The 144,179-nt window shown below is 39.5% G+C and overlaps 1 protein-coding gene across 4 annotated transcripts; it reads left to right on the top strand.

Annotated features, from left to right (window-relative positions):
• Positions 1–62,883: 62,883 nt before the first annotated feature.
• Positions 62,884–140,187, top strand: RASGRP3 (RAS guanyl releasing protein 3). 4 transcript variants are annotated; one of them, XM_089923293.1, is made up of 18 exons: positions 62,884–63,903; positions 95,972–96,104; positions 98,895–99,086; positions 100,118–100,220; positions 102,034–102,096; positions 102,641–102,772; positions 104,205–104,352; positions 105,810–105,983; positions 106,368–106,484; positions 108,465–108,740; positions 115,704–115,781; positions 119,187–119,300; positions 125,178–125,293; positions 127,860–128,007; positions 132,925–132,961; positions 135,561–135,686; positions 136,033–136,392; positions 137,962–140,187. In XM_089923293.1, exons 3-18 carry the CDS (start codon positions 99,017–99,019, stop codon positions 137,979–137,981), a joined length of 2,082 nt encoding a protein of 693 aa, XP_089779419.1. In that variant the 5' UTR covers positions 62,884–63,903; positions 95,972–96,104; positions 98,895–99,016; the 3' UTR covers positions 137,982–140,187. The 4 variants fall into 4 exon arrangements, with proteins under 4 accessions (XP_089779419.1, XP_089779415.1, XP_030618834.2 ...); XM_089923289.1 differs by lacking the exons at positions 62,884–63,903; positions 95,972–96,104; positions 98,895–99,086; positions 100,118–100,220 and having other exon boundaries at positions 100,314–102,096; positions 119,184–119,300; XM_030762974.2 differs by lacking the exons at positions 62,884–63,903; positions 95,972–96,104; positions 98,895–99,086; positions 100,118–100,220 and having other exon boundaries at positions 100,315–102,096; positions 119,184–119,300; positions 136,033–136,397.
• Positions 140,188–144,179: the final 3,992 nt, after the last annotated feature.

The raw sequence follows: 144,179 nt of genomic DNA, 5'->3' as shown, positions 1-144,179 counted from the left end.
CGGAATTGATAAATGAATTCAGTAAGGTAGCAGGACATGAGATTAACATACAGAAATTTGTTGCATTTCTTTACACTGGTGGTCCAGTGGTTAAGACTCTGTGCTTCCAATGCAGGGGGCACAGGTTCAATCCCTGGTCAGGGAACTAAGATCCCACATGCTGTGTCGCATGGCAAAAAAAAAAAAAAAAGAAAGAAAAGAAAAGATACCTAGGAATAAACCAAACCAAGGAGGTGAAAGACTTATACTCTGAGAACTATAAAACACTGATAAAGGAAATTGAAAATGATACAAAGAAATGGAAAGATAACCCATGTTCTTCAATTGGAAGAATATTGTTCAAATGGCCATACTACCCAAAGCAATCTCCAGATTTAATATGATCCCTATTAAACTACAGGTGATATTCTTCACAGAACTAGAATAATCCTAAAATATCTATGAAACCACAAAAGCCCAAGAATTTCCAAAGCAATCTTAAAGAAAAGAACAAAACTGGAGGTATAACGCTTCCAGACTTCAGACAATACTACAAAGCTACAGTAAGCAAAGCAGCATGGTACTGGCACGAAAACATATAGATTAATAGAACAGAAGAGAGAGCCCCCAAATAAACCGATACCCCTATGGTCAATCTTTGACAAAGGAGGCAAGAAAAGACAATGGAGAAAAGGCAGTTTCTTCAGCAAGTGGTGTTGGGAAAGCTGGATAGCCACATGTAAATCAATGAAGTTAGAACACTCCCTCACACCATAAACAAAAATAAACTCAAAATGCCTTAAAGGCTGAAAGACATGACACCATAAAACTCCTAGAAAAGAAAATAGATAAAACATCCTCTGACATAAATTGTAGCAGTATTTTCTTAGATAAGTCTCCCAAGGTAAAAGAAATAAAAGCAAAAATAAACAAATGGGACCTAATCAACCTTATAAGCTTTTGCATAGTAAAGACTGGAGAAAATATTTGCAAATGATACAACCTAAAAGGGATTCATCTCCAAAATATAAAAACAGTTCATACAACTTAGTATCAAAAAAACCAAACAACCCAATCAAAACATGTGCGGAACAGTGGTTGAGAGTCCACCTGCCAATGCAGGGGACGCGGGTTCGGGCACCGGTCCAGGAGGATCCCACATGCCGCAGAGCAGCTGGGCCCATGAGCCCTGGCCGCTGGGCCTGCGCGTCCGGAGCCTGTGCTCTGCAATGGGAGAGGCCACAACAGCGAGAGGCCCGTGTACTGCAAAAAAAAAAAAAGTGCAGAAGTCCTAAACAGACATTTCTCCAAAGAAACATACAGATGGCCAAAAGGCACATGAAAATATGCTCAACACCACTATTTACTAGAGAAATGAAAATCAAAACTACGACGATTTATCATCTCACAATGGTCAGAATAGCCATCATCAAAAATAATAAATGCTGGAGAGGGTATGGAGAAAAGGGAACACTCCTACACTGATGGTAGGAATGTAAATTGGTGCAGCCACTATGGAGAACAGTATGGAGGCTCCTTAAAAAACTCGAGTTAGCACATGGGTCTGCCTATATAGGGTATTTTCAGTGGTAAATACCACAGTACTATACAATCAATGATTGGTTGCATCCACAGATATGGAGGAACCACAGATATGGAGGGCCAACTATAAATTATAACTTAGATTTTTGACTGCCAGGAGGGTTGCACCCCAACCCCTTCATTGTTCAATAGTCAACTGTACTCTTATGTGATGTTATTCATAACCATGGCTCTACCACCTATGTTAGGCTGACTCCCAAACCTGCAACATGAATCCCAGCTTCTCTCCTGCTCTCTAAACCTTCTATCTATTTAATATCTTCACTTATACATCCCATAGTAATTTTAAACTCAGTATGTTCAAAAAACTAATCCTCGTCTTTCATCTAAAATCTTTTCCAGTGCATGGTTTCTCTTTTTTTGATCTTCCATAAAACAGGGCAACACAGAACGTCATAACCTAGCTTCTTCTGCCTACCTTGCCAGCCTCATCTCTAGTTTGTCCTGTGTGATCATGTTCTTGTCCAGTGTTCTGCAGGCTCCTTTTTAATTGAAGTATAGTTGATTTACAATGTTGTGTTAGTTTCAGGTGTACAGCAGAGTGATTCAGTTATACATATATATCTATTCTTTTTCAGATTCTTTTCTCTTATAGGTTATTACAAAATATTGAGTATAGTTCCCTGTGCTATACAGTAGGTCCTTGTTGGTTATTTTATATATAGTAACGTGTATATGTTAATCCGAAACCCCTAATTTATCTCTCCTACACCTTTTCCCTTTGGTAACCACAAGTTTGTTTCCTATGTCTGTGGGTCTGTTTCTGTCTTGTATATAAGTTCATTTGCATCAATTTTTTTAGATTCCACATATAAGCAATATCATATATTTGTCTTTGGTTTATTTCACTTAGTATGATAATCTCTAGGTCCATCCATGTTGCTGCAAATTGCATTATTTCATTCTTTTTTATGGCTGTGTAATATTCCATTCTTTGTCTGTTTACATACATACACACATACACACACACACCTTTATCCATTCATCTGTCAATGGCAATTTAGGTTGCTTCCATGTCTTGGCTATGGTGAACAGTGGGGTGCATGTATCTTTTTGAAGTATGATTTTCTCCAGACATATACCTAGGAGTGCAATTGCAGGATCATATGGTAGCTCTATTTTTAGTTTAAGGAAACTCCATACTATTCTCCATAGTGGCTGTACCAATTTATGTTCCCACCAACAGTGTAGGAGGGTTGCCTTTTCTCCACAACCTTTCCAGCATTTATCTGTAGACTTTTGGATGATGGCTATTCTGACTGGTGTGAGGTGATACCTCACTATAGTTTGTTTTTTTTTAAAATAAATTTATTTATTTTATCTTTGGCTGTGTTGGCTCTTCGTTGCTGCGCGAGCTTTCTCTAGTTGTGGCGAGTGGGGGCTACTCTTCGCTGCAGTGCGCGGGCTTCTCATCGCGGTGGCTTCTCTTGTTGTGGAGCATGGGGCTCTAGGTGCATGGGCTTCAGTAGTTGTGGCAGGCAGGCTCAGTAGTTGTGGTACACAGGCTTAGTTGCTGCATGACCTGTGGGATATTCCTGGACCAGGGCTCGAACCTGTGTCCCCTGCATTGGCAGGTGGATTCTTAACCACTGCACCACCAGGGAAGCCCCCTCACTATAGTTTTGATTTGCATTTCTCTAATAATTAGTGATGTTGAGCATCTTTTTATGTGCCCTTTTGGCCATTTGTCTTCTTTGGAGAAATGTCTATTTAGGTCTTCTAATCCATTTTTTTATTAGGTTTTTTTTTTTTTGATATTGAGCTGCATGAGCTCTTTGTATATTTTGTAGATTAATCCCTTGTTGGTTACATCATTTGCAAATATTTTCTCTTATTCTGTAGGTTGTCTTTTCTTTTTATGATTTGCTATGCAAAAGCTTTTAAGTTTAATTAGGTCCATTTGTTTATTTTTGTTTTTATTTCCATTAATCTAGGATCCAAAAAGATATTGCTGCGATTTATGTCCAAGAGTTTTCTGTCCCTCAGTCTCCTTTTTTTTTTTTTTCTTTTTTGCGGTACGCAGGCCTCTCACTGTTGTGGCCTCTCCCGTTGTGGAGCACAGGCTCCGGACCCGCAGGCTCAGCAGCCGTGGCTCACGGGCCTAGCCGCTCCGCGGCATGTGGGATCTTCCCGAACCGGGGCACGAACCCGTGTCCCCTGCATCGGCAGGCGGACTCTCAACCACTGCGCCACCAGGAAAGCCCCCAGGCTCCTTTTTGGTAAACACTCTGATGGGGAGAGATTTCTCCTTGTCCCAAGAGGCTCAATTTCTCCCTTTGTCTGCTTGTTTATCCTTAACATAACTAAGATTTTTATTTAACTTAGCTTTTAAACAAGTTTTACTATGAAAATACCTTGTGCTTTCTAAAGTATAAAGATTTAAATCACAGACTGCCCATGCTCACCCCACCCCTTTTGGACCATCATGATCAATCGCAAGTATTCCAGTTCCTTCCTCAACGTGCTGTGTGTTCCCCCAACCCCCCGCCCCACCCCAATACCCTTTGCAGACCTTGTTACTTCTGCCCGGAATGCTTTGCCCTTCTTTGTGGCCAAGTGAATACCTACTTATTCTTTAGGACTCAGCTCCAGTGATACTGTATCCATAAGGATTTTTCCAGCCCTTTTCAGTCAAAGTTACATGTTCCTTTGTTTCTGCTCCTTTAGTCGCCCCCTCCCATGTTATCATAAAACACTGCTTTATGGTCGTTTTTCTTATAAGATGGCAAACTCCACGTTTTAAAAATTTATCTTTATACACAGTGCTTAATGAATGGTAGGCCTTTAGTAATATTTCTTGAATTAATAAGAGACATTCTTAAGTGATGAACTCTGCACAAAAGGGATACTGCTACTGGATTCCAAATTGCCATGCCCTCTATACCAGTGGTTGACAAGGCCAAGAGGCAATTACTCCGTAGAGGAGTAAACTATTTAGATTTAGAACCTGAGAAAACAAATTAATCTTCAGATGCTGGGAACTCCATTTTATATTTTTGGCCATGCCACACGGCTTGCGGGATCTTAGTTCCCCAACCAAAGATCGAACCTGGGGCCCCTGCAGGGGAAGTATGAAGCCCTAACCATTAGACTGCCAGGGAATTCCCTGGGAACTCCATTTTAACCTCACAACGCTTGTGAACCACTTGGGTCTCTCACTGGTTGGTACACTGATGAGAGCACTTTTAGGTGCTTTTTGTACAGCTTTGTCATCCCCCCATACAACTGGAGAATAATTTGTTGGCCATAAGAGTTATAATGCTTTTAACTCATGTGTTTAAAAAAACAGTGAACAACAACAAAAAACCCCCCAGAGTTACCATATGATCCAACAATCCCACTCCTGGACATATATCCAGGAAAAATGAAAACTCAAAGATACCTGCACCCCTATGTTCACTGCAGAATTATTTAAAATAGCCAAGACATGGAAGCAAACTAAATGTCCATCAACAGATGAATGGATAAAGAAGATGAGATATATATATTATACATACACTCACACAAACAAAATGGACTATGACTTGGCCATAAAAATGAAATATTGCCATTTGAAGCAACATGAATGGACCTAGAGGTTGTCATACTAAGTCAGACAAAGATAAATATTATATGATATCACTTGTATGTGGAATCTAAAAATTACAAATAAACTTACTTACAAAATAGAAACAGACTCATAGAAAACAAAGTTTTGGTTACCAAAGGGGAAGGGGGGAGGAATAAATTAGGAGTATGGGATTAACAGATATACCCTATTATATAAAATAGATGAACAAGGATTTACTGTATAGCACAAGGAACTATATTCAGTATCTTGTAATGACCTATAATGGAAAAGAATCTGAAAAAATACCTGTATACATGTAACTGAATCACTTTGCTGTACACCTGAAATAGTACTGTAAATCAACCATACTTCAAAAACAAAATGGGCAGACGACCTGAATAGATATTTTTCCAAAGAGGAAATGCAGATGGCCAACAGGCACATGAAAAGATGCTCAACATCACTGATCATCAGGGAAATGCAAATCAAAACCACTATGAGATATCACCTCATATCCGTCAGAATGGCTGTCATCAAAAAGTCTACAAATAATAAATGTTGGTGAGGATCAGGGGAAAAGGGACCCCTCATACTCTGTTGGTGGGAATGTAAATTGGTGCAGCCACTGTGGAAAACAGTATGAAGGTTTCTCAAAGCTAAAAATAAACCACCATATGACTCAGCAATTCCACTCCTGGATATATATCAAAAAAACAAAAAAACAAAGAAAACACTAATTCAGAAAGATTCATGCACCCAATGTTCATAGCAGCATTATTTACAATGGCCAAGATATGGAAGCAACTTAACTGTCCATCAACAGATGAATGGATAAAGATGTGGTGTATATACAACGGAATATGACTTAGCCATAAAATAGAAGAAAATTTTGCCATTTGCAACAACATGGATGAACTTGGAGGTATTATGCTAAGTGAAATGTCAGGCAGAGAAAGAAACACTGTATGATGTCACTTATATGTGGAATCTAAAAATACAACAAACTAGTGAATATAACAACAAAGTAGCAGACTCACAGATATAGAGAACAAACTAGTGGTTACCAGTGGACAGGATTAAGAGGTATAAAGTATTGTGTATAAAATAAGCTACAAGGATATATTGTTCAACACAGGGAATATAGCCAATATTTTATAATCACTATAAATAGAGTATAACCTTTAAAAATTGTGAATCACTATATTGTACACCTATAACTTACCTAATATTGTAAAACTAACTTTAAAAAATAGTTTAAAAAAGCAGATGTACAATATATGTTTGATAGGACACCAACAGCCTGTTTTACGTAGTATAAAATTCAAGTTAAATCACGTGTAAGCAGAATGACTTTCCCATATATCAATATGTCAAAATTTCTCCCGTCAGTTCAAAACCCAAAGGTTTTAGAAGGCTGAGAAATCTGTGCCTTTTTCTTTGACTCCTTATAGCCTCATTCAGCCAAAAAGTTCAGTCAAAACTGTATTTTGGTCTGAGGTGTCCTTTGTCTTACTAGCAATCAGAGTATCATCCACATACTGGAGCAGGGCTCCCTCGTTTAGTTAAGGGTCCCTCAAATCTTTTGCCAGGATTTCTCCAAATATTGTGGAGGAATTTTTAAATCCTTGCAGTACTGTCTAGCAGTACTGTTGTTTAACTTTTGTATCTAGATCTTCACATTCGAAAGCAAACAACTCCTAGAATTCAAAACTGAAGGGTATACCAAAATAAAAGGTGGAGGGGGGGGGCATCCTTCAAATCCAATACGGTAAACCAGCAAAAATCTCTGGACAGAGTAGTGAGCAGAGTGTATGGGTTAGGGACTACTGGATGAATATCTTCTAGAATTTGATTATTTGCTCTTAAGTCCTGCATAAACTGATATTCATCTGTGTCTGGTTTCTGGACTGGTAAAATTGGAGTATTGCAAGGTGACCAGCAGGGGCATATTAAAACATACTCAAGGAAGTCTGTTAGCAGGGGTTGAACTCCATACGTTGCCTGCTCCTTTATGTTTGGAATTTTTGCCCCAGGGCCAAGACTAACCTTTATAGACATAGCCTCCTTGCTCTTGCTGGTGTCCCACCTACCCATACCTCTGGGCTCACCTTCTGTAGTATCTCTTCCAGAATGGTTGCTGGCCATTCTCTTTGGGTTTCGAGCAATAAGAGTCTGCAATGCATAAGCCTGCTCTGGTGGTACTTCAATGTCCATTAGTCCAGGTGCAAATGTAATCTTGGCATTTAATTTAGTTAGTAAATTTCATCCCAGAAGAGGAATGGGGCATTCAGGCAAGTATAGAAAGCTATGCTTCAAAAAAAAAAGCTATGCTTCAGATGGATCTCCCCTTTTGACAGTTTATCAGCTGGAAAAAAGGCTTTTCCAAAATTTCTCCGGATACCCCAGTTACTAAGTCTCAGAAGAAAGTTTAGAAAGCCAGGTATTCAAAATCAAGTAAGTGGCCCCCAAATAGATCAGAAAGTCTAAAAGTTGATTTCCCACCATCATAGTCACCTGGGATTCCAATATTGATGTACTCAGTGGGATTTAAAGGAACCCCTGGGCCCCGTTGTCATTCACTGTCATTCTCATTTACATGGGCATCTGATGTGCCGCCTGTTATTTACCTTCAAGAATCTTATCCAGGATGGGACAGTCTCTTTTCCAATGTCCCTCTTATTTGCAATATGCACATTGGCGGGCCCCTACCATCAGGTGCCTCATTCGAGTGGAAGGTAGGGGCTTGGGGCCTCCTACCTTTTGCTGAGTCCCTTGCTGGGGTGCTTCATTGGGCCTGGCTCTTCCCTGTATTAAGACAGCTTCAAGCAGAATAGCCTATTTCATTCTTTTTTTGTTCCTTTTTCCTGAACCTGGTCGCTGTCGTTAAAAACTTTGAAGGCAATTTCAACAAGTTGAGATGAGACAGGCTGGAACCTGGGACCCTTTGCTGCTGTGCTTTACCCGGACAAACGTATCCTCGAGCAACAGAATACAAAGAAATTATAAGGAACTAAAAATAACTGCGTGCAGTTGGGACAAATTATAGGCAACAAGATACAAAAAGACCAAAAGGACCCAACTGCCACTTCTGAAGAGCTGGGAGCAAAAGCAGGGTATTGCGCATGCTCCCTGTACACCCACCACAAAGGGCTGGGCAAAACACCTAAGCCACTCCTCCAGCCCAACCCCTGGACACACCCCTACACTCACCCCATATAAGGAACCAGCTTGCCCCTCCTCGAGGAGTAACCAAGGGAACCTGTTACTTGTTTTTGCTCCCTTGTGCTGCAGCAGGAGCCCCAATAAAGCCTTGCCTGAATTTCTCGTCCAGCCTCTTATCAATTTCTATCGATTAAGGAGGCCAAGAACCTTGGTTGGTAACAGAGACATAGGCAGTCCTAAAGCCTCTTCCACCTTCTGCAATTTCTTCTGTGTATCGGGGGCTCTCTGACCAATAAAAGCCATTAACCATATTTAAATTCTCTGGTTGCCAAGGGGGGGTGGGGCAGGGGAGGGTTAGATTGGGAGTTTGGCACTAGCAGATGCAAACAATTGTATAGAAATGGGTAAACAACAAGGTCCCACTGTATAGCAGGGGTAACTATATTCAATATCCTGTAATAAACCATAATGGAAAAGACAAAAATAAATTCTCTGGGCCTCAGGATGTAGATCTGTATATTGCTTCTAGGATTTAAAGACCTCTTCTAGAAATTCTGAAGGATCCTAATGCAGTTTCTGTTTTACCTCCTGTACTTCATTAGGATCCGCTGTTGGCACAGCTACTCTTGCAGCAGCCAGTACTGGGTTGCCGGGGGTTTATGAAGCCCATCTGCCTCTCTCCTAGCTTTATCCAGCACCATTCTACAATCTTCTCAAGTGAGGAGGTTATTTAATATGTTTTGAACAGCTGCCTAGGTTGGGTTATGGGTTGCAGGAAAAAAAAAAAAACTGATGAAAAAGATTTTCCATTCTCTTTGGGTCATCTCTAAGTTGACATATTGTTCTTCCAACTAAATAAATCCAAAGTTGAAAAAGGGGAGTGGACCCAGATCAGTCCCATCAGCTACCCAGTCTCAGCATTCACATCCCCAGTGGGGACTTGACTTAATGGAGATTGCTCCATCTGAGTTTGGGTAGCTCCCTGGCAGGTATGAGGGGGCAAGACCATTCCTATTTCTCCCTCTTCAGAGACAAGGGTGGAAGTCGGGGATGCTATGCCTGTGGCTCAGGCCTTGGCAACAAAGGAGCAGCGGCAGCATCAACGTAAGGTGGGAGAAGGAGCCTTCTGAGTGTCCAACTAAACTAACAGCAAGTTGTCTTCCTTTTCATTAGAATTAAGAAAAACAGGTTTGCCTTTCCTTCCTGTTGGATCATAATCTTATTTTCTTTGCACACATTTATTTTGATACAACATACAAGACGGTACATAGGTATTTCATCCCATTTTTCTCCCCATTTACAAAATACGTCTATTTGCAAAATTATATTGTAATTTAAGGGCCCATTTTCAGACCATTTTGCTCTGGAGTCTAAAAGCTATTGTGGCCATGCAGTATTACCAAAAAATACCATCTTTTTCTTTTCCCCAGATTCATAATTGAATGTACCAGTTTTGGAGAATGCAGCAGAGAGGGCTGCAAGAGGAAATTGAATGAACGTTTCCCACCTTGAAGGGGCATTGCTTCCAAGGGTCACAGCAATGAAATCTTTCTGAGAATCCTAGCCAAGAAGTTTAATCCCCAATAGCCAGTTTTTTTTGTGGTTTTTTTTTTTTTTTGCGGTACGCAGGCCTCTCACTGCTGTGGCCTCTCCCGTTGCGGAGCACAGGCTCAGCGGCCATGGCTCACGGGCCCAGCCGCTCCGCGGCATGTGGGATCCTCCCGGACCGGGGCACAAACCCGTGTCCCCTGCATCGGCAGGCGGACTCTCAACCACTGCGCCACCAGGGAAGCCCCCCCCAGTAGCCAGTTCTTAACAATTAAGACAATCAGACGTAAATGGACATGGACAAACAAGATGAAAACAAAAACCAGAGCCCCAGGCCTTTAATCCAGGTAGTGAATATCTCAGCAGCTGTAACCTTTTATACTGTCTGACAAAATCCAGACAAAACCAAACTGTTTTTGCCCAGTTGGGCCACCAACCCACTATCTGGTCAGAATTGCAAACACAATCTAGAAACGGGTGTGGTTCTTTATTGAAGTTACTCACCCAGAAGATGTCTTCCAAACCGAACCTCCAAAACCGTTTGTTTCTCCGCTGTAAAACTAAGCACTGAAGGTCGGCAGCACCTCACCGCGGAAAGCCAGGGATGGTGCCAGAGCTAATGGACGAGACGGCTGCTGGGACTAGTCCACAGGTTCTCAGTACCTGCACGGGACTGAAGAGCCATGGGCAAAAGTTCCATCCGGACTTCCCTCCTGGACTTGCCCTCAACAAATCTGTTACCAACTCAGGTTTGTTTTGCCTGACGCACAGTGAGCCAAAACACGGAGACGCAGAGGTTTGCAGCAAAGAGAAACCTTGTTCGCAAGGCAGCCAAGTGAGAAAACTGGAGAACAGATCTCAAATCCGCCTCCCAGAGGGCGTGGGCTCGGAGTATTTGAGATAAGGAATAAAGAGGCAGGCAGCGTAAGGAAACTGGTGGGGAGTGTCGGGAACGTGGGGAGCGTGGAAAGGCGTGGAGCCGTGATTGGAAAAAGGTGCGGGAATCATGGTAATCATCATTCTGCACAGGCGTAGCTAAACTACAGGTCTGTGTACTTTCAGGTCACCAGGTGGACACTTGCGCCTGCCCAGTTGAACAGTCAGTGGTCCCATCTTGTCTTAACCAGCTCAACTGAAATAGACACAGCTAACTCCAAGTTTCTGGAAGACACCTGGGCCAAACATCTTACTGTTTAAGTTACTTGCCCCTTGGAAGACATGTAAGTCTTCTGTGGCAACAATTAAAACGGCCATGATAGGTCAAGGCAGGTTACAGGTGAATTGGATTTAACTAACGATTACCCTCCGTTTCATCACCAGCTTTCACCTATCTTTGAGAGTGTAGGACAGCCATTGTTGAAGGAGTAACAGTTATCTTCCAAGGCACTTATGAAGAGGGTTTTTCTTTTTTATAGATGACTCTAAGCATAACTAGAACATGCAATGCTTTCTTGTGAACAAACACAGAATATTGAATAGGACTCTGATTATCCTGATGCTTCCTCCCCACATGCTCCCCATGCCCACACATGTATTTACATAAGAATTCACTGAAGCCTGCATGAGAATTCCACCCCCTCCCCAAATACCCCTGAAGCCAGGTACACTCAAAGTGTGGTCCTCACACCAGCTGTATTTCTCAAGAAACCTTCAGAAATGCAGAATCTCTGGCCTACAAACAAGATTCCCCAGATGATTCCTCTGCATATTAAATTTTCAGAAGCATTGTTTTAAAGAAGTGGGTTTTGTTTGGCTGTGTATTGGAATCACTTGGGGAGCTTGAAAAACTGATGGCCCTATTTCCAGAAGTTCTGATTTAATTGGCCTGGGGTGCAGTGGAATTCTTAGAACTGTTACTCTTTGAACCATATTCCTTATCTATAAAATAGGGACAATGATACCTGCCCTTACCACTTCACAGGAGTGTAGAAGGGATCAAAATAAGATCATATAGGAAAAGCTTTACAAACCAGGATTCATTGTGCGCAGATAAGGAATGATTATTCGTTGCCCCATGTCACTAAACACTTTAAAACCTTGACTCTTCTACATGATCCTTTTACTACAGCAAAGAATTAGTCTGGATTCCTTCTTCTCTCTTCCCTTCCTAGCTGCTTTCCTCCAAACCCGAGGCTTTCTTTTGATACACTTTCACTTAAACTCTCCACGTCTCCAGGATCTAGAGACCCTATTCCTTGCCCAGATACTGAAATAATTTTCTGGAGGAAATGGCTGCAATGGAGGATCAGAAACAAAAGATCTTGGAGGGTCAAACTAGAAAAGTTATATGTAAAATTTAGGAGTCATCTAAACCTTCTGACAAAAAGACATCGTATAGCACAGGGAACTCTGCTCAATATCCTGTAATAACCTAAATGGGAAAAGAATTTTTTTTTTTTCAATAGGCGGGCCTCTCACTGTTGTGGCCTCTCCCATTGTGGAGCACAGGCTCCGGACGCGCAGGCTCAGCGACCATGGCTCACGGGCCTAGCCGCTCCGTGGCATGTGGGATCTTCCCGGACTGGGGCACAAACCCGCGTCCCCTGCATCGGCAGGTGGACTCTCAACCACTGCGCCACCAGGAAAGCCCCAGGAAAAGAATTTGAAAAAGAATAGATACAGGTATATGTATAACTGAATCACTTTGCAGTACACCTGAAACTAGCATAACATTGTTAAAAAAAAAAAAAAAAGCATGGGATTTTGGAGGCAGAATCTGTGTTAGAAGGTGTGGGAGAAAAAGGGAATTAATCAGAGAACAAAATGGCCTTAGCTGCACAAGCTGGTTAAGTGTCATTTGAGACACAGTTTAAAAGTATTCAATTTTCAAGGTCTTCTTGGATCCTCTCTTCTTTGGAGAAAAATGGCCACACTGACCACATAATCAGAAATATACCTGAGGCTTTATTCTCCCACCCTGAACGGGATCGTGAGACATAGCCAGGGCCCTAGGAGGGAGGCCCTGCCGTCAGTGTAGCCAGAGTCCTGCCATCACCAGAGTCCTGGTGATTCAGTGAGAATAGGCCAGAAACCTTCCACCACCGTGTAGAGTGAGAGGCAAGCAATTCCTGGATAGCATGGTAGGCTCAGTCTGAGGACACCCAGCCTGTTTTCCTGGGACACCTTTCTTCCCAGCAAGGCCATGACATTGAGCTTGAGGACCAAGAAGCTGTGTGACCAAGAAACAGTGTGTTCACCAGGAAAGCACTCAGATCATTCAGTGCAATTGCCATTCATGAGTTTCAAGCTCTAATTGCAAAATTACTTAGCTGGACAAGGGCCGGGACACCTTTGGACGACTTTCACCTTTGTTCACTGAATTGAAAACACTGCAGTTTCTGCACATTGTCTGAGAGCAGTTAAATGTCCTCCAAAATCTTCCCAGCCTGGTTGATGGGGCAGAAACTCACTTCCCGAGGGATATCACTCCTTCCCTCCTTTTCAAATCCTCCTTTGCATTCTCTTCATTAGTTCTCTGGACCAGTGCTGTCCCATAGAACTTCCTGCCATGATGGGAAGGTTCTATATCTGAGCTATCCTGTATGATAGCCACTAGCCACATGTGGCTATTGAGGACTTGAAGATTAGCTAGTGCAACTGAGGAACTGAGCTTTAGATTTCATCTGCTTTTAGATAATTTTATCTAAATTTAAATAGGCACCTGTGGCTAGTGTGGACAGCACAGCCCTATAGTCTGACCGTACACTGGCCCTCACACTTCACGAGGATCCATTCTCTCCCAATTCCCTCCTCCAACCTGTGGTTCCCCAGTGAAGTACTAGGCAGAAAGCTGTTTATGGCAAAGGAAACAATGTCTTTGTGGCTACCACAGCCCTCCAAAGCAAATTTACAATCAATGTTTAAGAAAAACAACAAATAAACTCACATAAATCATCTTGTCTTACCTTCAGAGATCACTACACACGTTTCACTTCTGCCAAATATAATCTATCATTTTTGGCATAGCAGCAAACAGGGGCAAAAGGAGGATTACAGAGCCCTGAACCCCGGAGAAAGCAAGCCAGAGATACCTGCCAAGACAGACAAAACTCCATCTCTAGCTCCTCTGGCCGTCATTGCCATAACTCAGGTGTTCTCCAAGTGTGGGCACCAAACAGCAACATCGGCATCACCTGGGAACTCATTAGAAATGCAAATTCTCAGCTCTATCCCAGACCTACTGGACCAGAAACTCCGGGGTTGCAGCCCAGAAATGTTTTAAGAAGCCCTCCAGAGAATTCTGATACATGATAATGTTTGAGAATCACTGCCATAAATAACCGTCTGTTTGGTGGGCAACAGGTGCCCAGTAGGCTCCAGAAATCATGGGACTTCTTTCAAGAAGATCCTACACCCAATGAGCTCCCAGGCACAGATCTTGAGATAAAAGCTCAGTTTCATTCTCTTTTTCCTATTTCTGCCCCCCAACCCACCAGCTTTTCCTATTAACCAGCCTGAACTTCACCCCTCCTAGTGGGCCCAAAGTAAATGCCTTTTTTCTCACCTTATCCAATAGTATTGGATAGTATTTTATTTATTGATGGTCTACTAGAACACTCCACGAATTATTTTTCATACATTTCACACTTAATCATCATAACAACCCTGTAACCTAAGTATTAAGAGGTGTTGCTGGAGCTGGCCGTTACCAGCTCATGAGAGCTAATCGTGCATATCTATTCCCAGCCCACTGGTGGCTGGAAACTGGCCATGTGAGAGTATTTACACCAAAGAAATTGGCAGATGGAGAGCAGATTATTAAACATTTACCAGTGCACCACTGAATGATCCTTTCTTATAAATGAGGGAAACAGGATCAATGAAGTTGAGTTGGCCAAGATTGCATATATAGGAATTTTAACCCAGGTCTTGTAACTCCCAAATCAGCCTGTTTTTGTTACAAGGCTCTCCTGGTGATACCTGAGTTTGTTTCAGTCAACTGGGGGGCATCCAGAAGGCACCAGGCTCTGCCCTTGTGTAGGGCAGAAAGGGCTGTATCAGCTCAAACTGATAGAATTAGGTGGGGTGGAAGGGGAAATGTATTAATTGGATAACAATAAAGCCACGCCTTTGAGTACAGCCTTAACTATTTTTGAAATCATTCCCCTTTAAGAAGGTCTTTTATGTTTAAGGTTTTCTTGGCTCCTCTCTTGGAAAAATTGGCCACACTGACCTGCAGAAATCTCAAGTTTAACTGTGGATTTGTTCTCCCATCCTGAACAGGATCTTGAGACACAGACAGGGATTTTGATAGGGATTGCTCTGAATGTGTAGGTCAATTTGGAGAGTAATGCCATCTTAACAATATTAAGTCTTCCAAACCATGATCAATCTTTCCATTTACCTAAATCTTCTTTAATTTCTTTCAACAACTTTATGCAGTTTTCAGAATGTAAATTGTACATTGCTTGATTAAATTTATTCCTAAGTATTTTATTCTTTTTGGTGCTAATATAAATGGAATTGTTTTCTTAACTTCAATTTCAGCTTACTTATTGCTACTGTAGAGAAATACAGTAGTGTTCTACATATTGATCTTATGGGCCCCACTCCCAGCAAAGCACTTTCTGCCACAGCTGCATTAACCATCCCTTTCTGTGCCATCTCTTTCTGGTCTCCTTTTCCAAACATTAAACCTGCTACTTATTGATCCCTTGTTCTGTGTCAAGCCTATCGTCTGATTTTCATGAGAACCTTACTCCATCTCCATATTATACATGAGGAACTGTGGCTTGGAGAGGTTAAAGAAAGGCCCAGGGTTCCACAAGGACTATTACCCAGAGCCTCAGCTGAGTTCCCAGCCCATACTCCCATCCATCATGTCTCAATTGCCCACAGTCTTGCATACTCTTGCTTAGGAAGAAAACATACACTCCTCAGTTTACATCAGGAAATTAAAATGGGTGTAGAGGATATTCTCCTGCAGAGTCTCTTAGGGCAAGTCTTTTATTAGACTCCTGGTTACTTAGCATTAATGAGCCCCAGGTCACAGAGGCTGAAGAACAATGTCAGGCTCAAGTGCATATATCTCCTCCCATTCATTCATTCCTTCATTCATTCCCTCAATAAAGATTTACTGAGTACTGCTATGTACTGGCTGGCATATGAGGTGCTAGGATCCAGCAGCAATCTTATAAACAATATTCCTGTCTTCATGGAACTTCCATTCTAGTGAGGGGGCAATAATAAGTATAACATCATGCTAGTAAAACCTCTCTAAAGTTAGATGGAGGGCGATGGAGACAGCTATTTCCTGTAATATCAGGGAAGGCATCTCCTGGGATTATATTTCAGCAAAGGCCTCAGTGAAGTAAGGGCATGAAAGGCCTGCAAATATCTTGGGGAAGGAACTCTTCTGTCTTAGAGGAAGTACAAAGAACCTCAGGTGGGGGTGTCTGGGGAACATTCGGGCCAGCAAGGCTGGTGTGGATGCAGTGGAAGGAGCACCGGGTAGAGCAGTAAGTGATGGCTTCAGAGAGGCAGAGGGAACCCTTCTCCTGTGAGGATTACGGGCCCGGGTAAGAAAGTTTTCCTACTTCTTAAGACTTGTTTTAAACGTTCCCCTTCAACCTTAGGCATCTCAACTTTTCATTCCATTTCCAGACTCAAATGTCCTTAAATGGTGAATCATTTTTCTGCTATTTGTAAGCAAACTCTGCTTCCTCGCCATAGGGGTGATCCCCGCTTGTTCCTTCCCTTGTGGCTTTTACAGTCCCCTACAGATTATTCTGGGCTATAAAGATCCCAGGGCATCCTACGGCATACAGAACAGGATGTCATGTTGCTCCTGAGCCTTAGGTGGCCAGCTTTTGGAAGAGAAAACAGCCCTTTCCTCTCACCATTTGGAAGCCCAAAGAGCAATTGCAAGGGGTGGGCACTAGGAAACACGCCCAGCAGGGTCCATTTCAGCTCCTTTCCTTTTAGACCCAGAAGTTCCTACCAGGTGGGATCCTTGGGGTGTTATGTACACCTTCTCCACAGGTGGGCAGGGAGCAGAGGGAAAGTGGTTGAAAAGGGGGAAATGATTTGATTAGATTTTTCCCACATAGAACTAGATGGGCACTAATTAGCTTCTGCTGAGATTTTAAAGGCCAAAGAGAATTGTCATTATCTCATCTATCCAATAAACATGTGTTAAATGCTTATTTTACCAGGTATTGTGCTTGACCCTGGGAACACGGAGATGAATAACTTGTAGTGTCTGACCCCACAGGTAGCTCAGAAAACAGATGTGAGCCCAACTAGCTGTACTACAACGAGGTAAGTAATTCAGTGGAAGCTAGAGCTCAGTGTTATGGAAACAAGGATGACCCAATTGATTCTGCCTGGCTGCTGGGGTGGGGTGGGATGAGGTGGAAGCCCTAGGGAGAAGATGAGATGATTGAAATTGTATTGGACTTAAATTTCACTAGGAAAAAGAAAGCAACGTCACAGCCACTTCATCTGTCCTTCCTTAGAGCACCGAACTTGGCATCTTAGACTACCTACCTGGTCCTAATTTCTGGCTCTTCCACAGCCAGCTATGAGACCTTGAACAAGACCCTGTATCTCTTGTAACTTTGGTTTTTGATCAGTAACGTGAGCTCCGAAGTCCCTACCATGTCAAAAATTGTCTAATTCTTTGATTTCCTTTTATCGAAATGTCTTCTCTTTCCCAGCCTGATTTCTTAATCCTGTTAAGTGTGAGCACATACATGATTCCTTACTTTCGAATGGCTTAACCAATCTCAGGAAAAATCTTTGGAAAGCTGGGTGTTTCTGTGTTCCATAGATGCATAAGAACAGGTGGTGAGTGCTCTAACAATACACTGCTTTCTGCAGATTAGAGCTTCAACATTTGAAAGACTTGACATGAAAAACATTGATTCGACTCCAAACCCACTGGCATTATGACAAGAAATTTCAACTTTATATTTGCCAATGGGAAAAAGGAAGAACTTCTTTAAATATTCTTTTAAATGTCTTAAGTTTCTGAATGATTTTTAGAAGATTTAAAATTTTTTAGCCATCTATTTGTGCGAATTTTTCATTCAAGGTGACTGTTAAAGTCTGACAGATCAAAGCAAAAGTCTTGATAGGAACTGCAGGTGGTTATTTAAAAGATAAAACATTAAAGTTTGCAGCTACAAGCTCGAGTTTCTCAATAAAACTTTAAAAAACATTTTAATAGGAAGGGTTAGGAAAATTGTCCCATACTTAATATTATACCTGCTGCTTTCATAGTTTATCTTTCTTAAAAATGAGTATATGTATAATGTAAAGAAATTTTAATGGGTTCTTGTCTACTGAGCTAGTTAAGACCTCCAGTACAATATTGAATTGTAGAGTGCTGAGGGCAGCCATCCTGATTTGAAAGAAACTCCTTTTACTGTCGCCCTCTTCAATATGGTGTGTGCTTAATTGTTTTCATGTATGCCTTTTATCTGGTGAATGTTCCTTCCTATTCCTAATTTGCTAGAGGGCTTAATATGACTATAAATGTTGAATTTTATTGAATTATTTTGCAGCTGAAGAAAATATTCCTTTCGGTTTTGTTGCCTACAGAAACCTCATGCAACTCAAGAAGAAACCTTTAAGTCTGACGTGCCTGAACTGGCCTCTGTTTGGGGGGAATACTCAGTGAGTCATCCAAGAAACCCAGGTCACATAGGATTATAAAAATGTTCATTGATCGATTGAGATAATAAAATCTTTTATTATTCTCCCTTTAAGCAGGCAACTAAGTTAGTCAATTACTGGAAATTATAACTTGACTTCTCAAACAGTGTACAACCCTAAGTGCATACATTGGTGCAAAATTAAAACCATGAGTGTATTGTATTTCCAGAGGGGCTTGTCTAGGAAGCCTTCAGTTCAGAGGCATAGAACAGTCAGATGCAGTGCCCTAGCATCTAGGAAGCACAGATTTACTTTATTCGCTCTGGCGGCATACGTCCTCCCCACCCCATCCCCCAATGTACCCATATTAAAGATGAAAGAGCCAACAATGTAGAGAGGAAGCAAGGAAGGGTGGAGTAAAAAACAGGAAGACAATAGCAATAATGAGATCTCCTAGTGAAAAGAGCATGGAGACACCAACATCAGAGCAAAGTGGATATTGTCCATCTAAGAGCCAGTGGAGGCATTGCTATGACGTTAGTGTCAAGGGTTTGCACTAGAATCCATTAATGTTTTTCTGCTGTTTACTGTATATAGTTGGCCCTCTATATCACAGGTTCTGCATTCTAAGATTCAAGAGTTGAATCCTCTGGGATATGGAACCTGCAGATACGGAGGGCCGATGGTCCTATGCCATTTTATCAATGTATGAGGCGTCTGAGGATCTGTGGGTGTCCTGGAATGAATCCCCCACAGATACGGAGGGATGACTGTACTAATAATATCCAGTGAATTATTTACTTTTACTATATGTATGAGTGTGAAATGGGCATTCTTTCACATTTATTTTCTTGCTGTGTGTTTTGTACCAAGTTTTTACTGACTCCTTTTGCAACTGTAGAAGAAACTGTTCTTATGTATTCTGTTTTGCTAGTTGATTTGTCTTAGCTTTTGTAAAAGTTTATTCAAATTTATCTCATGTTGTTATTAACTTTTGGTTTCCATTATTTGTTGGAAGAGTGTATTGATATCTATTTATGCAAAATTCCATGTGGGATATGGGATTTCACTTACCAGTAAATTTGTTTTGTTTTATAGCCTACTCAGTACCAAATGTCACTGATATATTTCTTTTTAACCATGTGAATTTATTTTTTTTTCAGGATTAGTAGAATATTCTTGCATAATCAAAACCAATGATTTTCATCTGGACGTCTGTATATTGAATACTATATCTACAGAACCCCTTTAAAACTCTCTTTAAAACAAGTAAGATGAAAACTATTTCAATTTTTTCCTCCACATTCCCATCTACCAAATTTCCTTGTAAAACTGGCATAAGTTATCTGCCAGTAAATACAATATATATTGACCTTTTATTGGATGCCAACTGCTTGCTTTGGTCTTTACATCCTTATGAATTATATAAGCAGAGCTTGCACAGCATTCTCTGGAGGTGGTTTGGGGTTTTTGTTGTTCTTGTTGTTTTGGTTTTGGTTTTTGGTCTGGGCCAGTCCCTGGAAGCCAGCTGCTCAAGCCACTAGATACAAGCAAAGCCCTGTGGTCTCCTGAGCCCCTACCCATTGGCATCTCTACAATGGACTACAAACCTGCAGGAGAAAGGAAACAGATCTGGGTGGTGTTTGTTTTTAGTGTCAAGGAATGACATCACTGCCAGAGATTATGGCATTGGACAAGCTGGTGTGTGGGCTTGGATTTACAGCACAGAAAGGTCAAACTTTGGTTAACAGGACACATCGTTAGTGCACAGAGAACACTATATGTGAATTTTAAAAGTAGGAAACATTAACGCTTTTATGAGCTTTGTGTAAACTGGATGGTGTTTGTCAAGGCCAAAAAGTGTGCTTTATATAAAACTTACATGATATGCTTGGGCCAATTTTTTTCTTTTATTCTAAATTTGGTGATCATTTTCTTTTTTTTTCTCCAGTAGGCAAAGTCTCTTGCTGGGTTAAAATCAATGAGTTGGACTTTGGCCAATTCCCTTTTTTATTTCCCTGGGCCTGAAATAGTCAATATAGGAGCTCACAGTTAAAATGTAGGAGCTCACAGATAAAAAATGACTTGGAAATGTCCAGTAGGGACTGAAAGGTGAATCAGTGATGTTCTCTCTCTATAAGGGTGTGTAAATGGGCAGAGCTAGGGAGAACAGGGCAGGGGTTTGGGGTGTCATCAAGACAAGGGCTCAAATGGGCCAGATTCTCCCCACATTGAATACACTCTCAGAGTAAAGTGGTTGCTCTGGAAGCATATGATCTTCTTCAGGACCACAAGAGGACAAACTGAAGTCATTACTTTAAAATCAGAAAACCATAATACAAATTTCATGGCAAGTTAGCATTGCAGTTTAGTCCCTAAGCTTGAATGAATGGCATTTGGGACTTTGCAGTGGAAAACAGAGATTAATGATGGGCTTTGAACCATCTTTATCTGAGAGCACCACCACTGGATGGCAGTAACAATCCTTGGAGTTCCCCCCCTCTTTTTCCCTTCTACTCATTAGCTAGTCCATCTTGTCCACTTACAAATGCCATGCTTTTAGAGTTAACTTCTACCAGAACACCTTAATGTGATATGCTTATGACTTGCTAGGCTAAAGTTCAAAAATAAAAAAAGGAAAGATAATTATGTGTACTGTGGTTAAAACAGGATACAGAAATTTGGATGCCCACAAAAGTCAGGCAATTTCTCCATCATTTAAGGTCAATACTCAGTCATTATGTCATTTAAAAATCAAATTAGGTCCAAAGTGATGAGATATTGTTTACACAAGGTCTCATAGGGACTTCAAACTTCTAAATGCTAGGGAGAATAATGGTCTCAAAAAAGGACACAGGAGTTATATCTTTACTTGTTACCTTCAGAATTGAGCAAAAGGTTATTCAGTCCCTAGACTGGACTTTCAAAAGAGGACTCACAGGCACTCAAAGGTCTCCATATCCAAAATTGAACTCATTATCTTAACTTCCAAGGTTACTCATTAACTCATTCATTTACTCAATAAATATTTATTGAATACCTACAGACTGGAGCTGAGTGCTGGAAATATAATAACACCCAAGGGAATCAGAATCTCTGAGAATGGTATAAGGTCTGGTCACTTTACTTTGGTAATTTTTAATATTGATGTAAATTCAAACTTAAAGAAAAGTTGCAAGAAGTGTATAAATAACCTCCATAGTCTTTACCCACGTTCGCCAATTGTTTCCATTTAGCCCTATTTTCTTCTTTTTGTCTGATCTTCCACCTCTCCATGTACAATTTTTTTCTAAATCATTTGAAATTAAGTTGCAGGTATTGTGTGCCTTTATTCCTGTTTTTGTCAGTGTGTTTCCTAAGAACAAAAACATTCTCTTATATAAACACAATATATGATCAAAAATCAGGAAATTTAACATTGGTACAACCCCATTGTTTAAAAAAGAGTCCATATTCAAATTTCATCAGGTGTCCCAGTGTTTTTGTAGTAGGGTGGGGTTCCCAGGAGGCAAAGTCTGGGATGGAGATCAGTGTGCAGAAATTTTTCTAGGGAGCACCCTCAGGATCAGGGAGAGAAGGAAGCAAAAGAAACTGCACTGTGATGTGGTCTCAGCAAAGGCTAGGCTAACCCTCTGGGGACCCTGAAGCTCTGATGTCCTTTAATGTCCTGAAATAAGGTGAGGGATTTGGGCCTTTATATTATACATTGACCAGTTATTAGATCTGAGCTGCCCTGGGGAAGGAAGCATGGGAACTTTGTGCAAGGCAGAACTCTCCAGCCTATAGTAATTTCTGAGGACTGTCAGCCAATGGTGCCCTGAATAGCTGGAGGAATAAGTCCTTCAGTCTTCAAGGAGACAGAGTGGCACATCACAGCTTCCACTATGGTCCACCATTTGCACTACTCAGATCCATATAAATTCTGGGAAGAGTTCCTCCAAGATTCTGTTGGATCTCTTTTCCTGGAGAATATGGATAAGAAGGTTAATAGATAAATTACACCCCTGGCTGTAAGCAGTTGGAGCCCAAACACTTGGGACCACAACTGATACTCATCATCTACTACCCATTCCAGATTGTCTCATTCTCAGCCACTGTCTTTGCCGAGGAGATGCTTTACCTGTTGGCAAGACCCAGATCTTCATTTCTGAGGCCTCTGAGCTCCTGATCTCCATGCCTTTCTTAAGTATTACTGCTGTGTTTATCCGTTTATCATCCAGATGAGCAAGGAATTGTCAAGAGGCACTCCAGTGGATCAGGAGGATACCATCACATTCTTCTCTGTCCCATTATATAGAGCAGCCCTCCTCCTTCTGATGATCAGGGTCCTCACTGCTAGCTGGCTAGTCAGGTGGCAGCTTCAGAATCCCACATGAGCATCTGTTTTCTTGGACCACTCCTACCACTGTTGCAAGTTGAGTTTCCTGGGAAGCAGACTCATCACACAGGAATTGCATTAGGGGGTGTTTTTGGGAACCATGCTTGTAGAAGGGAAGAGAAGGAAGTGATATTAGGTAGAAGAAGAAAATGGGTTTTCAAACTCAGCAGACTCTCCATCTCCTTAGAATCTTGTAAAGTTCTACTGTTTAAAGGTTTTCATTAAAACCAATCACATCAGTGGCATCAAGTAGTATCACTGGCACTTCTAGCCTCAATTTCTTCACTGAATTAGCTCCCCCAAAGAATGAAACATTGGATGAACACCACAGAGATGAACATCCCTGTCAGGGTTTCCAAAATCCTTGTATTCCTCTGCAGGAATACCTTTTATTCTTCAAATTCAGTGGTTACACTTCAATAGGTTTCCCATAAAAATATTGTTTTTATTTATGAAATCATTTATCACTGGGATATTCTTTGGTAGGATTTTTCAGTAAGATTTTTTAAATGCCTCACAAAAAAAGCAGTTCTTTGGGAATGTAACTGTTGAAATAGAATCTAACAAGTACCATAGATGTAGACATGTTACAAACATTTGTACTTTCACCCCAGTACATGGCCAATCTGTTCTAATATTTGTTTCTTCATATCTTCAGCAATGTTTTCTATGTGACTTCACCAAAAATGTGCTGACAAAGCAATGCTTTTGAGTTTGTTGGTTCTTTGTTTTATAATTACTTCAACCATCTTTTACTGTGGCAGGAAGAACCAGAGACACTGATGGTTCGTGGCTTTTGTTCCTTAATTGTAAACTGAAAAACCTCAAAAGAGGCTTCTAAGCAATTATCAGTAGGTTTCATGAGATTTGTCAAGAACTGGGTTTGTTCCACATAACTTTAAAAATCTCCAAAAAACTGCTGAAGTTTGTCTTCCTGTTCTGAATGCTTAGCTTTTAAATGTCTGGTTAATCACTGGAATTCATATTATTAATAGATAAGATCTCAAGACATAATATGCTAGCCAACTAGGGAGAATTTTATCATGAATGTATATGTCCATTAGTGTAAGTCGATGTAAATCCATATTTTAAATGGTCTTCTTGATAATTTTAGATTTGGAGGGACTCCTTCTTGCTGTTCTAATCACATTATCATTCTTTTTTTTTTTTTTTTTACCATAATGCAGCTGACTTGTACTCAGAGTAGAAAGGTTTGCTATGCCATTTTCTTTAAGTTCATTTTGCTGTTATCTTTCTTTCACCAGTTACTTTTTTGTAGGAAGCTTTTTAAACCATTTTTCCAAAATGAGTGTTAACCTAGTTAAAATGAGATATTATCTGAAAATCTCCTTACTGGGCACACGTTAATGGAATGTCTGAAGACTTGCTAGAAGCAGTCAATTGACTGAGCCAGGACTGTCATCTCTTTGGCACTTTTTCCTCCCTTGGATATCTTAAAACCACTGAGGCTTGGAAATTATAGCAATTAGCATACGCTGACTAATGTAACATCAATGATAAGTTTGAAAAGTATGGGATCCTGTTAAGCCATGTCTCCCCCTTCTGAATTTGTGCAACTGTTTTTTTTAACCTCAATGCAGAATTTTACCTTTGCTCCTATTAATTTCACTTTCTGTCATTTGTCCCTGTACTTTAGCCTGTCAAGATCTTTTGAGATTCTGATTCTGTCACTCAGTATGGTTGCTATCTCTTTCAAGTTTGCATACCCTCTACGTCTTTATTCACATCTTTAATATACATATTAAGAAGGATATCTCTTTAAGACAAAAATAAAACAATACAAAAAAACACAACTTCCTTCTGCTCCAGTTGCTCAGCCCCTTGTGTGGTGGACAATGGCAGGATGGTGTAGTCTGTACTCTCCACAGGGTTGCCTGCCAGGGCACTTCTGCATTTCAGAATCAGGCAACAGGAGTCAAACAACTCTTTGAATTTGTGTTCTCAAGCTCCTCCTGCAGATCAGAGCTAGAGATCTTCAGAATTCTCTCCCCATGTTTCTAATCACCAGCCCCACCCCGCATTTGCTCATGATTCCCTTGTAAGAGAGACATTTGAATAAAAGTCTTTCCCAGATTTACCTTTTACTGATTTTTTTCCCAATTAGGCAACAAAATTTCATTTTATTCACTGATATGTCACATAGATTATCCAAGCAGTTTGAAGTCAGTAAGAGAGAGGAAAAAGGGAAGATTCTAGGATGACACCAGATTTCTGGTTTCAGTGGCTGCATTGAAGAAAGCTATTGCTTCTCACCTACTTCTCATGAGGAAAATTGAATGAAAAAGAAATGGAATCCAATCTTGAACACGATGAGTTTGAGATGCCCAGGAACATCCAAGTGGAGATGTTGAGATGCCATGAGATGAACCAGTCTAGAGCTGAAAAGGCCACTGGGATTAGTACTCTGCAATGTTCAGGTAGTAATTCTGAGGACACATTGAGTAAGTGCTCTCATAACTTCAGTCTCAAAGCAATTCTGGTCCTTGGCAGTAAACATGGTGGGCCAGAAAGAGCCACAGGGCAAAAAAAAATCCCTCTTTTCCAGGTGTGTCGTACTCTATGACCATAGGCAACAGACATTAGGAATCATTTTGCAAGCTGCCTTTGGAATTCATCAACCCCAAATCTAGACAAATGGAGATTGCTACCTAAAGAGTTAGTTTCCGTCCTCAGCCTACACAACTCCAGGGGTGAACTGCAAGCCACAATAGCTGGTTATGGTCACCACTGCCTGCTGCCACCTCCCGGTGGGCACATAGCCATCCATGTATTGTGCTGGGGCACGTCACATATATGGGGACTGGTCTGAGCAGCACACATCCGCTACTGGGAAAATGAAGCTGGCCAGGCCCCACACACAGAGATCAGAACAATCAGTGCCCACCTCCAGGTTCAAGCCATAGTAGAATCAGAGGCTCGCAACAGCATCAAAACTTCCATGCATGACTTGGGGGTAGCAATTCAGCTGGGAGGGGGAGCTAAGGAGTCTGCCATTAAGCTGCTTTTGCATAACAAACATCCTATTTTTACTTAGTTTGTATGCTTATTTGGGATGACTTTTGGTGTGGAGGCTAACGGATGTCATGGGAGCTAATGGCCCTCTTAAGACACCCTTTGGTGCTATGACTTGGACCACCAATTCTGCTATGAAAACCACACCGTAACTTAGGGATCCAAATAACCTATTAGCCAAAGAACTCTCAGACTTCCATATATCTCCCAGACTTCCTTGTTCCTTCTCAACCTTAGGATCCTTACCACATCTAATTCTTAGCAAGATGCTTTCATCATTGAGAAGAAAAATTGTGCCTCTGCACCAGGAGAGCATCTTCCTGTTACACAGCGCTTGACCCATGTCCTTGCCCAGTAGGTAGTTATTGTTAGAATCTGAGGTGTAGATAGGGAAATTGATATTTAGATGGTTTAAAGCAGGGGTCCTCAAGCCCCCATCCGCGGCCTGTTAGGGACCGGGCCGCACATCAGGAGGTGAGTGGCGGGCGGGCAAGTGAAGCTTCACCTGCTGCTCTCCATCGCTCCCCATCGCTTGCATCACTGCCTGAACCATCCCCTCCCTTCCCCCCCGCCCCGCCCCACTGTGGAAAAATTGTCTTCCACAAAACCGGTCCCTGGTGCCAGAAAGGGTGGGAACCACTGGTTTAAAGGTCAGTAGAATTTGAAGTTGGGTGTGTCTGGCTTCAAAGTGTAGGCTCTTTCTACTTTTTCCATGCTTTCTTTCCTAGAGCATGGCTTGGATGAGCTTCAGAGCCACCCCAGCATATACAGCAGGAGAGGTGTCTAGTTCTCCAGATTGATTAGTTTAATGTCTTGGAGGAACCTTCATATAAGTTCTTGACTTCCTTCAGGCCATCTCCCCAGCCCTGTTGGATGATCCTGGCCTACTCAAAGCATTAACCATGGCCCTTCAGAACTTCTGATGGCTCTGTATTTTGAATGGTGCCTTTTGACACTTAATTCTAATGACATCTGTGCCCAGAAAGCAGAGACCCACAATGCCCCACAGCCTGCCTCAACCACTCCAGTCCTAGTAAACTATCACAGTGGGTTTTATCACAGATCTGCCCATCTCCCAAGTCTGCAGCAAATTTTGGAGGTGGTAAATATCCTTTATAATCCCCAGTCTTCATCCTCTGACCTCCTTCTCATCTACTTTCATCATAGTCATTTGTTCACCAAAGATGTAGGAAGATTATCTGATATGACAGTGGCTTACAGTTCTAATCTGGCTTCAGAGAGCACACCTCCCTGGCCTCCAACACCCACAGCCAGAAGGCCAAATTCTATCAACTCAGTTCTGGAAAATGCCTCTGCTTCTACATCCATCTGTCTTTGCTTTGCTCCCTCCTTCTGCTTTATGATCTCATTTCTTAACTCCAACCCCCAATTTTGGCGTTTAGACTCAACTCTCCTTGCTCTCTTTTTCTCAGACCTGGCACTTTGTCATTGGATAGTGTTTTAAAAATGGCTCCTTCATCTTAGAAACAGAAAGTAGCATGGTGGTTACCAAGGGCTTGGAGGAGGGTGGAAAGGGGGAGTTGTTGTTTTAAGGGTATAGAGTTTCAGTTTTGCAAGATAAAAAAGTTCTGGAGATCTGTTTCACAACAGTGTGAATATACTTAACACTACTTAACTGTACTTAAAGTTTGTTAAGATTGTAAATTTTGTGTTAGGTGTTTTTTACCACAATAAAAAAAATGCAGAAAAAAAATTTTTTTAGCACCCAGAAAAAAACAAATGGTCCCTCCATCCTGATATTTTCTGAGAGACACAAATTAAATTTGCTGCAAATTTGAACTTGTTTAAAGGGAAGTTTATGCTATAACATGTATTCCAATATGGAACCTTGATGTTGGCTACAGCTATAGTCAGAATTCATGCAGTAATTATATAACCTGATCCTTTGGATCACTCTCTTGTATTAGTTAAAAATATATGTTTTGACCCCTGGACCATGGGTTCTCAAACTTCCGTGTGTAATAACAATCACAGGCTTATTATATATGCATATTCCAAGGCTTACCCTATGCCTACAGAATTAGAAATCCTCTGAGTCTGAGGCCCAAAAATCTGCATGTTAAATGAACTCTATGTTATGTTGAAACAGGCTGTCATTGAACCACAGTTTGAGAAATTCTGTTTTAGAAGGTATGCTGTTTTTAAGGCAAGGACCAAATATTTAATTTTATTTTTTCTTCTATGGGCTCAATCTCAGAGATTTGTGCTTAGTAAGGACTCCCATGTGGTTGAAAAAATACAGTAAAAAAAAAAAAAGCATTTTGCTGGACTTGTCCAAATAAAATACAATCTGTAGCATGTGGTTTATTTTAGAATTAATTGTGCATTAATATGTATTTGAGCAAGCCATATAATAAAGAGCTATAATGTGATGCTATCTCCAAAAATGTGGCTTTAGTGTTTAGTGTTTTGAAATCCAGACTCTGAGAGACTCTGATCTCATATAGCTCTAAAAATGTCATTTCCTTTTTGAACTTTTTATCCCTCTTCAGCCTCTAGATGGAAATGAAGCATTCCTAGTTTCAACCTGACTTGCAACTTTCAATGTGTTCTCAAGGAAGTATTGGAGAACATTTATAACATTCATTTCATCATGTAGTCTGTCCATACAAGAATAACTGTGAATATACTTTTAAATACCATATACTTTAGAATTTAACTTTTTGTCTGAAGAAAAAAAGTGTCATTTATCTAGTGAGCAAAGCAATTTGGAGTTGCCTCATTCAGATTAACTTCATAATTTTAATAGTCATTTACATTTATGATATCACAAGGATGTGCAATGACAGTATTTTTACTTAGAAATTAATAAGACAATTTGTTCTTCATGTTCTGGAGGATTTTTGCCCAGTAGATGGATGTTTAGATAAATGTCTGTGAAGGCTCTATCTAACCCTGAGAATCTGTGAATTTATACTGCCAAAGTAATTTCTGATACACTCAATATTACTTGGATGTAACGTGAAATGTAATTTGTTCCCCACGGAGAACACAGTTTTAGCCCAAAATTTGTCTGTACAAAGTGAATTGTCTAATAGTTTTATCTTCATGTATTTTTAGAATGATGTCATACTTTAGAAATATAAACATTCAAGTGGAAAATCAAACATTGGATCAGATAGTAACACCCCAACTGATTTGTCTTTTAAGTTTTCTAAGGGATTAAGCTTTTATATATGCTCTTCCCCACCCCCACCCCCATTTTAAGGTTTCAACAGTAACACAATGGTCACCAAATGCATTGTATGAATACAGCCAGGATTTGTGACATTCCAAAATGTCTTGAGAGGCTTGAAGGGGCGGGTCCAAAGTCACAGAAGCTTAGAGCTGAAAGGACCTCAGAGTTGGAGCAGAAGAACATTTAGGTTACTGAGTTGCTCAAGAGTGTATAATGGTGGAGAGATGACCTGCTTCTCTGTTGAGGCAGTGCACTTCCCACTGCTTTGAAGGAGGAAAAATTAAGAAGTTGTTTTGTCTGTTCTGCCTGTGGATAACACTGTCCTCACTATCCTTTAGAAATCCACTTGGTATTATGTCTACTTGTTTCTTCTTTCTAGGTTGGCTACCCACTGTGGTAGAAAAACTCTAGGGTGGCCACCATGATCCCCTGCCTCTTGGGATTCACACACTTTTGTCCCCCTCCCCCCGAGTATAGGCAGGACCTATGACTTCCTGCTCACTAATAGAATGCAGCAAAGGTGATGGAATATACATGGTTATGTGTATATGATGACCTTACACATGACTATAAACCAACTTGATAGGAGACTCTCTTAGCCTGCCTGGCCAGACATGAAATAGCTGGGTCCACTGATTCAGAGTCTTACAAGGATGCAATCAAGTTATCAGCTGGGGCTTTGGTCTCATCTGAGGCTTGACTTGGGAAGGAGCTGTTTCCATCTCATGTGGTTGTTGGCAGCGTCCAGTCCTTGCATGCTGCTGGATTGAAGGCCTCAGTTTCTTGCTGACTGTTGGAGGGAGGCTGCATCAGTACCTTGCCATGTGGTGCTCTCCAGAAGCAGCTCACAACATGACAGCTTGCTTCTTCAAAGCCAGCAAGGGACAGTCTTTGGGTCACATTGGCTACAACCAGAAGACTCAGTTATTTTATTTTATCTTTTTTATTTTTTTAACATCTTTATTGGAGTATAATTGCTTTACAACAGTGTGTTAGTTTCTGCTTTATAACAAAGTGAATCAGCTATATATATACATATATGCCCATATCTCCTCCCTCTTGCGTCTCCCTCCCACCTCTCTAGGTGGTCACAAAGCATTGAGCTGATCTTCCTGTGCTATGTGGCTGCCTCCCACTAGCTATCTATTTTACATTTGGTAGTATATATAAGTCCATGCCACTCTCTCACTTTGTCCCACCTTACCCTTCCACCTCCTTGTGCCCTCAAGTCCATTCCCTATGTCTGCTTCTTTATTCCTGTCCTGCCCCTAGGTTCTTCAGAGCCGTTTTTGTTTTTTTTTAAGATTCCATATATATGTGTTAGCATATGGTATTTATTTTTCTCTTTCTGACTTACTTCACTCTGTGTTACAGACTCTAGGTTCATCCACCTCACTACAAATAACTCAGTTTTGTTCCTTTTTAGGGCTGAGTAATATTCCATTGTATATATGTGCCACATCTTCTTTATCCATTCATCTGTTGATGGACACTTAGGTTGTTTCCGTGTCCTGGCTATTGTAAATAGAGCTGCAATGAACATTGTGGTACATGACTCTCTTTGAATTATGGTTTTCTCAGGGTATATGCCCAGTAGTGGGATCACTGGGTCATATGGTAGTTCTATTTGTAGTTTTTTAAGGAACGTCCATACTGTTCTCCATAGTGGCTGTATCAATTTACATTCCCACCAACAGTGCCAGAGGGTTCCCTTTTCTGCACACCCTCTCCAGAATTTATTGTTTGCAGATTTTTTGATGATGGCCATTCTGACTGGTGTGAGGTGATACCTCATTGTAGTTTTGATTTGCATTTTTCTAATGATTAGTGATGTTGAGCATCCTTTCATGTGTTCGTTGGCAATCTGTATATCTTCTTTGGAGAAATGTCTATTGAGGTCTTCTGCCTATTTTTGGATTGGGTTTTTTGTTTTTTTGATATTGTGCTGCATGAGCTGCTTGTAAATTTTGGAGATTAATCCTTTGTCCACTGATGTGTTTGAAAATATTTTCTCCCATTGTCTTTTCATCTTTTTTATGGTTTCCTTTGCTGTGCAAAATCTTTTAAGTTTCATTATGTCCCATTTGTTTATTTTTATTTCCATTTCTCTAGGAGGTGGGTCAAAAAGGATCTTGCTGTGATTTATGTCATACAGTGTTCTGCATATGTTTCCCTTGAAGAGTTTTATACTGTCTGGCCTTACATTTAGGTCTTTAATCCAGACTCAGTTATTTTAACTTGCTGCATCTAACTGGTGTGAATTTGCATCCCGTAATTTTTTTTTTTTTTTTGCAGTACGCGGGCCTCTCACTGTTGTGGCCTCTCCTGTTGCAGAGCACAGGCTCCGGACGCGCAGGCTCAGCGGCCATGGCTCACGGGCCCAGCCGCTCTGCGGCATGTGAGATCTTCCTGGACCGGGGCACAAACCCATGTCCCCTGCATCGGCAGGCAGACTCTCAACCACTGCGCCACCTGGGAAGCCCTGCACCCCGTAATTTATATTAGGATTCTAGAGCTTGTGATTGCGTTCACCTTGACAACATCAATATAAACTCAGTTTATAGTTTTTTCATTAATTGTATAGTCATATGTTTCAGGGGATTATGGAGTATATTGACTCTATTATGAATTCAAACTAATCTATTGTGTAAGCAAGGAACCTGTATGAACTATTAAATCAGCAACCAACCTACCTCTTGGCCTTCACTAGACTAGAGTGTCTGCCAAAGCAATAAATTTTACCTTAGATAGGTAAATCAATTTCACTGCCATGTTCTCTCCCCTACTTCCTTCCCTTCTTCTTTCCAAATGTTGCACCAAAATGTTATATTTGGGCACCAATGCTCTTGGAGCCCATGGCAATCTCCCTCTGTCTTCAGAACTGTGCCATGCACTGTGCCTACAATGATCTGTTTTCTTTTCTGCATATTTTCCTCCCAGTGATGGTTTTGCTTCTTCTTGCCTCCACCAGTGATTAGCTTCACAAACCACCTTATGGTTGAGTCCAAAGGTTTTTCCCCAAAAGAACACACAACTGACAGAAACAATAAAATGAAAGTGTCCATGTTTTAAAATTAATAGAAAAACTTTTACTACAACACCAGTTAGAATTTCCTTCAGTTATTATGACATCAGATTTTAGTCTTGACAAAACTGATAAGCTCTAGACATTCATAACTGGAGAGTTTCAAGATCATTTTTTTAAAATCATCATTACATGGAAACTAGTGCTGTTTTATTTTAGGTGCATGGCAAACTGACAGAATACCAATCCAGTCCAAAGCTAAATCCAGTGAGGGCAGTCTAATTTAGATTTCTCCACTGAATTTTAACCAAGACTGGGCTTCTGCTGGGAGATACTGTGAACTGTTTCATTTGTGCCAGGATTACTGTAATTTTGCAAGGTAACTTTAACATTATTAGGCTAAGTAAAAAATAAACTACTGATGAACAAAATTTATGGAAATTAATGGAAAAGTTTCACCTTTATCCCACTAAGTCTTCTAATTCCTTCAAAGAGTTAACTTTTATATTTTATTTTTATAACATAGAGCTCATTCCTGACTTTCAACCAGCTTTTCAATGTTCCTGCTAAAATTTAGAGACCCATCCTTTACTGATGTCCTTTTGATTATTCATTCCAGCAGCTCTGATTTATTTTTATTAGTATGATACAACAATTCAAGTCAAAGGAACACAGTTCCCTACAATTTGGTAATACCTAGAACTTCTGCACTTTGTGAACGAAGACAGGCTTTTTAAAAAAATACCTGCAAGGCATACAGGCTCAGATACATGCAGTGCATTCAGGTCATTTGAGAAATAATATGCAGACTTCTTTCACATTTTCCTTGAGGACTTTTGCTTGGGTTTCCTTTATATTGTATACATTGAAATTCTTTGTAGATGACTGCAATAAAAAAAATGTATTTTCCTCCACTTGCAAAACCAAAGCAGTTGAAGAAATTTGCACATTACCTTTCCTTGCGAGGCCTTTGGCTTTTTCCCCTAATGCCTTTTAAGAGAGTCTATCGTTAATTTTAGATGAAGAGTACAGAGCCTTTCTGTTTCCATAAATGTTTTAATGCTTCGTTCCTAGAGATGGGCTATATGGGGAGCTCTGTGAAGTTGTTCTTTTTGAGAAGTAAAATATTTCCCCACAAAAAGAGAAGGAAAGTTTCCAGAGAACAATGAAAGCCTGGTAATTGTACTCGGAGTTTCTTAGAAGAGTTCATTCTTCTCACATGGGAGGATGGTTTGCTCCCAGAAACTTATTACCCCGTTGCCAGTCATTTTTCTGCCAAAGTCAACTCATGCACCTTTTAGCCACTTCAGTACACTGCAGCTGTTATATCCTGACCACCGTGGACTTCCTTCTTCCTTTCTGCTATTACAACGAGGTCATTCATTCCTTTCTCTCTCTCTCTCTCTCTCTCTCTCTTTTTTAAAAGAAATCTTTTCCTCCCCATCTGTGCCTGGGATGCAGATACTGTTGCTTTTCCCTCACCAGCTGGGGCTGCGCTCATTGTTCAACCTATTGTTTCTCAAAGATAGGGCTTTGCATTAAGGCTTCGAATGGATAAAAAACGGCTGGCTCAGAAAACCTTCATCAAATTACTAAACAAAAATAGGGAGTGGAATATTTTGTCTGCATTTAGAGACTTTTCTTTTAATTTCTTCATACTTTCTTTGTTTTGCTTTATTTCAGGTAGCAACGATTTTCAAACATCCACATTAGTAAATTCTGCCTTGAATTCATCCTTTTTAATTACGATTAACCCCAAATGAGAGAGTGCTTTTGTCTCTCCCTTAAATACCATCAGCTTGCTCTTTCCACTGCTTTTGCCTTGCTTTAGATAGCTTCCTCCAAAGTAACTGGGAAATTAGTATGTCTTCTTAACCTTTATGTGTAAGAACTCTTCTAGCCTTCTAAACAGGAGTCACTGGCATTAAGTGTTTAAAGTTATCCTTATTTTCCACAAAATAAAATCACTTGTCGCAAACCCTTTTGTTTTCATTCATTTTTTGCTTATTTTGATTGAGGTATAATTGACATATAACCTACCTAACCTACCTAATGGTTTGATATTTGTGTATATTGCGAAATGACCACCACTGTAAGTCTAGTTAACATCCCCACCATTCATAGTTACAAAAAATTTTCTTTCTTGTGATGAGGACTTTTAAGATTTCCTCTCTTAGTAACTTTCAAATATGTAGTATGGTATTATTAACCCTTGTCACCCAGCTGTACACTCAAATTCTTTTTAGAGGGTGGGATACTAATAAACAAACAAACAAAATAATTCTATAGGCTGGTGCTTCTCATACTTTAGTGAGCATGAGAACCATCTGGAGTTAAAATACAGATTGCTGGGCCCTGCCCTGGAGGCTCTGATCAAAGTGCTACTGATGCTATTGATCTGTGGCTAGTGCTCTCAGTACTCAGCCCTTCCCCCCAAAGAGATTCCTGGGTATTCCAGGGTTGCTTCTTAAAGCGTTACCCAATGTAAACCAATGAAAAGAAAAGCTTGTTGAGACGGTAAGTGTATAATGATTGACAGATAGATGATGGATAATAAATAGATAATAGAATCCTATGAATCCTATGTTATTATTTATTACTTAAGTAATAACAGTTTTAAAAATTCTACCTTTTAATAAGTTTTTAAAGCATGGCATACACAGTATAAAAGTTAAAAGAGGGCTTCCCTGGTGGCACAGTGGTTGAGAGTCCGCCTGCCGTTGCAGGGGACACGGGTTCGTGCCCTGGTCAGGGAAGATCCCGCATGCCGCGGAGCGGCTAGGCCCGTGAGCCACGGCCGCTGAGCCTGCGCGTCCGGAGCCTGTGCTCCACAACGGGAGAGACCACAACAGTGAGAGGCCCTCGTACCGCATAAAAATAAATTAATTAATTAATTAAAAAGTTAAAAGAGCACAAAATATGTATATAAGAAACGAAACTGTTCCCTGTTTCTAGATCTCCACTCCCGCTTTGCAGAATCAAGCATGTTTAAGTATCTTGTTAGAGTATGTGCACTTAACATTTTGAAAGAGGTTGAGAATTGCCCTCTATCAAATAGTCTATGCCAGTTTACACTCCCATCTACTATTATACAGATGCTTATTTCTCCACACTTCAATGGTAGCAGACAATATCCGAAATTTTGATCTGCCATTCTGACATGTGAAAAATGACGTCTAATTTTTACTTTACTTTGTGTTGCATATAATTATAAGAGAAGTTAAACAACTTTGAGTAGCAAGACTGTGGACAATCTATTAATTTAGTACAAATAGCTGACTGGCTTATAAATTCGACGTCATACTTTCATCCAAGCAAAAGTATCTGCTTTTCTTGTTCACCTGATATTTTCCTTTTGTTGAATCTTGCTTCAAAAAGTACTGCTTCACCTCCTTTTGAATGAAAAGAAACAACTATGGTAACCCCCCTTGTCTGCCCCTTTCCTCAGTTCCCCTGGAAAATTTGATTAATTTGGCAATCCTTTGAAAAATGAAGGCTTAGATGTAGATTTTTTTATGGTCTGTAGAAAATAATACATCTCTAAACCCAAGCTTTGCTTATGAGAAATGACAGCTTATAGCCAAACTGAGGTTATAGGAAATCAAAGAAAATATTGACTATGGCGCACACACCAAAGCTGAATTTTCCTTAACTTGTTTATTGGTGTTCACTTGAAAGAAACACACACACACACACACACACACACACACACACACACACACACACACACACACAACCCTAAGACTGCTTTTTGAAATCAAATGTATTTCCTGCCTTCTTCTTTCCTCCGGACTCTTACGACCAGCCTATTTATAGCCCAGGAAAGGAAAAAGCTCCGCTGGAGGCAGGAAAACTAAGTTCAGAAAGAATAGAAGGAAGTGTGCCTGCCATTTAGCCAAACAACCTTTAATTCAGTGAGCTCAAAGCTTAGCAGCTTCGCTGTCGTCGTTAGGCGTAAACAGCTTGCAAATTCGAATTTTTTACTCTCCCCATTTTTGAACTGGATTTGGGCAATGGAGGTGAACGCAGCATTTTAGAAGAGAGAACAGGAATCTCTAGGTGTTTAGATACGTGGAAGAGAAACTTGTAACGGGTTGGTGAAGCAGAAGAGAGGATTCAACAGAGGGATGCACTTGAAATGATTCCACACCTGCGAGTTAAGGTAAGTGTCCTTTTTAAGACTGTCTATTGTTGTGTCTACATGCATATTATGCACTGTGGATATTAACCCCAGACGGTGCGTATAATTTGAGGGCAGTCACTCATGAAGAGCTCATAAGCTTTGCTTATATCTCTGAAAAAATGTGGAAATCAGCCTCACTTGTGACATCTTCGCTTTTTAACAATAATGTTTTTAAAGTAGTTGTTTCCTTAAGATAGCTTTATAGCCACTAAGTTTTCTTTGGTTTCATTATCACCAGGGGATTAAACAGTATACATAATTTCATTGAAGATCATTTTTGAAAAATAATTTATTGATATTTGTCTGTTTTTCTACCCTTTTCAAAGTGCTGATGAGGGATCCATATACCATTTTGGGGGTATCAATACTGGTTTAGAATACATTTAATACAGAGGCCCTCAAGCAAAAGTGGTCTATTTTAGAAAAGTTATTTTAACTAAAAATTAAATTTTGTATAAAATTATGTGAAGATTAAATTTTTTTTAACACAGAGCTTCTCCTGAACATTCATTTTCAGACCAAGAAAAACCCTCTAGAAGCACAAAAAACAGCACTTAACAGCTCCAGTGATAGAAACTGTTCACAATAATTATTTACATTTAAGTTATTATTTCAAAACATTCATTCAACATATATTTTTGAGTGACCTGAAAAAATGTCCCTGGGTTTGGAAGTGGAAAGGTCAAAAGGGAATGGATTAAATCCAAGAGCAGTTGATGCTGCCCACAAAAACTTGTAAAGCTCCTAGAGACATTCCAACTTCTGTTAACGTTCTTTGCCATCAAACAAGTACGTTTGTTTAGATGATGCACCATATTTGCATTCACCGCTGATAATATCCACATTCGTGTCCTGGAGAAACGTGATTAATGTCACCATGATGTCAAACAAAGGAATAAGGTTCTGGTGGTTTATTGAAAAGGAAGAGCCAAAGGAAATGTGTTGCTGTTATTTTGGCTTATCCCAGTTTGAGACTGGTATGTTTAGAATCTGTCTTAAGAAGATAGCAAATCTGGAAGCCAGAAAAGCTGAGCCAGCTAGATTGCAACTAGTGCAGGAGGCCAAGGCTCAGTTCTGTCTCAGTGTGGATCGCATTGGCTGTTCTCTTTCATGGAAGAATTTAAGGGTTATTTTCTTCTGATTAGAAAATTATAATTCATTCCATGGAAATAGCAAAGTATAATATTCTTGAGTAGAAAGAGCGATATTTCTTAGCTAAAATTAGGTTGTAAAAAATAGAGTGAAATAAAATTAATCTGGACAAATATGATGGGTCTGAAGAAACAAATAAAACAAACTCTTAGCCCTTGTTTCCAGGACGTTCCAGTGCTGCAAAGTCCTGAATTCAGTGCTGAATCCATTTTATTATTTCCACAAAGAAAAGTCTGAGGTAACCTAATTAATTGCTACTCCAGGTGGGTCAGCGATAGGGACATTGCTTACAGTGATCCTGATTTCTGTTCATGTTGAACCTTTCCTCTTATAATTTCAAAACAACATTCTCACTTGACACATTCATATGTTTACATGATGAGAATAAAAATGTTTTAAACACTATTGAAGGTTTAAATAACAGATAAAATAATGAGTTATGTATTTTATTCTAAGAATATATATTTTTTCACTTTTAAAAGTCTTGTTGTTGGTCATTGGTTTCTGGTTGCCCATAGATGCTTATAAATGTATCCATGAAATGCCAGTTATTTAAAATAGGTTTCTTGGGAATGGCTTAATAGTTTCATAGCTTTCCTGATGTATTCTCAAGCTCCTGAGAATACAGTACATTATTAGAGTTAGCTAATTGTGAAAAAAAAATTGCCAATTTTTTTAGCTTCTCTATTAATTAAATAGTCATTTATTTCTTCATTTCCTGCATAACTCCTATAATGACTATATGTTTATAGGTTACATAGTATAGCCACCCCGACTCTCACATAGAAATATAAGTGAAATCAGATTACTCTTCAGATAGAGTGGAGTTCTAAGAAATTTAGTCACCAATGTAATCCACAACTTGCAGGATGTATTGAAGGGGGGGCGTAGGAAGAAGCATGCCAAGGCCAGGCAGCCATACCCAACTGGCCTGATGCTATGGAAGGAGGGGGAATTGCAAATTGATTTTCATGGGTCTATGAGCACCTTAAATCCAGATTAGTGGCCTCTGGATGTTCTCTTTCCCCTGTGCTCTCATCCTCTCACATCCTATATTACAGGTCAGCACAGCACCACACCACCAAAGCATATTTGTTAAGTTCTCCTACTTGTAATACATTCTCTACCTTTGATAAACTCAACATTTACTTGGAGAGTGGGAGTTATACAGAACACAAGGCATACTATATATGGAACCAAATGAATGATGTAGATAATAAGTACAGATAAGGAAGGCCTGATCCAGGCAGTCTTCATGGAGGGATGAGGCTGAGCTGAGCCTTGAAGGGCAGAGGGAGATCTGATGGGTATGGCAAGAGATAAGGGCATCCAAGACAAGAACGGAGCTGTGTGCATGGGAAGAGATAGGAATGTATTGATACTTGGGTTGCTGGATGAAATACAAGATTCCCACTGAAATATGAATTTCAGATAAACGACATATACTTTCTCTAGTAAGAGTATGTCCTATTTCACTGGTGTGTATGAGGCGTATTGCATGAGACATACTTATACAAAATATATTTGTTGTTTATCTGATTCACATTTAACTAAGTGTCCTGTGTTTTTTATTTCCTACTGGCAACCCTACCAGCGAACTCTGTGTCAACCAGCTTGATAGGAGCAGGGGCAATGCCCATACAGAACAAGAAGAAAGCATCTGGAGGAGGTTGAAGTCAGACTGCAGTGGGACAATAATGCCAGACTAAGGAATTTAGAATCTAATTTGAAGACACTGGGGAGTCACTGAGGATTTTGAGAAGGGAAATGACATCAATGAGACCTGCCCATTCAAGGCAGGACTTGCTGGGGCAAAGAGCAGGTCACCAAGGTCTGGGTGCTGGTGACAACAGAGAGAAAGAAACCATCCAGATTGGAGACACATTAGAGAACATATCCCACATGTTTTGTAAACTGATTGGATATGGTTTTAGGAGGAGAAGAAGTGTTAGAGAGGATATTATGTTTTACTTAGAGTCCATTCAAAGAAATAGCCAAAGAGATAGAAGCAGGTCAGGGAGTTAGTGAGGGAAGCAAGGATTTTATTTTCAGACATATTAAATTTGAGGTGATGATGGGATAATCAAGTAGAAATAGTAAGTGGACAGCTGGAAATGGGAAACAGCTTAGGAAAAAGGTGAGGGCTGGAAATAATAACAACGGCCAACATTGATGGAGAATTTTCTATATGCCAAGCTTTTTAATATACATTCTCTTATTTCGTGCTCACAACCACCTATGGGCAGGTTCCATTGCTAACCACATTGTATAAATGAGAAAACTAAGGCTCAGAGAGGTTAAGGGACTTGTCCTTAATTACCTAGCTAGAGACAGAAAATGGAAGCCAGGTGTACATGAGCTCAAAGCCATGTACCCACTCATTCCCCTGGAGAATGTATCTGCTGTGGATTCACTTTCTCCACCTGCAAAGATCTAAGGGCACAATTGTTCATGCTGTAACCCAATTTTTAACCAGATGCCTGGTCTTTGTTCCTCACTACGGTAGCCCTCAGAATTCTGCACCTTTTGGTTAATCTCTCTGAGGAAACGGGAATAGTTTATACACAGAGATTTTCTTATTGATTTTACTTATTTGTATATTTATTACCTAAATTGTTTTTCCCTTCAGTGCCTCATTTTTAGATTTCTCCTCGGTCATCTTATGAAATAAAGATTATACCATACCGAAGAGAAAACAGGACCAAGAAAGGGGTTAAACACCTCTCCCTGTCCTTGGCTGCCCTCTAGTGGCAGAACCAGGTAACAATGCTCAGCCCAGGTCAGGGACAGTGCAGGCAGCCACTAGAAGCAAGCTCTTTAGGAAACTAAGAGGTCACAGAATCACTGCAGAATCATCTGTGGGCTCCTAAAGGGTTTGGAGGCTAGTTGTGCTAAAAGATTCTGGAAAAGGACTTCGTGGAATTACTTAGACTTTTACAGCTGGCTGGCCCAAAGGGCATTTCGGATAGACCCGTTGTAGATTTACCTTAAACTTTGTAATCATTGAAAATATTTCACTTGTTTATCCTGTTAGGAAGGTACATATATCAGGCTTGGTTATTAAATTTTTAATGCACATCTGTGCCTTGATTGTTAAGGAATTTTCCTAGACATTTTATTCTAAATATATTTCAAAATACACAATATTTTTTCTACTAAAAAGTAAATAGTCTGGGGCTTCCCTGGTGGTGCAATGGTTGAGAATCTGCCTGCCAATGCAGGGGACACAGGTTCGATCCCTGGTCCAGGAAGATCCCACATGCCATGGAGCAACTAAGCCTGTGTGCCACAACTACTGAGTCTGTGCTCTAGAGCCCGTGAGCCACAACTACTGAGCCTGCGTGCTGCAACTACTGAAGCCTGCGCACCTAGAGCCCATGCTCCACAACAAGAAGCCACCGCAATGAGAAGCCCGCGCATCGCAACAAAGAGTAGCCCCCGCTCACCCAACTAGAGAAAGCCCACGTGCAGCAACGAAGGCCCAACACAGCCAAAAATAAATAAATTTTAAATATATATATATATACATAAAAAAGTAAATAGTCTATATTTTAGGAATATATCCTAAGGAAATATTCATAGATTGAGGCAAAAATCTATGTAAAAGAAAGTTTATCTATTTGAAACAGACAAATTTTGGACAAATATACAAAATAAGGAAATTGCCAAATAAGATCCCACAATATGGAATTACAAATAGCCATTAAATTACATTAAAATATTTAATGGCATTGGAAACTCTTTGTAGTAAATGTTAGGTGAAAAAGAGAAGACAAAAAATTATGTACATGGTGTGATCCCATTTTCTTAAAAATTATAAATGTATATATGAAAAAGAGTTAAGAACTAAAAATTCGTACACCAAAATGTTAACAATAAGAATCTCTGGTCAGTGAGGTAATGGTGATTTTTATTTTCTACTTTGTCTCTGGGATAGCATGTACTACTTTTTATTTTTTAAATTTTTATTGGAGTATAGTTACTTTACAATGTTGTGTTAGTTTCTGTTGTACAGCCAAGTGAATCAGTTATACATATACATATATCCCCTCTTTTTTTAGATTTCCTTTCCATTTAGGTCATCACAGAGCATCGAGTAGAGTTCCCTGTGCTATACAGTAGGTTCTCATTAGTTATCTATTTTATACATAATAGTGTATATAAGTCAACCCCAGTCTCCCAATTCATCCCACTCCCCCACCTTGGTATCCATAAGTTTGTTCTCCACAACTGTGTCTCTATTTCTGCTTTGCCAATAAGTTTATCTGTACCATTTTTCTAGATTCCACATATGAGCAATATTATACAATATTTGTTTTTCTCTTTCTGACTTATGTCACTCTGTATGACAGTCTCTAGGTCTATCCATGTACTTTTATAATCAGGTACAAAAACCAGTATATTTTGAAAAAGTGGAAAACTAAGTCCCAGTGCTCTAATTTCTTGCTGTCATGGCTGACAGTCAGGTTTGTGCTAATTCAGCCCCATTTTGGCTTCTTTGCCCAGTAAAGCACTGTATCCTGTTTGTGACAGCATAATTCATTGTAATGGAAAAGATTATGATGCACTAGTCTGGTCTATGACTTCACTGTATTCATGGGCAACAGGAAACAAAGACAGACACTTGTTTTTTTCATAATTGTTTTAGCAATAATTGACAATTGGAGGAAATGAATGGCAGAAAACAATTATGGGCAGACAAGATGGTCAGCAAATCAGACTGGGAAATGCAATGGAGCCTGTCTTAGTTCTATTAGTGCAACAATTTCAGAACATTACAAAGATATTATTGTTTTGTTTTCAATCTACTCCTGAAATCACTATTGTTTTTACCAGCAGTTACACAACTCTTTGCTGGAAGTAGTGACCCCCAATGTGTTTTTAATTCAGTAATCTGGTAATCCCACAACAGTGATTTGGGAATGAATTTTTATGTATGTTAATATTCAGTGTCAGTGTGAACTTCTCCACGTGCATGACGTGTCCAGTTATAATGCTGCTATAATAATAACTAGCCCCCTGTTGCCCGTACACGGAATCTTAAAAGTTTTATTTTCCATTAAATTTTTAAAAATCAAATTCACGTTTCTATTTTCTGTGAAAAGATCCCTTGTTTTCATTTTAACAGCAATGGTGGGGGAAACCAACAACAAAAAGTCAAAACAAGTGAATTCATGATTCCCTCTCCTGTTTCCGTGCTATGAAATGAGTACAGTTAACAGCGACTGAGATGAAAATGAAGGATGTGTTATCAACTGGGAAAGAGCTAAGTAAGGCAGGTACTACGTGCACTGCAGTGACATTTATCAGTATCTCAACCAGTGACTTGTGTCCTTAGACATGACTTAACTGTCCTGTTGGGTTTTATTAAAGTGCTTTGGTTGGGAAAACTAAACATGTAGGGGTTGCTTTAATCTTTACTCCTGGTCATATTCTCCTCTGATTAGCCCAATTTGGAATAAAATTCTGCAGCGGCTCTGACTTCCAATCTGAAAGACTAGTTACTGGTCATGCAATTTATTGTGGAGGCCTCTAGACCAAGCACTGTCCAGTAGAAATATAAAGTGAGCCACAAATGTCATTTTATATTTTCTAGTGACCACATTAAGGAAGTAAAGAGACAGGTAAAAATTAGTTTTAAGAATCTCATTTGTTGAACCCAATATATCCAAAACATTATCATTTTGACGTGCAATCAATATAAAAGATTGTTAATGAGATATCTTACCTTCTTCTTTGGTACCAAGTCTTTGAAATCCAGGGTGTATTTTATGCCTGCTACATATCTCGGTTCACAGGCCTCATTTCATGTGCTCAGTGGCTTGAGGTGCCTAGTGGCTACTGGAGTGGGCAGTGCAAATCTCAACAGCAGAGCTGCAGTGCTATGCAGTTACATGAATGGCATGTGAAGTTTGGGCTGAGAGATTCTGCTGTCTGTTCAGGACTCACAGTCTTCTTTCTGATGTACTCAGCAAGCCACTCTTACATGTATCAAATAAAACTGAATCACTGAAAGGCAAGCAAAGGATGGACAGTTTCTAAGTTTTGGCCTCTTAGAACAGTCCAACTGTTCGTTGGATCAACTGGAATGCTGTGAGTAACGATGGATTTTTCAGTTGAGAATAAGGGTAATAGAGTTTTTAAAAAACTCTCAATTTTTGAAATCTGGGTTATATGATTATAAGAAACTTTATTTTATCATGATGTTTCCAAGTGAATTTAGACATGGTAACAGATATTACACAGCCTAAAATGAACTTCTAGAAAGCATTATAGATGTTGTGCTCTTAATAATGCATAAAACTTAGTACAAAGAAAGAAATCTTTAGCAATTCACACACACACACACACACACACACTTCTTCTACCATTGTGACCATTTCTCATGTCTTTTCTGCAGTCTGCATTGTCTTATTTGAAGGGTAGGAAGTATGCTTCAATAATCTTGTATAACTACTATGCCCTGGGGACTCTCATGCCAGTCAGCTGGAGTGACAAAGATAGTTCTGTGTGCTAAGTATGGAGATACAAAAATAGAACCAATGGAAGTGGATAAAACTAAAAGACACTGTAGGTTCCTAAGGCCCCGCCAATGGCAAGAGACCTGGAAACAAGGGCTTCTGAAGTCCTGGCAAGGAGTCACAGCCAACTGAAATGATCATATTTTGGGTTCATTTCTTATTCCATGAAGGTTTGGTTACGGAGCTAGATTTAAAGCAATCAGAAAATTCTAAAATCAAAATAAAAGTTAAAGACATTTAAAATATAAATAATGACCATCCATTGCATGATATACAGATTGGAAGTGTTCCAAAAGCTTGTTTTTAAGAATGTTCTTGGCCCTCTGAATAAACTTTTCATTTTTCCCATAGAAGCAAAGTTGTAGAGTGACTGGTGTGTGCACCTAAAATATCATATCTCATATACTTACAATGAAATCATTACAGTGTATTTACAACGTATTCACAATGTATTACATTAAATTATTATGCTTAAATCATTATAATTTATTATAAATGTGTATTATTAAATTATTCCAATGCATTTACAATGAAATATAACTATTAATGTATCGTTTCTACATTAATACATTATACCATGCACTAATACTATGTTAATAACTACATTACATTTATACGTTAATAATACATGAATAATTAAACTAAACAGAAACATAATATATTGAATCAACTTACAATCTCCATCTACCCAAAGCAAAAGCACTGATAGAGAATCTAGGAAGTGCCAGGTGCTCTATCAGATGCCGGGACAAGCATAAAAGATAAATTGTATTTATCTTGTTTGCTAATGTCAGTAGGAAAGCAACTTCACTGGAGAAGAATGAGGAAATAGATGGAATTCTTTTCTCAGGAGACAGCCTTATTATCTGCGTGACTCCTAGGTGGAGAAGGCCTTTTCATTTGTGTCTAATTTTAACTTCTAAACTTTGGATTCTCCTTTTTTTCCCCGTCCTTAGGACCGAGTACCTCTAACGCTGCTCTTCAGGGTGTAGCCATAATTAGGAGCTTTCTTTGGTTCCTAAACAGGGCGTGATTTTCCTAAGTCACATTTGGCAGAGAGGTAGAAGAGAAGAAGGTAAGAGAAAGGTTGCAGTGAAAGTGAATGTAGGGACACCTGAGAAAGAGAATTCTACAAGCTTGCTCCGTCCTTCTGGGGGCGTGGGCGGGCGTGGGGAGGCAGAGCACGGGGGAACCAGGACTTGGGTCATTCTCTAAATTTTCCTGTGCAGCTTCCAGAAGGGGAAGAAGGAGGGGAGGGAGGCGGCGTGTGCAACTGACCTTTGCGTGTGGAGTGTGCTTTCCGAGTCAGTCTTTCATATCTTCGTGAGCGCCATTAGCTGTTGGATCCTGCAGATACTACTGCTGCTTTTCCTTATCACTAGTAAACGAGGAGCAGGTGGCAAGGTTAGACACTAACTGGTCTTTAGGCAAGGTCAAGAAGTCTGAGTTGAGTGGGGCCACTGATTGATTTCACAAATCAGCAAGAGAATTCAGGGACATACAGGTGAGTTGAGATTATCCCATTCCTCCTTTACCATCACTATTGCTTCTATGTTTGCTCCTTTTCCCCTTATTCAAGGACTCACTCCACCTGATTTCCTTCCCTCAGGGTCCCCCCTCCCCACACATTCAACTCTCCACACGCCTGAGAGCAGATTCGTCCCTTAGTATTCTCTATCCACAGGGATTGGTTCCAAGACCCTTGCTGGTATGAAAATCCTCAGATGCTCAAGTCCCTTACATACGATGGCATAGTGCTTGCATTTAAACTACATATACTATACTTTAAATCACCATCTCAGATTATGTGTAATACCTAATTCAGTGGAAGTGCTATGGAAATAGTTGCTAGTGCATGGCAAATTCAAGTTTTGCTTTTTGGGATCTTCCGAAAAAAAATTTTTTTGAACCCATGGATACAGAAGAACTGACCAACTGTAACCTGTCTTGGGGGTTGTTGTGACTTCGCTGAATTAACATTTGTTAAGGAGAGCCCCAGGTGTAGGATGGTGAGCAAAACAAAAGACCACAAGAGAAACTGAAATGGAGAGGTTTATCCTGGGGGAAGCACTCAGCAGCCCTGGAGGGGGAGGTCAAGGCAGGGACAGGACATGGGGCACACGCTTATATTAGGGTAGAATCCGTGGGTGGAATGCTTTGGGGTTCCTGAGCTAAGGCTCAATTCAAACCAAAAGGAGCAGGGTTTTGGTAAGCTCCACAGGGCTCCTAACAAAGGGACACAGGGCTCTTGGAGGTAGGGGAGACTTTGATCACAAGGGTTCCTGGGGAAGTCATAGCAGGAAGTTAACTTACCTGTGACTCTTCTGGCTGTTTTCTAGGGCATGCCCTTGTATGAGGGGCAAGTGTCAGATTAAGGCACCCAGAGGGCCACTTAGCCGAACAAAATGGATGCCGAGGCAGCAAAAAACATGGAGTAGCTTAGCTAAACGCTCCACAGGCAAACTGCTTGGGATCTTAGCCAAGTTGCAATGAATGGAAATATATTCAAAGTAGCTATAGTGGTTATAAGAAAAAAAGTGTATCTCACAGAAGCACAAGAAATGAAGCTGAGACTGGCAGGGGCCTCCCTCCAGAAACCAGCTGATAAAGGGTCTGAGACCTGACTGGAGAACTTGATGGTTCCTTACCTCCACTCCTCCTGGGAGGTTCTGCTTCTCTCTCTCTCTCTCTCTGTCTCTCTCTCTCTCTCTCTCCATCCTTCCCTGCTTCACCATGACAGGGAGAAAGAGGATGTCCATTAGCTCCTGTTTGTCCTTTTTGTTCAAGCACTGATAGCTCTAAATTCCAAATTCTCTTGAGAAAGAATCTAATTATCCAGCTGACCTATACTTACCTCAGGTGTCAATACCTTGTCTAGTCATTTATGGCCTTGGGAGTGGGGGGTCACTATACTAATCCTGCAGATGGGGGCAGTTTTCAGCAAAGAGGGGCTTGAGCTGGGACCGCCAAAGCTGTCTCTTACACACCTGGCATTCAGGTGTAATAGGGCGTCTTATTTTTTCTGACCTCTTTTTCTCAGGCCCTAACCAATGTGTCTCCTAACTGTCCCTGAAAGTGCCATGTATTTTCTCTTCCTCCAGACTTTCCTGTACTGATCTGGCCAGCTAGAGTTATGCCACCCCACTCCTTTCTCTCAATTCAAAGCCTGCATATGCTTCCAGATGCAGCACAGATGTGCTCTCTTTGATAAAACCATCGCTAGTCTTCTGTGACATCACCTCTTCTGAAATACTATAACACACTGTCTAATTGTCTAATATATTTAATCACATGATGTTCGGTGGTATTTCTTTCATTTATTCAGCCATTATTTGCCTATATAGTTAATTTTCCAGGAGTTCCTTCTCTCATCGACCTAATTATGAATTCCTTGAGGTTTGAGCCATGTTTTGTGCTTTGAAAAACTCCCTCTGGAGTAGGTCAGTGTTCATAGAAGCATTATTCACAATAGCCAAAGAGTGGAAACAACCCAAGTATCCATCAACAGATGAATGGATAAACAAATAATGGTATATACATATGATGGAATATTCTTTAGCCATAGAAAGGAATGAAGTTCTGATATATTCTACAACATGGATGTGTCTTGTAAGTGAAATAATCCAGACACAAAAGGAGAAAAATTGTGTAATTCCACTTATGTTAAATAACTTGAATAGGCAAATCATAGAGATAGAAAGCAAGTTAGATGTTATTGAAGGCTGGGGGCAGGGATGAGTGGAGAATTCTTCATTAATGGTTATAGAATTTCTAATCTGGTGGTAAAAAACTTTTGGAAATAATGGTGATGGTTGCACAACGTTGTGAATGTAACATCCTTATGAATTGTAAACTTAAAAACGGTCAAAGTAGTAATTTTTTGTTATATATATCTTACCACAATTTAAAAATAATAATAATGTAATATACCCAAACCAATGAATTGTATGGTATGTGAATTATGTCCCAATAAAGCTATTTTTTTAAAAATTCCCTCTGGGAACCAGATGCTATGTATAATAAGTGTGTAAGTAATACTTTCATCATTTGTTGTGAGTCATCACGACATTATAATTTGTAATGAGATTCGTTAAGACACAAATTTAAATGTGACAGAGGAGCAGATATGTTTCCTCAGTTATATATACAAGGTATAACATGATTACTCTGCACTTGGTGCTAAGGTAGGTGTTGAGACACATGTCAAGTGCTGCCCAGGTATGATTTGAGATCCTAAATTCTGTCAATCATTTTTATCTTTTGTGGAGTACCTGCTATAAAGTATTACACACCAATATACTAATTTTATGTTTGGTGAAAGAATGAATAAAAATATTAATAAGGTATACAGAATTTCTACTCATATATGTATTTTTTTCTGCCACCAACTTACCATCACTGGGGTTTCATTCTTTAGGACTGAGACATTGTTTTCCAAATATCTGCTCTTAAGACATAATATATTAAAAGAGAAGTTGATTTGTGAACTAGATTCCTGCTTCTCCATTCTCTGGCCATTAAATAAAGCTTTATGCTCTTTCAGTCTCAAAAAAAAAGACATAATATAATATACTATGTAGGTAAGATGGGACATTGTGCAGCCATGGGACAAATCATGTTTCAGAGGAGTATTTGATGACATTGGAATCTTTGAGAATATTTATTGACATTGGAAATATTTATGATAAATTAAAAAGGTAGACTGAAAATCTATATGCCCATTTTAAATTTTATAAAAGATAGGAAAGATATTTATTAGTTACCTATTTCTGTGTAACAAGTCATTCCCAAACTAAGTGCCTTTAAAGAGTGGGTTGCAATCAGGTGTCAGGTGGGGTTTCAGTCATCTGAAGACTTGATCTGAAGTAGGGACTTGAAGACCTACTTTTGAAGCACATCATGCCCATGGCTGGCAGGTCAGTGTTGGCTGTTGGCTGGGACCCCCAGTTCCTCTCCTCTTGGATTTCTCTGTAGGCTGCTTGAATATCGTCATGACATGGCATCTGACTTCCTTCCGAGTGAGAGATCCTTGACTAAGATGAAAGCTGGAATGCTTTTTATGACCTTGCCTTGAGACTTACACACCACTGCTGCTCTTGTATTCCAGTAGTCATGCAGGGCCAGCCCTGGGTCAGCCTTTAGTCAGCAAGGACAACACAGGGCATGTGAGGATCACTGGGGACCATTGGCAGGTGGCCACAAATATACACTGAAATAAGAATTTTAAGAATGGTATGATTAGAGCTGATCTTATTTTTCTTTGTGCTTTTCTATACTTTTCATTTTTTTTTTATGGTGAACGTACATGATTTTTGGAATCACACACAGTTTATTTTTGTGTATGGTGTTAGGGAGTGTTCTAATTTCATTCTTTTACATGGAGCTGTCCAGTTTTCCCAGCACCTCTTATTGAAGATGCTGTCTTTTCTCCATTGTATATTCTTGCCTCCTTTACCAAAGATAAGGTGACCATATGTGCATGGGTTTATCTCTGGGCTTTCTATCCTGTTCCATTTATCTATAGTTCTGTTTTTGTGCCAGTACCATATTGTCTTGATTGCTGTCACTTTGTAGTATAGTCTGAAATCAGGGAGTCTGATTCCTCCCCCTTCATTTTTTTCCCGCAAGATTGCTTTGGCTATTCGGGGTCTTTTGTGTCTCCATACAAATTTTGAGATTTTTTGTTCTAGTTCTGTAAAAAATGCCATTGGTAATTTGGTAAGGATTGCATTGAATCTGTAGATTGCTTTGGGTATCCTTCAATTAGTTTTAAGGCTTCAGAAAAATAGTTAAAAGAAGTTGAGTCAGGGAGCATTATCTGATCCTCTTATCTGTGTGTGTAAACACATACACTCATATACACATACTCTTACACTCATACACACACATATCCTACACCTGTGGAACTGAATGGATTAAAAATGGATCCATCTTTTTTGTTTGTTATTTAATGATAGTCTTCACATTTTAATGGTGAATTCAGACAATCAACACTGTGGTTATTGAGGTATTTTTTATTTTCTATTTTCCATTCTTTTTCTCTCCTCTCCTGCTTTCTTTTGGATTTTTCAAGTTTTCTGTATTCCAATTTCTCCCCTCCAGTGTTTTGGGAGTTACGTAATCTATTTCTTTTCTTTTATTAGTTATACTTAAAAATTTTAAATACATATTTGATTTAGCAAAGCCTAATGTTAATATCTTCATATTAACATCTTCTGAATAACATAAAGAAATCTTCTTCTGAATAACATAAAGATCTTAGAAACCTTTGATTCCAATCTCAGGCTCCCATCTTTTATGTTCTTACAGTTGCAAATTTTAGCTCCACTTTTTATAAACAATTTTGTTGAGGTATAATTGACATATAATAAATGGCATATAATAAAAATATACAATTTGATGTCTTGACATATGTATACATCCATATGTATCACCACAATAAATATAGTAATCAACCCCTTAAAAAAAATACTGATTGAGTTCACACACGAACATACCTGATTGCATGTAAACTTGTTTTACTTAAGGAGTTCTGTTGCTTCTGGACAGAAGTAACTATGATAATCACCATTCATCCAAGCCCGCTAGGCATTCTGCTAAGTGCTTTACATTAATTATTTCTCATTTCTTTATTTATTGTCTTTCATTTTTAATTATAAATGCACTGCCAGTTTATTATAAGTGAATGTACTCAATATCAAAATGAATAGTATAAAAGAGGAAAGACTTGCAATCCTCTTTTTTTTTTCCTTCAGAGTAGATACATGTTTATTGCTTGTTGTCACTGCAGATATTTTCTATGCATTTGACAACATAAACGATTGTAACAAAAATGGGGCTAGATACATTGGGGGGTTGTTTTTTGGCTTAAAACAATAATCGTTTATGCTTACTGTTTTTTGCAGCTTGCTTTTTTCACTTATTACATCAAAGCCATCTTCCCATCCATCCTTCTCATGACTGCATGATTTATTCAGCATTGATAATACATTGTGATTATTTTGATCAATCTCCCTTAATTTTAGGTTGTTTCCTTTTTATTGTTGTTATTACAAGTGTTGTATTGAACTTGTCTTATGTATATCCTTGTGCATTTATTGAATATTTTTAATAGGCTAAAAGTCTGAAATGCAACGCAATGCATTATTTCCAAACCATATAGCCACCCTTTGAGTCAGATATTATCATTTCCCTTTTGCAGTTGAGGAATCTTACACAGATCTTCCTCTACTTACAAGGGGGTTATGTCCCAATATGTCCATCATAAGTTGAGAATATCATTAAGTGGAAAATGGACTTAATACACCGAACCTACTGAATATCATCGCTTAGCCTAGCCTACCTTAAATATACTCAGAACACTTACATTAGCCTATAGTCAGCCAAGATTATCTAACACAAAGCCTATTTTATAACCAAATGTTGAGTATCCCATGTAATTGATTGAATACTGTACTGAAAGCAAAAACAGAATGATTGTAGGGGTTCAGAATGGTCGTTAAGTGTATGGGTTGTTTTCCCTTGTGATTGTGGGGCTGACCGGGAGGTGCAGCTTGCTCAGCATCACTACAGAGTATCGGAGTGCACACTGCTAGCCTGGGAACAGATCAGAATTCAGAATTCAAAGTACGGTTTCTACTGAATGCATATAGCTTTCACAGCACCATAAGGTCAAAAATTCGTAAGTCGAACCATGGTAAATCAGGGACCGTCTGTACTTAAAGGATTAAGTGACTTAGCTAGTGAGAGGCTGATGAGGGTATGAGAATCCTGATTTCCCGGTTCTCCAGTGTGCCAACATCCTCACCACTCACTGCTCAGCCTCTCCTACTAGTTTGGAAAATGGTTAAAAAAGGAAAAGTTTATTAATGTTGGAATTGTCAGGAAGATTACTGGGGATTTTCAGCTAATAGTAGTCCTATGGAATTAGAATGCAGGGGACATATTTCAAGCAATTTATAGTTTCACTTGGCCCTGAAGTTGAGGACACTAATATAAGAGTTGAGGGGCTATTTTTAGCAGGTTACTTTTAAGCATCCCTGGAGGGGTTGTGAAATAGCCTGTCTACCACAGGATGCTAGCAATTGCTTGCCTAATTTTTTGTTCTGAAGGAAAGGACACAGACCATCTAGGCCAGTAAGTTGGGTCCAAAACCGGACTCATGTTTATTTTACTTAATAAATGTGTTCTTGAATAATATGAGTTGAATTTTTGTTGGTCGAATGCCATTTTTAACGCACCAGGGGTACACATATTTCTTGTAATCCTGCAATGAGTGGCTTTCTAAAACAAAGAATGCTTTGGTAATGTGAACAATTTTCCCTTAATTTATGTTGAATATAACTTTTTTTTTTCCTTAAGGCAGGGAACCCTATGCTCAGTCGCTTGTGTCTTAGAGTGTGTTGGCTGGTATAGCCATATTAGTTAATGGTAATGTGGAATATATATGCTGTTAAATTACAGACTAATATAGTCCAAACTCTCACTCCAAAGTCCCAAAGCAAACGACATGGTGAAAGCATATAAATCAGAAGAGGTGGTTTGTGATAAACACCCCACGCCAGGAGGAGTGTAGTTACAGACCTTGGGCGCTCCTATCCTTATGTTTGGATTGTGGGCCCCATTCCTGCCTCACTGAGATGGCACGTGGAAGAGGTGTCTCTTCAGTTACTACAGCCACAGTCCAGAAAATAAGATAGAAACAAGTGAGGGTGCGTGAGACCCCTTTTCACACTAGTACCATTGCATGCTTTGAAAGTATAGTCCAAAATTTCTAGTCCAACCTTAACATTTTTGTTCCTTCTGTCAGTTCACATTTGCTCATACATTTTTTAAAATCAATCAGCAGTTGATTTTACAATTGGAATGGCCTTTAGAGTTCATGGAATTTTTGGTGTATGCAGATAATAAGGATTAGCCAGAGAGAAATAGACTCCAGCTTTTAACTTTGGCCAATTTTAGTCAATTTGGCTTAAGATGCTTTGTTTTTTTTAAAAAATATATTATTCTACATGAAAAGCAGGCAAATATCTTCAATACAAGTGATTTAGTTAATATGCCTGGTAGGATAGGATTCTGAAAATGAATAATGAATAATCTTGATGCTCTAAGTTGACATTTATCAGTCTTTTAAAGGCCATGACTCTTGCATTGCTTTTAGTTTAGTCTTGGGAAAATAACTGAGAATGCATAGTAAAATGAATAACTTTGCAATCCCAATAATCCCAGTTTTGGAGATCTATACTCTGGAAATAAAAGCACCAGAAACTACGATATATGTGCTAGAATGTTTAGTGTAACACTGCTTACAGAGGCAAAACACTGGGAGCATCTTTAGTGTTCAGCGATAAGGTGAATTAACTATAATATAACTACACTGTGAAGGAGTATGAAACTATTAAAAAGGATAAATTAAATCTGTATTATTGATCTTGGAGCCAATATGTATAACCATGATATACTGTTATGGGCGAAAATCAAATTACAGATTAATTTTTTAATGGAAAAATAGAACCCTACATGTGTATGTATGTATGTATGAGATACATTTCTCATAGGTGTGTGCTATCTCAGTGAGAAAGAGGGTTTCCATAATAATATATTTTCTTTATGTGTATCTCTGTATTGTTTGACTTGCTACAATGAGCATTATTGCTTTTTAAGTTTAAATATCTTATAAATTAAAAAACACACAAGAATACTGTTTTTCTTATTTTGTAAAGGGAAACAAGACCATTCTTCCAAGTGATAATGTAGTTTTTCTGACCACTAAAATATATATTTAAAAAGAATTTATAGGCATTCAAATACCTATTGAAGCCTCACCATTTAGGTTACTTTTCAGCTGTTTTAGCCCATTCTCTCCTGCATTGATCTCTCACTACCATGTGTTTATTTCCACCAACCAAGAAGCTTTGGCTGACCTTCTTACTTCCTATGGTTGTATTAAGGAAACAGAACCCACCTCTCAGCTCTGACCCCTCCCCTGCGCTTGCCTTTCAATTTGAGAGTTTTACCACAACATAAATGGATCTACTGCCTTTCACTGATAAGAATGGCAATCACCAAGAAAAACCCTGAGAACAAACACTCCTTGTTTAATTAAAACATGAAGGAAAACTAGAAATGTCCCTACCACTTTTTTATGTGCTTCTAAAAGGGCTTTCTTAGTTTATTCCCTGTGATCTGCAAATAAGAAAACCCTGTAGCAAAATATTAGCTCCTCATTCCTTGGCAGGTTCCCACTCTGATTGTGGTTGCCTTTGTGTTTTGCCAGGAAGTCATAAAAAAGAATATCTTATCCAAAGGCTTTCTACACACAAAGAGTATAAGTAAGCCTGAGATGCAGCCAAAAATTTCAGCAAATAAAGTGCAAGTAAACCATGGCGATATTTAACCAAGTGTATGATAAAGACAGTGATACCTTAGGAAAAGATATGGAAATGAGGTTAGAAGCTCAGGCCTCACAGGTTTATTACCTACAGGTGGTGATGGTTGGATTAAAACTTGAGCAAGTAGTTTGGCACTAAAGACTGGAAAACAGTGTGGAGGAAAGGGAACCCTCTTGCACTGGTGGTGGGAATGTAAATTGATACAGCCACTATGGAGAACAGTATGGAGGTTCCTTAAAAAACTACAAATAGAACTACCATACGACCCAGCAATCCCACTACTGGGCATATACCCTGAGAAAACCATAATTCAAAAAGAGCCATGGGGCTTCCCTGGTGGCGCAGTGGTGAGAGTCCGCCTGCCGATGCAGGCGACACGGGTTCGTGCCCCGATCCGGGGGGATCCCACATGCCACGGAGCGGCTGGGTCCGTGAGCCATGGCCGCTGAGCCTGCGCGTCCGGAGCCTGTGCTCCGCAACGGGAGAGGCCACAACAGTGAGAGGCCCGCGTACCGCAAAAAAAAAAAAAAAAGATGTTAAAAAAAAAAAAAAGACTGGAAAACAGGACTTGTAGTCAGCTGACTGGGTTTGGATAATATGGTAAATTGAAAAGCAAGTGATTAAGTAGAACATTGACATTGTTTAGAACTATGCACAATTTTGAACAATTGGATTTGGTATCAAAATATTGTGGCTATTTATAAGTATAACCATGGTGTAAACATAAATTCATTCATTCAGAAAGTGTCCACTTAGCATCATCCTGCAGTTCAGGCCAGTGGGCTGTGGTGTGAACCCAGGACAGCTTAGCTGACTCAGAAGGAGGCCAGTGTCTAACAGGAGCAAAACAGCAATGAGAGGATGGGGAGAAGTGAGGCCGAGGGGGCCTATAGTTTGCATATGAGAATAAGAGGGTTCGGAGTTTCTCACTACTCTTTTCCTATGATTCCTGGGAAGATCAAATTGTGCCCCACCTCTTGCACTTAGCTATCACACATTTCAAGAAAAAAAATAAATTTAAATATTTTCTTTGCCTCATTTATCACTGAATCAGATTTGTATTTTATGCTTTGAAATAGCAATGATGCTGACCCTTAAATAGAAAGGAAACCATAATTCTGAAAACTCCCCTCCTATTATTTTCTACACACTAAATGATTCTCAGAAAAATGCACAGAGGTGGCCTCAGGGATTTTATTTTTATTTATATATTTATTACTCTAAGCAGCCTTTTTCAAGAACTAAAATAATTGTGGAAACAGCAGAGGCATTTTAGAAGATTTAGATTTAGTTTAACTTTACCACGAGTCTGTGGTTTCTAGGGGTGAGATCTTCAAAGACTGATGAAATTTGCTGTCAAGTCAGGGTTTTGAAATAAAACTATTGGGGGAAAAGTTATTATGTAAGTAATTATGCTAAGTAAGGTGTTTTATGCCGTGAACGCTTAATTCTCCTTCCTGGGTTATTGAATACAGCTTCAGCTAGAAATCTAGCGTAGTCTAAGAAGCTATGCTAAGAAGTCTAAGAAGCTTACATGGAAGGAAAAATGTTGCCATAAAGATAAATTTAAATGAACTAGATTGAATAAATGCAACTATACTAATATGTAATGTGTTTTTAAAAAGTAAATGAAATTTTATAAAAAGGAAGAAGAAAAGAGAAGAGATAGGCAGGAAAAAGAAAGAGACTGAAAGTGGAAGCCTATTTTTAATCTGGACTGATTTGTCCAGAAATTTGCGAGTTTCTTCAGGGGTGGTGCATAAAAGGGGGGCGTAGAGGATGGGGTGTGAAGGCATCTTCTGCTGAGGCATCCTCTGGTGAAGACTGTCCTCCTTATTCATTCTCCTCTTTATTTTTCTACAGCCCGTCTCCAATTTATGAAAGGCTTCGGTTCCAAAGGTTCACTTGTGGATCAGTTATTTGGAACTCAAGATGTTTTTAACCCATAGAAGCAGTATCCACAGAAGCAATGTTATAAATGCCACGCAGTCTACCAGGCCACCTCACGACCACTTAACCAATATCACTGGCTGAAACAGCGCACATTTGCAATGGATAATAGCAGCAAACTACTGTGGTGATGCCAGTAGTTAGCCCCCAAAGTACAATACAATTGACTTGGCTGTTGTGCTTGAGGATAAGCAGGTTTAACTAGAAAAGGACAAGCAAGTCTATGAAAACTTCTATGACTACTAAATCATTTTGTGGGGTAAATGTGCAGGGTTTGGAGTCAGACAGGCAGTCACATCCAAATGTCTCCTTTGCTGCTTACTAGCTGTGGGCAGGCTAGTTAATCTCATTAAAGGTCATCTGGGGATAATAACAGCATCTCCATAGAGCATTGCTGTGAGAATTAAAGGAGCATTTTGCAAAGATGTTAGCTTGTTATATACTATTAACAATATATTAATATAGTATAATGTCAGTTTCGCCAAAAAGTTTGTGCGGGCTTTTCTGTACAATGAAAAACCTGAAGGAACTTTTTGGCCAACCCAGTACTGATAGATACTGATTGTTATGATATATAATTATCATTATTCCTTATATATGGCTTTCTACATGTTCCACTTTTCTCCCAGAGACATTATAAGCCTTGAGAGCAGAAATTTTTGTCACGTACTTTGGTGAATCCTTAAATGCAATGCACATTAAACACAAGACACTGTATTTTCTCATTTATTGACAATGATTTGCTTTGTTCAAGGGCTTTGGAGATTAAAAGCTCTACTCTGATTCTTTCACAATTTTTTTCTTTCTATTTGTTACAGGCATGTAGCCAGCACAGCTCTTATAATTGATGGTGATTCGGTATTTATTTTGGCTCACATATGGTTCAAGGGGTAGAAAAAGGGAAGAACAAGAGGGGTAGAGAAAATTCCCCATGATTCTTAGACAAATGTTGGACAAAAAAGAGAAAGAGAGAAAGGACCCCAAAAGTATATGTATCTGAGAAAGAAATGATCAGGTAGAATTTACTGAATTCAAAAAATAAGAGAGTAATGTTGCCTACAATGTCCCCTGAAAAGAAGGTGGGAGTGGGGATGCAGCATGGAATTAGTACCTCAAGTTGACCAGCAGGTGGTGTGTCACCAACTTGGAGCAGCTTGTTTGGAGTTTGGCACAAAGTAGATGGCTGGCTGGGCAGCTTTAGGAGGGGGCAGCTGGCAGGGTTTGGTTCATGCTACCTGATCATGCGTGCATGGGATGGATACCATTTGGGAATTTCTGCTTATGGGAATGCCTCTGATAGGCACAAAGGCCCATCAGGACGTCTCTGAGAAACTGAATCCAAGGTGTTCAAGCCAGACCACGTTTCCCTCTTCTTCCTGCATCCTTTAAACCTGGTAGTTCCATCACTTCAGTGATTTGCAATATTTATTGCATCCAGGACCAGCAGTTTAGAGAATAGAGACTTAGTTGAGAGGAAGTGCCTGGCTTTGTTAATGAATGGTGAGGCTTTCCTGCTCTTGGTCCTTTTTTCTTGATCATATTTCTTGTCAATGGCTTTCTCTTTGCGTAGATGATTAACGTACTTAAGTAGAGTTATAGGTCTATATCTTTTTTCTTTTTTCTTTTTTTTTTTTTTGTGGTACGCGGGCCTCTCACTGCTGTGGCCCCTCCCGTTGCGGAGCACAGGCTCCGGACGCGCAGGCTCAGCGGCCATGGCTCACGGGCCCAGCCGCTCTGTGGCATGTGGGATCTTCTCGGACCGGGGCATGAACCCGTGTCCCCTGCATCGGCAGGCGGACTTCCAATCACTGCACCACCAGGGAAGCCCAATATCTTTTTTCTTATATAAAAAAGATCTTATTTGAAAATGAACAACTGATACACATTTGTCATGGAAACAGTAGAAAAAAAGCTGATAAGCATAAAGAAGGGGGGAAAATTGCATGTGACCCCAACTCCTAAAGATAACCACTATTAAAAACTTGATATCTAAAGTTTCAGACTTCTACATGTTCACATCTTTTCTTAGAAAAATGAAATCATACGGAATAAATTGTTTTGTAACTTGTGTTTTTCACTTAATCTATGCCAAATATTTTTCCACGTTAATATATTTCAACATTATTTTATAATGATTCCATAGTGCTACCTCTTATGAATGTGTTATGATTTATTCTACTACTTCTGGCACATAGATTGTTTCAAATTTTTCACTAGTATAAACAATGCTGTGAGGAACACCATTATATATGAAAATCCATATTATATTTTTGGGATATATGTCTAGAACAGGAACTGAAGAATTAAATATTATACATATTTTTTAAAGTTTTGCTACATATTACAAAATTATCTTCCTCAAATGTTGTAACAATTTATACTCTTGCCAGCAGGCTATGTTGGTGCCATTTTCCAGACCTCCTGCCAACATTGGGAAGTATCAATTTTCCATCTTTGTCAAGCTTATAGGTAATAAATGGTATCCTATTATTGTCTAATTTGTACTCATTTTTAGGAAACTGAGTATTTTCCAGATGTATATTGGTCATTTATATTTCTTCCCTTGTGAACTATTTATAATATCCTTTGCCTAGTTGTTAATTACAAATGCTATTCATATGTTAAGGCTCTTAAACCTTTAACATAAAGGTTTCATTTTTTAATCTCATTTTGTCATTTGTGATTTAATTTTGGCTATGGTGGGATTATTTCTGACATACACAAATTTTACATTTTATTCATTTAAATAGTAAGTTTTTCTTTATGGTTTCTGCTTTTATGATCATAGAATAATTTTCATGATAAAAATATTTAATCATGATGAAAATGATTTTAAGGTTACACATTTTCTTCAAGTTTGTGGTTTTATTCTCACATTTTACTCTTCGGTTCACTAGGCATTTACTTTGTGTATGATGTGAGGTAATAATGGATCTTTATGTTTCCTAATAATTAACTATTCAACAAGTTACTGAATAATTTTTCCCCACTGGGTTTAAATACTATATTTAACAAATAAACATTTTATTCTAGTACTTGTATGTATATTTCTGGGCTTTCTGTTCTGTTCTATTGCTCTGCCTCTTTTGGCATCAGTATCAAACTTTTAATTCTTGATTTTTTTAGCCTATTTAATACCTAGGACCACTCCCCTGTTGTTTTCTAAAAATTTCTTTACCATTCTGTTTCTTATTCTTTCAGATAAACTTCAGGATTTCTTTTTTAAGCAGTTCAAAAAATCTCTTTGGGATTTTAACCAAAAATTAATTATGTTTATAAATTAAATAGGGGAGAATTGACATCTTGACAATGTTGAGTCTTCCGGTCCCAGAAAATTGTATAACTCTCCATTTATTGAAATATTTTCTATTTTCTCAATAGAGTTTTATAAAATTTTTTAATATGTCATTCACTTTTTTTTGTCATTCCTAGAAATTTTGTTGTTGTTGTTACTATTATGAATGAGGTTTTTTTTCCCCCATTATGTTTCCTATCAGGTTTTGGCTGTTATGTGGAAAATTCTATTAATTTCATGTATTTATTTTTTAACTGTTCACCCCACTGATATTTCCAATTATTTAAAAAGTTGATTCTGTTGAGTAAATGATTATAACACGTACAAGCTGGGTAATTTTGTCTCCTGCTCTCTCATGATTCTTTTTTAGCTTCTTTTTCTTATCTGGTCCAGAATAGTATGCTAAATGATGGTAGTGACAATGAGCATCCTTTTCTTGTTTGTTTCTGATTTTAATGTTAATACTTGTAGCATTACACCTTTAGGTATGATGCCTGTGTTTGGTTTGAGATACACAATCTTTACCATGCTAAGAAAAATTCTCCTATTTTATTTTTTTTAAATTGATATTTAATTTTATCAAAAGACTTGTTAAGATTACTTATTGTGCTAAACTGAAAGCTTTTTCCCATTGATATATTTATGTTACTATGCTAGTGCATTCTTTAATATTGAGGGGTTTTTTCATCTCAAGGGTAAACTATGTTTATACAGGAGGTTAGTCTGTGGTTTCCTTTATTATGTTTTATCAGTTTGTTTGTTTAAGTCAAGGGTATTATGTTAGCTTTCTGTTAGTTTTGTCCACTTGAACATTTTATATAGCCTGGGAATTATCTGTGGCTTCAAGCCCCAAGAGAACTTGATTGTGTAAGTAATTTGGACCAAAAAGTTTTCTTGGAAACAAGTTCTCAATAACTTTTGCTTTTTTCCATGATTATTGAGCTATTGTGTTTCAGGTTCTTTCTGAGTCAGTTTGCCTCTAATTAACCGTTTTGGCTTTGTGCACACTTTTTGGTGTGTGGTGTTCTCATTATTGAAATCTTCTAAGCATTCTATAGATGTTTTTTTCTTCTTTACCAGTCAATGATTTTTTTAAAGAAGAGTTATAAAAATTTTCCAAGAGCTTGGCTCCTTTCTAACTTACACTTTTGTAATTGTTTTATAGTTTTACTATAGCATGGTCATAGAATGTGGACAAAATAATTTCTTTTGGGGGGAAATTGCTTAGGATGGTTTGATGACCTAATATAAAATGTTTTTGCACACTTTAAAAATTATCTTTTCTTAAAGGAGTAGGCAGAAAATCCTCCTCTTTAATCATTCATTTATTCATTCAGCATGGTTTCAGCCACGTGTCTCCTATATGTCAGGCATTGTATTAGGCGTTGCAGGCTATAAAATGAGTAAGTCATACGCTTTCTCTAAGGTAGTCAACGTTTAGATGCAACATAGATACATGAAGACCTAATTATAATACAGAGTAAGAAATGCAACAGCAGCAGAAACTACAAGAGAAAAATTCAAGCCCAGTCATAGGTTCTGGGAATATGAAGGTACCAAAGACACCACCATGGCCCCTGAGAGGCTTTCATTCTAAAAGTGTAAAAATAAATAAATAAACTGAAGGCAGAGACAGGCTTTTGGAGGCAAAGCGACTAATTAGGAAACCACTATAGTCATTCAGTAATAAATTAAGACATATGAGAGATGTAAGAAAACACGAAGAAAAGTGGAGATTTTCACACTTAAGGGGCAAATAGAAGAAAAGTCCATATAGGAGGCTGAAGGAGGTAGGAGTAACATTTTACGGTAGTCTCAGGAGAACATTTGAAACAGTTGGGTCAAATGCAGCTGAGAAGTCGAGTAAAATAAAAGCAGAGCCAATAGCCTTGGTGTTTGGTGACTTGGGGAAGGCAGTTTCACTGAAATGGATGGCAGGAGCCAGACTGTAAGCAGGTTGAGACTTAACTGGGATGCGAGATGATGGAGACATGGAGTATTTCCCCAGAAGCTTAGTTGTGAAGGGAATGAGTGGGTTAGGGCAGGAATTAAAGAAGCAAAGGATCCTTTTTTTAGGAAATAGAAAACCATGAGCATATTTAGATAATTAGGAGGGTGAGCAGACAGGGAATGAAGGCACGGCTGTTGGCAAAAACATCCTAAACATTTAGGAGTTGCAAAATTAGACACAAACCCAGGGGGTGAATGGCCTCTGATCGGAGGAGGGCGACTTTTTTTGAGTTGAAGGAAATGATTGGTACCTGTAGACAGTATGGGCAGGGAGGTGGGATCTCCCCATTTCTTCATGAGGCTGGAAGGTGTCATTGTAGAACCTTCTATTACATTCCTGGACCCAGGAAGTTCCCGGGTCTTGGTCTGCAGTTGACAGTTTGCTTCCTAGGTATGATTCAGGATCCATCCCTTCCTCTCTGCCAAAAGGAGAAAGGCATTTCTGTGTTTACGTTTCCTGAGTTTGTTTTTTTTTTCTATTGGTTATTGAAGGGTTTCTCTCTTTTGCTAAGGATGTGGTATGCAATAGATCCTCAGAACAATTAACAAGTCAATTGCAAATAAAGTAACTGATGGATGTCATAAGGTCACAAAAGTTTCTGTAGTTACAAAGTAAAAATAAATCAAAGTAATATTTTAAATCTTCAATAGGCCTCCTTTTCTGTTTCTGATTAATGATTGTCATATCAACATACAAGGAAAAAATGTTTATGAAGCTGACATGTATTTTAGCACATTGTATGTTGATGTCTTATTTCTATTACTAACTTTGAACCCTTAAAAAGGGATACATTTTGAAGCTTGTAAAAAAATTTTCATTTGTACTTTGGGCTCTCACATGTTGTTAACAAGTGAATCCCCTGAAAGACTGGTAAGACTGAGGGGTTTTTAGTCCTTTACTGTTATTTTGGAAAAAGAGTCTATCTTCAGTACGGAGGGAAACTTCTGGTTTGATTAACACTGTAAATAATTATGAGACAAAATCCAGATATGAAAAATTGCCCACACAGCCTCTTCTATTGAGTAAGATCTCACTTATTAAAAATCAAAGTTGAAAGTTTAACAGGCTCATTATGGTTCAGAAATCCCCTGGGACATTTTAACCTTTTAAAATCTTTTTTGGATGTTCAGTTTGCCCAAAGGGCTTACTCTCTCTGTCATATCTCCACTCTACCCTGCTTGGGCACTGATTTGGGGAAATGTCACTCTTACTACACCAAGAGGTCAGATACCCGAGGTTAGATACCACCCAAAGTCAGATAGTTTAAGGGCTTTCTTTGGAGAGAGGGACGCATAGGAAGTGGGGGGTGGAGGGGTTGGGAAAAGCAGCCCAGGTGAGAAGCATGAATTCAACAAAGCATTCAGGATGGTTTGCCACTTTTGTGAGCAACACAGGAAACAGCAGGCTGGTCCCATTTCCTAGCATACCAAAGGGGGCAGCAGCACATCTGTAAAGTGCTTTGTAAATTTCTATAATTTCTGTTTCCACTCTCATTCCCTGGCTGGTAATTTCAACAGTGCCCCCAAATGTTGACACAATCCAACAGGTAACTATGCGGAAGTCTGGTCTTCGGCTGCCTGAAATCATTTCCATTAGCTCTTTAGATAAAGCTGCGTTTTTGATATTCCTCATTAACCCCACACACATCTGGCCCTCAGCATCACTGGGCACAGCAGCCCTGTCCTTTGAAACTAAACCTAAGCATCCTTAGGCTGCTAGTCTGCCCTCTTCGGAAGAGTCCACTTAGTCTGTGGCTCTTCCAACAAACTGGAGGCTGGGATGCTGAGAAAACGAAACCAAGATGGAGCAAAGTAAGTGGCAGATTGATGTAGTCTAGGGGCACCTGGAAAGAAGAGCTGCTGCCACCTGCTGTACTGCCTGGGGTTCCTTCTTCCTGCTGTTCACGTGTCCCAATGAAAACCTGAGGGAGATAAGAGAGCAGACGGACTGCCAGCCCATCCCTCCCAACGCCCTCCCCAATACAAACACATCAACTTTCCACTTGCAGTGACCTGCTCTCCAGGGTGACCTAACAGCTGTTTGGGTTTTGTCACTAAAAGAAAACAAATTATGGAATGTACTGCTTTACAGGCTAATGAAAGGGCTGAGCCAGCACAAGGGTTACGAGAAGGTTTGTGAATTAGGAGAATAATGATCTTCAGTTTCTGACCTCCTGGCATGCAGCGGCATTTATCAGGAGGTGCATGTGACTGGTTAAGACACAGAGCCCCAGCATGAAGGAAACAGCTGCTCGCAGAGTGCTCTGGCACTTGGCAGCTGAACAGGCAGGGTGCTGATGTGAGGAATACCGCACCCAACCGCCCCAGTAAGTAACTGGAGAACTTTCTTCTGTGTGCGTGTGCGTGTGCGTGCGTGTGTGTGTGTGTGTGCGTGCGTGTGCACACGTGTTTTGCAAGCCCCTGACAATTTTTAATTTTTATTTCCTTCTGGCACTAAAGGAGGTATTTTATTTGTTCCTGTTCCTAATAACCATTTGTCTTTTTACTGATTTTTTTTTTTTTTAGAAACTGTTCTTTTCAGCAATGTTGTTTTCTAACTTTCAGGATTAGTGAGGTGTATTGCTTGATTCCTATCTAGGAAACAGCGAGTTTATTTCCTGGTATTCGGAATTTTTATGGTCCACGGTGTTTAGGTTCAAAGCCAAGATTCAGGTTACGAAGTAGAGACTATTGAAGCGAGTTGATGACTAGATTTGATTTTAGTCAGTTTTATCACTGAAACTTTTTTTTTTAACCATTGAAAATGTTGTTTGAGAAATAGCTTGTGAATCAATTGTATGTCTGACTGGACCATTCCTAGTCAATTTTGAAGACTGTCTCATTTAACTATGTGTAAAAATCTGCAATACAGAAAGCTAACAAAATATTTAGATTAGCAATTATATTTAGATTTTAGGCATGCTTTCTAATTCTTTGAAAGATATACTTTATAATTCTTTTCTTCTCATCTTCATTACTTTACAGCTTTTCTAACTCACTTTCATCACTTTACAGCTAAAATTTTTAGTTGTCTCTGGTCTTCCTTCTTTTAGATACGGGAAAGTTCATGTTTTTATGATGGGCAGAGTCTTTCTTCCTTGTTTATGACCTGGATCATAAAAGTGTTGTCTGAAGCCAATTATCAACTCTAGGGTGTGTGTGTTGGGGGCTGTCCTGGCATCCAAAACTGAGAGGACTTGTTCTTTCTTTGGTTCATTCGGCAGTCATGGAGCTTTCTCTTGGGAAAGCAGTGAAGCAGGCACAACCCTGGAACAAAGCTGTTGTTCACAGGCTTTTGTCCTTCCGTGGTTGTCACCAGACAGAATGTTTAAGAAGAAAGGAAAAGGGGAAAGGGAGAGGGCAGAGCCCTGCATCAATGATGTGAACCTCTGAAAGCGACAGGCCTCTGAATCAGACCAATGGGGGCAGGTAACCAAACAAGTTCGTTTTTCTGGATTGCCTGGACATTAAAGAGGGGGGCAGAGAGTGGTGTTTTGATTTGAATTCTGACCAAACAGTTATTTTGCTTGTGAGAAACCCAGGGCACCCTGAAGTGTGCTTGTTTCCCCAAGTGACTGACAGATGGTCACACAGGCTCAAGCTGTACAGTTTGCTTGCAATTTCTGCCTGCAACATGGAGGGAGCACTGCTCTCCCTGCACCCCTGCCACCTCTCCTCGTATATGGAGGATGGATTGAAAATGACACGCGGTTCTATCCAAGTTTCCCTCAGCATGGTTGGTCTTGAGTTGCCACATCAGCCAAAGATCTGGGATGGAAGCAGATTCAGATGCCTGGCTAGTCTGGCATTGGGAGGTTTTTCTCCTTCTTTCCCTTAAAGTGTAGGATTCACAAAACCTAGAATGTCCAATGAGAAAATAATATTTGCAACTCTTGTTCCTCTTTATGCCAGCTGGGTGAGGTCCTCGGGTCAGCCTGTGGCCACGTGGCCAGTGAGTTCCCTGTCTGACTGCAGGGCACCAGCTGCCCAAGGGGCCATTCTTTAGGGAGTTTGCTTCTGGTATAGTTAGTTTCCCTTTTTCTGAAGGCTGATAGTGGAAAAGAACTCTCAGGTGAAATTGTGTCTCCAGAATCATAGAGTCACACACCATAAAACTGAGAGGGTCTTAATGGCAATCTGAGTACCCTTTGAATTATGAAGAGTGTTGCATTTTTGAAAGCCCACAGATTATTTTGAAAAACCCAGTGATATCTTGACTTTCAAAATATTAATATCAGAATAACAGAGATAATTATTTTACATGCAGATAGTATGTCCATAGAACCACAGCTTTTAATGCTAGGATAGGAATTATAGAACGTGCAACTTAATACCTTCATTTCAAAGATGAGGAGGTTGTAGAACATTTTTCTGGGTCCCAGTGCTAGTGAGTGGTGGAGCTTGAAAAGAGCTCAAGGCTTCTGCTACTACTACCATCATAATATTAACACTAATAGTTATAACTTACCCTTATTGTGCACTTTGCCAAATGATGTGCTGTACAAGTGTATTTATGTTCATATAATCCTCACAGCAAGTCTATGTGCTTTATGTAATTATTACAGTTTTATAGCTAGAGAAACTGAAGTTCAGAGACTGTAGCCACTCAGCTATACATGACACAGGCAGAAGTGACACCGAGATCAGACTCCAGAATCTGCACACATTAAACAAATAAAAGTGGAGTTCATATGCTAATCTCACACATTGAAGCTTAAAAGCTCATGAAATGCAAATGAGACTATTTCAGCACAATACAATTAGACACACAATGTGTGTTACGGCCCTTTCGAACTCTCCATGGCAGGAAGGGTGAGGTTTCCCCTTGGGACAGTCCAAGCCCAGGCTGTGTAGCAGCACTGACCGGCAGCGTGTTTTTCTCCGTGAGAGTAGTTCACTGATGGCCCTCACATTGGTCAGAACAGCAATTGAGAGCTTTTTTATTTCCCAAGAATGCGCTGCTCTCGCTGCCCCTGCTGGCCTTTGCCTCGTTTTTTCCTGTCACTCCTTTCCTTTGGAGGACAGCCACTCCACCCATGCCCCACCCCAAGCAGCTGGCTTAGTGGTGATAACACTAGTGTCAGTCCTGTTCATTGTGTGACTCAACCTGGAAGGTTGGTTGTCCAAAAAGGTTGTTGTTGTTTAGGACTTAGAAGCAATGCAATCCTTCCCTCTCTTTGCTCCGTTTGTTCCCGGCTGTGAGAGAGGGTCGCTGGCCAGGGGACTGGGGGTGGGGGGCGGGGGAGAGGAGAGATGTGCTTTTCTCTGCTGACTGGGAGGCTACCTGCACCTGCATTTGTCTGGGTGCACACTCCTCCCCCCACCTGCCCCATAGCTGAAGACTGACCTTCTCACTTGTGGGCCATGAACCTGTGGCTTGCCTGGGTCATCAACCAGAGACAGAGCCCTGAGAAAAACCTACTTCTCAAACTCTTCTAAAAATTTAATTTAACTCTCTGTATTCTTCCATGCGGTTAAATGTCAAAATGAGGGCTGACGATGAGAAAGAGCACCGAGTAAGTAGCAGAAGGGTCTTTTGGTCAATCAGGAGGAAAGTTTAGTAAGCAGAGCATTCAGGCATGTCTTTGAGAAAGTCTTCAATGTTTTTTCAAGGCTGTTATAACAAGATTACACATTTTGAAGACCAAACTCTTTGTAAAAAGAAGAGGGAATTTTTCATCTACTTCTCACCTGCCTGTTGCTTCTAAACCTAAGCCCAATTCAAGAGCAGCCAGCAATACAGTCTGCTAACCCAGAGCCACTGGAAATTACCTCCAGTTCTTAGCAATTTGTGTGCTGTGGTGGGTGTTATATGGGGACTCGTGAGATGGATTTAGAATCGCAGTAGAATCCACAAGTCATACTCCAGACCTGGTTTGAAGCAAAATAAAGTGATTATTTTCGTGGGATCTTTTATAAGGAAACAAATTTTGTGATGCAGTGCTTGTTTTATTTATTTATTTATTTATTGCCAGCTTGTGTTCCAAAGAACCTGTTCCCAAAGAGTTAACTCCCTTGGGTCCCACTTTCTCTTTGTATTGGTTGCTCATGCGCCCCCCCGGAGTTACTTAGCTGTTTGTGTGTCACATTCCCATTGTTTTATGGATTTGAAAGTTTGGGTTTCTTGCTTTCAAATGATCACAGTAGGGTACCTCTGGAGTCTGCGGTGTGTATCTGAGTTCGCTGTGCTTTCATCTTTTTTGAGCCCATCAACTCTATCGAGAAGACAAACTCCTGCATTTTTATGGAACTCTTCCAGTATTAGACGCTTTTTTGCACGTTGCCACAATCCTATGAAAGAGAGGAGACACTGTTACCATTGTTTACAGTGAGGAAACTGAGAATGAGAGAAAGTGAGTGACTTATCCATGGTCATGGGACCAAGCCCAACTAAATCCCCAGTTTTCAGACTCTGAATAATATCCATGGAATTGTTCTTTGTGATCATAGGGCTATGATTTGTGTTATCTTCTCATGGGTGAAAGGTAAATGGATGATTGATTCATGATGTGCCATCTCACACATGTCAATGATGATGTTTCCAAAGCCTTTGAATATTTGGCTTCAGAAACAGGGTCAGCTTAGTTACAGACACAATAATATTTGCTTTGGTAATATTTGTAAAGGAACTTAGTGGTCATTTTCCTACCCTGCAGACCCAATGTGGTTAAGTTGGAGTCATATCGACCTTGGCATGATGTAATATTCAGCTTTTAGAAGGGATCTTGTTGTTTTTTGAGATTAAAAAGTATAGTCTGATGTCCACCATGCACTCCCCTTACCCAACAAAACCATCAGCATTCTTGGAAGTTCTGCCTGGTTATAGTACCCTTATTCCCATGGGAAAATAGTGTACTCTGACCACCAGAAAGAGAGTCCCTGCCACCATTTCCCTCTGCAAAGTTATCTGCCCACAACTGAGAGAGTCTTAGCTTGCTAGACTAGTTGAGAATATTCACTACTAGTCAATTTTCTGTTATAGCCATCCAGTCCATTGTGTAACAGCATAATCAGTACATTGGCAAGGTCCTAAAACTGACAGGGTGTGTTGCCTGATCATTTTACAGGGCTTAGAGGCAGAGGATGGGGGAAACAAGTGAACAGCTTAATGACAATAACAGCTATTACATTTTTTCTTTCTAAGGTAGCTTTTTAAAAATATGCATGTGAAAAATATCCTTCTTCAAATTTAAAAACTCCTGAATAATATTTAATTCATAAAATGACTCGAAGAGCATTTTTCCTTAGTGATTACAGGGTAATAATCAGAACTTTCTGCGCCTGTCAAGAAAAAAAAAAAAAAAGAAAAAAAGATGAAATAGTGGGTTAAAGGCTTACCTTCCTGTGTTATAGTCTGTGGAACCTGAAGTAATATAAACTTAATGCCCCTATTGTAAGAGGAAAATTCAACTCAATATATGAATGACTTACACTGCAAATATCCCAACATCTTTTAGGTTTCTCTGTGATCAAACTGGTAATTTTGTTTTCTGAAGGCTTCTCTATTTGCCAGTTGCTGCCCTATCTTTGCACTTCACTTAGTGTTGGTTTAGGTGAACCTGTCCCTACCTCACAAAATGTTCCAAGACCCTTGCATAGATCATTATGCCATTGGCTTACTTTAGTATTATAAGCGTACTCAGAGTTTCGTCTTTGGATGTGTTCCAGGTACAATGTTTGATTGAGGACTAGTAAGGAGGGAAAATATCAATAACATGGAAAAATTAAGTTCATAGTTAATTACAGAATTTCATTTTAGTCACCACTTTGCTGATGCTTAATTGTTGCAAAAGTCACAGACAAGTAACTACATTGGAAAGTGTCTAAGTGATTTTAATTGCTTCTCTTTTCCCCCTCTGAGGTATCTGTGGTAGAGACTTTAGCAATTGATAAGCTGGCTAAATGGAAGGAGAAGAACTCAGGCAAAGGGTCCATCAATCAGCCATGGAATCAGACTCCATAGTTTTTAAAAACAGAAAAGAAAAAGGGACTATTTAGTCACTCCTCTGATTTGTTTTGAGAAAGTAATATTTTTCCTTTCATCCAACAACTCAAAATGGGCTAAAAGACTCCTTAGAGTCTTTTACTTAAGGTCACTTTGGGAATGTTCCACCTAGGGATTCCTTTTTAGGAATTGACACACTGTAAAACCACCCTGGTTTTGCAGAACTCTTTAGACCTAGGATCAAGGAGCTAGGAAGGACTAATGTCGTTTTCCAGCCACACTAACAACTTGCCCTGTAACTATGAAGAATGAACGTTCCCAAATCTCTAGTTAATATAGATTTCTGAAGCTCATAAACTATGCAAGAATTTAAAACAGTCTTAAAATAGAAGAACTGAGTATAATTTCCATATTTGGTTCTGGAAAACTAATACTATAAGTTCAATTTTACTAAACTTTGGATTCTGCTCCACTTAACAGTTCTGCTTTTTAGAAGCAGATAGAATTTCATTTATGCATGGAATGACTGCCATTCAAAATCCTATAAGTTGACAGAATATTTTAGAGATCACTATTTTTTTATGACTAGGACAGAGCTCAATCTGAATGGTGGTGCTCGAGATTTCTCTGTGGTCTCTTTCTGTCCCCGGTCACATCACTCTGATTCTAAGATGAATCTGTCTCTTTCTATTTTCCTTCTGTAGTAGGCATTTAAACTGAATCTGCTGCTGGGAGAGGAAAGAAACTGGTGTTTATTTTTACAACACCCAGAGGCAGACACTACTGCTGACACTTACAGAAGAAAAACTAAATTTCAGGGAGAATGAGGGCCTTGCCCAAGGTCACAAGGCAGTGAGTAGTAAAGCCAGAATTGTGGCCCTGGTCTTCATAGAAGCAAAGTGCATGCCTTTTCTATTCTATCACACGGTCTATATCATTATGTTTATGTTAAAAACTGATGCTCACTATAGAAAAGGCAGCCATTCTGTGGAGTCCGGATTCTGCTGTTCTTGTCATGCCCAATGCATAGCGATTTCCATTTGAAGCATGCTGCAAGACAAAGAAACATCCTAGGAATCTGGATTCAAGATTGGATTCTGCAGTCTCATCCTGTTTCCATTGTTGAGGTGTTCCCTCAACTGTGGTGCTCTGTACACTGGCCAGGGCACCCCTGCAGAGCTAAGCCTCTGGCAACACTCAAAAATTATTATACTGTCTCAGATGATGACAGGTATAAAAAAGGTCATGACTCTAGGACCTGGCTGATTAACCAGCAGTGACAGTTTGCTTTACATTGTTTGGTTTTTACAAGAAATGACACAATATTGGCACCAAGATGGCAATTACATTCACTCCATGAATTGTTTCTTGGGGCCATAGTCACAAGTAGATAGAAGGGCCGAGCAGAACTTGAAGCAGGACCAGTGGAACATATTTCACCTTATTTTAATTCTCCATGTTTTAGAAGAAATACCTTCAAACTCTTTGGAAGATGCGAGACCTTTGATTGACTTAAGCCACTGATGGTGTTATTGTGTAATAATTAAGGCTTTATCTTTTTAGCTACAAGGATGACTGAGAAATGTGTCATGCATAAAATTCTGCAACTATTTGGAATACCGTCTCACATCAAGTTTGTGGAAGAGGCTAAGATATTTGAAAAATGGTTTAGCGTTGTAATCCTCATATTTGGAAACTTCACTCAACCAGAAGTTATCAAAACCTCACTAAGTGCATTCTAGTTTATGGGACCTCTTACATGGAAGTCAGAATTCACATTTGGGTGACAAAAGTAAAAGAAAAATCCAAACTATATTTTCCTATGATTCATTTGGCAAGTATTTTTAAACATATGCTTTGCACTGCATATTGCACAAACATAAATAATGGCACAGACTTTACAGGACATTACCACTTAGTTAAGCACATTGATATTTAAAAACATTATTACATCAAACATCTTACAAATATTTTTCTATAAAAGAGGTTTGTACAGTGTTCTATAGATGTCTGGGGAAAGGAGATGACTATATTAGGGTGAGTCAGGGAAGGTTCCTTAGGGTTGGTGACATTTGAACTGGGTATAAAAGGATAAGTAGTCATTGTTCAAGAAGAAAAAACTATATTTTGAAAGATTCCTTTCCAGGAGTAACATGTAACTTGGTAGAGCTGAATCATAGGGTACATGTTGGAGGAGGAACTGGATAAAAGGCTCAAAGATAAGGTAGTTCCAGATGGTTAAGGGTACTGTTTGCCCTTCTGAAGCCTTTAGATATTTTTGAGAACAATTTAAAGTTAAAAAATATTTTTATTATAGAAAATTTCCAACATACACAAAAGTAGGCAAAATTATATAATGAGACCCCATGTGTTCATTACCTGACCTTAACAATTTTCAATAGTCAATCTTGTTTCATTTATATCCCCACCCATATTCTCTCTGTCCCATATTAGTTTTGAAACAAATACCAGACATTTCATCATTCTACCTGTAAATATTTTAGTATACATTTCTAAAAGATAAGTTCTCTTTTGAAAAATCCATAGTACTGTTAATAAATGTAAAATAATTAACAATAGTTCTTAATGATTATTGAAGCTTGTCAAGTAAAGGAGTGATATGAATATATTTGCATTTTGGAAAGAAAACTCTGGAGGCAATGAGGAAGACAGGTTGGAGAGAAAAAATGCCAAAGACCAATAGAGGAGTCCAGAGATGAATATGAATCAAGCCAGTGGTGAGGATGGAAGAATTTTCAGAATGTTTAAAAAGTAAAGTTGATAGCTCTTGAGAGCAATTGGATATGCAGATGAAGGAGAGGAGGGAGTTGAGAAAATTTTAACTTGTGTTAAACTTGTGTTAACTTGGAGATTTTAAACTTGTGTGGTCAGCATATGAGTATGCCAATAACTGATGTAGTGTAGGGATTCCATGAAAAGAAATTTAGCCTGATTCTTCATTAGCCAGAGACTATTGGAAACAAATCCAAAAATATTTTCTTATTACCCTCAAACAAAACTTTGAGACTTGGACTACTTGGAGTAAGTTTGATTGCTCCACCTTAAGAAAGTCATTAGCAAAAATTGGAAAACATCCAGAAAATAGCATCTAAAATTCTCCAGGGGAGAAAGGAGCCACTTGGACAGCCTCATAACTGACACCTCTTTGGTTTACATATGACTGATAGTTATAAAATCATAAAGGCTAATGAACATGACTTATTCACCAAATCCCCAAACACTAAAAGTTTGAAAGATGTGAATTTAAAATAATGGCAGGACCCAACAGATAAAAATCCAGGACCAGATGGCTTTGCAGGTGAATTCCACCAAACATTTAAAGAGGAGTTAACACCTATCCCTCTCAAACTATTCCCAAAAATTGCAGAGGAAGGAATACTTCAGACTCATTCTATGAGGCCAGCATCATCATGACACCAAAACCAGACAAAGATACCACACACACACACATACAAAATTACAGGCCAGTATCACTGACGAACACAGATGCAAAAATCCTCAACAAAATATTAGCAAACCGAATCCAACAATACATTAAAAGGATCATACACCACAATCAAGTGGGATTTATCCTAGAGATGCAAGGGTTTTTCAATATCTACAAATCAATCAATGTGATATACCACATTAACAAATTGAAGAATGAAAACCATATAATCATCTCTATAGATGAAGAAAAAGCTTTTGACAAATTTCAACATTCAGTTATGATTAAAAAAAAACTCTCCTGAAAGTGGGCATAGAAGGAACATACCTCAATAAATGTCATCTAAACACCCATATATAACACACTTCAGCTAACATCATATTTCACAGTGAAAAGCTGAAAGCATTTCCTCTAAGATCAGGAACAAGACAAGGATGCCCACTCCAGCCAATTTTATTCAACATAGTATTGGAAATCCTAGCCATAGCATTCAGACAAGAAAAAGAAATAAAAGGAATCCAAATTGGAAAGGAAAAAGTAAAACTGTCACTGTTTGCAGATGACATGATACCATACATAGAAAATCTAATGATGCCACCAGAAAGCTACGAGAGCTCATCAATGAATTTGGTAAAGTTGCAGGATACAAAATTAATATATAGAAATCTGTTGCATTTCTATACAATAACAACAAGCTATCAGAAAGAAAAATTAAGGAAACAATTCCATTTAGCATCACATCAAAAAGAATAAAATACCTAGAATAAACCTACCTAAGGAGGTAAAAGACCTGCACTTGGAATACTATAAGACATGTCTGAAGGAAATCAAAGATGACACAAACAGATGGAAAGATATACAGTGTTCTTAGATTGGAAGAATTAATATTGTTAAAATGACCTTATTATCCAAGGCAATATACAGATTCAGTTCAATCCCTATCAAAATACCAATGGCACTTTTTTACAGAACTAAAACAAATAATTTAAAAATTTGTATGGAAACACAAAAGACTATTGGTGGGAATGTAAACTGGTACAGCCATTGTGGAAAACAGTATGGAGGTTTCTCAAAAAATTAAAAATAGAACTACTGTATGACCCAGCAATTCTACTCCTGGGTATATATCCAAAAAAACACCCAAAAAACACTAATTAGAAAAGATACGTGCACCCCAATGTTCCTAGCAGCATTATTTACAATTGCCAAGACATGGAAGCAACCTAAGTGTCCATCTACAGATGAATGGATAAAGAAGATGGAATACTGCTCATCCATAAAAAAGAATGAAATTTTGCCATTTTGCAGCAACACAGATGGACTTGGAGGATATTATGCTAAGTGAAATAAGTCAGACAGATAAAGATATGATATCACTTATATGTGGAATCTAAAAAATACAACAAACTAGTGAATATAACAAAAAAGGAGCAGACTCAGAGATATAGAAAACAAACTAGTGGTTACCAATGGGGAGAGAGAAGCGGGGAGGGGCAATATAAGCTTAGGGGATTAACAGGTATAAACTATTATGTATAAAATAAGCTACAAGGATATATTGTACAACATGGGGAATAAAGCCAATATTTTTAATAACTATAAATAGAGTATAACCTTTAAAAAATTGTGATTCACTACACTGTACACCTGTAACATATAATATTATACACCAACTATACTTCAATTTAAAAAAATTAGTTGACTGTAAAAAACATAAAAATAAGATATAAAATAATGGAAGGAATTTTTCACACTTTATGATGAAAATGTTCAAATAAGAAGTTGAAAGAATTGTATAGTGAATATCCATCTACTGCCAATTCAATTTTACCATTAATAATTTACTATGTTTGCTCTTTCACATATCTATCCATTTATTCATTCCTCTATCCATCCATTGGTCCATATTTTTTTCAGTATTAGTTGTAGACAGCAGTACACTCCATTCCTCAACATTTCATCATACATATCATTAACTGGAGTTCAATATTTGTTTATGCAGAATTTATATTTTACACGAGAGATTAAATTTATACATTTGTTTTGCCAAAAGGAAAGGCTGTGATTCTAGAAAGATTAACAAAATTCATGGCTGATTGTTACTGGGGTCATTTATGAAAACGAAAAGCTGTTTGAGAACCTCTTGATCCTCAAAAGTTGTTGCCATATGGAGCAGACACACCCTCCCACAAAACAGCCTTTGAGGCACCGTCAAGTATTGACTTGGCCAAACTACCTGCCTCTCAGTAAATGTTAATTGGATTTGAATGTGAAAAAAATGAGACCCAGAAGCATAAGCTATTTGCCAGTAAGTGATAGAGCTGGTAGGAGAATAAATCACCTCTAATAGTTTCACAATGAGCATCACTCCCTGCCTGGAACAACTCTGCAGAGTAACAAGGGAACAGAGTGGATGATTTATAAGTAAAAACTGTAATACAGGCAATGCATTCTATATAGAATCATCCTGAGATTATTCAAGGGGAGCCAGTATTTGGACAATGGGAAAGGAAGTGAACTGTTCTCGCAAAATAGGATTCTTTATTCACATATTGAAAAAAAATGCCTCTGTTCATAAATATTTATCCTCTGATATCATCCAAAAGGAATTAAAACAGCTTATGATAAACAGCAAAAATAAAATAAAATGAAACTCCAAATAATTAACATAGGAATAAAGCAAGCATCAAAATATGCCAGTTAGTAGAGTGAGGAACAAGTTTAGACTTAGAAAGCTTTGAAATGTTGTAAATTGAATCAAATTCTGACATGTTAAATCTTGCCAGTTGGTTCAAGAATTGAAACTCAAGCTGAGATGATGTCTAGAAGATGTGTTTGTTCAAATGTTTGTTGTTGCTGAAGATATCTAAGATTCATTTGAAAACTGAAAAATTCAAATAGTCAGACATTTGTCTACACAAAAAGCAGACATTCTGATACTAGAAAAAAATTTTAAATGTTTGATTGACTTTTTCAGTTTCCATTTTGATGTTATGACATCTGTCTATATCAATGGTTCCTAACTAGGAGCAGTTTTACCCTCCACGGGACATTAGGCGATGTCTGCCAGTTTAGGGCTGTCCCTATTGGGGGTGGGAGTGGAATGCTCCTGGCACCTCGTGGGTAGAGGCCAAAGATGCTGCTAAACATCCTACAATGCACAGGCTGGACCCCTGCAGCAAAGAATTATCTAGCTGAAGTATCAATCGTACCAAATTTGAGAAACCCTGATCCATATGAGTCAGTTACAAATCTTACTCTAACATGCCTTCAAAAAACTTTAGATTATTTACAGACGACATTTCTTCTCCGTAACTGCTGTCGAACAGTAAGTAGTGACAACCTAATACTCTTAATGAAATGCTACTGCATCATCACCAGGGCAAAAATAAGATGCAAAATGACTAGTCATTCAGAATAAGGTTCACAAAAAGCCAAGCTGAGTGGTTCACAACACAAGCTGACAGCACTTTTTGGTGTGCAAGAGCATCAAATGTTGTCAGGCAAGAATACAGATATTTAACTAACAGTATTTTTACTGTTAGTTGTTAATAGTACAACAGCAGTATTCCAAGGAATTAGGGCCACATTATTTACTGGAGCAGGAAAAAGGATCATTAGATCCTAAGTCATGGGACGGTTCATCCTGGGACATCTCCCTCTGGGACTTGGGAAGTTCATTTCTCTCTTCATTTTCTCCTTTTCAAAAACTCAGGAAGGAGATCTGAGGATATTGGAAGCAGGTAGATTAGATAAACTCCTGCTGCCAACCTGATGATTATATGCCTCTGATTGATGTTATTCTCCTTCCTCTTACCCTTACCAATTGTATATACTCTACCTGTGTTTGCAACCATGTTCTCCTTCTTTCTTCATTCTTGTTACAACTGGCACCCATGCCCTCATCTTCAATTATCTCTTCCTCCTTCTGAATCTTTAACGTCTTCCTCTCTACTAGATCATCCCCATCAGCATCCCGGTATGTTCCAGCAACTCTCATCTTATAAAAAACCCCCTGATCCCCACATCATCTGCCAATTTCTCTTCATTCTAATCCTAGACAAACTCAATAAACTCACATTCTACACATGCTGTCTTTGTTTCTTTATCCCCCATTCACCCTTCAACTTACACTAACGTGACTTCTGCCAACAGCTCCGCTAAAGCTGCTCTTGTCGGGGTTACCAGTGATCTCCTTGTAGCAAAAATTTTAAAGCAGATAGTTTTCCATCCTTCTCCTATTTGACCTCTCAGTAGCATTCAACATAGTTGATTGTTTTAACTTCCACGAGTGTGTTCTTCTCTTGGCCTCATGGCACAAAATGATTTAAGTTTTCCTTCTACCCCTCTGACAGCTGCTCCTTAAGATGCTTTGCTGCTTTGCCTCTTCTCTCTGACCTTTAGATGTTGGAATGCCTGAGGCTTAAGCCTGGACTCTTTCGTCCTTTCTCTTTATACTTTCTTCCTAAGGAATCTGAACCATTCTTATGGCTTTAAATGCTATTCACATGGGGTTAACTCCGAATTTTAAATTCTATCTCAGAACTTTTCTTGGAGCTCCGTATTTGTATAAATAATAGCTTCTTGAGACCTGCACACAGGAGTTTCACAGGCGTGTTAACATTAAGGCATCTTAAGCATTGGATTTCTTCCAGTATACCCACTCTCTCCATCCAGTCAACCTTCTCCAACTTGGCAAATGTAATTATGATCCAGCCAGTTTCTCAAGCCTTTCTTTCCCTCACATCTTTCTCTAAATTAATCTCCGAGTTTTGGCTCTTGGCTTAAGTATTATCTTTTCAAAGAGATCTTTACTTATCACTCACCTAGAATAATCCCTCTTATTCTCTAGCTTACCATCTGGTTTGGATTTTCATTCATAGCTTTTATAAAAATTTGTAATGATATGCCAACTTGTCTATTTGTTTGATGTTGGTTTCCCTCGGTAAATTGTACAGTCCACTGGACAGGGACCTGATCTGTTTTATTCACCACTGGATACCCTGGCCCTGGCATAATGTCTGGAAGGTAGAGGTATGTGCTCAGTTGATATCTGTTGAAACAATAAAGGACTCTGGATTGGGATACTGAACATAAAACAGACTCTTTTTTTTTTTTTTTTTTTTCCTGAGAAGGTAAGAAACAGGTCCTTTGCTGTTAGAATTATATTTTTAATTATATTAAAAGGTAGCATTTAAACATCACCCAGAGGGGGAAAAAAAAGAGAAAAAAACAAGTTATTTAATAAATGCCTGTTGATTGATGGATAGATTAAACAATTGAATATTTACTTAATTCCTTTAATTCCCATTTAGTTATAACATAGAGATAATACTATTAATTCTCTTTTCCAGAATTATTTTATAGGGCAAAGTTAGATTATTGCCCTTTAATCTCCTTTGAAGAAAGACATTAAACACGCACAAAGTCCCATTTGAGATGGTGCAGAGATTACACATACTATCAATTTCTTTAGTCTGAGAACTGCACTGCACTAATGTCTGAACTCCTGTGGTTTGTGAGCCAACAAAATGTCGTCAGTCTAAATCGTTATACGCCCTATTTGAAAGGACACCATTTGACAGTGTTTTTGTGGAGTGGCTAGAATTATATCATTGTCGATGCAGCCTCAGAGCACTCCTCTCAGCTGCCCTGCCCTGTGGGAAGTGTCTTATGAAGCTGGTGGACCACACAGAACAGTGCCTACCCCCCAGTTCCCTGGCTGATGGCGTCTGACCAAGGTACTGAAGGGTAATGGAGGTGAACGAAGTGGTATGAAGGAAGCAACTTCACAGGGAGGAGTAGGGGTAGTATTTCTAGACCTTGACAGGGGCATAGATGCCTCTGCAAAAAGGAAACCTTATGTTTTTTAATTGGATATTAAGTCTAAGGTGGCTCATGGACTCTTGGGAGGGTGTGAAAATTTCTGTATCTCAAATTTTTGTGACTCTAAAAAGCCGGTGGTGAGAATCGGGGAATAATGTTGTGTTTCCTCTCCTTCTGCATTAGGCAACTTTATCTGTTTTAAGATATAAAAAAAATGACATCAGATGGTGCAACCTCAGGGAATACGGATTTTCCTGTGTCTTCTGAAATCCTCTAGGGCAATCATTCTCTGTGTGTTTGGGCAGTGGTTCTTTAACTTTTATTGATCACAGGCCCCTTTGAGACCCTCTCTCCAGAAAGAAGCTCATGGGCACAAAAACAAAATTCTGCATATGATGTCAGGGGTTTTACAAATCTCTGATTCTTGGTTAAAAGCCTTGGTGTGGACTGAATTGTGTGCTCCCAAATTCATACGTTAAAGCTTTAACTCTCAATGTAACTGTATTTGGAGATAGGGCCTATTAAGGAGGTAATTAAGGTCAAATGAATCCTTAGGCATGGGGGCCTAATCCAACAGGGCTGTGCCCTTATAGGAAGAGACACCAGAGCTCTTGCTCTCCACCACGTGAGGACACAGCAAGAAGGCTGAAAGCCAGGAAGAGAGTCTCACCAGGTACTGAACTGGCAGCACCTTGATCTTGAACTTCCTAGCTTCTAGAACTATGAGAAATTTCTATTAAGCCACCCAGTCTGTGATATCTTGTCATAGCAGTAGGAGCAAACTAATACAAGTCTCTATCCTAGAAACTGCTCTTCCCCTCAAAGTAGCTATGTTTATGGTCACGGATTCATGAAGGAGTGGAGCTGGGGAAGGGGCTCCCCAGTGAGCAAACTCTGCGTGTGGGAGAACTGCCCTGAGGGGTGTGTGGGAGCCTGGAAGCACAGGGACAAGATCAGCTGGCAGCACCAGGCCTGGCTCTCTGTCTGCCCTGGGCTTCATGAGTCCACACTACAGAGCAAAGTATGAAGGCCATGCAGAAGGATGATGTGCTCCTATGCCGGGCTTGGACATTTTCTATAGGTCCTCCTTCATTTCACTGGGCAGTTTGTCCATCTGAGCCCAGAAGCCTCCTTGAATTTCTTTCAAATATTTAATAAGAGGCAGGTTCCTCCTGAATACAAAAATCCCTTTTTGTAAAGTAGAGAAATCCTTTCCCCCGGAGTTAAGATTGGAGCCACCTGAGCCAAAAACAAATTGCTGGGAATGTGGGAAGTATTTGCTCCATCATTATCCCTCTTGAAAAAGCTGCTGCTGTCTGATGTGAATGGAATTTGAGGACAAGGACAATGAGAGCTGCAATTCGTAGACTATTTGGTCCCCAACCTGGGAGAGCAGGAACAGAGTCTCAAAGCCCGTAGCGGTGTTGAAGAAGCGAGTTTAGACTGGGGGAGTGGAGCACGTGCAGCTCTTTTCTAGAAGACTTAAAAAGAGGAGTCAAAGTTTCAGTGACCAAAGGTAACCAAGAAAATATGTGGGGTTCCACGTGATAAGAGTAAATGACTGGACAGGGTTTAGGATCCAAGCATCAGAGCCAGAGAGCCAGATGTGCCAAGATGAATTTTGAGTTCCAAGGCTCTACCTTCTCATTTCACCTTCACTACACGTCTTTACTCATCTCAGAGGTACCCAGAACTGCTTCTGATGCCCAGCATCCACCAACCAGGGATTTAAAACCTCCGTTATCATTTTAGACCCCTGAATACAAAAATTATTTTGACGAAGGGAGATGATTAGGTTGGAATAGTTTTTGCAAAATCAGAGAGTCAAATTCCCTTGAAATCAGACCGGTGAACAGAAATTCCACATCATAAATGCTGATTCATTTCTCCATATCTAAATGGCAAAAGAGCTGCTTCGTATCAGAAAACTCACACTTTCTTAAGCAGATGCATTAGTTCAAAATCAGCCTCTGAAACATGCACTTTTTATGTCCCAGGGACCCCACCCAGTATGAGCCTGGATTCTATGGAAGCTCTACTGTGATGGCATATTTTCCTTTCTCCCATTAACTCACTGTTTAAACTTGGGCAAATTATGTTATCTTTTTGGTCCTGGGCTTCCCCTTTATAAAGTGAGGCTGTTAACCAGATAAACAAAAGGTCCCCTTGAAAAGTGGAAAAACATCTCTCTGTCTCTCCTGTACCACAAGCTGTTTTTCTATTAGAACTACAGAGTTTCTCTGAATAGACAAAAAAAAGCTCCATCAGAAGACTTGAATGAGCAAAATGATGAAATCAGGTGTTTAGAGGCTAATCCTTGCAGCTGCACTGACTAGTAAATAACCCTCCCCTGATTGCTGGTTTCTTTCTTTAGAATCGTAAACAACAACAAAGGAAGAATACCAGCTCAACTTGTATAGTCCCTAGTCATCCAAGTGACTCATTGTCTAAGTGCTGGAAATGATCTTGGGAATTATCCACAGGAAATTATCCTGAGAAGTCCATAGTACCTCTGAGTTACTTGAATCTGACAGGGAGGAATAAGCTGTCACTAACTGTAGTCAACAAATCCAAAGCAGCAGAGAGAGGAAGTGGGAGAGAATGAAACTAGATACTTACTGTAGTGTGAGGAATCTGAAAATGTATTTGCCTCTAAGCATGAGTAGGTACATATTTTTTGTATAGCTATCCCAGTATACATTCTATTTTCCCACAATCTTTCCAGAATCTACAAAGTAAAGTGTTGAGAGGGCATTGGCACCAAGTCCCATGCTCTTTGGGAATCGTTAGTGAACATCTGTTTTGTTGATTATGAGAACTTTGCTTTTTTCTTTTCTTTCTTTTTTTTTTTTTTGGCCGTGCTGTGCAACTTGCAGGATCTTAGTTCCCCGACCAGGGATGGAGCCAGGGCCCCCTGCAGTGGAAGCATGGAGTGCTAACCACTGGACCACCACAGAATTCCCCAAGAACTTTTCTGTAAAAGAAAAACATAGAAATCTGTGGAAATTGCAAAAGTTGGAGGTCATCTGGACATTTTAAGCATATTATAAGTGGAAATTAATAAGAATTTATTAGCCTGACCAGCCTTGACAAATGTTATAGAAATCCCCAAACTTACTTTCTTGCTTGGGCAAGGGTTTGTCTTGCAGTTTGAACCTACTTTTTTAATGGAAATAGGCCAGAAGGCATAGTAGTGGGCTTGTGACTCTTCCTTGTCTAATCCAAAAATAGGAACATTGTGAAAAGTCCTCCTTAGCATCTGTGATGTCAGGGGGCAGCCTGGTGGGCCTGAGGTAGGGGTTTGCAAAGGCAAATGTTTGCAGGGCCAAGAAGATTCCAGAATAAGTGACGTGGATTAGCGATAAAAAGAATTATCTTTGGGACAAGTGATATCTCACTTTCCTCTTAAATGTACTAAAAAAGAAAAGGCACATAGTGGGATGATAAATGGCCATGACACTTGGCCTCAGATTGGGGAGACAATAGAGGGTAGTGGAGAATTTGGGGAACTGGGAGGCTGTTGCTACTCAGTTCCAAACACATGTTGCCTCGTGGGAATGCAGCCCTAAAGCCGGTAGATCTGATGTTTCCACAAGAATCTAGAAAACTGGATTGTTTTAAGTGGAAGTCTGGGTTTGTACATTTTTGCAACTTTTGTGAGAGCCAATCCTGTGTGAGCCTAACAAAAAAGTACATCTATCAGTTAGATCTCTGTTTAGGAGGCCACTATTTTATAACCTGCTGATGCTGAGTGAGGAAGAACTTGGTAACACACACCATCTTCACTTTGGAGAAAAAGCTAACACTTGTGGTTTATTATTTGTATGTCTTTAAGTAGGCTTTCTCAGATAAAGGGAAAAATGCAAAAGAGAAGGGCATTTGAGAACAATGTTTATAATGTGTATACAGCCACTATACTTTCATATCTAATTGCTGTAACATCAGAGCTAGAGTCCTTGGGTTATTACAGAAATCATGGTTTTGTGTTAAGACCCACAAGCATATCTATGTGGGATGTTGCTGATGTCAAGCATGACATCTGTTCAGTCACCTTGGTGTGAATATGGTTCTCAATAAAAAAAACCCCAAAAAACTCATTGGAAAGACTCAGGTTGTTCCATATTATAATGAAGAGATGGAGGTTTGGATACATTATAAAACAGACGTTTGGCACTTTATAGACAACACATTATTGAATTAAAAACTCCTTATCCAAAATCAAAATTAGATTTTAGGAAAGAACCTATAATTACTGAAAAACAGAAACGCTTTTACAAAACCTGGACTCCCTTCACATTACTTTAGATGCATGAAGGTACTATATTTTGGTCTTGAGCATTCTTTGATTTTTCAGTGAGATACTGCTTCAGATATTCCAGTACTTTTTGCTAGTCATTGATGTTTTTATGGTGGGTTTTTGCCTTTATCTCCCAAACCAAGTTTTACTACATTATTATGGAGTGGTAAGTTAATGATTGATTTAAACATTTTCTTTTGTATTTTTCTGCTTTTAAAATGCCATAACTAATTTGTGTTGCATTTAGTAGTGAGGAAGTATCTTTTTACCAAGTTCTTGGTGAATACCTTCAAGTTTTATGTGATTAATAGTTAAAGAGGGTCTAAGGTAAATAAATAAATACATTTCCAATCTCCTGGACTAGAAATTAGAAGCAATTGTTGAAAAGAAGTCACTGAAGATAAGATATTGTGGTGAGATAAAGATTGGCAAGGGTATAAACCTGTGTGAACATGTAGACTTGTGAAATCCCCACAAATTACCACAGAAGCCGATGAGGTTCTTGTTCTAATTTTAGCACACAGCTCGGTTTCACTTACTATTTCAACTCTTCAACATCTTTCTTGTGACAAGTAGATCCATCAGCAAAACTTCTGGTGGAAATGTTTTTGTGTAATACCCACTCTCAAGAATTGTTTTTGAGGATATTATTAAGCTGACATTTATTTCCATTCTGCAGAGGAATGAATGCAGTGTCAGGACTGGGATCCCATTCATGACTCATTGGTACACACGAGATACTGCTGGCATTTCTATATGTATTTACTGAAGTCTCCTGGTCTCTTTGGGGGCATGTATGTGTCTTTGTATCCCCTTAAGTACATATCTTATGTGCTTGATAAATATTTCTTTAAAAAAATAGACTGTAACTGACAATAAAATGGGCTGTATGTCTAGAGACAACTAGGTCTATCCTTCCAAAATAATGAACATTAGAGTAGGTAGCTGATTACAGAATCTTCATTTAAAAAATTTTGGGGACTAAGCCACAGTTGGTAGAAATGGAATTTAAACTAGTTCTCATTTCATTACTCAAATTTCTGGCCTATGCTTCCTTTCCCCTTTTTTTCTTTCTCTCTCTCCCTTTCTCTTTTTCTTTCTTCCTTCCTTCTTCTCTCCCTCCTCCCCTCCTTCCTTCCCTCCCTTCTTTCTTTCCTTCCTTTCTCTCTCCTTATCACTCTCTCTCTTGCAAAATGTGTATATATAGGTAAGATATATGTGACTTATGAGTTTGAGAGAGATGACATATATAGGAATCTTTTTTTTTTTTTTTTTTTTTTTTTTTTTGCGGTACGCGGGCCTCTCACTGTTGTGGCCTCTCCCGTTGCGGAGCGCAGGCTCCGGATGCGCAGGCTCAGCGGCCATGGCTCACGGGCCCAGCCGCTCCGCGGCATGTGGGATCTTCCCGGGCCGGGGCACGAACCCGTGTTCCCTGCATCGGCAGGCGGACTCTCAACCACTGCGCCACCAGGGAAGCCTATAGGAATCATTTTATCCCATAAGTTGAAGGCAGTTTTTGGTTACTTGCCAGGAAAATAATAAAAGTAGCTAACATTTATGAGAATATACTATGTGCCAGTGAATAAGCACTTTAATTGTATTAACCCATTTAATTCTCATAACAACCCTCCAACAGAGATACTGCTATTATCCTACCACATAGAGAAAGATACAGAGACAGAGTTTGCCAAAGGGCACACAGCTAGAAAGCACAAGAGTTGAATTAGATCCCAATTGTCTGGCTCTAGAATCCAGGCTCTTAACCATTAAGCTATACTCAGAAATTATTAAATTAGTAAAATGTGTGAAGCCTACACAGACCCCCTACAGGAAAGGCTACATTGGATTATGTCACATAGACCATCACAGAGGCCTTTTTAATTAATTTTTATGGGAGTATGGTTGCTTTACAATGTTGGTTAATTTCTTGCACAGTGAATCAGTCATACATATACATATATCCACTCTTTTTAAGATTTTGTTCCTGTTTTGGTCACCACAGAGCACTGAGTAGCGTTCCCTGTGCTATACAGTAGGTTCTCATTAGTTATCCATTTTACACAGAGTAGTGTATATATGTCAGTCCCAGTCTCCCAATTCATCCCACCAGAGGCTTTTAGTTCTGATCTTTAGAACATGGTAGTCTCTCTCCCTCTCTCTCTATGTTTGTTGAGTAAGTAAATAAACACATAGGTACTTTAAGTCCAGTTTTAAGACCTCACCATTCTGTTGGCATTCCTGCTTTTCCACACCTATCTGCTTTTTTCAGTGTCATTTTCTTTGCAACATTTCCTTTTCAGTGTTCTTTTCTCTACTCAGTGCAACCTCACTCATGCTTCAAGGCACAGCTCAATTCTGTGAGTCATAACTTGTTTTTACTTCTCTCATGACTCTTTCATAATGCCCTGTGTCATAATTTCTGTTCATGTGTGTCGCCTCTTTAGACCCTAAGGTCTCTGAGATCAAAATCTGTACCTGATATATACTTGTACCTCTGCCATGGTGTTAATCGCACTGTCTGACACAGAAATAAGTATTTATTAAATAGATGAGAAAATGACTGGAAGAAGTATTTGGTGTATTTTTATTCTCTCTAACATAAATCTGTGCTACTACAAATCTGGAGGCATGTATTGAAATTCCATTATGGACATGTTAATATAAAAGAAGTAAATTCATTCAATAATCAAAAGAAAAAGTTTGAGACAAGAATAAGGTTAAAGATGAAAATTGGAGAAGAAACAAGTTTGAAGACCATGTTGGAAGAATAAGATGGCAGAGAAAGATAACCATATAAAGATAACAGACATACTTCGGTGTTGGGGGCTAGAAAGACAAGAGACGGGGTCTAGTTCTTAAGAAACTACTGGGGAGACAGAACCATTCAGTAACATAAATCATACAAAGCCTAAAGGAAGTCAATACGTTGAGTGCAAAAGTCTGCCTGGAAGAATTGGAAGGGAGGAGAAGAATTCAAGTAGGCATTTGAGAAGTGAGTATGTGATTGCCATGCAGACATACTTGGGGGAGGAGAGGCATTCTAAAAAAAAAGAAAGAATATGTGCAAAGCATGATGTCTTAGTTCAGCCTTCTATAACAACAGTATCATAGACTGGGTGGCTTAAAAAACAAACCACCTTCATGAGTTAATTACCTCCCAAAGACCCCATCTCCAAATAACATCACATTGGGGATTAGGGTTTCAACATATGAATATGGGGGGACTCAAACATTCAGGCCCTATCACATGGGCACTATAAAAAAGAAGTTCATTTTACAGCAAAAGGTAAAGCGAGGGTGAAGAAAGAAGAGTGAGGGTATGGGTGGACAGAGTGAGGGTCATTCATGAAAGTCTTTGTACGCCAAGCAAAGACTTTAGATTGAGTTGATAGGGGATGGTGGAAGAATTTTGGATAGGGAAGTTATGTGATCAATCTGATAATTTGGAAAGATTGATTTGGCACCAATAGAGAGGAGAGATAAACAGGAGGTAAGAGTCAATCTGGAAGCCTGACAACTAAGCATTGCAGTGGACCAGGGGAAAGGTAACGACAGCTTAAACCCAGGAGTGGCAGCGGAGAGGAAAAGAAGTGGAGGTATATGAGAAACTGTCCACGGACAGATAATCAGACTTGGACATGGAGGGATGATGAAAGAAGGCACCAGAAAATCTAGGGTGAGTCCCAAGTTTCTGGCATGGAATATTGGGAGAAAGGTTGAGCCATAAATCAAGGAAGGAAATATAGGAGATGTAGTAGTTTAGGAAAATGAAGAGGGCATATTTTTTAATTAATTAAAAATTAATTGGTATAACTCACATACCATTAGAATCTACATTTTAAAAGTGTATAGTTCAGTGATTTTGAGTATATTCACAAGGTTGTACAACTATCACAACCCAATTCCAGAACATTTTCATCACCCCCAAAAAGAAACCTGAACTCTTTTTGCAGTCACTCCCTATTCCTCCTTTCCCTCAGCCCCTGGCAACTGCTAGTTTACTTTCTGTCTCTACCTATTGGATTTACCTATTCTGGACATTTCATATAAATGGAATTTACAGTGTATGGCCTTTTGTGTCTGACTTTCTTAGCATAACTTTTAGAAGGTTTATCCTTATCAAAACATGTGTCAGTACTTCGTTTCTTTCTATGGCTAAATAATATTCCATTGTATAGATATACCTCATTTTGTTTTTCCATTGATCAGTTCATGGACATTTGGGTTGTTTCTACTTTTGGGCTATTATGAATATCAATGCTATGAATATTTGCATACAAGTTTTTTGTGGACATAAGTTTTCAATTCTCTTGGGTATATACCTAGGAGTGAATTTGCTTGACCATATGGTAACTCTATGTTTAAGATTTGAGGAACAGCCAAACTGTTTCCCAAAGTGGCCGTCTCATTTTACATTTCCACTAGCAATGCATGATGGTAAGATATGAAAACTTACCCAAAAGCTAAATAAAACTCATCCAAAGTCACTCATTAGTAAAGAGCAGAGCTCAAACATGCCTCTCTCCAGAGCCCACTCTGTCCTCTACAGCACACCACACAGCTGGAGTCCAACACAGAGGTGGTGGTTGAATCTGTGGTTGTGGATGAGTTTACATGGAGAGTCCGAAGCAAAAGGAAAAGGCGTAGAGACCTGCGAGCCCTCAGCAGTAGGAGAAAGGTCTGCATATCAGACTGGAAACGTGTGACCTGAGGCACAGGAGGAAAATGAGGGAAGAGAATATGCCAGGAAAACCATCCAAGGGGAGAATTTTAGGCAGGGTGTGGTGAAGAGGTAACACATGGCTGCTGAGGCTTAATCTAACTTCTGACAAAATGCAGTGACCTCTACCAGAGTCTTTTTGGAGAGGTGTGTGGGTGCGGAGTGGAGGGAGAATTGATTTTGGTGGTCCGAAGAGGGGATGAAATAAGCCAATTCTACTTGGCTGTGAAGAATGGGAAGACAGGAGAGATGGCCAGTGGAGAGCTTGCATTCTTTGTTTTTGCTTGAGGCCAGGAAAGACACCTCCTGTTTACTTTAAGCTGCTAACAATTTAGTTCCAGTTCATCAGTTTCTCCCTTGTTTTACAACTGTGCCAACAAAATCCTTGTTCCCATTTCTTTGCCCCCTCTAACTCTTTAACAGTGACTTTGTGAAAAGCTATTTTCCTCTCCCTCTATCTTTCTTTCTCCTCCTTCGCCTCTCTAGATCTAAAAATACCCATTAGTTTCACGTTTCTAGGAGTTACACAATTTCTGAAGGGTAATTTGGCATATAGGGAACCAGTGCTGTCAACCTCTGAACTTCTTGGGAATTCCAAAAGTTCTTTTCGGTATTTTTGACAAGTCTCCACCGACCTCCTTGTCCTCCGTGTGTAAATCTACTAGTAATCCATTTATAATATTGTCCTAATGGGGAAATATATTCTAAATTCTGAATAATGACTTTTCAAATATAGTTTGGGACATTTCGTAATTTTAGGGCTTCCTTTTTTTTGTTGTGTTAAATGCCCTTAAAACCTTTTCAAGTGGTTTTTTTGTTGTTGTTCTGATGTGGAAGGCAGAGTAATCTTATTTCTCTTGTGTTAGGGACGATGAGAGTGAACCTTAGAGAAAGTAAGGTGAAATTAGTTAATGTCCTAGATGGGAGGAAGAGAGATATCACCATCTCTTGAGATTTGTTTTTCTTTTAGAGAAAGGAAGAAATGTTTGCTGTAGGAGAAAAATCTGAAATAAAAGAGAATGCAGAGTCATTAAGTGGCACCTTCTAATTATGGGCTTCAAGCTGTGTAAATTTAATTGAGAATACAGAAATAATTTAAAAAGCATTCTGGGGGGGTTACTATATTTTACTTTTAATTGGTTCCAATAAAAAGTGTAGCTCCAAATCCTTGATTCAGAAGTAATTTCAAACTAAGAATTTACTATACCAAAAAAGAATGCTATAAACATACTAGTTTCTGAACAAGAGCAAAATGTTTTCACTTAGATGATAACACTGTACGGTTTCACTGGATAAGGAGAAATTACTATTACATCTTCAAGTAGGTCTGTATCTATGTATAAAGAAATTGGCATCAAAATGGCATAAGAAATCTAGTTTTTAAAGCCTATCAGTGTCAGTAGTAAAATTAGATAAAATAAATAATAATGATGGTGATAATAAAGCATTGTACAGTCCCTATCTTTTTGTGGTGCGTTCATTTACTTATGCTTTTTTTTTAAAGCCAAAAACAGTTCAGAACTCAACGCATACCTACCCAATCCCAATCATTTTACTCTCACCAGCTCTTATTCTAATATTGTCTTATGTGTGTTCTTATTCTTTTTTTACGTGATGATAAGTTTTGATAGCAGGTTGGTAATATCTATCCTATGTCCAATTCTAAAATCATGCTCAGATATTTCTAGCCACTTTGCTGTCTGACACAAGTGAATTTAGCTGGTATTTTTTGTTTTAGTTCTGTGACCCATGAAACTTAACACTCTCAGGTGTCTCCTCTTTGAGGACATCTTCCTAGATCTGTTTGGTTGAATTTGGTCCAATTCCTATGCTCCTACAACATCTTGGGCATGTGTCTCTGACACTGGACTTAACAGGTTCGTTGTTTTATAATAACCAGTTTATAATGTGTCTCCCACACAGGGATTTGGGTCCTTGTGAATAGCTCTTTACGTCTTCAGCTCATAACACAGTGCTGAACATTTAATAGGTATTCAATAATCATTGGCCTTTTAGCTCAATCAAACAAACGCCTTTCTCTGAGAGCTTGGAGATACTTTTGAAAACAATCTTTCATTATGTTACTGCTTCTTGCTGCATTCCTGTGTAGCAACTTAGAACTCAGGTTTTAAAATCGTTTCTTGGGGGTTTCCCTGGTGGCGCAGTGGTTGAGAGTCCGCCTGCCGATGCAGAGGACACGGGTTCGTGCCCCGGTCCGGGAGGATCCCACGTGCCGCGGAGCGGCTGGGCCCGTGAGCCATGGCTGCTGAGCCTGCGCGTCCGGAGCCTGTGCTCCGCAACGGGAGGGGCCACAACGGTGAGAGGCCCGCGTACCGCAAAAAAAAAAAAAAAAAAAAAAAATCCTTTCTTGGTATCTTCAGAGACAGGCAGCTTCCACTCCCAGCTCCAAGTGGTGATATGTGAGCGAGAGATTTTGTCCTCCAGGCTGTGTCTTCTGTTCACATTCTCTTGCTTCTTAGAGGTTTTCTGTGTAGTGTCTTCATTCTCTTGGAGCCTCCTTTGTGTAGATTCTGTCCCCTGAGATTGTCATCTGGCCCCAGTGGGAGGATCCCAAGTTTTACTTAACCCATGCCAAGTACTGAGAATGCCCTCCTGCTCATGGTGGGCACATAGGCATGAGGGTGCTAGTGCTGATACTAAGTACTAAATGGAAGTCAATAACTAGCTCAGAGCTCATCTCACAAAGCCTCCTTGCATTTTTTTTTTTTTTGGTAACATTTAAATAGCAAAGTTTAGCTGCATTTTATTTATCGCTGGATTTCTGGGGTGGGGCCTAGCCTTCCAAAGTTCATTGGGTACAGTGCTCAGCACAGTGACTAGATAGGAGCACTCAGTAAGATGACTTCCTCCTTCTCCTTCCTCATCATCACCATCACCATCACCATCATCATCAAACTCACTCGGAAGTAAATGAACAATCAGATGATAAGGGAATGTGACTTTATTTCAAGGCGTTTGGAGCCAGGTCCTCCAAAGTATTAGTGCCACAAACAGGGCTGTTATGAATATAATATTGGCATCTTCAGGAGAAGAAAATATTGATCTTAAAAAAAACAAACAAATCTATTTTCCCAAAGTTTAAAATGTTAACTTCTGAGCTAAGCCTTTCCTAGTTATGGGCCTTATTTGGGGGATATTATTTACAATTTGAACACTGGAGTTGCCGTAGTAGCCATAACCCTTCCGTGTGGTTGAATGTGTCCATCTGGAAACCATCTGATTGCAAATGCCTCATATGTGTATATGTCGGTTCTCTTCCATGTTCGGCTACAGCCAAATGCCAGGGAAACACCTCCTTGCCTGGACTTTAGAATTCCATTGTATTTATCACTAGAGATTCTTCAAGACTTTAATTTCTCATTCAACTCATGTCAGGTGGCTGTAAATGTGTTAGTTTGGTTGCCAATACTAAATACTGTTAACCAAGAAAAAAATAAATAAAATGCAGTTTAACCTTGTTACTTGTTACCAAAAAATGCAATGAGGCCTTATGAGATGCGCTCTGAGCTGGTTATTGACTTCTGTTCAGTGGCTGGTACCAGTTAGTCCCTGAATTGTCAGGCTTGCTGTACTAATGATGGTTATTCATTTGCAGACAATAGGGCCAGTGATAGAATGCCTAGAGGCTAAGCAAAGGGAATAGTAAACATTTGTTCTAGACAATGCCTAGAAATTGATCTAATAGGCAGCCTTAACAACAGCTAACATTTGTCTGGGTAGTGGAAAAAAATATAAATTTTTGGAGTCACATGGGCCTAGCTTTGCAACTCACATGGTAATATGATATGGACAAATAATTTAACCTCTCTAGGCCTCGATTTCCTCCTGTATGAAATGGTGAGACTAGCACTTAGCTTTCAGGGTGTTATAAGATTTAAACATAATATAGGTAATTTTCCCAACATCATGTGTATCACATTATATGCCACCAACAAGTAATATTTGTAGAAATTATTGTTTTCTAAAATCCAGGACAATGTTGATTATTAATGCTCCATTAATTTAGTAAAAGCTTTTCGTAGGGAAAAATTAATAAACAACAAGAGCTAACAATTTAAAACCCAGAAAAACCTCATGGTTACATTAATTACACCCATCTAAGGCAAGAATGAAAAAATTACTTTTAGATTTGAGAAATTCAGTATTATGCATGGCTATTCCCTCCTGTCAGCCTTAAATAAACTTCAGGGATATTGCTCCACTATCCATAAATGTGGTATACTTTCTTCTATGGGTCACCATTATGGCCCATTTAGAATGTTTTAACTTTGCTGTAAGCACTGGGCTCATTTTTTAAGTTCATACTATCCCAGTTGCTTTGTGATAGAATCAACCTTGATAGTGCTGGCAATGAGGCTATGACAGAGCACTCTAGGAAAAGTAACTGATTGAAGGAAATAAAGTAGGAAGATAAATTCAAAGAACTGAGAGGTGAAGTTGAAAGAAATGAGAAAGAAGATTAAAACAAGACCAGTGTAGAAGTACCCAAAGAATGCATGAAGAGTGAACAACAGTAATGTATCTTGTGATTTATGACCTTTTAAAAAGTAACAGATAATGAGGGCATTGGAGACTGTGCATGGTGAGGCAGAGATACAGAAATATTGGCTGGGAGGGTAGAGAACATGGGAATAGTGGCTGAGGTTGAAGTTGCCAGAATGAAATATTCTGGAGCAAGTCAAAGGATGGGAGGTAAATTATTTCTTTATTATAATTTCCGTTCCAATAGTATCTTCTTCCACGTTTCAAGCAAAGCTAAGTGAGACTGGAGCAGGGACTCATGCCCTCATTTGGAAGTCACCTAGAAAATGCCAACCATGCTTCAGCTCTGAGGTTCATACTTACAGAAACTTATACGACTAGAGTCTAACAACAGAAACTCAGAACTGCCTGGTCCATACAGGAGAAACTTGCCATGTGACTTGTTCCAGAAAAGTTACCTTAAATAATTTCAGAAACATGACACAAGTGAGTGATGTCACCATAGGAACAAGGAACACTAAACTTCCTCTCAAAACAAACTCCAGAAGAAGAGAAACATCAGCCTTCTGCTCTGGATGGAAATAACTCCAATACTTCTGGTTTCTTTCTTCTGCTCTTCACAGCACCTTTTGTTTATTTTCTCCTCTGGATAAATCTCAGATCTGTTTCCATCAGACCTTCCAGTGGACGACCTTATCTCCTTCTTTTTAGAGTAAATAGAAGTCACCAGACAGGAACCTCCTTGACTTCCTGCTATCAAAAGGATGACTATACCTGTATCTATACCCATTTTTTTCCTCTTTCATGCTGTCACATTGAAAGAGGTGACCCTCAGCTTTATCCAAGGTAAATCGCTCCACCTGTGCATGGTCTATCACTCCTGTCCTCCCAGAGACCTTGTTATATAAATTCTCTTTCTCCTGCCCCTTAAATTTCCCTTTCCACTGATTCTTAGCACTTAAACATGATCATGTAACAGATATCCAGAAGCTAGCTCAACATTCCCCTTAAGAGGTCTCAGACATCTCTAACTAAACACATCCCAAAGTGAATTCATCCTTTGCTGCCCCCTCCATGAACTTAACTACCCCCACCCCCATCCCTCAATTTCTCAGTCTCAGGGAAATGGCTCCATAACCCAACCAAATGTCTAGCTGGAAATCTGCAAATGATCCCTGATTCCTCCTTTCTGCTGATTCCCCATAGCCAATAGATCAACAAATCTCATCGGACCTATCTTCAAAATATATTCTGTGACCAACCACTTCTCTCCATCTCCATTTCCACACATTGGTTTCTCTTTCATGGATGGTTATAATTGACCACCAGCTGATTTCCCCATCATCAGTGTAGGTCTTTACTAATCTCTCCTCCATACTGCAGATGGAAGGATCTTTAAAAAATCCAAATATGATCATGCCATTCTCCTACTCACCTTTAAAACAATGGTTTCTCATTGCCCTTCAGATAAAGTCCATACTCCTTAATATAGCTTACAATACTGTTTATGAGCTATTCCTACCGACCTTTTGGTCTCATCTCTTGTCTCATTCAATACTTCAGTCATTCTAAATGTCTTTTAACTTTTCTTGATTACCATTTTCCCACCCACACTTGGCCTAGCTAAAACTCCTCTGGCTCCTAGACTGTATTAGTGCCCTGCACCTTCACAGGATACTTTATGGTAATTACTTGTTTTATTCTTTGCTGGAATATAAGAGCAAGAATTGTGTTTGTCCTGCTCACCAATTTATCCTTCTCTTTGCTTGTCTGCAACTTCCTCTACCAGTCACTCTAGTAGCTTGCTTGGTATCTGGTGTCTAATAGATCCTCAGTAAGTATTTGTCAAATAAATTAACTGTCTTTCATAGTTTTGTCATTTCTCTTACTGAACTCAATAATCTTGATTCTCCTGTGGAGTGTCAGAGAATATAATGACAGCACTTTTAAAATCTCATGTCTGTGGTAAGAAAGGAAGATTAAGCTTGAGTGTTGCCAGAATAACAAATGCTATGACACCCTTGTTGTTAATCCTTAAAGTGTAAAGGTTTGTAATAATTACCACTCATTTTATCAAAGGATTTAGGCATTTGGAGAAACCCCATGTCTCCATATGAAGGTCATATGAGTGTAAGAACATACACATGGTTATTTATCTCTAAAGACAATATCTGCCATTAGGAGGGAAAAGTATTCAAGAGTTTTTGTTTGTTTTTTCTTACAATAGAGATAGTGCTATAGACAAGACTATCTTTGGAAGTTCTAATATGGCCATTATAATTTCAAAACTATTTCTTGAATAGATATAATATTTCACCTTATACATTTTGCAATCCTAGAGCCAGGAGCAAACTTCGCTGTTATTTTGGTGTGTTTCCTAGACACTGTCTGGGAATTTAGTCTACAACATCTCTGACAGTCATTGCCTTACTTTGGCTTGAGCACTTTCGGGAATGGGATTCCACTGCTGATGAGGCCGCCTGCCCCACTACTAGATGCCCTAGTGTCACAGTATTTTTTCTCCTATTTCCTTCCCCCTTCTCTAAACTAACATTTCTCTTTCTGTCACTTCTAAATGTTGATCTTCTGCTTCACCTTAAGTCCTCAACTTAAAAGCCTTTAAATACTGGAAGAGAAGAGGAAGTGTGGACAAAGGGAGACACCTTCCCGAGCACCCAGTGTTTTGCAGGATTGACAGTGGGTACATTTATGTTACCTCACTAACTTCTTAAACAATCTAGTAAAGTAAGTAGCGTTAATGGCGTTTTACTCAAAGTAGTAAAATTCTCCCCATTTGTCTATCTAATGTTGAAATCCAATTTTTAAAAACTTCTAAATGTTCTGAGTCAAGAGCCTGGGATGCTAATTAAGATCTGTTCGTGTATAGTTGCATGGAATTGGCTCCTTTTCACTATTTCTAACATTGAAAGCATAGTTCTTATTGTCCTAGGCAACCTCACAATGTTTTTGAGTCTTCACCAGTCACGTTAATGGTCTTTTTTGCTGCATGAAGACATCATGGCCTTTGGAAATCACACCCAACAGAACTCTATTGCCCTTCTGAAGTGAGACCTTCTCTCTTAGAAATAATTCAAGCCCTGGGGAAATTTTGGCTTATTGCGTCCTTTTCAGATTTGTGAGAAAATGTTTATGCTGAGGAGCAATAATTTTCAGTGCAGCCAGAGCGTACCTATCAACACAAAAGCAACTCCTAAGCCATCAAGAGACTAAACAACCTGGACTAAAATAACATTGACATTCTTGTTGAGACAGTCAGGAGTGATTTATAGTCAGAGCTTGATGATCACCACAACAAATTGTTTTAGAGATTTATTAACATTCCAAAGTCAGTGTTTGGACATCCACCCATAGAAGTATATTTGGACTAAAATAGTATTTTACACTATGTGTATAAATTTTGGTTTGGTCACACATCGTTTTTAATAGGCTGAATGTTTTAAAAACAATTTGATCTTAAAAATATCATGGCACCAAATAACTACTTCAAATGTATTCTCTTCTTAACTAATTTTGTGGGTGACGTTTAGACAAAAACCACTTATAATTGAAGGGTTTTGGAAATGCTTTAAAACAATGTGGATTATTCAGTGTTTCTATTATTTAACTCTGGGGATTTCTTTCTGTTCTTTTATCAGGTTCTCCAAAGTACTCATTATTCGAGTTGGGTAAACCAGTTCAGCAGACTGAGTCCCCAGTGCATTTTCCAGTGATGATAACTGCCCTTAAAATTCTTTCAGACCTGGGTATCTACCTGTGTGAGACCAGTAGGTAAGTGTTTCTTTAAACTATTTTAGATTTTGTAAGAAACTCAGCAAAATAATTATGCCAGAAAAACTAAAAGAAACATGTCATGGTATTAACAAGAGTCCTTTGGATGATGAGATTATGGGTAAATTTTTTTTCTTTCCTTTTTCTTTACTGTCGTATTTTAAATGATGAATGTATATTGCCTTTGCAATAAAGAAGCTTTACTTTTGAAAAAGCAGTTGTAGATACAATAGTATCCACACATATGAAATGAGATCTCAGATGACAGAATGCTAAGCAGAGACACAGACACATCTACTGATTGAAGAAACAGATTGCAACTGGAGAGGCCCACTTGGCTCTCAGGTACTGGCTTCTTTACAGATCACAAATATAACTCCAAACATGGTGACAGGTCTTTGGTGCCAGGTTATTTCTAACCTCTTGTGGAAAGTCAGTATCTTCCCCAAACAAATTAGCTGAATAATTTTGGGTTTGACCTAAGAATTAGTTTAGTTAATCTAGGTTGTTTGGTTCTAAGTAATACATTTACTATTCAGTAACAAGAATTAACAAGATAAAAAACCTTCCTGTTTATACAGGAAGGTAATCAAACCTGTCAATTGTCCATTGTTGACTTTTCTTGGGATTGACAGAATTTACCTTAAGGAAATCAGAGAAACGCTGCCCCAAAATGTCCTGGAAGAGGTACCAAGTTCTTATTATGAATAGAGTATAGGCAGATCCTATCACATCTAGAAGGCTAGCAGAAAGTCTAGAAAACTTCTGTCCCAGTGATGTTTACTAAAAGCTAGTTTAAATAAGTAAAACAAACTAAAAAAAATCCCTTAAAATTTTATAGTATCCACTCGTACAAATATATACATATTCAAAGACAAACTTTTTACCATTTTTATTTTATTCTTTCTTTATCCATCCATCCACTCATTCATGAGTTTAGCAAATTCTTTTTTGGGTATCTTCTATATGAGAGACAAAAATCTTAGCAGTTGGGCAGTACACCAGAGAACTAACACAAAAATTCCTGCATTCATGGAGCTTACGTTCATAGTGCTAGAAAGATTAAAAAGTAAATAAACAAGTAAAATATAGAGTACGTCAAGTGGGGATAGGTGTTATGTGGAAAAATAAATCCAGTAAGAGAGGTAGGGCATGCCAATTGGGAGGTGGGCTTGGAGGGAGAGTGTTGTTTTAAATTATGGTGGTCGGGAAAGGCCTTACCAATAAGGTGACTTGGTTAAGAGATGTAAGAGTTGGTTCTAGACAGCTCTAATATTCCCATTCCAGAAGTGGGACAGCATTGACCCAGTGTTTCTGTTATTTTTATGACACATGAAATAATCCTTCTTTTGATGCTCTAAGAGTAGTACCTTTTGCACAAGAGTATGTTTCCACCTGATTTATACAGCTGGTGAACAGACTCATTCAGATGTCACTCTTCAGTGGTACCACTGAACTAATACAGCCACACATATGGACCTTAGTTTTTTTTTCTATTCATTCTCGTGTTTGCCTTCTGAAGTTGACTATGAGCCCATTGAAGGCAGGGATAAGACAATGATGTGCTCATCTTGGCAGCCTCAATGCCTTGCCTAGTGCCTAGCAATTGTCAGGTGCTCCATGACTACCAGTTGAACAAATAAACTTTGAGAGTAAAATCGACATTGACTTTGAACAGTTCATGAGTGAATTCCCAATGGCCACGTTTACCTCCTAAACTATCCACAGTGGGTAACTGTCTTACATCATGATGACCTCTCAATTTCTCTAAGCCTTATATGGAGCTGGCATCAAGGACTTGCTCTGTAAAATAAAATGATGGTATGTTTCCAACAGGGATACTTTCGGCATAAGCATCTCTTAGAGGTGGTTTCTAATCCCACTTTCCCCATGACAGTGCTATAAAATGGGACAGCTGTCATGCCAACATTTTCCTACTACTTCTGTGACAGATAATCTGGTTTATATCCTTCTTCTGAGATGGTGTGGAGTGCCATTTTTCACACAAGATTAGGGAGCAAAATTATGACAGCCTTATGATATCCCCACTTGGGAGAGCAATAAAAGGGAAAAAGGGAAACCAAAAAACTTTATTTTATAATGGAGTCCTGATTCAAGGCCATAATAATTGTATGGTTTTGGACCAGTTGCTAAATCTGTGTGAATCCCATGACCTTGTCTGTAAACTGGAAATAATAATCTACCTTACAATATCGTTATGAAGATCAAGTTGTATAATATATGCAAAGCATTTGGTGTAGTGCCTGGTACATAATGTGGATGTTCAATAGATTATTGTTAATATTTTACTACTATTAATAGTACTGTTACTGTTAGAGAAGTTATGCAAATAAGATTTTTTTTACCAGTTGTTGAACGTTTACATGATCCCTGAGGATAACGCTCATCAATATATTTGCTCTTTAAAGTTATCTCCCTCTATATACTTGTAATAATATTAAACCAAGTAACGCTTATAACAATGTACTCTTGAATGTCTTTATCACTTAAGAATATGAAGTGTAACATGTTGTATCAAAAAAATTTTTCAGCTGCTAAATGGGATGGTATTTAATAGGGAACGTTTCCGTGGTTTCAGAGCATCATACATGCTAAGGAACAGATCAGCAGGCATTTCACCATCATGGCGGTTCACACAATCTCTGTCACTTTGATGCTTTTCTTGCAGAAATATAGTCAGTGGAAGTCATTATCTTTTCAGGTAGGAAAGTCATGCTTTAACGGATAGCAGAACTCTAGTCTGATACTTTTTTCTTCTTGTTTCTTTAGAGTCTTGAGACTCTAGGACAGAGACCACCACTAGGCACAAACATCACCTGTTTGCATGATTATGGAGATGGTCTACATGATGTTGAAAATGCCCCTAGTTTTTTGACAACGGCTAAATAACCATGGGGTCAAGTGGACTTGGGAAAGCGGCAACATTAGATGAACTGCTGAGCACTTGCATTGAGATGTTTGGTATGAGCCTTTTCTCCCTTCTGTACATCTTGCTACTCTTACTTCCCCCGTTCAGATGTAGGTGTTGCCGTGGAACAGAATTCAATCTCCATACCTTGGTATTTAAAGCCTTTTTGATTGACCCCAATCTGTCTCCCCAGTATCACTGCCCTCTGCATTTCCTTCCCTTTACTGCCCACAGCTGATACCCCAGCCATACTGTTCACTTAATGTTTCTGGAACATTCCCTACATCTTTCTACCTCCATGCCTCTATCATATTACTTCACTGAAATTCTACTTCAGAGCTCATTTCAGATGTCACCCTAGATGTTCATAATATCATTCCTAATCTCCCCTGTCAGGAATGCTGATTGCTTCCTCCACTCTCCCACAGCCCTTTATGACTTTCCTCCACTCTCCCACAGCCCTTTATGACTGAGGTATATGCTGCTGTGATAATTTCTTGGTCTTTTGGCTTAGACAAGAGTGAGTTGCCCAAGCTCCTGCATTCTGTCTTTGTGTATATGTCTTGTATCTCCTACTAGGTTGTAGACTTTACAGCTATATGCCTTTTATGTTGTTCATCTACCTCAGCATTTTGGATTATTCCTTGCACAAACAGAGTCACAGAGGAGTTGTTTGTTGAACTGATTGTTATAGAAAGAGTTAAACCAGACAGAAAAGGGTTGCCAGATAAAATACAGGATGCTCAGTTAAATTTGAATTGCAGATGACCCACATTTTTAGTATAAGTATGTCCTAAATAGTGCATGGGACATACATATACTAAAAAATTATTTGTGGTTTACTTAATTCAAATTTAACTGTGTCATGTATTTTTATTTGTGAAATTTGGCAACCTTACATCAGAGGAAGGGCGAGACCTACCCACTTAATTTGCAAGGAAATACCAGCAGAAGTAGGAGGAAAATGATAATGGGGTCTACAAGAAAATTTTGACACTGATGTTTCTCTACTGATATTAGAAAAAGAGAAAAGTAGTATGTACTGTCGTCTCCTCACCTCTCATTTTATTTTATTTTTTAACAGATGACAATGGAGAGCTGAATAATAGTTATTTGCCAAGAATAGTTCTACTTATGCACCGATGGTATTTATCTTCCACTGAGTTGGCAGAAAAACTTCTCTGCATATATCTTTTCAACTACTGTGTAATTTTTACAATCATAAATCAAGTTCTGTATTTAGATAGAGTGTCTAACCACAGCCAGTAAATGAAGATGAATAAACAGTCTTCAGTCGGTTATCCAGCTGTTTTGTGAATATATATACATGTCTAGACAAAACATCTGGATGATTGACCAAATAGTTAACTATCCATCTGGATGTGTTGGCTCTGCTTGGAAATAATCACTAGATATAAAATGAAACAGGAGCTGTAGACTGAATGTTTCTAACTTGTCTTAAATATTTCTGCTGTTAGTATAATGAAAGAATATTTAACACTGATTCAAGAGCTAATTTATTCCTTTTAGGAATGCAGAATGGTGGACCTAGAGGATACAGTTTAGACATATGGAAATGCCAGCCAAAATAATATGATCTGGCTCAGGCATAAACACCACCTAATTTTCACACTTCCCTTGCAGGCAAGACACAAGGAATATTCTAGCAGGTTTATTACAATTTGTTAATTGATATTAATTTTAAATTTTCTTCTGATATAAAAGCAAAAAAAGAATCCATAGTTAGAAATCCCATTCTATAATAATGGCTTTTAGCAGTCCACCACTTTTGTACACGGTACAGTCCTAAAAGGTAGTTAAAAGCCAAATGACTGAAAATGGCTACAAAACAGTCACACATTTATACGGAGGTTTTATTCCCCGAGATCTAATGTTTATTATATAACCACTAATGTTGGTTCCTACAGTCTTTGCCGGCTGCAAGCCCAGGGGTCCTGCAGATGAGTGAGAAGCTTTGCAGGACAAGGGGAGCCTCAGAGGGAGAGGGTCCATTGAGTACTATCAGGGCCAGCGTGGCTTCCATCTGCTTACTTCAAGCTTCCTCCACTTTCTACTTCTTTCTTCCAACATGCCCCCAACCTCGGGGCAGAAGGGGATGTTAGAGAAGATAAGGGGACATTCACCCTGAACAGAGGTTCCTGGAAGTGAGCAAGATACTAGTACCCAGTGGTCCAAGGATTCCACAGGTCCCACTATTGAAGGGCAGTACATAGAGAAGGATGGAGGGAACTGACTCAGTCTGGTCCATCCCGCCTCAGGATCCAAACAGTGTCCAAAAATGTGCCCACAAGCAGCACCCTCATCATTAGTACGTCTGCTGCTATATGAAACACAAATAGAAAGGGATATTTAGGCACAGTAAAGTTTAATATCTGAAAGTACAGATTGTATGAAAGTTGAATCTGCCTATGAATTAACATTTCTTTGGATTCCTTGCTCACTGCATATCCATGGTGCCTGGCATATAGCAGGAGCTCAATATACGTTAGTTAAAAAGAGTATGACTAAATAGACTTGAAACTAAATCACAACACAACATGTGTATTAATATACCCAAAAATGACATTTTCAAATACTAAAGAAATTAGAGTACTTATATAAAGCATTAATCCTATATGTAAAATCTTTTTGACTAAAATGGTACTTTTATGTACTATTGATTTTAAATCATCTATAGTTGGTAGTATATTTGTAATTACAGTTGACAGTCATCACTTGGTATGTGCTCAGGAAGGTAAAACTAATTTTATAAATGGCTTCTCTTCCAGACCAAAACAATACATCCCAGAGCAATAATACATTGTGTCGATTATTTAGCACTGATGTCATCAGAACACACTTTTCTCTCCATTTGAAGGTACACATAACCCTAATATTCCTAGTACGGCCCTCTTATTAGGAATTCATCTAAATTGATCAAACAGCTGCAGGTCTGTGCAAAGGAAACAACGTGCAAGGATTTTTCTTTAACTAGTGTACGTATCGAAATGCCAGTGGAGAAAGCTGTGATGAATTTCGATTAAAGATCTGTTACTTCATGAGGTAAATATTTACGAATTTAATTGTCTTGTGGTTTCTAGCTCTGCGATTGTTGACAGTTTCCTTTTCACCATACAACAGACCTAGTCTGAGAATAGAATCGACTCAAGTCCCCCTTTTATTGATTTTATTAAAACTGGCCCTTCTCTGTTCCTGGGAGTAGAATTCATCTTTCTTTTGGACTGTAGATCAAGCAGTGGTCAATGTGATTAGGGAATGAAAGCAGCTCTTAGAGTACATTCATTTTTTTTCTACTCCCTCACCATACACATTCCCACCTACTTGCCATGAATTGGGATAAGGGTTTCTTCTCAGCAGTGGTTCTGAAGAGAGAGAAAGAAAGGCTTAGGGTGGGAGTGGTGGATTTGAGTCCTTGATTAAAGGAGGGAAGAGGGAGACGCAATGTGATGGATGAGGGATGGGAGATTGCTAATTTGGCATGTGGTCTTGATGCATTGTAAAATGTAATCTGTAAAATGATACCATGGTTTCCATAGAGGTCTAGCTTGAAATCTTCCAGTTGTCAAAAATACTTGATGCCTTTCAGGTACTGGATTCTGAAGTTTCCCGCAGAGTTTAATTTGGACCTCGGTTTGATCCGTATGACTGAGGAATTCCGGGAAGTAGCTAGTCAACTAGGATATGAGAAACACGTCAGCCTCATCGACATATCCAGCATGTAAGAGTGGCACAAGCTTCTTTCAAACAAGATGAGCCCACTGTTTGAGGGAGAGGGTAGTGATGACCCCACTTGACCTCCATCCATACCATTTCAGAATCAAGGTGTGCTTCTCTGAGGAAAGCTTTGATGCAATGAGCACAGTCCCATTGGACAGAGTTTCTCTCTCCAATCTTCAATTTCTGTATTTGTAAAATGGGGATTGTACTTTCTCATGGGGTATTATGAGCATCCAATGAATACCTGAGATAATATGTGAAAGCATTTGGCACATAATAGATGCTCAGTACTTGGTTACTGAATCTAGTCTCCTATACCCTTGCCACTCATAGTGTGGTCTGTGGATCAGCAGCATTGGCATCACCTGGGAGCTCAACAGAAATGCAGAATCTCAGGCCCCACCCTAAACCTGCTGAACTGGAAACTGCATTTTAATAAGATCCCCAGCTGATTCATATGATCATTCAAGTTTGAGATGCTCTGAGGTCAGCCTGAGGCTGTACAAATGTTGACCATAGTTGTGCCATGAACTCGTTAGCTCAGTGGTTAGGAACTTGGTGCTAATTAGGCTAGCATTTTATGTTGACTAGCTAACTTTGTAGACAAAACTATTTTAGGCCTGTGAGTATGGTTAGCCATATTGCAAATATGTGCTCTTGTGTCCTAGGCATTCATACTCTAGTCTCTTTTCCTAGAATACTTCTTCAAGAGTGATCAATGGTGAGTGATCCAGGAGTTATTAGGGATGTTGTTAAAAATAAGGATTATTCAGCCTGACTCCTCTACTTACTAGCTGTGTGATCTTGGGTAAAATTTTAATCTCTCTGTGCCTATATTTTCTCATCTATAAAATGGGAGTAATAGTAGTAATACCTGGTACAGTTGTTGTGAAGATTTAATGAGTTAATACTTGTGATTATAGTGGTGCCTGGGACATCTAAGAGTTTGATAAATGTTTATACTAAAAAATACAGATTATTCAGATTATTCATTCCTAGTAAATCAGAATCTCTGGTAGTGAGGTCTAGGTCTCTGTCTTTATAACAAGCTTTTCAAATAATCCATATGTTGCTGAAGTGTGAGAACCAGCTTTTGATGGTTTCCATCACCACCTATATATTGATAAACTCCAAAATTTATATACCTAGCCCTAACCTCTCCCTCATGATCCAAACCTTACTGGTCACAGGAAAGACCAAGTAAGGGATTCTGGATGAATCAGTGCAAACCTACCCTGTATGGAAAAACAACTCGAAGTTTATATTCTATTGGCAATGGGTCAGTGGTTTTCTCTTCAAATATGAAGGACTGGGCGTGTATTTTGCACAAGCCCCTGGAAGCAGGCCAAGAGTTACACAGTCAGTAGGTTAATAACTTCCATTGAGTGAAATGAGCTTTCAGCACATTGACCAGACTCACTCTTCTTTTATAGTCCTTCCTATGACTGGATGAGAAGAGTCACACAGAGGAAAAAAGTATCCAAGAAGGGAAAAGCCTGTCTGCTCTTTGACCATCTGGAGCCCATTGAATTGGCTGAGCACCTCACTTTTCTGGAGCATAAATCTTTTAGAAGGATCTCAGTAAGAAACTGGACACTTATTCTTCCAAGGATAACAACCACCATGCCAACTTTACCAAGAGCTGCATTTTCATACTCTGAAGTGTTGGCAGCCTCTGTCACTGTGCTCCACTGGAAAAGTGCCCTTAACTCACAGGAACAATCCCTTTTAACCAAAGATAAATATTATCCTGTCTTTATTTTATGGCTCAGGAGCTATATTTCTGTTGCTATTTTCAATGTCTCCTTTCATAGGATTAAAGCATGATTTTCTAAATATTCAGTGGAGATTTAACCATTCAAGGTTTATTTAGCTCTGTTGACTTCTCCCAAGTGAACATGTTTAGCTGGGCCCTTCATTTTGGGGGAAGAAATATTTATTTAGGTTGGGATATGTATAAATACCTGATTATGGATATAGGTTGAAAATAGGAATTGTAAGCTTTCAGGAGAATCTCAACATCAGGTTGTTTCTTTCTCAGGGATGGATATCCTGGATTAAATTTTTCTTTCCTACTCTGTCTTGATAGAGTTCCTCCTCTGCATCCCTTTTCTTCCCCCTGACTGTGATCTCTTCCTAGCCACCTACTCACTATCCATTTGTTATGATATTTCCACAATGGTTCACAAACAGCCTTTGTCTTTGTCTAACCAAGCTCTGGGGAAGTCACTCCTTCTTTTCCAAGATGCCAAAGAATGAATTACGTTATTGCTTGCAAAGAAGAACATGAGGTTAGAAGTATGGATTTCTGAAAGACTGATTCTTTTCACTAAGTAACCCTACTTGGAGAGGACCTTTTGATTCCCCACAGGCAGGCCATGAGAGGGAATCCCCTGCTCTGTTTATATGGTAGGAGGCTCATATGTATCTGATGACATCCATGCTGACTTCCTGAAAATGTGTCAGTTTTGCCAAAGAGCAGCCTTACTCAATTTCTGTTTTTTCTCTTTTCTTCTTGAAAACACATTGCAAACTTATTCTGACTTGAAATTATAATATTTATATTCATTTCCTCTTCTTTAATGTATGCCATTGTATCTCGAACTTGCCTGACCATTGGAATCACCAGTAGTGGGTGAAAAATGGAGATTCTTAGGTTATTCCTCTGGAACAGTGATCCTTTAGGTCTGACATGTTCCCCCAAACCAGTATTTTAGCAAATGCCCCAGGTGGATCTTATGATCCAGCAAATTTTGGACTCACTGGAATATGACTTTGAGTCTTGTCCCTTCCTCCTCCCATCAACACTGTGGTGTGTAATAAGTGTGCATCTGGGTGTGGAAGAGTGAAATGCAGCAGAATAACATGTTAAAGATACAGATATATTCAAACTTGTAAGATGCCATTATAAATGTGAAATGAAAGAAATCGTTTTGCTGTTGTGAAACATTATCTCACCCCTTCCATGCAACATTCTAATTTATAATTTTTTCAAAGACTCCATTATAATTCAGAGTCTCTGAATCTTCCTTTACTAGTTCACTGATTACCAAAGCTATGTCATCCATGGCTGCCTGGAGAATAACCCAACCTTGGAGAGATCTATTGCCTTATTTAATGGAATCTCTAAGTGGGTCCAGTTGATGGTTCTAAGCAAACCAACCCCTCAGCAAAGGGCAGAAGTCATCACAAAGTTTATCAATGTTGCCAAGGTATGTATGTCTGTTAATTAGACTGGGATTCTCAAAGGATTCTAGATATTCATTCTCTCTACTGAGAAAAGTCATTGAAAAAATTTGGAGTTCACAATATAAAAGCCAATTAAAATACCCATAAATGTCTAATGAGCAAATATACTTCTCTCATGCAAGAAGATTGCTTTTAATTGGCCATATTTGGAAGCATTTAATGTAGCTATTTTTCTGTGTAATGATTGATATATTTTTCTAGTGGATTTCATTTGTACTTCATTTTGAATTGATACTATTTTCCCTACATCCTTGTTGTTAAGTTGTAGGACTTCATCTGTACCTCAAAAAGGTCAGAATAATTCAAAAATTGTTACAAAGTATTGAAGTTAACCTTTTCTATTGCAGAAGCTCCTTCAGCTCAAAAATTTTAACACCCTGATGGCAGTGGTAGGAGGCCTTAGTCATAGTTCCATTTCCCGGCTCAAAGAGACCCATTCTCATCTTTCTTCAGAAGTTACAAAGGTACAGTGGATCAGATCATAACCCAAGTAGAAAGTTCGTTTGTAAATTGTTTGGGGGTAGGATGATCCTAACAAATGTCACTCAGAAGGGGAAAGTTTTCTTCTTAGACAATAGGAGGTTACAGCCATACCACCTGGAAAAACAGATTAGAGGTGGCAACAAGTGTCCTAATAGGAATGCTTTGAACACCGTTAACATATTGCAGTTGTAAATATTCAAAAAATATGTGTTTGGTGCTTACTATGTGATAGGCATTGTGAAATACATGGGGTTACAAGGCAAATATGACAGAAATCATTACTACCGTCCCGTCCTCAAATGAAGTCATTGAACACCTGCTCTCTTCATATTACTGTGTTCAACACGGTGGAAGACACAAAGGAAGGGGAGGCAGAAAGAAATCTTTTGTATAGAAAGCCCTCAGATTTATAGCTCAGTTTTCAGGGATAAAAAAAAAAAAATTTAAGCAATGATTGTTTCCCAAACTGAACTTTTTCTGCCATATTTATTTCCAGACCACAATAATATTTCTCCTTATTGAGCAAAAAAGAACATTTCATCCTTATGAAAAGATTTCCTTGTAAGCGTGTACTTTGTTATATCAGTAAGGACACTTTCAGCTGTAAGTTAAAAAAAAAACCTTGGAATTGCTTAAACAATAAGGAAATGGATCGTCTCACATACCTGAAAGTCCAGAGGCAAGGCCAAGTCCAGGCATGGTCTGATCAGAGCTCTGGCTCAGTTGCTCTGTATTCCTCTGAGTATGAGGTTTTTGTTTTAGTTTTTGTTTTTCATTGGATTGGTTTCCCTCCTGATTGGGCTGTCTGCAGCAACGGGAAAATTATGCTTTCTTGTTTATGAAAGTTGGAGATAGGGAAAACCTCTATTCAGCTCTGCACCCATGGAATAAAAGACCTTCTTTTTTTAGACAGATTGGACCATCTCAAATCACATGCCCACCCCTGGGCCAATAACAGTATCCAGAGGAATACAATGTACTGATTGGCTTAACTCTGTGTTTCTGAACCAATCACAAACCAGAGGGATGGAATTATGAAGATGGTAGATCAGAACCCATCCTTGGATCTGGGCACGGAAACAGCGTCATCCGAGACACATGGGAAAGAGTAGACTGATCAAAAGTAGACACACGGGTCTATTAGGAAGGTATGGCTGCCGTTAGGCAACCAACAATAGCTTGTGCATATAAACAGGAGAATATAAACCACAGAAGCACTGCTGAGTGACCTCAAACACTGCACCCCTTCCAAGTATAATGGGGCTCATTATGTGTTTCATTTTCCTTTAGATTAGTAATGAATTTCCAGTAAAGAGCAAAACATATTTTAAATGTTGTAAAGAATAAGAATTCAGTGGAGGCTCATAGAAGCTTGCAACCACCAGTATGTCTTCAAAAATTATTTATTTGAACTCCTCTTTCTTACAGAAAAGAAAACTGAGGTCCCCAAAAGTGAAGTGACTTGCTTAAGGTCACCCTCCTAGTTAGTGGCAGAGTCCAAAACCACAGCTATCTCACACATCAGTATGACTGTTCCTACCCCATACTGGCCCCTTCAAGTTATATCTTGAATGCAACTTTCTTGGAACAACTAGGAAATTTTAATATACTACATACTTCAATACAATACATGCTTGTATTTGTGGATTGTAATATTTCCATGAATTACAAAATACTTATATATACATGATGCTATTTAACATCTCAACACCCCTAGTAGGTAGGCAGAGGTGTGGGCTATTTCTCTTTTGACGCAGAATGGAACAGGCTGTCCAACTCATAGCCAAGCCTAGTACATTTTTCTAACTTTCTTTTCCCTGGTTAATATTTCCCTGCATCAACGTTGGTGCAATTGATACTTCTTTCAGTAGGCGAGGAATTTCCTAGCCACACACTGTTGGGCCTGAGGGTGGGCAGAAGGGAAGGCTGTTTGAAAATACTACTTTTCCATCTGTTCCCAGAACTGGAATGAAATGACGGAGCTGGTCTCCTCCAACGGCAATTACTGTAATTACCGCAAGGCCTTTGCCGACTGTGATGGCTTCAAAATCCCAATCCTTGGCGTCCACTTGAAAGACTTGATAGCAGTCCATGTCATTTTCCCAGACTGGATGGAGGAGAACAAAGTGAACATTGTGAAAATGCACCAGCTCTCCGTTACCTTGAGTGAACTGGTCTCCCTACAGAATGCCTCTCACCACTTGGAACCCAACCTGGATTTGATCAACTTGCTCACGGTGAGTCCAACGGACTGGAGTTTGTGCTAATAACTCTCCTGCACCTCACTTCCCAGGGTATGCAGGAAGATCCATGCCAGCAATTCACAATGGGGGTGGGGGAGGGGTTGAATTCAGGGTCAGTAGATGGGAAGGAATCTCAAAGGATGAAGGGAGGGAAACACACCTGTAACCCAAATGACTTGAGACACCAATCTCCGAGCAAAGAAAGTTCCCTTTGCTTTGAGGGTCCCAGTCTCAGCCTCCACGGCTCTGGCTTCTGCAGTTCTTAGAGAGGCCCTCCAGCCCTGCCCTCAGTGCCTCATCCCACTCATCTAATTCATCACCCCCTTCTATATGCCCTCAACTCATCGGCTTCTCTTGATCCTCACTGCACTGCTGTAGTTGAAGCCTGGAGTAATTCGGGGACCTCCTCTGAGATCTCCCTCCCCGTTACCCCCATCAACCTCCCCAAACCACCAGATACAGGTCCCAGGCTGCCACTGGAGCCCTTCACGACTTGTTTTCTGACTATCAGTTTCTCCTCGTTTGTCATCACCTGATCCCGCATCACACCTGCCTTTGAGGAATGTGGGACTTATACTTTCCACCACAAATTGCTGCCTTCTACTTTCTGGCTTTGCATTTTCTTGGAAAATTCCTTCCTTACCCACCCCCCAACCCCACCATGACTAGCTTAATTTCAAAAGCCTCTATCTTTCTGGAGCATTCTCTGTTTCCTTCCAAAGCAGTAAGGCATCTGTCACATGTGTTGCCCTTGTACTTTGTACTTTCTTATCTATAGGAGGTATCACTTGACATTAGATTTTTTTTCGATTTACCTGCCTTATACATCGCCCGTCCCCAGCACCTCTCATAGTATTGCATAACATCTTAACGGAAAAACCTGAAAGAACTTTTTGGCCCACCCAATACCTGGCATATTTAGGAGCTCAGCAGATGAACTGGGTGCTGTATTTGGGAGTGGGTTAGAAGAAATTCACCTACTGCTCATACGTTTTGGCCTTGGTGGCACACACCATTAGCTGGTCTCTAGGTCCTAGCACTTTTAGACACACAGGTGTGTAGTAGAGAACATTTCCCATTGGCTGCTTCTTTGTCAGGGGGAAAGAGGCATAAGCAAATTCTCTCACCCTTGCTTAAACAAGTGGAGGAGCAACTTCCTTGTTTGGGTTTATGACACTGTAGCATCTGAAACTTGGCTGCAACGCCGAATTGACTACTTTCCTCCAGTGGCCATGGGGAATGAAAACAAGAACCCCTCTGGAACTCCAAAGAGCTAAATCCTCTAGGACTGCTGCATTGGGATAAGAGTGCAGTTCCTAGACCTTCTCACAAACTGTTCCTAGAACACAGAATTGTTTACCAAAGAAGAGAACCCCTAGGTGTAGGCAATAATTGTAGCTGCATTCTTAGTATAAAGCAGAAGTAGCCAACACACAGAAGCACAAATCTCTTGGGGTTGAGTTTGTGTAACAAATAGTAAACACCCAGACATTCTCTATTAGGGTGGGGGAACCTCACAATAATCCAGGCAGCTGCCTTTATTAACCATTTGCCATGTAAATCTGTTTCCATGAATAAGTGACCAGAGTTGCAGCCCCAATCAGACTGTAACCCCACAGCCACAGGTGATGTCTGAAGACCAGTCTCAGGGGGTAGCCTAGGCTCCAAGTGTCTGTGCTCAGGCTGCCTCCACGAGCTGGGGGAGAACTTCATGAGCAGCTGCCTATGCTGGGCAATTCCTCATCTGGATAAAAAGTAATGATGGAGTAGGGAAAAGAAATTTGAATTGTAAATGCAGCAGGCAACATCAGGACAGATATTTGAGAAATACTAAAGGATTTGGAATGAAATTTTGGGGCTGCAGATGGAAAATCTGAACTCCAGAAGTAAAAGCTAAGAAATAATTCATTTTTGCTGGAAACGAAAGAAAAAAGAAAAAGACTCAATCTCTCAGTCTCTCTGTGTATCTCTCTCTCTCTCTCTCTCTCTCTCTCAGGAATTGAAGGAAAATTTAGAAGCCACCAAGCACCATATTTAGTCACAGCAGCATTGTATAGTATAGTGTAATATAGTGGCAAGAGTCTCAGATGGGAGACATAACTTTTTGTCCTGCCTCTGCAGTTACTTAGCTTTGTCTCCTTGCTAACTCGTCTTGACTTTGGATTTTTCCTAAAGGGTTTTGTGCTCATTTGTAAGATCTCATCCAGCTCTAAACTTCTGTGGTGCTAGATGTAAGGAATGGTGGAGCCTTGGGACTAAGGAACCAAGTGTCAACTTAATTCTGTGGTTCCGGCCCAGTGGCTCATCAGGATAGCACAGTTCCACAGATGAGCACAATTGTCAAGCCAGTTTCTATTTAAAGCCAAAAGCCTTCCTCTCTCCCCACAACCAAGGAGAAAGTTCGGTGCATTCATTCTTCCTGGCCCTAGGCAGATTAATCTCCTCAGAATGAGGATGGAGGAGACTCCCAGGAGGTGTTCACTGGAGCCCAGTGAGCATTTCATGAACCACATACATGTTGAGATTAGAACCATACGTTGACTGCAGCTGCCCAAATGCATGTGAGGTCATTCTTATTAAGCACAGCATTGAAGGGGTGATTCTTTTTGCTCCAAGACTCTAGGTCAAGTTTCTGCCTGAAGTGACTGCTTCTAAACATGGTCCCAGGTGAGGAAGCTGATATATGATTGAGAGCCCTGGAAGAAAGAAAATGAGAACTCTTAAGTTAATGAACAATTACTAAATGCCTGCTCTGTGCAGTAGGCTGTATAGCAATGCTTGAACTTTCTGTAATAGTTTATTACAGCTTTCACAGCACTTTTCACATATATTTCCTCAGTAGATTCTCACACACACCCTGTGATGTAGCCTGGGCAGGTCAGAGGGTGTAACATCACCCCTGCCCCTTCCTATTTTAGAAATGAAGAAGCTGCGATTCATAACGGACAAAAGCCTTGCAAATAGCCAACTTCTGAATCCCAGTTTGTGGCTCTCTCTCTCTCTCTTCTCTCTGATGGACATTTACTCTGTAATGTGGGAATATTGCTGACATTTACTTTATTTTGCATCTGTGAAAATTAAATAATCTCTCTCCCTCTTCATGGGTGTGTAAAGAAAGAGTTAATTACAAAATGAAATCTATGCGAGCAGGGACTATGTTTGCCATTTTTATCGTTGTAATCTGAGCCCCCTGAACAGTACTGGCACATGAAGGAAAGAGGACCACACTGCCAAACTGTTGGGATTTGGATTGTTCCCCTTTTTAGGGAAGATCTGGAGAAGACATTTTCCACTGTGATCCCAATTCATGTAACCAGGAGATTTTAAACTGATGCTTCTTGTTTCATGGTATACGAAATAGTCTGATTTTTTTCATAGTATTTTTAGATCTATCAGTTACATTTACCATTCTGAGTATATGCAAATTACTGGAAAGCCCCTGTATTTTTACAATCGAAGAAGAAGAAGAAGAAAGAAGAAGAGGAGGAAGAAGAGGAAGAATTGCAAAAATGGTGAATGGAGACAGTTTGATGGCCAAGTGTGTGTTATTTTACAATTCTCCAGTCAAGACAATGTCGGTCCTGAGGTGCAGACTAAATCCACAGCCATCTTTGCTGATAGGCTTGGATGTAAAAGCAACAACCTGAAACAGTGACTCAGAACATTTTTTAGAAACAAACAAGCTTAAAATATGTTAGACACAAATAAATATTTTTGAAACCCCATTGACAAGCTGCCTATATTATTTAAAAGGTGCGTAGGAAGTAGAACAGATCACTTTGTGCAGGGCCGTAAGGCCCAGAGGAGATCCGAGAAAGCAAGTAGGATCACGGCTTGGAAAGCAGAGAGATGGCTAGAGTTAACCCAGAAGGCGGCTCTGCACTCGTGGATGAGCACAGTGGCATTTGGCTGCTGCACTGATTGGGAGCCAAACCCTGCAGTTTCCATCTGTGTGGCCCTCTAAACAAATCCCATTGGACACCATTAGCTCATTTAATCCTCACAACAATCCTGGGAGGGAGCTATTATTGATGATTCCCATTTTACAGATCAAGAGGCAGACTCAAGAAGGTTAATGACTTGCCTAGGTTCATACGACCACTAATAAATGGAGAGCAAACATTGGGAGAAAACAAAAATATTTCCATCATAGAGTCAGATATCTGTCCATGTGACATATGAAAATACTCAGGGATGTTCTGTGTCTTTTGAAAGAGCATCTCCCCTATTTAGTGTGTGGCTTATTTGGGTTTCTGGTTGGATGTTCTTGCACTGCTGGCATCTCCTTTCCAGCAGATGCCAGTGCTGTCATCAGAGGAAGAGTCAGGAGCACAGGAACATACTCATCAAAGCCCGGATTAACTCCTGACAACAGGAAGTCAAAAGGAAGAAGTCAGTCAGTTTTCTGTCTATGTCACATTCACAGTGCAAGGTAGCAAACTAGGACTGGGATTATAGAGGTGGAATTACAAATGTACTGTCTCCTTTCATGAAGCTTAGAGACCAGTAGAGTCTTCTGTTGTGGAATTTACAAAACAGTGGGCAACTGCCCATGGCAGATGTGTTTTATTTGGCCCACATGGAATCATAAAAAAAAATTTGTTATTAGTTGCCAGTGCTTAAAAATGAGGATATTTTATATAAAACTCTAGATTTCTGACTTCTCTTGACAAATTAGATGTGGCAATTGTCATCAAACTGACAACAATTTGCCTTAGATGAGTAGTGGCTATCTCCCATTCATCAGTGATCACACTTTCCCCTATTGCTTCCCTAACCCAGAGATCCAGTGTCAAATTCCACTTATCAGCACAAATTTTTCTTATTGTTGAGCTATGAGGAGAGATCCCCAAGTTAATCATATCTGCAAAACTCTTTTACCAAATACATTGTTATACCAATGTCTCTATCACAATATCCCTTTCATGCATCTCCCTTCACTCTTTTATATGGTGGGCTGGTTCCTCAAAGCATTTGTTTGTGACATGCGGACAGTTCCTCTCCTGAAAAAAGGCAGGGCCCCTGGAGGTAGAAGTGACTGCCGTTCAGAGGAAGGTGGATACAGTGTGCATTCTTTGTGAGCATGATTTTCATGATCTGAAATGATACTGGGGCAATTTTATAGTAAAGTCAATTTTATTATGCTTAAAAAAACCTTTAGATGACAAAGTCTAGATAATGCAATACATGACCAGATATATGAAATCCTTAATTTAACTGCTGTATTTAGTAGCTAGAATAGTGACTACAATGGTCCCCGCCATATATTAGGTGACCAATAAATATTTGTTGAATGAATGATGCAAAAATGACAGTTTATAATGCCAGTTTCTTGTTTTAAAAAATGAGATAGAACAGCAAGATAAATCCTTGAAAGACATCCTGTGCCTCTGAGTTTTCTCTTGCTCCTAAGCACCAGGCACTGAGCTGGAGATAAAGGGATCCTTGATGTTACAGACGAGGACCAGGGACAGGTGTATAAAATAAGACTTGGAAATGGAATAAAGCCTTTCACATTAAGACTTTATCTTTAGACAAAATATGTCAAAGGAAAATTTTCATGCTTAAAATGGTCAGAGAAAGGACAGGGCACCTGGTTCTCTTCCCTGTTGATAAAATGGTATGATTCATCAGGTTCTTAACATTGAAGGGCACGTGTGGGAATTATCCAGGCTTATTTTAAATCTTATGACTTCTGTTTTAGGTAAGTGGGACCATGCATTTTAAGGTTTTGCAGATTTTATCCACGCAGTTTAATCTTCATTTACATTCTTATCCTTGCCTACCCTAATCTTTCTCTCTGTCTTTATTTCTCCAAGTCCTCCCAGTTAGGTCCCAGTTCACAAGTTCCTCTGTGAATCCATCCTGATCATTTCTGTCCTCAGCGGCCCCCACACATAATAATAAGAATAGTTGTAACAGCTATAATAATAACAATAACATCAACAACACCAGATTACATTTCCTGAGATCTCACTGTGTACTAGGTCCTGTGTGAAGTACTTTACATGCATTATTTCATTTGATCCTGATAAAAATCCAATTAGATAGGGACTTTTGTGATCATTTCCATTTTACAGAAGTGGAAACTGAGTGTCAGAGAGGAAATAACTGGCTCAAGGCCACAGAGCTAACCAGTGGCAGGCTCAGAATTTGAACTCAAACCCACCGGTCTCCAAAACCTCTCCCTCATGCTTTACACGCTGCCTCCCTGAAAAATTCCTATAGCACTTAGAGCGGGGCAACTTCCTTCACATTTAGCATGTGTTGCCTTTTGTTGATGTGAATATATCTTTTTGTGTTCAGCTCCTATTTAGTCAAATAAAGTGTCTGGCCCTTGAGGGCAGGAATAATTTTATACCATTTTATATCACCAGAACTTAGCACAATGCCCTGAAATAATAGAAACCTATTAATTGCTCCTTCATTTCTGCAGTTCTTTAGTCAAACCTCCAAGACACCATTTATTCCATTTCCAAGTCTTATTTTATACACTTGTCCCCAGTCCTAGCCTGTAACATCAAGGATCCCTTATCTCCAGCTCAGTGCTTGGTGCTTAGGAGCTACTCAATAATTATCAAGAAAAATTGAGTCAATGGTTCTTGTTGATGCTGATGACCACACTAGGTTTAACTTTTTTCTTTTTAAAATTTCATTTTCCGGGACTTCCCTGGCGGCCCGGTAGTTAAGACTCTGCGCTTCCAGTGCAGGGGGCATGGGTTTACTCCTTGGTTGGGGAACTAAGATCCCACATCCTGCGTGGCCAAAAAATAAAATATTAAAACTTCTTTTAAAAAAATTTCATTTTCCACCTCTGCATGCTATCTTTTTAATGTTCTACATTCACTCAAGTTATTGGACATTGAGCTTAAGCATTCAGTTTGGAAAAATTTCAGTAATGTAAATAAGTAAATAAATGATTCAACATCCTTATTTATCCCTTCTAATTTGTTGTAGCTTTCTCTGGACCTCTATCACACAGAAGATGATATTTACAAACTATCACTGGTGCTGGAGCCTAGAAATTCTAAATCGGTGAGTAGTGTTTTCTCTCTCAGGTTCAGTGACAAACACCATTATTTTATATTTACAATAATTGACCATTACAGTAGTGCTTTGTGATCTAAAGATTGAAGAATTAAAAAATCTATATTCTTCCCATTTTACCAATGGAACAGCTTAGCCCTGACAGATAATTATTTCTTCACATTAGAAGCTAACAAAGAAGAACATCATTTCCAGTTACTCTGTTTTATTGTTGATCTTCCATGTTCCCTCTGAGAACCTGCCCCGCCCCCAAAAAAGAAGGAACAATAATTTGAATGACCATTCTAGGCTTTTTTTTAAAAAACTGATTCTACATAAAATTAGATTTAATAAATTTTAAATACCCTAATCATTCACAAATTTCTCTACTAATGATTCATCCAGCTCAGAATTTCAGTATCACATTGGATAGAGTCTCACTTAATTGATAGCTGACTCTTAGTAAAGAAACATTATATAATGAGTTGAAGAAACTGAATTACTGAATGTACACTGCTCATTACTCTTAGCAAGTGGACTGTAGCTCAGATATGCTTTGCACTAGTAAAAAAACAAATATTTGGGTGAATATGAAATTTACAATGAGGATGAGGTTTGCATGTTGAAAAAAAAATTTCTGTCTACTTCTTATATCCTGAGATCTATTTTCTTATGAAGGTCTCATTCATTACCTCCGTACCAGTTGAGTTCTGTGGCATGTTGCCAGCAACCCTAGGGCCTAAGTCTGTCCATCTATTAATACCTACTACCATTCTGAACCATCGAACTGAAAGAGGCAGAATGACTGTGAATGCTGTTCACAGTAAACGCCAGGTGGGAGACTATGAACTTGAGTCTGAGTCAGTTGACCTGGTAGCATCTGTTCTTAAAATAATGTCTGTGGTGGTCCATCACCATGTTCCCCTCCCTGCCAGCCCCAAGAAGCCCATCTCTTGGGGACACTGCAGAAGGCAGCCATATGGGAAGATACAGCACAGGAAAAGGGAGGGGTTAGGACCAGACTCTTCAAAGTTCGCGTGATGAAGAGAGAGCTAGAAAGAAAAGTAATGTTACTGAAAAAAAGGAATTCGTAAGCTCCTCCCTCATTCCATAGCTTTGGTGTGATGAAGCTGTCCTGTACGTGCACACACAGCATTGCCACCTCCTGACGCCTTCCTTTACCTATAACTAGGCACCTTAATTGCCACCTGTTGGTTGTTGGATGCCTGGCAGGTCATAATATATATGTTATCTCATTAACTCTGTTAAGGAAACAGAGTCTGGTGAGCATAGGTGTCTTACACGGACCACAGAGCCAGTCAGTAGGAGAATTTGGACTGGTCTCAGGAGTCTGCCTTCACCGCCTGTGCTTTTTCTACAGCATGATGCTGCCCATTACTTTCCCACCACCCCTTGTTCAGAAACAGGGTAAGAATGACCATTTTAGCACACATGCCTGATTTGTGCCTTTTAGATTTACTTTGGTTTATTTTCAGGATCAAGTTTTACCAATTTTTGGAGACATCTCCATCCAACATAAAAAACTCTTTTTACCTCTTGTAAAAGCAGAAGCTTTCAAAGCCCCTTCCAAGTGCTAAAATCCCATGAATCTGTGAAAACACATTTCCCAATCCCTTTCTGTCTCTTCTCTAAGTGGAATGTCACCTTATTTTGTATTCAGTGTTCAACGCATACTGGTAACTAAGAACAATTTCCCGTCAGGATTATATTCCTGAGAGCCTGTGGCTTTAATGTGCTTACAGTTAACACTGGCCAACCTCACCTAGTTAGTCCCAGAGCTTCTCAACCTTATTCTGTTCATGGCACCCTTAGTGCCTCATAATTTTTTGTGTTTTAATTCATGTCTCAGTTTTTTCATGCTACCTCTAGGTCAGAAGAAATACCTAACAGTTCCACTTATAGAATAGTTAGGTCCAAGCAACTAAATATGTATAAACATTGATGTTCTAATGGCTTATTACCTGCCTGAAAAAATAATACACACAGATTGAAAAAAATAACATTTTTATTTCATTCTTAAATAACCACAATTACTAATGGATATGTGTGCCTGTTGGGCATGGTACAATTTCTTAAATCTTGGAATCAGATTGGATACTGTCACCTTTATTGCTTGTTCCACATTGATTTTTTGCTTCTCAAGGACATGATATCATTGATAGAAATGTGGCATGAGCTGATGGGTGAATTGTGAACTATTTCAAGCTGGTAGTTCGTGTGCTATTGACAAATATTGAATATTGCTGTATTTCCCTCGGAAGTTTGAAATATCTTTTGGTAACCCTCTGAGTTCGTCGCAGTGCTCCAGAGGAGGGGTGTGCCTTGCTGTATAGTTTGGGAACCAAGGGTTTAATCCTTTATTATATCAACAAGATGAAAGGCTTTACCGAAAGAGCCGAGATGTGTGAGCACATGTGTGTGTGTGCATGTGTGTGTGAGAGAGAGAGAGAAACTGTGTGTGAGAGTGACCATATTCAGATGGCAGATAATTTTTTGTCCTGTTTGTAGCTCACAGCAGCACCCACCTCACAACATTGGTAGAGGCTTAAATCCGTACAGTTACGCCTCAACTCCTCTTGCAAAAATGGTTATCCCCAACTTGGTATTAAATTTAAAAACAACCTGCGAATACAGGTTTGTATGCATGCACCAGCAAAAATATTTCATCGTATGAGATCCCTTGGGAAAGGATACGAAGTGCACAGCACTCTTGGCTCCCAATAGGATTGTGTTTCACACTTGTGTTGTGTAAGCGAGTTGTACATTATTGCTACCATCTTCTCCACATTATTAAGTGAAAATGTCTTGCACGAATGTGGAAGAACCTGTGGAGGAAACAAGTTCACCAAAGCGGGGCTCGAGAGAGCTAATGATTAGCCAAACCGTCAAGAACTGATTAAGCATATTGAGAGATGCTGGTAAGATGACATAAACTTAGCTGTGCACTGCTGGCCACTTATTGCACACACCTAATTTATCACTAGCACTGACTATTAAAGAATTAGATAACTGGTGTTTTATGTGCTTTGTATTATACAAGCAAAAAATTGTATGGATTGTTACAGAGATGTTTAAGGGTGTTTTAGTAGTATCTGGGGAACTTGGATAGGATTTTTGGGTGAGCTGGGAGAGCAATATTTTTTTCCACCTAAAATAATACAATCTAGGCTGCTGTTAAACAAAATATGTATTTAGTTACAGATTAGATTCTACAGACAAAATATTGCATTAACAAAATTTTCACTGATGTTTTCAAAATATTTAAGTACTACATAAACAGAAGTTTTTACTGATATTAATATGCAAAACTTATATGGCTTTCTCAGTGTCCCTGGTCCAAATTGCTCGAGGCCCCAGATAAAGTTGAAAAATGTGTGTGTTTTCTGTCAGCAGCCTACCTCCCCTACAACGCCCACCAAGCCCGTGGTGCCCCTGGAGTGGGCCTCAGGCGTGATGCCAAAGCCAGATCCTACAGTCATCAACAAGCACATAAGGAAATTAGTTGAGGTAAGTGGTTGAGGGACAGTTAAATGTGAGCAGTTAAAAGGAGGCCCCGTTCTCTTTCCAGAGTATTCTCGGGTTGCCCAGGAATCAGATGGAGTCCATGAAAACAGCCCTCTAGCAAGTAAGAGCAATTCAGCAGACACTTAGCTCTACCTGGCACTGGCTTCTGGGGAAGAACCTCCCAGGAAGTCCCCCTTTCCCCTTCCTGTCTGTCAGTTCTCACTTGCCCAAATACTCTCAGCTACTTAGAACCCCTCACTTCCCCAGGCATTTGACACTTCTGTCATTGTCCCTGCAACCCAAGCGACTGTTTGAGGATTAGAATCTACTCATTAAAATCCACATGGAGGGCTTCCCTGGTGGTGCAGTGGTTAAGAATCTGCCTGTCAATTCAGGGGATACGGGTTTGAGCCCTGGTCCAGGAAGGTCCCACATGTCGCTGAGCAACTAAGCCCGTGCGCCACAACTACTGAGCCTACGCTCTAGAGCCCACAAGCCACAGCTACTGAGCCTGCGTGCCACAACTACTGAAGCCCACATGCCATAACTACTGAGGCCCACGCACCTAGAGTCCATGCTCCACAATAAGAGAAGCCACCCAATGAGAAGCCCGTGCACCGCAACAAAGAGTAGCCCCTGCTCACCGCAACTAGAAAAAGCCCTCAGGCAGCAACAAAGAACCAATGGAGCCAAGAATAAGTAAATAAATAAATAAGTTTATAAAAAAAAAACCCACATGGGTCACCATAAAATGCTGGATAAATTGGTTACCTGAGGGTAGGAAAAAATACTGTAAGTTGAGTAGTTTCTCCAGCTGTATATATTTGGGGGTCTGTGACACCGCAGCGCAACAGCATTTAGGTCAGAAACATCACTTAATGAAGGGCAAGATTGCGTCAGCATTTTCCATATTAAAAACAACAAAAAAAGAGTAGATGCACCAATGTGGGAAAGATGGAAATATCTCAGACACTAGAAATTGTGACTGTTGATTAAACATCTCCCTTCATGGACTAGTACATCCTCAGATACAATAGGAACAAGTCTTTGGGATATTATGTGCTCTTTGCTGGGAAAGGACGTTTACAGAAAAAGAATGTTCTATATCTTGGATCATCCATGGAACTATGAAGTGCTGAAAGAAAAGTTGCATGGGGCATGGGAGTCAGGAAGGGGAGATTAGAAAGGGTGAGGGAAGGGGATGAGACAGCCATAAGGTCCAGTGGAGACCATGTGATGATGTGGTAGTGACAGACCCAACTTGGAGCCAGGGAAGGTGGGCAAAGGATCTGGGTGCATGGAGTTGCAGCTCAGGAAGGTCTAGAATCAGGAAATGAATGAAGTATTTTTTCTCCTACTCTCTCCTCTGCTTTTCTCTGAATGCTCACTCCATTCTCTGCAGACAGACTTTCCTTGCTCCACACGAGGAGCCTCTTTCTCCCCCACCCCTTTGTACCTTACCTCTTTTCTCCAATTCCAGTTTCATGGGGGAAGGTCGGCCCAGTTTGGTTAGATTGAGTACTGTTGATTTAATTGAATAAATGGCTGGGTTTCATTTGAATTTCCATAATGAATTTTATTCCAAAAAAATCTTGTACTCTCATTATAAATACGGGTATTGAACTATAAATCGTAAGTACTCCATAATAGTTCATTTTTAAGCAATTTTGATTATGGATAAGCATTGATAGTGAGACTTGCAAAAAAATTCAGTCATTTATGGATAAACTTGCAATGGGTGCTAAACAATCATATTTTTAATTAAGTAATTTGTTCATTTATACTTTGCCTACTTCCCAAAATACTCCTGAAGCAGTTGTGCCCTAAGGCAATACAGATAATATATAATAGAAACCACAGGGGAATTGCCAACAAACACATGAAAGAATGTTCAACATCACTGATCATTAGAGAAATGCAAATCAAAACTACAATGAGGTATCACCTCACACCAGTCAGAATGGCCATCATCAAAATATCTACAAACAATAAATGCTGGAGAGGGTGTGGAGAAAAGGGAACCCTCTTGCGCTGTTGGTGGGAGTGTAAATTGATACAGCCACTATGGAGAACAGTATGGAGGTTCCTTAAAACACTACAAATAGAACTACCATACGACCCAGCAATCCCACTACTGGGCATATATCCTGAGAAAACCATAATTCAAAAAGAGTCATGTACCACAATGTTCATTGCAGCTCTATTTACGAAAGCCAGGACATGGAAGCAACCTAAGTGTCCATCAACAGATGAATGGATAAAGAAGATGTGGCACATATATACAATGGAATATTACTCAGCCATAAAAAGAAACGAAATTGAGTTATTTGTAGGGAGGTGGATGGACCTAGAGTCTGTCATATGGAGTGAAGTCAGAAAGATAAAGACAAATACCATATGCTAACACATATATATGGAATCTAAAAAAAAAAAATACGGTTCTGAAGAACCTAGGGGCAGGACAGGAATAAAGACGCAGACATAGAGGATGGACTTGAGGACACGGGGAGGGGGAAGGGTAATCTGGGACGAAGTGAGAGAGTGGCATGTACTTATATATTCTACCAAGTGTAAAATAGATAGCTAGTGGGAAGCAGCCACATAGAAAAGGGAGATCAGCTCGGTGCTTTGTGTCCACCTGGGAGGGAGGGAGGGAGATGCAAGAGGGAGGAGATTTGGGGATATATGTGTATATATAGCTGATTCACTTTGTTATAAAGCAGAAACTAACACACCGTTGTAAAGCAATTATACTCCAATAAAGATGTTAAAAAAAAAAAAGAAATCACAGGGGAAAGAGAGATTGCTTCATTATAACTGGACTCTAAGTCAAATGTTTGCATACATGTGTTTGCAGGGAGAACTTACAAACTTTTTGAAAATCCAATTTAGCAGAGGGCAATGGAAAAATCTTTTTTCTTTTTTTTTTGCGGTACACGGGCCTCTCACTGTTGTGGCCTCTCCCGTTGCGGAGCACAGGCTCTGGACGCGCAGGCTCAGCGGCCATGGCTCACGGGCCCAGCCACTCTGAGGCATGTGGGATCCTCCCAGACCGGGGCATGAACCCATGTCCCCTGCATCGGCAGGCGGACTCTCAACCACTGCGCCACCAGGGAAGCCCAGAAAAATCTTTCTTATTTTTCTCTGATTATAAAGAAAGCCAGGGCAGTCCACTGGTTAGGACTCAGCACTTACACTGACATGGCCCCAGGTTCAATCCCTGGTTGGGGAATTAAGATCCCGCAAGCCACGTGGTGCGGCAAAAAAATTAAAAAATTAAAAAGCTGAATATTAAAACATTTCAGAAATAGAAAGTTTTACTTTCAGGACTTGATGTCTCTTCTGTCTAGGGTTAATCACTGATAATTTGTAGATCATCTTGTATGATTTTATTCTCCCCCCCCATACACACACACACATATATACATGTATATCTCTGAGAAAGCTTGTTCAGTTATTTCCTTAGAACAATTCCTAGAAGTGGAATTGCTGTGTCAGAGTAAGCACTGATTGTCCTCCAGAAAGACTGTGGCTATTTGCTTTACCAACTTGATAAGAGAGTGCCTATTTTCTCATAACCCTAGGAAATTATCAATTGTTTTAATGTTTTCCAATTTGAGAGGTAAAAAAAAAGTTTCATTAGTATTTCCATAATTACTAGCAGAATTGAATGTCTTTCCATGAATGTATTGTCCATTTGTATTTTTACTTTGGTGATCCTCTGTTTTCCTTTTGTGTCCTCTCATAAGTGTTGCAAATGATTTTCTCTGTCATTTATATTTAAATTTGTTAATTGAGCTTTTTTGGTTCAGATATTTTGCATTTTATTGTAATGAAATACTTTTGTTTATGACCTCTGACTTGGATGTCGTCCTAAGAAAGGTCTTTCCTACTCAAAGATAATAAAACATGAAAAATATTTTTATCTATTTACCTTTGGTTTTTTATAACTTAATTTTTACATTAAAATATTTAAGGCATCTGGAATTTAGTTTGGGGGCAATTTGTTTTATAAGATTATCAGCCATTTAACTCAACAGCAATTATTAGATAACCCATAATTTCCCTGTGCATTTGAATAGATACTTTTGGATATTCTGAATTCTTACATACATATGGATCTGTTTCTGGACTGTACTCTCTGCAGTAAGTTGCAATACCATGTTGTTTTGACTAATGTATCTTTGATTTCTGATAGGGCACATTGCCCCTCATTACCCGTCATTGTTTTAGTTGAAATATAACTGACCTTCTAGGTGTTCTAGGTGCACAACATAGTGATTCAATATTTCTACACATTACAAAATGATCACCACAATAAGTCTAGTTACCATCTGTCACCATACAATGATATTAAAATATTACTGACTATATTACCCATGCTGTACTTTCCATCCCGTGACTCGTTTATTTTATAACTGGAAGTTTGCACCTCTTAATTTCCCTCACCTATTCATTCATCCTCCCACTCCTCTCACCTCTGGCAACCACGTGTTTGTTCTCTGTATCTATGAATCTGTTTCTGTTTTTTTTTTGTTTGTTCAATTGTTTTTTAGATCCCACATACAAGTGAAATCCTATGATATTTGTCTTTCTCCGCCTGACTTATTTCACTTACAGTAATACCCTAAGGTCTATCTATGTTGTCAAAAAATGGCAAGATTTCATTCTTTTTTATGGCTGAGTCATATTCCATTTTATTTATATACCACATCTTTATCTATTCATCTATTGATGAACACTTAGGTTGCTTCCATATCTTGGCTATTGTAAATAACGCTGGAATGAACACAGGGATGTATATATCTTTCAAATTAGTGTTTTTGATTTCTTTGGAAAAAATACCCAGAAGTGGAATTACTGGATTGTATGATAGCTCTGTTTTTAATTTTTGAGGAACTTCTATACTGTTTTCCATAGTAGCAGCACCAATTTGTAATCCCAACAACAGTACATGAGGGTTCCCTTTTCTCCTCACCCTCACCAACACTTGTTATTTGTTGTCTTTTTGATCATAGCCATTCTGACAGGTGTGAGGTGGTATCTCTGTGTGGTTTTGATTTGCATTTCCCTGAGATGAGTGATAAGTGATGTTGAACATCTTTTCATGTGTCTGTTGGCCATCTGTAAGTCTTCTTTGGAAAAATGTTTATTCAGGTCCTCTACCTATTTTTTAATTGGGTTGTTTGTTTTTTGATATTGAGTTGTATGAGTTCTTTGTATATTTTGAATATTATCCCCTTATCAGAGATATCATTTGCAAGTATCTTCTGCTATTCAGTAGGTGGCCTTTTCATTTTGTTGATAGTTTCCTTCCCTGTGCAAAAGCTTTTTAGTTTGATATAGTCCCAGTTGTTTGATTTTGCTTTTGTTTCCCTTGCCTGAGATCATTACTCCTCACCTTAAACAAACAATTTTAGGTTATTCTCAACATGTTCACTTCTATAGGAACTTTAGAATCAATTTGTTCATTTCAAACAAATTCCCACCGGGATTTTGACTGCAATTATGTTAAATGTATACTTTGATTTTTGAGATAATCTAACATTTTAAAGTTTCATTTTCTATTGTCATGGTACTGGGATTTGTGAATTCACCAAGCCTTACTCCTACTCAACCCTGAGGTCTCAGTTGAGACCTTGCTTTCTCCAGGAAACATTTTAAAATCTCCCTTCCCCCCTCCCCCAGCACTCTGTCTTTATCCTCAGCGTTGCACTTATCTCATTATACCATAAAGGCATCTCAATTTTGTTATCTCCCACTAGATTCCAAGCTCCTTGATAGAAAGAATAATATGCTAGTTATCATTGCTTTCCCAGTAACAATTCAGAGGCTGATTCGTAAATAGTCATTCAATAAATATTTGCCTTTCCTTTGCAGTCTGTGTTTAGAAATTATGACCATGACCAGGACGGGTACATCTCCCAAGAGGACTTTGAAAGTATAGCTGCCAATTTTCCCTTCTTGGATTCCTTTTGTGTGCTGGACAAAGATCAGTAAGTTTGATTTTGTTTTATTGTAATGCAACTGTCCGGAAGCAGAAAATTACTACGAAAGGAGAGCAGGGAAACCTTTAATTTATGTCTTGACAGAGTTGATCCTAGTGTATTGATGAAAGGTGTCTAAGGTGTCTTTTCACTGATTTTTTTCTTGGTGTCCACAAACATGACTGGCTGGATGGAATCACAGGGCAGACCACATCATCGGTGTTAAGTACAAGTGCTCACTTACAAATTAGCCCAGCTCTCCATTTCCGATATTACTGCTGCAACTTAGCTAGTTCATCAACCCCAAAACTTCCATCAGAAAAGAATAGAGACTAAATATAGTTAGATCTAGCATGGTGGAGTCCTCAGCATCAGTGCACCCGGGGGCAATCTTAAAAGTCATCAAGTAAGTAAGATCTTTTTTTACATTACTTACGATCTTCAGGAGAGCAGGTGATGGCTGCAGATAGCCAAGAAGTGTTTATGCTTTGTTTTTTCCTTTGCTAGTTCAGAGGTTGTCTTGAGAAACAAAGGAAAAATATATTTCTCTTTAGCTTCATATGATTCATGGGAGATTAAATAACTTCAGAGGCTAAAACCTGGATCATTAAAAGAATATAATGATTAAAAAAAAATTTGCCAAGAAACCCTGGCATTAATAATTTTATCACTTCATTTTTAGTTATGTGAGATCAGTTCCTAGTTTAAAAATCATCTGTAATGAAATGCTGGATTTTATATTGGTTAAATGTCCAAGTTATATCACATTAAAATTCTCTAATGTTTTTGTTGGTGTGAGAATTAAACGAAAATTAAAGCCTTGGTACTTTATCATAAACGTCTTAAAACCGTAATCCATCTTCATTGTACAACAGAGAATACTTTTAAAATAAAATTAAGTTATTAGAAACATACACTTCCTTTATAAAATACAACTTAAGTTTTATTTTATAAAACTTACTTCCCACTAACTACCCACTTCTTCCCTCAGTTTGTTTCTGTCAGTGACATGTTCGTAGAACATGAACTTAAAATCACTTCCCAGTCTTCATTTTGTTTCTCTGCCGGTTCTTGTTTGGAACAGAGTGTCCCAGCAGATATATTTTTTTCCTAAAAAAACTTTTTTCCCCTAAAAATGAAGGTTTAAAGTATTCATAGCTTACATGATTTCTTTTGTCAGACAGGCTTAGATATGTTGATTTTGAGAGAAGAATGGACCATCCAGGAGAAGATTCTAACAAGTTGTCAAAGATATGGCGCCAAGATTCAGTAGAACGGTTAGGGCAACAGATGTAGATTGTTAGGTCTTCAGCCCAGTCGTGTTAAGCTGGAGTTCCAGGAGTGTGAGCACAGTCTGATGGGAAAGTTTAGAGGAACATGAGCACGGGGACGCAAGGAACACAGCTTCAGGGACTCCTCTCCCCACGTGCAGCAACTGAAAGGAAGACGTGGATCCTGCAGAAGAGCTGGCAAAGGGGGCGCATAAGAGGCAGGAGGGAAACCAGGGCTACGTGGAATCACAGGGGACTGTGGAGGAGGGAGTGTCAAAAAGGAGGAAACCTGTCCCATGTCACATGCTGCCAGGAGGTCAAGTTCAAGGAATGAGAAAAGGCCGCTGAGGATGTCACTGTGACAGTTTCAGTAGAATGGTGGGTTAGAAACCTGATTATATGGAGGAAAGAATAATTGAAAGAAATGGAAAAAATGTCTAACGAGTACTCTTCTTGAAAACTGCAGGAGTAAGAGAAGAAAAAGGGAAAAGACAAATGTTGGAAATGGAGGCAGGATTGAGGAAAGACATTTGTAAGGAGGGGAAGTCCTGAGTGTATTTGTAAACAAAGGAAAGAGTGGGTGACAAGATGCAGCAGGAGAAACATGGTCCTGGAGAGGCTGGAGAGTGGGGGAGGGGAGAATGACCCCAAGAGAGGACCGACGAGATATAAAGGAATTCTGAACTGCCATGGAAGGGTATGGAGAGAAGGCAATATGCAGCTCCCTTACGCCAATGGATTTGATCTTTTTTGGTAAACAAGAAGTCAGGGTGTGTGGTGGTAGATGCAACCAGAGTTTCTATGTGGAGAAGATCTGGGAGAATCACTCTAGTGAATGGTCTGTGAGCCAGTAAGACATGAATGAAAAGATTACCAATGGTAGTGGCCTGGATGACATCAGGCAGAATGAATATGAGAATGGTAGGTCCAGTTTTCACAGTTTTCTGCCTTTCTCCAGCAACCAGATTCTTGCAAACTCTATTGTGAGGCAAAGGCTAGAAAGGAGATGTCCTTCTGGAAGCTACTACTTGGTAATGAAGAAGACTTTCTGTGCTGCAGTGCAAAAGCCACACACACACACACACGCACACACACACATATCTTCTGCTTGCTAAGAAAGCCTTTGACACTGAAAGCTGTCCTTTGAGTTTCTCTCTTTTCAGATGCGACAGGAAAGTGAACATTCCCCACCCCCCACCCCCAGCTTTTGTCCAGAAAGGTTTGGGAGGTGAGTGATTTAAGTGTGGCAACTACTTAGCAACATGGTATTCAAAGATCCCTCTCTTCTTTGATTCTCTTCACAGGGATGGTCTAATTAGTAAGGATGAAATGATGGCTTACTTCCTGAGAGCTAAGTCCCAACTACACTGTAAAATGGGACCGGGATTTGTCCATAATTTTCAGGAGATGACCTATCTCAAGCCAACCTTCTGTGAACACTGTGCAGGATTTGTAAGTCTGTTTTCCATTGCTTTCTCTTCTATGTAGTGATTTGTGCAGTATTCTGAGAATGTGGGAAAATGATACATGAACAGAGTCCATTGTCTGCCTTAGATCCAAAGTAAAACATGATGGCTCCCTGAAATTAAACATTCAATTAAAAACAAAAGCAAGATCTGCAGATTTAGCCATGTTCTTTCTAGGAATGCAGGGCTGGAGAAGACAGGGAAGGTTGGTGAGGCGTATTAACTCAGGAGAGCAGTTTGTCTGTTAATACCTGCCAGGGAAAAGTTCTGCCCAATGAGCCATGGCATCCATCACTGAGTGCAATTAAGTGGTGTATTTATTATAGCCAGTTCCTCTCAGTTCTTGTTTCATATGGTGTCAGTCACTAGAAATCTATCATGATATGGCTCCATAACTCAGTGAGGAAAAAAAATCTTTTCGAAGAGAAGATGGTTATAATAATAAATAACATTTACTCGGCATTTGACAGTAATAAAATATTTCCTGAGGCATTAGTGTAATTAATCCTCATAACTAGCCCATAAGGTGGGCCTTTTACTCTCCCCATTTGCATATGAATGTAGAGAGGTCCAGAGAGGATAACTCAAGTTTCCCAGGATTTCACAGCCAGTAATGACTAGAGCCGGGACTCAAACTCTAGTGTTCTGGCTCTACCTACACCACTGCAACAAATGAAGGTTGAACACCTCACTTCCCCACATCTGATGATCCTTTAGCAACTAAGGTCATGTTTGGCCCTGGTGTTAAACAAAGACCCTTGAGCTCTGAACATCTTCTAGTTGATATCCAAGTAATGTAAGATGGAAAATGTAGTACTCTACACAAGGGTAGCCCAGCAGCCAGGTGAGTGGCATTTGTCCAGATGCCAGCTCAGTTTTGTTAGCTTCATTCAGCAGTCATGTCCCCCTGTGGACCCGTATGGAATTCGTAGCTGATATCATATACGCTCCCATTAAATTACATTTTTCGCTTTCAGTCTTGAATAACTGGCTTTGGGGAGCCAAAGGGCAGGTGTTTGAATTCAAGCACACACCCCGCTGAGAACAGGTAAATTAGAGGCAGTGGTTACCTCAAAGATGGCCCCCCGTGATCATAGAACCTGCTGTGATCAAGGGGCAAGGCAGCCTAACCAGCTCCCTTAGCCCACCCCAGGGAAGGAGAGGTTCTCCTACCAGCTACACCACTGGGATTGCATCACCTGGCCATTTTATCATCAAACAAATACTTTTCCTTCTTCATGTATCTCTCTTCTGATGGGAATTTTTGCCTGTATCTAGACCTGAAAAATGCTCAAGTGGTACGGAGCCATGTGTAACTCTCTCCTGCAGAGTGAGGCCCAGGGAATCTGTTTGGCCCTGGCCTGGCACAGCCAGAAGTCAGGCTGAGACATCTGACCCATGGTGTGGTATGAGAGTTGGTAGGTCCTTATCAAATCTCAAGGTCTTGTCTCTGCTCTCCAGTCCTTCTGGATGTCTCTCCCTTCCATGGAGGCTCTGGTTCTATAGAAGCAGCAAGGTAGGCTTTCTTGGGAGCTTCCACACGCTTCCCTCCCCAACTCATCAGAGCGGATTTGCTGGCGCTAGGTTTTTGATGCAGCTGTGATCAGGTCGAAAGCTCTGGACTTGGAGTCCAGAACTCTGACTTTGAATCTCAATTCTGCCCCTTATTAATCTATGTCCTTGACCAAATTATTGATCATCTTTGAGTCGCTGTTTTCCTATCTGTAAGAGGGGGTTAAGACTTACCTGCCATGTTGTTGTGGTATTAAATGATATCAGACATGTTGCATACCACAGAGCTCAGAGTGAATCTTTCTCTTTTTTTAGTGTTCCTTTATGCTTTTGGAGTTTTATCGAAATTAACTAATTCAGAGTTTTAATATCCCTTTTTATTTTTCAAAATATACTTAATTTCCTTGCTATAATTTGAATTGATCTTTACTCACACACCTTTTTTAAAAAGCTCTTTGGTTTTCAAAGGGATTTATAAATACCATGCTCTAGCTGGGTCATTGAAAGGAACTGTGGGGGAATAGAAGGAACTATTTTTTAGTGCTTGGACCACCTGCTTTTGAAATAAATTCCATTTTAAGGGTAAGGAAGACAAATAGACACTGCTTGAAATACATTGATTTTAGAATTAGAATTCCAGAGCTGAAAGAATTTTGCTAATTCCCTTATTTTGAGCTCTGGAGAAGTTAAGTGACTTCCCTAAGGTCACATGGATCACTAGCAGCAGAACCATGACTCATGTTTAGTTCTCCTTACTCCCAGTCGAGTGCTCCTCCCACCACAGTCACTCCAAGTCTTACAGCAGCCTCAGGTCTCTAAATCAGAGACTGTGGGAAGTACCCTCTCCTGTCCTTGGCTGGCACGCTGACCCAGAGCCTCTTCGTGCCTCGTGTTGTCTCCTGCTTCTTTTTTTTTTTTTTTTTTTTTTTGCGGTATGCGGGCCTCTCACTGTTGTGGCCTGTCCCGCTGTGGAGCACAGGCTCCGGACGCGCAGGCTCAGCTGGGATCTTCCCGGACCGGGGCACGAACTGCATCGGCAGGTGGACTCTCAACCACTGCGCCATCAGGGAAGACCCCCTGCTTCTTAAGTAAGCATTAGCAAGCAACGCCCTGACTTGCCTGCCTCATGGGACTCATGCTTGACTTTATCTTCTTCAGCAGTTTCTGCAGCTATGCTAATAACGTGCCATAGCCAGAGATTTGGATGCTTCTTAAACCTTATCCTTTCTTGTCCTAGATCAGCGGCTTTTGTTCTGATCACACACAAAACTCCCAGGAGCAATGGCTTCCTCTCTTTCCCTGAAGTGACATACTCTTCACATTCTTCTTTTCCTACTTACTAGCTATGAGATCTTGCCAAATGACTTCACCTCTCTGTAGCTTAGTCTCCTCATCTGTAAAAATGAGAAAATTATTATTACCTATCTCATAAGGATATTGTGAGCATTAAATGAATTGCTACATGGGACTTCCCTGGTGGTGCAGTGGTTAAGAATCCGCCTGCCAATGCAGGGGACATGGGTTCGATCCCTGGTCCGGGAAGATTCCACATGCCACGGAGCAACTAAGCCCATGCGCCACAACCACTGACCCTGCGCTCTGGAGCACGCGAGCCACAACTACTGAGCCCACGTGCCACAATTACTGAAGCCTGCACTCTAGAGCCCATGCTCTGCAACAAGGGAAGCCACCACAATGAGAAGCCCGTGCACCGCAACGAAGAGTAGTCCCCGCTTGCCACAACTAGAGAAAGACTGCGTGCAGCAACGAGGACCCAACGCAGCCAAAAATATATAAATTAATTAATTAATTAATTAAAAAAATGACTTGCTACACATAGCTTAAAACTGTGCCTTTCACATAGCAAGAGTTCATTAAATGTTAGCTATCATTGTTATTTTTGTTATTACTATTACCAAGGGCTCTGTGAGGAAACGATTTCTCATCACTACAAAGTTTCCCAGATGTGGGACCTTGCAAATTATTTAACTTCCTGCATCATCACACTCACCTTTTATAAAAGGGAAGCAAACTGGATTATCGTAAAGATCCTTATAGCTCTGACAGATGTGATTGGCCTACCCACCCACTTTCCTCTCCTGTACTGACACCTCCCCATCCCTTTTCCAGTCATCCTAGGCACCTGAGGCCTCGCTTCCAGTTAGTTGTCTTAATAATCCTTCCTGTCTCCAAGGCAAAGTGTTGCCCTGTCCCAAGAGACATTTGCATCTTAATAATGTTTTCTGAAGGACCAAATAACTTTTAAGGCTCAAAGGAATCACTCTCCACTGATGGAATTTCCTTGTCAGAAAGAGAGTAAGGAGCAACTTTCCCAAAGCCTTGAATCCCTTCACATCAGTAGCTACTCTCCTAGGGCCATGATGCCCACACTCAGGGCATTGTTCTGCTATAACACATTGTGAACAACACTCCCATCAATGCCAGTAGCCCACCAGCCCTCTTTCTTTCAAAATTATTTTATTAGGTAGATATCAGCCACTTAGCCTAACCACTCAAAGTGTGGAAATGGAGCTTCTCCAACTTGAGCTCAGCCCGTTTAATTCATCAGCACTGTATGTTCCTGATGCCCCTGGTTCCCATATGCAAGAGCTGCAGGAGGCCTGGGAAAGAATGTGGGAAGTCCCCTTCTTCACAGAGATTACAGTGTGGCAGAGGTTTGTGAAGACACCACCACCAGGATGACGCCCCTGAACCGCCTGGGCAAACGCTCCCTTGTTAAACTGTAGGCCCTCACATCTCTCCTGAGACTCTCGTCACTTCCTACATCCTACTCCTTACTTGGTTGGCAGAATCTGAGCCTTTTCTGCATCTCCCACAGCTCCAGCACAGGCCAAACACGCAGCAAATGCAGAGAATAAATACACAAACAAATGCAAAATCTTTTCCTCTTCTGTATTCTTTCAAGGTAGAAATGCTTCTCAGAAGAGAATCAAGCAAAATCCAAATGCTTTAGTGGGATGCATTGCTTGGGTCGCTTAATTTACCGTAGGGGGCGCCAAGAGCAGCTAGTGAGATTTTCAAAAAAAGCCGAGGGAGCCAGGGGCTATCAAAGGCAGAGTGACAGTGTCTCCCTGTGAGTTTTGCTGAGAGCGCATTATGCCAAAGTCCAATAAATGCACCAACGTCAGTTTCCCATCCCAGCTCCCGTTTGGCTCCCAGAAAGAAAAGGGAAGCAAAACTCCTGTTATTGCCCCAGCTGCCGTGGGCTGGGAGAGGGTCCTTCTATCTGACAGGAAGGGTGTCAGGAGCAGCTACATCCTGTTTGTGCTCTACCAGGCATCACGCTTCCCAGGACTTCCTTCTCTGTGGCCTTGTTTTCTTTCCAGATTTCTCTCCAGATTCCCTGACATTACTTTGTCTTTTGTTACAGCTCTGGGGCATAATCAAGCAAGGATACAAATGCAAAGGTAAATGTTACTTTGTTAAAATTTTTATTTTATTTTATTTTTTAAATTAATCTGTATTGGCGTATAGTTGCTTTACAATGTTGTGTTAGTTTCTGCTGTACAGAAATGTGAATCAGTTATACATATACATATATCCCCTCTTTTTTAGATTCCCTTCCCATTTAGGTCACCACAGAGCATTGAGTAGAGTTCCCTGTGCTATACAGTAGGTTCTCATTACTTATCTATTTTATACATAGTAGTGTATATATGTCGATCCCAATCTCCCATTGTTAAAATTTTTAAATGTGACTTTTGGGGCAGGAATCATATTTGTCTGAGGGAAACTTTAAAGCTCTTGGCAACACAGAGAAATTGGGGCTTTGGGGCTACTGGCAACTGAAGAGTTAACGGTCCAGTAAAGGACTCCCTGAAGTTTTGGAGATCCCAGGCTGGAATTTTACCGCTTGTTACAAAGAGCAAGGAAACCACACTTATTATCCCACACACATCTAACCCCTATCTCTAAGATGTCTTGCCCATCATCAGCACACATTTAAGGTGGGAATTCTGAGGAGGGCAAGGCTGATGGAAATACTGTATGTAAGAACTTTGTCCTTCAAGGGAAAAAAAACCCCATGCTCATTTCTGTAATACATATGCATTTCTTTCTACTCTCACATAGCTATTCCTTTCTCTACTAAATCACAGATGATGATGAGAAAAGAGGAGATACATTTGCCCCTTTCAATGAATTTGTTCATATACTTCCCCCATTTAATTGAAATTTATAGCAATTGAATAAATATGTATTTGATAAATGCAATAGGAATGTTTGGCTACTTGTAGATATATGATTATTACACATTATTGGTGTTCAGAAAACTGCTGGATATTTTATGCAGACTGTTTATACTGGTTCTTTTAAGAATCTGATAATGCTCTTGAAAAATATAATAAAGCCACAAAATGAAATATCTTTTTTTTTTTTTTTTTAGATCTTTTTCTTTTTTAATTAATTAATTTATTTATTTTGGCTGTGTTGGGTCTTCATTTCTGTGCGAGGGCTTTCTCTAGTTGCGGCGAGCGGGGGCCACTCTTCATCGCGGTGCGCGGGCCTCTCACTGGCGCGGCCTCTCTTGTTGTGGAGTACAAGCTCCAGACGCGCAGGCTCAGTAGTTGTGGCTCACGGGCCTAGTTGCTCCGCGGCATGTGGGATCTTCCCAGACCAGGGCTCGAACCCGTGTCCCCTGCATTGGCAGGCAGGTTCTCAACCACTGCGCCACCAGGGAAGCCCCAAAATGAAATATCTTAATCACAGAATGCCTTCAGATTAATAATGTTCCCTTGTGATGCCTTTTTTCTCTAGCTGTCTTTCAGTATTTGGCCCTCATTTTACATGGACAGGGAACTTCCTTGAACCTCTATGGGAGCCACCTTTTAGTGCTCAAAAAACAAACAAACAAAAAAACCCTTCCCTTTTGTTCTCTGAATCAGTTGACTTAGTCTAACTTGAATTTTTACTTTCAAGCAGCAGAGATACTGGTTTCTGCCCCTTATCCCCTAGACACACACAGACAGATACAAACACACACACACAATTTTGTGAAGATGAAAATCAATTAAACCCTAGGATCTCTGTTCAGATGGTATTTCTCTTAAAGACATATAGAGTGAAAAGTCTAATTAAAATAGACCAGACATGTCATTGCAATTTGATCTTTCCCTGATGTTATTAAAAAACCATTTGAAACAAGACCATTTAGGGGAAAACGGGTATTGGAAATAATGAGAAAATTCCTCTTTGATGGTGAGAGAAATATACCCTATAAAATGATCATATCTGTTCAGTGATTTCAGAGAAATGTAGGACCCTCATCGTATGAAGTAATTGTGTTGCTATCTTCCAAAGTGGCCAAAATTTTGTACCCCAAGTAGCAATTAATATCTACTTTCTTAACTAAAGCATCTAATGGGAAGGCCACAGAATCTGCTGCGTGCCATTTCCAAGCCATAGTCAAATCTGAGACATGTTTATTGAGCATATGCTCACCTTGTCTTCTGCTTCTATGCCAAGAAAGGAAGCAAAAGATATAATCGCTTGCTCTGGAAAAGATTTTGGGAAATGAAGAAGAATAGAAAATGCAGACAAATACTGAATGGAGGGACACCTTGCTGTAAATATTTAGAGGCAACTGTAGGTCCTGGGAGAGACTAGATGCTGAGGCTTCTCACCCTCATTCTGGCTCAGGGAGCCTCTTTGTGGGGAATCCATCTCGGTCTGGAGAAGAACCCCAGTTCCATGTAATTTGCATTTAGTTTTGGGCAAAGGCAACTCCCTATTCAGGCTGCCCCTGCTTGTTGCTCCCCAGCACTTCAGTGAACTGTGTAGAAGAAGCAGCTGAACAAATATAAGAGAGAACTTTAGGAACCCCAGGAAAGGAAGAGAGTCCCACTGGCCCTTTTACTAGCCCTAGACACACCCCGTGGACCTGAGATTAAACACAGAAACAAGGGTGGGGGAGGGGAGGCGGGAGAGCCCAAACGCCAACCTGGAAGCCTGGTCAGCGCCTGACATGTGGTTCACGCTAATCACCTGTGATACTTTTGGTTGTTTCAGACTGTGGAGCCAACTGTCATAAACAGTGCAAAGACCTCCTGGTTCTGGCCTGCCGGAGATTTGCCCGGGCGCCCTCCTTAGGCAGCGGTCATGGGTCACTGCCTGGAAGTCCTTCGTTGCCTCCAGGTAATGTCCTCAACTTTCTTTCCTACTGCGATTTCTCTCTGCTCACCTTCCATGCCTGCACTTTGGTTGGAGTCTGGATCTAAAGCTAGTCAGAGCCATTATAAACATAAAGGTCTTCAGGGTAAGCAGCAGTGGCTAAAGACCCTTGAACCCTACATGCTCCTTTTGGCTTTTGGGTCTCAATAACATGCAGTTCACCTGAGGTCAATTTCATTTCACCTCTGGTCTGTTCCTCTAGGACCTTACCCGTAGGACTCCTGTTGTTTGCACCCACTTTGACGGTTTGCTGTGAAGCAGTCAGATGTATGATTAATCACAATAATCACAGTAATCTTTCCCCTTCCAGTGCAGGATGAGGTTTTCGAGTTCCCTGGCGTCGCAGCTGGACACCGAGACCTGGACAGCAGAGCCATCACACTGGTCACAGGCTCCTCTCGCAAGATCTCCGTGCGGCTGCAGCGGGCCACCACCAGCCAGGCCACCCAGACCGAGCCTGTGTGGTCAGAGGCTGGCTGGGGGGACTCAGGGTCCCACACCTTCCCCAAAATGAAGTCCAAGTTCCATGACAAAGCAGCAAAGGACAAAGGCTTTGCCAAGTGGGAAAATGAGAAGCCCAGGGTGCAGGCTGGTGTGAATGTTGTTGACCGAGGCACTGCGTTCGAACCAGACCAGGATGAAGCTGACATGGTTGAGACCAGACAGGACGGTGAGGTCAGTGCTGGTCAAACCACAAATAAAATCAGAAGAGGGAGGCTGAAAGCAGCTGAGATGAGTGTTATAGTGAGCCCACAAGGCAGCCTGGTAGTTTTGAAAGCAGAATGGTTGGGAATCAAGACATATCACTTTTAGTCTTGTCTTTGGCTAGTTATGTGACTCTGGACAAATGGTCTCTTCTCCTTGGACATCAGTTTTATGATGTATAAAACTGAACCGAATGGGTTCTAAAACTCAGTGAAGGTTTCTGTGTCTGTATACTGACGTGATGTCCAGGGACCCTTGACTGTTGCTTGTATCCAATATAACAGTACGCTATACCCATCAGCTTAGTTTTCCAAGCTAGAATCAGGGTCCAAACTCAGAGGAGGCAGTGAAAGCAAAAGACATGTAGATAGAGAAGGAGAGCTGGAAACTCTTGCTCTTACTTAAAAAAAAAAAAAAAATGGCTTTTGACAGCATCATGGAGGAGAGGGTGGTGAATATCAGAGACATGGGGACCTCAGGGTTCTATGTGTCAGGCTTTGCCTCCACACAAAAAGTATGTTCAAATCATCCAAAGCAAATTGGGAAACATATGGAATTTGTTAGAACAAGCTGAAAATATAAATTGATTCAAGATGGACTTAGATAAATTTATTAGTCAATAGTCCATAGTGTATTAAGAAAAAGGATTTGGGGAAATTGGTGTCACATTCCTAACCTAAAAGTAATGTCATGGAGGGAAGCCATTGCCTCCCTACTGAATCATTTTCATAAACAGAATATTAGGTTAGGTAGAGACCCTACTGGATCAAGCCAGTGCTCTTTTTTCTCATGACTGGTCCTCCACATTCCACCTGTCCTCAGGAGATCTAAGCGCACAATCTCCATAGTTTCCTATGATGAGAAAATCGCCAATGATCTTTAACCAAAATTCCTCTAGTTCCTTCCTCATCGAAGACAATTAGTAAGGATGCCGCACATGGTCTTCAGTAGTATGAAGTTTATTGTAAGTTCCTTCTGAGCCATTGTTTCCTTTCTTTTAACACCAACTTTTTTTTTTTTTTTTGCGGTACACGGGCCTCTCACTGTTGTGGCCTCTCCCGTTGCGGAGCACAGGCTCCGGATGCGCAGGCTCAGCGGCCATGGCTCATGGGCCCAGCCACTCTGCGGCATGTGGGATCTTCCCGGACGGGGTCACGAACCCGTGTCCCCTGCATCGGCAGGCGGACTCTCAACCACTGCGCCACCAGGGAAGCCCTAACACCAACTTTTAAAACAGCTTTATTGAGATATAATTTATGTACTATAAAATTTACCCATTTAAAGTGTATAATTCAATGGTTTTTAGTATATTCACTGAGTTGCACAACCACCACTACAATCTAATTTCAGAACATTTACATCATGTGCTTTGTGGACTACATGATCTTTTATTTCCCTCTATAAATCTTGAGTATACAAGGCACTGATCATTTGAGATGTTCCCTTGAAATTATCTGATAAACTGCTTTCTAGGAGTAGTCTTATTTTTTTAAATGAGATGCAGCCATACAACAGGTTCTGATTCGTATTGCAGGAAGGCTGACTTCAGGCTGAGGACACTGAAGGCAACTGTGTTGGCATTTGGAAGGAGCAAGATGAGACGCTCTGAAGAACACTCCAAAACTCAGGAAGTTATCTGAAAAGATATCTGGACATTTACTGCCTTGTGACACTGTGGGATCTCCCTGATTGAACTATGGGACAGAGGACTTACCCTATGAACTATTTATTTCCTCCTTCCCTGCTCCTAGTGAGGTGCCACAAAGACTGTGTTATGTAGTTGGTAGTTTTCTCTCCTATCTTTCTCTAGAGCCATTTATATACGGGTGAAATGAAAGCTTTTGTGCATGTACTTGATACTCATTCTCTAAACTCAGACTTTGCTTTTTCTGTGAGAATGTTATTTCCGTATTTTTATAAACTTTTGAGGGGGGTGTTTAACGAGGAGTCGATTTAGGGGTCTTTTTGTGTGCTTTTTGGACGGGACCAGGACTTATTTTTTTGAGGGACAAGGAAGCTCTTCCAGACTTGGAAGGCAGTGGTTCTTCTAATGATGATCTGCTGCAAGGAGAAGCTGTTTACATTGTTCTTACCATACAGTTGCTATTATAATGTGTAACAAGTCACACTTCTATAATCATATAAGTCTTGCCAATTCGGCATCACTAGGTAGCTATGACACAGTCATGAAAACTATCCTAATATTTATCATTGCCATGGGGGGAAATTAACTAAATACATGTCCCATCTCACTAGGTTTAGCCATCTTTCATAAGACTGCTATTAAGAAGTATGAATAACAATTTAAAAAATCAATTCAAGTTTTTGGGAATAAAATTCAGGAGAAAAACAAACCATCCCTCAAACCCCTTACTGAAATGCAATTTTTAAAATTCAACCAGCAATTTTTAAAACCTCAAAATAGTTTTGAGAATTTTGTTTGTTATAAAAGAAAACTTTTTGGTTGTGAAAGAGAGCTCTCATGCTCTTCCTAAGAAATTGCCATCATGATTAAGAAGAGTCATAGAAAGCAAATCATCACAAACCACCTTTGATTAACATTTCATTTAAACTTTTAAAGTATCAATATTTTGAATATCTTCCTTTGACCCAACATTACTAGACGTGGGTCTGTTTCTTACATGATGAGAGAAGAAAGAACTTGGTTGAAGATGTTCAAAAATAGAGATGGGTTTGAGCCTATGGCTGAGGAGAATGACCTGCTACCAAGTGCCCAGTCAGAAACTGGACCCACAGAGGTGCACTGGTCTGCATTTGGTAGTTTAAGTGTATATAATCCACATAAGACTGAATTTGTTTCTTTGGGGGCAGTCGCTTCAGTAAAAAAATGCCTTTCTTCTCATTTTCCATTAGGTAAATGAAGACAGTTCTGTTCAGCAAACACTTGTTGAGTGCCTGCTCTGGGCAGGTCCTGTGTTAGATGCACAAAGAGGAACAACTCTTCATCTCTGACCTTGGGAGCTGAGAGCCCATGGGCATTTAAGGCAAGATGACTCCTTAAAATAGAGTTTCAAATTCGCTAGAACTGACTTAATCATGCCAAACAGATTCAGAGATCAATTTGCAGAGATATTGCAAGTTAAATGAAGTTATTAGGTGAGGGAGTTGTGATTAAGCTCAAAAATGTAAGAACTCACCATTTGCGAGCACCTCAGAAAGCAAATAGCCATCCCCAGTGTTGGTTCCATGTATATATACTCTCTATTCCTATTCATAAATGCAATGAAATACATGTTAACAAAATTAAAAAGAGAAAACGGCAATTTAAGTACAAGAAACCCTTCTTCTGTGTGTGTTTTTTTTGTTAATGAATGTTAAGACTATTCTTTTTCTTCTCAAAGCAGTTATTTCACTTGCCACTTAGTTTGGGTTATTTTTTATTTTTCATATATAAGAAGACTTTTATAGGATCAGCCTTCCTGTTACAATGATACTAAATGAACCTCGAGTAAAAACAAACCAAAAAAATAATAAAACTAACATATTATGTGTATATATGTACGTAAACTATTTTTGTATATGTGTGTATATATGTGTTTATATGTATACACAGGCACGCAAACACACACACATACACACACATACTACTATTATTACTTTGCTGAAGAGGAATTTGAGTCCATAATAAAGCTGCTTTATAATTTTGATTATATCATTTACTCATAACCAATGGTGACTCTGATGTTTCCAATATGTCAATTTCCCATAATCAATAAAATAAGTAAATTAGGCAAACCCATGGTGGAGCAAAAAAAACTATGATGGTTGGTTCCTCCAGACCTTCCTTTTGTAGGTTTGATGATCACTGTCAAAGCAAAAACAAAACCAAACTCTTAACAGTGAATATTGGGAGTTCCCTGGTGCTCTAGTGGTTAGGATTCTGGACTTTCACTGCTGTGGCCCGGGTTCAATCCATGGTCGGGGAACTGAGATCCCGCAAGCTGAATGGCACAGCAAAAAAAAAAAAAAAATTAATAATATTAGATACCAAGAGAGGAAATGTTAGATACTGCAACTGGGTCTTCATTGAAGGATGTGCTAATTGTATTGATGCTTTTTGAGATCTGCCTAAATCAGAGAGTGATCCTAACCGGTATTTGAACATTTTATGTTGAGTGGTGTTTCCTGAAGCAATAATGTCCCCAGATTTCCATGGTAAAACAGCCTCTCCAAAAGACAGAGAGGTTTGCTGTTTAACAATGAAGGCAGGACTCCTACAGAAGGAAGTACCAAACTGTTATTGATGGCAAGAAGCTTAAGCATTCCTAAGATAAACACCTTGATTTTTGACTGAGGAGGTAAATTCAGTCAAATGAGATTCCCACAGCATATCTTTGGCATGCAATCCACAGCCAGATTTAAATCCCATCTATGCTAGTTGTAGTCATGAGATCCTGGGCAAGTCATATACATCTATTTGAGCCTCAATTTTCACATTTGAGAAGGAGAGATTTTACCACCTTCTCCAACTACCTTATAGAGTTGTTGTAAGGATGAAGTCTAATAGTACATGTAGAAGTACTTTGTAAAGACCTTATAAATTAATATTATTTTACAGTTAAACAAGGTTCTTCTCTACAATTGTCTTCAGACTACATGTTTACATGGCTGTGTTCTTTGGAGGCTCTAAATCCAACATTTAACTAAATTTTGTGTCAAAGAATTAAAAAAAAGAAATATTCACAGGGGTTTTTCTTACGCCTGGCACTGTGTGTGTATAGGGTCAGTTCTGCTCTGTTTTCTAACATTAGCTATTCTCACTCTGTTTGAAAATAGGTAGACAAGATTAAGAAACCAAATGGGTAAAATGTAAATAAGCTTAGAGAAAAATAGGTCAAAGTAGAAATATGCTTAAGAGGCTGACTCTTGGAAGAATTTATTTTACTACAGGGAGACGAGGAAAATAAAAATTAACTTTTCAAATAAAAAGGACTCCATTTATTTGACAACTAGAATGTATTTTATAGCAATTGAAGGTGGTAATGATAGGAAACTACTTGGAATTTAAGGCTCATTCAGGAAATATCTTCCTCCATTCTTCATCCAAAACTTGCTTGCTGAAGTTTAGAGAGTACTCAGACCTCAAACAACAATATTTATTCTCTTTTTAAAATGTTAATGGCAAGCACGTTGGAGTTCACATCTATTTAAGTGACTTGCAGTTTATACATAATAGCATAAGGAAAGCATCACATGGGGAATTCTATAAGGCAGTTGACCTGAATGCTTCAAAAATAAAATGTCTTAAAAAAAAAAAGGGAAAAGGATGAAAGGAGCAGTTATGGATCAAACAAAACACAACAACAGAATGCAGTGTTGTAAACCTTGATTGGATTCTGAACCAAACAATAAATAAAGCAGACATTTTTGGAGGGCAACTGTGGAAATTTAAATGTGAACTACATATTAAATGACATGGAATGAATGTTAATTCACTCCAGTATAATGATTTTATGGTTATGTAGGAGAATGTCTTTATTTTTAGGAGATAGCTGGTGAAGTAGTTAGGGCTATTACAAGTTAATCACTAAAGGGATGTTCCCTATCAGCTTAAATTATACATCACGGCCCATCTCTGGGAAACCTGCCTCCCAGGTAATGAGCCTTAAGCTAAAATACCTTTGTTTAGCTCACAGGAAACATCCTGACCAGGCCCACCTGTGAATGACTGCAGGCCGGAAGAAGTTAACACACCCCTTCCGGAGGCTGACCAGAACCAGGAAATGTTCGACTTTACTCCCGCCCCTTTTAGTATAAAAGAAGCCTGAATTCTAACTCAGGCAAGATGGTTTTTTGGGACACGGGTCCACCATCTTCTCGGTCTGCTGGCTTTCTGAATAAAGTCGGTATTCCTTGCCCCAGCAAGTCTCTTGATTTATTGGCCTGTCGTGCAGTGATCAGTATGAGCTTGGAGTTGGTAACAAATTTTGGTGCAGTCAGCCAGGAGCCTTGCTGCTCGTGGCTAGCCAGCCCTGGTTGGGGAATTTTCAGTTAAGGCCCTAGCAGCTGCAGGGGTCACTTGCCCTGAAGATCCTCCTTTCAGATTTCCCCAAAGTGGCACTGGTTGCCCCAACGCTTGGCAGTTGGAGCAAGGAATCAACACTTGGGAGTCGATGGGCTCCAGACAGCAGGTAAGTCACTCTGGTGAGTACAGTTGGCACTTTCTTTCCTCCCTGGGACTTTTTCTCTGGAATAAGCCAATTTATTTTGTATTTGAGCGGGGTACACTGTTGATGAGAGAGAAGAGTTGTTGGACTTTTACCCAATTTGTGAACTGGTTCATTTGTTTCTTTGGATGATAGCATTTGTGTGTATAATTTGTGTTTTGCTTGTCTTGAATTTCTGTCTTTAAAAATGGGGAATGTTTCAACTATCCCTAAAGAAAATCCTGTGTGGCACATTTTGGATAAGTGATCTGATTGTAACTATGAACCCATGGGTGAGAGGAAGATGATATTTTTTTGTAAAAATGTGTAGCCATAGTACCTGTCAGGAGTTTAGGCAGGGTTATCCTGGGGCCCTGTGCACCATGTACTGCTACTGTTGCTGTGTTAATTAAACAATTTATGGTCTCCTGTGTCGTTGGTGTATGTAAAACCCCAAGACCAAACTTGAGGGTTTATTTAGGATTTTCTGTTTGTCCTTTGGATTTTTCATTTTATTTTGTTTGGTACTGTTTCTCCATTTACAGCCAAATCAATTCTGTGATATTTAAAACTTTTTTTTTTAACATCTTTATTGGAGTATAATTGCTTTACAATGGTGTGTTAGTTTCTGCTGTATAACAAAGTGAATCAGTTATACATATACATATGTTCCCATATCTCTTCCCTCTTGCATCTCCCTCCCTCCCTCCCACCCTCCCTATCCCACCCCTCTAGGTGGTCACAAACCACCGAGCTGATCTCCCTGTGCTATGCGGCTGCTTCCCACTAGCTATCTATTTTACGTTTGGTAGTGTATATATGTCCATGCCACTCTCTCACTTTGTCACAGCTTACCCTTCCCCCTCCCCATATCCACAAGTCCATTCTCTAGTAGGTCTGTGTCTTTATTTCTGTCTTACCCCTAGGTACTTCATGACCTTTTTTTTTTTCTTAGATTCCATATATATGTGTTAGCATATGGTATTTGTTTTTCTCTTTCTGACTTACTTCACTCTGTATAACAGACTCTAGGTCCATCCACCTCACTACAAAAAACTCAATTTCATTTCCTTTTATGGCTCAGTAATATTCCATTGTATATATGTGACACATCTTCTTTATCCATTTACCTGTCGATGGACACATAGGTTGGTTCCATGTCCTGGCTATTGTAAATAGAGCTGCAATGAACATTGTGGTGCATGACTATTTTTGAATTATGGTTTTCTCAGGGTATGTGCTCAGTAGTGGGATTGCTGGGTCATATAGTAGTTCTATTTGTAGTTTTTTAAGGAACCTACATACTGTTCTCCATAGTGACTGTATCAGTTTACATTCCCACCAACAGTGCAAGAGGGTTCCCTTTCCTCCACACCCTCTCCAGCATTTATTGTTTCTAGATTTTTTGGTGATGGCCATTCTGAATGGTGTGAGATGATATCTCATTGTAGTTTTGATTTGCATTTCTCTAATGATTAATGATGTTGAGCATTCTTTCATGTATTTGTTGGCAATCTGTATATCTTCTTTGGAGAAATGTCCATTTAGGTCTTCTGCCCATTTTTGGAATGGGTTGTTTGCTTTT

This window comes from Delphinapterus leucas, chromosome 13 (genome assembly GCF_059928025.1).
Source record: "Delphinapterus leucas isolate spDelLeu-1000000601 "Yukka" chromosome 13, BTC_Dleu_Yukka2, whole genome shotgun sequence".
NCBI lineage: Eukaryota > Metazoa > Chordata > Mammalia > Artiodactyla > Monodontidae > Delphinapterus > Delphinapterus leucas.
The sequence above is the reverse complement of the archived record's forward strand: the minus strand, read 5'-3'. Positions and strand labels throughout refer to the sequence as shown.

What these genes read in the sequence shown, in the direction of transcription:
- RASGRP3 (XM_089923293.1), top strand. Translation starts at nt 99,017, where the DNA reads ATGGGGTCAAGTGGACTTGGGAAAGCGGCAACATTAGATGAACTGCTG. An exon ending in AGTTTATCAATGTTGCCAAG is followed by an intron (nt 105,984 to 106,367) that starts GTATGTATGTCT and finishes TTTCTATTGCAG; the next exon opens with AAGCTCCTTCAGCTCAAAAA. An exon ending in GGTTGAGACCAGACAGGACG is followed by an intron (nt 136,393 to 137,961) that starts GTGAGGTCAGTG and finishes TTCGTATTGCAG; the next exon opens with GAAGGCTGACTTCAGGCTGA.